The following is a 144,179-nucleotide window of genomic DNA, read 5'->3' as shown; positions in this document are numbered from 1 at the left end:
GCCTCTCACAGTCATCGCCGTGAAAAGGCTTCAGATAGGTTTGACTTTTCTGAGGGGGAGGAGCCTAATGCCTTTCCAAATGCATCATTTTCATGACATTTCACTCAAGTAGGATTTTTCCAGGGACAAGAAGATGCAAGCGTTTTTTGTCATTTGTCATGTTTATAGGGTTTCCCTCAACTAAAAATTCCACATACTACCTTAAGAGAGCAGAATCTTTGAGAGCAGGGATTGCTTAATTTTTGTCTTTCTATGCCCAGCGATTGGCACAATGGCTTACATAAACAGAACACTTAATGTCTGTGGAATTTTAATTCCATTTCATCTATTCCACACATGGAGCACTGGACCTGGAGTCACGAAGACCTGGGTTCAAATTCAGCCTCAGACACTTCCTAGCTGTGTGCCCTGGGGAAATCACTAATTTCTCTTAGTCTCATCTTCCTCATCTGAAAAATGGGAATGATAATAGCACCAGCCTCCCAGGTTTGTGGTGAGGATCGAATAATATGCTATTTGTAGAGCACTTTGCCATCCTTAAAGTGCTATATAAGTGTTGGCAGATATTTCTAACGCTTCTTCTCCAGAGGAAATTTTCTCATTTCCAACAAATACTGAGCCCTTGGTACAGGCCTTCCCATATTAATCCTATTCATAAGGTTTCTCTCTAGTATGACTTCTCTGATGTCCAGTATGGGAGAAGGCCTTCCCACATTCATTACATTTACAAGGCTTCATTCCATTCTGAACAGATAGATATCTGATAAGGTCTCTGCTCCCTCTAAGGCCTGCCCATGCTAATTACACTTACAAAGTTCTTATCTGCTTTGAATTATCAGAAGAACTATAAGAAAGGAGCCCCTGGTGAAGGCCTTCCCATATTCATTACATGTATAAAAATGTCTCTCCAGGATGGATTTTCTGATGGTTAATAATTTCTTTGTCCTGACTGAAGACCTTTCCAAATTCATTGCATTCATAAGCTTTCTCACCAGTGTGAATTCTCTGATGGTAAATTAGAGGGGAGTGTTGGATGAAGACTTTTTCACATCCATTCCACTCATGGGACTTTTCTCTACTGTGAATTCTCTTATGTACAGTAAGGTGTCCACTCTGACTGAAAGCCTTCCAACATTCATTACATTTATAAGGCTTCTCTCCTGTGTGGATTCTCCGATGGCAAATAAGGGCTGTGTGTTGGATGAAGGCTTTACCACATTCATTACATTCATGAGGTTTTTCTCTGCTATGAATTCGTTTATGTAAAACAAGGGATGAGTTCTGGGTGAAGGCTTTTCCACATTCGTCACATTTATAAGGCTTCTCTCCAGTATGAATTATTTGGTGTCTAAGCAGTTCTGAGTTCCAGCTAAAAGTCTTCCCACACTGATTACACTCATAAGGTTTCTCTCTAGTGTGAGTACTGTGATGTACAGTAAGAGATGAACTACGGGTGAAAGCCTTCCCACATTCGTCACATTTATAAGGCTTCTCTCCAGTATGAATCCTCTGATGTAAAGTAAGAGATGAACTCTGGGTGAAAGCCTTCCCACATTCATTACATACATAAGGCTTCTCTCCAGTGTGAATTATTTGATGTCTAATAAGTTCTGAGTTCCAGACGAAGGCTTTCCCACACTCAGTACATTCATAAGGTTTCTCTCCAGTATGAATTTTTTGATGTCTAATAAGTTCTGAGCTCTGGCTAAAGGCTTTCCCACATTCATTACATTCATAAGGTTTCTCTCTGACATGAATTTTCTGAGGGGTGGTAAGTGATAAATGATCTATGGAGGCTTTTCCATATTCATTACCCGCATATTGTTTATCTTCCTTGTGCATTTTCTGATGATAAATAAACTCTGCATTCTGGCTGAAGGTCTTCCCACATTGGCTATCTTCATAAGAGTTGTGGCCAGTATGAAGTTGGGGGTGTCCAGTAAGGGTTGTGCCCCAACTGAAGGCTATCTCACATTGAGTATTTTCATATGCTTTCATTTCTGTATGCTTGCCATAATATTTAGTATGATCTGGCTGATAATCAAAGTGTTCCCCATGTTCACCATACCTGGCATGTTCTTTCTTCAAGGTCCCTTTAGTATACTGAGTTAGGTCTGAATATGGTGGGAAGATCCGGCCATGTGTATCACTTCCATCATGACTGTCACCTATAGGACTGCTTTCTTGGAGAGAAAGGCCTGACCCTCGATTGAAGCTTCTTCCAAATTTATTACATTGCTGGCCTCTTCCTCTGCTTATGGCCTTCCTGGGGGTGACTGCTAATTTCCTGGAAGGACTCTCCTGGCTGTCTTGCTTCTTGTCTGACTTGACACCACAAGCCCAGGCCTCTCCGAACTGAAAATTCCAAGGCCTGTTGTTGATGACATTCTTCCAGGATAACTCTTCTGGAGAAATGTACCACTCTGGGTTGATTTTAGGCCTCAGCTCCCAATCTGAAGGAAATAAAAACATAAATTTATCTTCTTCCTGCTACTAGGGAAATGAAGTGACTTTCCTTAAAGAGGAGAATAACCTTCATCCTTGAAAGGGCAGAATCAATGCTCACAAAATCTCACAACCACACTTTCAAAGAGGGATCTACTTTACAAAGGACATTCAAATACATGATAACCCAGAGTCCTTCCAGCTCCCCTGAAACATAAGCAGGGCAGAGACCATTATTATGTTTTATAGGTGAGCAAACTGAGGCACAGAATAGTTAAAGAGATGACCAATGTCACATTGTGCCCAAGGGCCTTGCTGGGAGATAAGAACTGAGAGCTCATGTGACTACTCAACCTTCAGCAGCGGGAGAAGCCAAAGGTGTTCAAGGGGCGGAAAATGTAGGTGTAGCCAGCCCTTCATAAACCTAAGAAGGCCATATAATTGTCATCCTCAGGTAGTCCCATCATAAGTACCACCTTTCACTACTCTAAGAATTTGCAAATACAACACAGAGAGCTCTGTTATTAATATCGGAGATATCATGAGGAACAAAGAAAGACACCCAAAGGATGGCGGGAGGGAGGGAACTGTGAGTATTTTGGAAAGGAGGGATTCAGGAATTCCCAAATGGCCAAGTTTGACACAGACACCTGACCGAATTCCAGAGAAGATTACAAAGCACATGGCCTGTCACAATGGAAGAGTGAGGGAGAAAATCAGCCATGTCACACCAATATCATTTTTGCTGAAGGGGCTTTCACCCCATTCCATTAGACTAAGCAGCTGTAATACACTTAGACTTTTGCTACCTATCTGACAAAATTTTTCATGACAGAAGGAATGGCAGAGGAGAGGGTGCAAAGTGGACATGTCCCAGTGCTGGGTCTCAGGCCTTTTTCTGAAGAGCTGTGGAATGAACTGTTGTCTGGACACAACTCCATACAGTTAATTTTTTTTTAACCCAACACAGAAGTTAACATGTATCCTAACTATTTTTCATTCTATTCTATTTAGTCCAATTTTCTAGCTTATTGGCCACTTTTGCCCCCTCCTGAAGAATTTACCTTAAGATGACCAAGTCACACAAAGAGGCCTGTTTCGCTACAGAACTTTACCTCATCCTTTTATCTCTACCATAATGGCCCAGAGGCAGAGAAAATTCTCCTCTCTGTCTTGTATCCCTTTCAGGGATTGGGGATGGTGCCATAGACCTATTAAGCAATGGAAAAGAAGGAAGAAATACAGCTTCTGGCCAAAGAAACTCCCAAAGAATGGTGAAGGAGAAAGCTAGGTGTTACTGAAGAACACTCTTTCTCCAAAGATAAAGTCAAATATTATGAAAATATATTTCCAGGTATTGGGTGTAACCTTAGCTTAGCTATTCCCCTCTCAGAGCCCCCCACGCTCTTATGTGACTTTGGCAAAAGAGAGAATCTTGGGACTGACAGTTAAGTGTCATGTGGGGAGGAGTCTGTGTGAAGCACTGAGAGGACCAACAGCATCATTCCTGAGGAGACCTAGATAAAGTGACAGATAATTAACTACCATGAGAGAGCAAGTCCAGGAGGAATTTGAAGAGTTAACTGTCATCTTTTAAAGATGTTAACCGCCATAGGGTGGAGAAGATACTATATGGAGAAGACAGAGGAGAATTTGTGAGAAGAAAGAGTTTAACATTCTTTTACTCTTGATGAGAAAGCAGAGTTAAATCTTATTCTGTGTAGAAAGCAGTTAGTTGACACTTCTGAGAGGAATTGAGCCAAATATTCTGATGAGAACTGACTGGTCACCCAGGGGTTCCAATGTTTGAGGAGTTGGCAGTTGACAAGTGAGAGGAAAACGACTTTTTCCTTTATCCACTTTGCTGGAACATAGGGGTAACTTTGGCCATGATTGTCATCAACATTTAAAATGAACATTTTAAACATACTCTTTTACAATTCTTTCTTATTGGCAATTGTTAATATAATTAATATATTGTTAATATATTTAACAATATATTAATATATTGTTAATATATTTAACAATATATTAATATATTGTTAATATATTTAACAATATATTAATATATTGTTAGTATATAACTGTTAATGAATTATAAAGCCAGTAACAGTGATGTGTGTTAAACCTATCAGATTGGGGTTTGAGAGTGAAAGAGGAGAAATAACTTAAGAGAGGAAGTTTTCCCAGTTTTTCTGAGGTAGGGCTCTGTAATTCATTGACTAATTAAGGAGATTTTACATTTTAGTAATTTTAATGGCATTATCAGAATGTGCACTTCAATTGCCTTTGAACCTGGTGACAGGAGGGGTTCAGAGTGCTTGTCCTGTAGAGTACGGGACAGGTGCTGGATGATACTCCCACACCTCCCAGGGGGAGCTGTTACACTGAGGATCTTGTTTAGGGGATCTCTACATGTTGAGCAGAGATGCCTGCTATAGAGACAAAGGTCTAGGAAAGACCTCTGGCTGAACAACATCAGTTCTTCCCAACTAGACTGGTTGGGAAGGTAGTTTAAGGAGAGTTTCCTGTCCAACATTTCCAGAAAATGGTTACTTGAGCTAACGGCCACAGTGGGTTGATTTTACTCACCTGCAAAGGAAGCTCTTGGGTCTCCTCTCTCCAGCATCCATGGGGCTTCCCCCCGCTCCAACTGGGAGATCACATCCGGTTTGAAAACTGGAAGCCCTGCTCATGGTAAATAGGGGACTGCTGAGAAGAGAGGGAACCTCAGAATTCAGACCTTTTTGGGGAAAGCAGCCTATGCTAGGGAGTACCAGAGTACTGTTCACAGATAATCGGTATGGTGTTCCTGGGAAGTTCTGAAGTGGAAGGGGGTGGAGAAATCGGGGGTAGGGATCATTCAGCCAACTCAGAATCAGAAAGAAAATCAGGCCATTTGTCCATCTCCCTCATGAGGAGCATGTGAACACGTCCTGTCTTCCAGTGTTTGCATGGGGTTCTGGGGAAAACTGCGTCAGATGATAAGATCCTAAGATTGAGAGCTGGATGGACCTCAGGGGCCACTGTTGTCATTTTACAGATTAGGGAGCCAAGGACAGGGAGAGGAAATGACCTGCCCAGAGCCACACAGGTGGTCAACGTCAGAGGCAAGATCAGACGTGAGGACCAGTCTGTCCAAAGGTGAAATGGACCAGCTGCCACGGCGGGGAGTGTTATCTTGGAATCAAGAAGACAGGAATTCAAATCCTGATTCAGATTCTAAGTAGCTGTATGACCCTGGGCAAGTCATTTAACCTGTTTGCCTCAGGTTCCTCGTCTGTAAAATGGGACAATATGAGTACCTGCCTCACAGGGTTATTGTGACGATAAAATAGGACAACCGTAAAGTGCTATAAAAATGTTTTCGTCATCATCGTCACGAATGACAGGCTCCCTTTCCCTGGGAGACCTCAAGCCAAGCCACTTGTCAGCCAAAGCAGGGATTACCTAGATGGCCTCTGAGGCCAGTGCTGACTCCGAGGTTGCATGATCTTAACTCTATCCTTCGTCCAAAATGACAAAGAACATGTATGCGACAGACTGCGCAATAACTCAAGGAAGATGCTAGTTTCCAATTATGCACTACAAAGAAATATCAGAGGACAACAGGGAGCACAAGTGCGGTACCCTGTCTTTCAGCCCCCAGAGGACCAGGAATCTCTGGTCCCTAACGATCGATAAACATTTACAATCCTGTACAACATGTAGGAAGGGAAGGGACAAAGAAATTCAGTCCAGGAGCTGATGCAGGATCTCCAGGGCTGGGCTGTGCAAGGGCAAGTTGGCAGGGCGGGGGGTGGGGTCCTTACCCAGGGAAACCAGGTTCCTATAGTTCTCCAGCATCACTTCTTTGTACAGTTTCTTCTGAGAGGTGTCCAGGAAGCACCACTCCTCCTGGCTGAAATCCACAGCCACATCTTTGAATGACACAGATTCCTGAAACTCCCAAGATGACAGGAGTGAGAGGTGGAAAGAACTTTAGACGTCAACTGATCCAACTCCTTTTTCTGAGACACTGAAAGTTCAGTGAGTTGCCCAAAGGCTACAGGACAACTAAGAGGCAGGGTCAGGATGGGAACCCAGATGATCTAATTCCCAGTCCTGGCTCTTTCTGCTACTCCATGCTGCCTCCTGTCTTCAGCTCTGAATTCTGTCTCCTTATGGGAGACCCAACCAAGCCCTGCAGCTCACTCTAACTGCCAAATCACACAACTGGTGACATCCCGGTGTCCTGTATTTTATCATTATATGCACAACAGTCACACCTGAGAAGCAGCCACACCAAAGACGAATTTCTAGGTAGAGATAATACAGGAAAGACTCTCCGTTCCTAAAAGGTGCTATTTCTTGTTGTAGATATAATTTTTTCCCACTTAGAATTTTTTTCCCAACTACATGTAAAGATGATTTTCAACACTGACTTTTATAAGATTTTGAGTTCCAAATTTTTTTCTTCCTCCATCCTTCTCCCCCCTTCCCTCTCCCCCAGAGAGTAATCAATCTGATATGGACTATACATGTGCAAGCATATTAAACATATTTCCACATTAGTCATGGTGTGAAAGAAGAACCAGGACAAAAGGGAAAAACCACAACAAAGAAAAAAACAAAAAAAGTAAAAACAGTCTGCTTTGATCTGCATTCAGAGGCCACAGTTCTTGCTCTGGATGTGGATAGCACTTTCCATCATGAGTCCCCTGGAATTGTCATAGGTCATTGCATTATTGAGAAGAGCTAAGTCTATCACAGTTGGTCATCGTACAATGTTGTTGTTAGCAGCATCTGTTCATGTTAGTCCTTCCAAGTTTTTCTGAAGTCCACCTGCTCATCATTTCTTCTAGCACAATAGTATTCCATTACATTCATGTACCACAACTTGTTCAGCCATTCCCCAGTTGATGGGCATCCCCTCGACTTCCAGTTCTTGGCCACCACAAAAAGAGCTGATACAAATATTTTTGTACATGTGGAACTTTTTCCCATTTGTATGATCTCTTTGGGATATAGCCCTAGAAGTGGTATTGCTGGATCAAAGGGTATGCACATCTATATAGCCCTTTGGGCATAGTTCCAAACTGCTCTCTAGAATGGTTGGGTATAACTGGTGCTATTTCTACTGGATCAGGAGTCTCCACTGAAACGTTTTACTAATCAGGTCAAGACCTGAATTAAAATCCTTCCCCAGACCTGTGTGAGCTGTGTGACCTTGGGCAAGTCACTTCACCTCTACCTGACTTACTTTTCTCATCTATAACAATGGGGTAATGACAGCCCCTAACACCCAGGTTTGTTTGGGTGCAAACCTTCGAGTGCTTTCTAAATGCTAGCTGTAGCTATTATGGATCCCACAACTTCACACAAATTAATTTAAACTGTTTGACTGAGGGAGGGATGTAGCCTCATGGGGTTCTTGCAGTTGTATTGTTAAGACTTTACATTTATCCCTGCTCCCTTTCTTCTCATTCGGTTTAGTCTAAGGTCGAGGCCAGCCATCCTGAAGATGCCATTCAATCCATTAGCACTCCTTTGTGTCATCTTCACATTTGAGAAGTATGCCATTAATGCCTTGGTCCAAGCCATTGATTGCAAGAAGGTCCCAGGGCAAAGCACAGAGCCTGGGGCAGTCCAGTAAAGACCTCCTTTCCAATCCAACACTGAACCACCAAGGGCTACTAGTCTTCCCTTCTGGCTATTCAGCCAATTACAAATCCTCCTTACTAGGCCATCATTTAACCCACATCCTCCCATCTTTTCTCCGTGAACAAGAAGACCAAATAGCTCATTAAAAAAGCCAGCCTGGTCCATCCTAGTAATCAGGCCCAAAAGAAAATAAGGGTGGCCTGGCATGACCCATTCCCAATGACTCCATGTTGGCTCTTTGGGATCATTGCTGCCCTGTGGATATTTTAAGGGAATACTGCAATAATACAATGAGACGGATTCGAAACTGACCGGCCAAATTCAAACAGTAGCTGTTAATGGTTCACTGTTAACACGGCAGGTTTTCAGTAAAGGACTGTCTCCCCTCCCATCCCCAGGGATCTGTGTGCTTGACCTTATTTTAAGTGGCTTGAATAGAGGCATAAATGGCATGCCCATAACATTTGCGAATACCATCAAACTGGGAGGTAGAGCTAACACAATGGATGGCAGACTCAGGATCCAAAAGGATCTAGACAGATGAGGGTATTGGGCTGAATCCATTCAGATGAGATTCAAGGGGAGTAACTGTAAACTCATATACTTGAGTACAAAAAATCCACTTCTTAAGTGCAATTTGGGGGAGGCAGCGACAGAGGGCAGCTATTCTGAAAAAAGATCTTGAGGTGTTAGGAGAGTTTGAGCTCTTTGAGTAAGCAGTGTGAGAGGGTGGCCCAAATCCCTAACTTTACTGTATACCACATTAAGAGGGGCAGAGCTTCCAGGACCAGGGAGGTGACAACTCCCCCGCACTCAGCCCCCATCAGACCTCGTCTGTGTTCTGTTCTGGGTGCCATGGCTTGAGAAGGACAATCACAAGTTGGACAATTTCCAGAAAAGAACAACCATGGCAGTCAAAGGCCTGGGATCCATGACAAAGGAGGATCAGCTGGCATTACTGGTCTTACTTAGCACGGAAAATAAGAAGACTAGAGGTGGGAGGGGGATATGATATCTGTATTCAAACATCTATTTGAAAGACTGTCACATGCACAAAGAATCAGACTTATTCTCTTTGGCTGTGGAAGGTAGAAACAGGGGCAACGAGGACATATTAGAAAGAGACCAATTTAAACTGAATGTAAGAAAACCTTCCTAACAATGAGAGAGTTGTCCAAAAGGAAAATGATCTGCCCAGAGATGTGATGGGTCCCCATGTTAGACCGGGGATTCCTTCTGGGTAAGGATTGGACCAGATGGCCAATGAAGTCCCATCCAGCTCTCAAATTCTGTGAGGCTATGAGACTTTGCAAAACATCTGGCAGCTGTTGCCAGGCTGTTTTGGGGGACAAGAGGTTCAGATGGGGGTTAGAGGATGCCACATTTAGGTGGGCTTGGAGGTGGTTAAAAGGATCTCCTCAAAGAGGAGTCATCAGTGGTGCCGTGTGGCTTTGGAAGGCCTCTAGTGGTCCAGGGTGAGTGTTTGGTCCTGTGCTGTTCAACTTGTACCTCAAAAATCTGTGATCCTATGCACTTTTTTTTTTCGTAAAAACAAGTAATATAATCTCTGTCCTAATGGAGCTTACATTCTAATAGGGGAAGACAACATGTGTAGTAGAGTGGTATTTGGATCAAGGAAGTCACAGGGATGGTACTAGAGGCACTGGACTGCTCCAAGCTCTTTATGACTCTGTATGAGACAACTGCATGATGATGGAGACATCTTTTCCAGGAATGGTAGTATTGACGGATTACTCTTTCAGAGCTAGAGTGGGAAGGGGATGGAGGGAAGGGTACTTGGGCATTGGTGTGGCATGAAGATGGTCAGGGAGTAGTATGGCAGGTCTGGGTCAGGAATGCTCACCAATTAGAAGCCTGGAGTCTCAATGAAGAAGCCAATGTGCCAAGTTGGACAGGGAAGCTGGAGGGCAAGAGCTTGGGGCAATGAAAATGGCCACTTTGAAACAACTCAATATTCTTTCAAGGCTCAGCTCTTGTCACCATCTAAAAAAAGGGTTTTTTTCCTTATGCCCTCCCAAAATTATTTTGTATTTACTTGGCGTACATCTTGTATCGATTTACCTATGTTTATGTTATTTCCTCCACTTAGAATATAACGTCCTTAATTCCAGGGACTATTAGATTTTTGCTTTTAGATCTCCAGCACCCAATACAGTGCTTTCCACATAACAGGCATTTAATAAAGCATTAAGGAATCTTATCAAGGGGTTGCATTATTTGAATTCATATTGTATATTTCCCTTTGGTTGGAAGCAACTGCTCTAACTCTGAAGAATGAGAATTTGAATGTATGTGACCACGGGATTCATTATTCGCACTAATTGGGATCTGGCTGTATTTGGGACCTTCCCATTTTGGGGTATAAGGATAAAGGAGAGAGGATTATATAACCAGGTCTCACAAAAGGAGTTTGATAGGACACCTTCTTTCTCCACCATGACCCAGGAAACTCACTATTGAGATGACCTCATCTTTCTGGAAGATCTTATCAGCCTTGGGAACCCACTTCATCAGGCTCTGACTTCTCTCACCCTCTGCCTCTGTGATTGGAGGGTGGGGTCATGAACTCCAAACCTCCATTTAAGGAGAGAGCTCGGCTCGGATACCTCCATATTTCTCACCTCACTGTGCTACATTGCGTTTTCTCTGACTTCTCTACCATGCCCCCAGGAAGATCATTATTGGGATAACCTCCACTCCCCCCCAAAACACACACATACTTTCCAGCTTCCTTTTGGGTTTTGTCTCCTCCACCAGAGTGTAAGCTCCTTGAGAGCAGGGACTATCTCTTTTTTCTGCATCTAGATCCCCAGCATAGCACAGTGCTTGAACATAGCAAATGCTTAAGTAGATATTTATTGATTATTGACTATTTTTTGTAGCATTGGTAGTAATTGTTCTTCAAAAGATTCATACAGTCGGCTTGTCAATCCAACATCGGCCAGGGATTTATTTCTTTAGCACCTCAAATTTCTTTCTGAGATAGCGTTGTTTAGGAGTGCTTTATATTTTGAAAACTTGGTTATTTTCCATTTTATAGATTTTCATCCACCTCCTCACATGCTATTTTGTGGCTATGGGCTTCTGTAGTATGTAAATCTTTTTTTCGTCTCTCTGTTATGAATTCACCCTATTCTTGATACTTAGCACAGAGCATGGCACTTACGACATGCTGACTGATTCTTCTGAAGACTTTATTAATTTAATTTTGTTTTTTTATGATAAATTTTAACATTATTATCAATTTCATCTCAGCAATTCCGGATGTTTTTATAAGACCAACTCTTAGCCTTTCTATAGTTTTTTTTCTGTTTATTCTATTTTCTCTCATTTTCAAGATTTTTTCACTTGTACTTGTTTGGGGGTTCCGTGATTTTTCTAGTTTATTTTGGGCTCATTTCATGAACTTTTTCTATTTTGTTAATGTCTTTAGAAATACATTTTCCCTCTCAATTATGCTTCCACTTCATCCCCCAAATGTTGTCTCTTTATTATTCTCTTTAACATTTTGATTGATTGTTTGACTCACTCATGACCATCTGAGAGGTGGTAGGCATTCCCTCCTTAGAGGTCTTTAAGCTTATATTAAGTCAAGTAAGTTGTAATGGGAATTCCTTTTGTGTAGGGGTTTGTACTGGATGGGCACTGAGATCCTTCCCAATCCTCAAATTCTGAACTTCATCAATCAGAACGTCATTGTCTAAATTTAAATTTATATTTTGTTTTTTGCCTCAACCACCATACTCCCATGTTGTGTTTGTAAAGGTCTTTAATACCGTGGCCTTTTTAGATTTATTCATGAGTTCTTTTCGCCCTAGCACATAAGTTTTTCTAAAGTTACCACATGATGCTAAGAATAGGTATATTCTTGAATATTCCCATTTAGATGTCTTTTAAATCTAATTTTCCCAACAGTCTGGTCTATGCTTTCTTTCTTGTTAGATTTATCTGGTTCTTTAAAAAAAAAAGAATATTAAAGTCTAGTTATTGTGTTAACTTTGACTTTGCCATTTGGTACAGACATATTTATCAGTGACATAGTTTGATTGTTTATTGTGACTTTTAAGAGTGGAATCTTCCAGTTAATTTCTCGATGTTGTATATTTTTAATGTTGCCTTAATCTGAAGTCCTGACTGTAACTCATGCATCTTTGCAAAGAACTCAAGAAAAGAATATTTCATTTCAGGCCTTCACTTTTCTGTGTCTCTAATTTTCACATCTTTGCTCTTTATAAACTCTCTTGATATCCTCTTGCTTTGTATTAGGGAATTTAGCCCCTTCCATTTCCAATTTAGTCCCCCTATGCCCTGGTTGCCATTCAAAGCCCTTTACAGCTTGGCTCCAACCTGTCTTTGGGGACTTATACATTACTCCTGACTATGCCTGCACTCTCTCAGTGTGGTCCATCTCATCCGCTGACTCTGTATCTTGGAATATGCTGTCCTTGTCTTCCACACCCCCTGGGACACCCCCTCTCCTCACCCCTAGGGTTCTTTGGAGCTCAGCTTAAACAGCGCTGCCTACAGGTGGCCATTTAGAGTTTCCTGACTTCTCCTCCCAGCTGAACAAATGGAAGGAAGGAAGGAAAGAAGGAAGGAAGGAAAGAGGAAGGGGAGAGAAAGAGAGAGAGGGAGGGAAGGAGAAAGATCGATTTTTGCCTTTTGTGATATATAGTATTCCAAGATGTCCTGTTTTTTTAAGTAGAAGCTACCAAGTCTTATGAGATCCTGACTGCCTTTCACTCTCCCATATCTAACTAGTTGCCAAGCCCTTTACAAACTTAAAGTGCTCCCTCAATGCTAGTTATAATAATAAGAGGCCTAGGAGGATGCAACGCAGCCTTCTTCCTGACAGCACCTCTCATTCCCCGTCTATATCTTGTTGGTACATTTGGTTGTTTGTATATTCTCTGCCCTATTTGTCTGGAAGCTCCTTGAGGGCAGGGGCTGTGTTTTTGCTTTTCTTTGTAACCTCAGTGTTTAGTATAGTGCCTGGCACACAGTAGACACTTTACGAATCTTTATTAAAAGCTGGGATAACTCAGGGGGGCAGCTAAGGTGGAACAGGGAAGACTGGGTGTGAGGGAGGGAGCCAGAGAAAACTGGAGGCTGATGGGCATGCCATATTGAGTGATAGTGGCCTGCCAGGCAGCCAGGATTCTCTGCTTCCCCCTGCCCTATAGCAGGAGCCCAGGCCAAAGCTAAGAGAACACATTCACCTTTTGAGGAAGCTGGGGCCAGGGGAGCCTTTGGATTTGGAGAATGAGGCAGCACATGGAGTTGGGTTATCCCGCAGACATAGAACACGGGGCTTCTAGGCAGGTGTGATTTAAACCACATGTCATATGGGGCCCAGGGGTCAGACAGTCACAATGCACAAGGAGCAGGGGTGATCTGAGTTGCTCCTTAGGGATGTGGTTGGAGGAAGAGAACTCTGCCCCAGAGAGGGCCAGCCATGACCTCCAGGCCCCTGGTAGCTGCCCTCAGCCCTTATGCCAAGGGCAGCTTTCCATGGCTCAGTCTTCCTCGTGCTTCTATTTTACACTTAGGAGAAAATGGGTGTTCTTTCTCCTTGGTCCTGGGGGCTTCCTCGCCACCCCAGCTTCCACTGAAAGGGAAAATTCTGTAAGGCTGGGGTTTTTAACATTTGTTGTATTAAGGATTCCTTCTCAGAATCATGTTTTAATGCATTATGATGATAAAGGACACTGATTATGTTGAAATCGTTTATCCAACTGTTTAAAAACAACGTTTTGGGCAACCAGGTGGCACAGTGGATAGAGTGCTGGTCCCAGAGTCAGGAAAACCCGAGTTCAAATCTCGCCTCACACTTACTAGTTGTGTAACCCTGGGCAAGTCATTTAATCCTGTTTGCCTCAGTTTCCACATCTGTAAAATGATGTGGAGAAGGAAATGGTAAACCACTCTGGTGTCTGTGCCAAGAAAACCCCAATAACAACCAAGCCTCACTGCTTCGAGAAGAAAAAAAAACCCCAACAGTTTTCCTTCTCCTAATTTCTTGCTATACAGAAATAACCATATTAGGTTGTGTTTCCAGCCTGTGGGTTTTATCACGCAACTGAGACAGTGTAGGTGGTGATGTGAAGAGGAGCAACACGGCATCACTATGATGGGGCCAAGGTACAATGTGACCAACTGTGGCTGATCAGAGCCATCTATACAAGCTTGGAAGGCAAAGAGTCTGTCTTGATGTTTGGAGTGGGGACGTCTCTCAACCTGCACACCTCACATTTCTTTGGAGCGGCTGTAATTCTCCTCTGAAATAGTATGGGCACTGTCAGGGAGACAAAAGTCAGATGCTGGACACTTGGCCAGCCGTGGAGAACAGCCATTTTGTTTTTCTTTCACCCCATCCCCCATGGGTGGAAGGGAATCAGAAAGTCAGTCATCCACCCCGCAGCCAAATGGGGAAAACAGCAGCCTTGAGAGTCCTGCTGCTCCATGCTGTTAGCCTGAGTGCCCTGTCTCTCTCCTGGCTTCCCCCACTACTGCCAAGCTCAACACCAGAGGTCTTCGGGAACTCTGGGAAAAAACAACTGTTAGGCTCCCATAGTCAGGTCCTGCATCTTAAGTCTCCATGGCAATGCCATTTGGAAGGGACCGGGATTCTTAAACTCAACCTAACTTAATGAGAATGGATGAATGTTTGTCAAATGAACTCACCTGGGCCACAACTCTCCTGATCCCAGTGGCCACTTCCTCCTGCTCCATGCTTGCCTCTTAGGTAAGGCCTGAATTTTTGTAGGCTGTGCTGGAGAAAGAGAAAGAGTCATTAGGGAACACGGCTTTCCTTGAACCTCTTAGATGGGCTGCCAGCAATCCTGCCTAGAACCCTGGGAGGCAAGAGATGCCTTATACTATTATCTTCATTTTACTGTGTTTGCCAGCAGAGGCTTGGTGGGTAGGACTGACCCAGAGTCTCCTGACTGGGCCGTGTGGGAGCCTCCCTTGAAATCCTAATCTCTCTTTCCTTACAACCTGTTAGCCAGCCGTCCATGTCCCTGCACCTTCTCTTCCCCAGAAGCTGAGCCCATAGACCTGTATGATGCTGAGGGCAGGGCCCTCCTTGGGACTTCACTTTCTGCTGGTCGTTGAGTGGGAGGTTCAAAGGAAATGCTAGTCTCCTCAATAATTCCTCAGAAATCAAGATAGGGGGTGGGGTGGGGATAAAATACCCAAACCACTTGAGGGACGCAGCAGTGATCAGGCTTGGAAACTGAGAAATCCTGAAAATAAACACCTGCAACCATCCTCTACCAGTCCCTGCTTTTCCCTAAAATTGGAGATCCTGAGGCTCAGAGAGGGTCTGGCCCTCTTCAAGCTGCCTCTGAACCTCACCTCCCCACTACTGCCCACCCCCCCCAGGCCACAGCCTACCAGAGAAGAGGACCTCAGAAGAGGGTCCAGGAGGAGAGGGGGCTCTGGTTCTGTCTTTTGACAGCTGGGAAGGGGGCAGGAAATAGCTCAGAAGCTGGGATCTAGCCAAGGGAGTGGGTAGGGGTAGAAAACTGGGGTCATTGTAGGGGGGCCTTGGCTAGGGTAGCAGGGAGTGTGGGGTTCTTGATTCTAGATGAGGGACTTGGTTAACCTAGATCCCAATGGGGCACAGAGGAGGGGGCAGCCTGGGTCTCTAAAGGAGAATAAGCCGCATGCAACACCTGGGCCCCTGGGGGGTTCTGGGGAAACCTGGGGGGGCAGGAAACATTTGGGTCCCTTAGGTAGGGGGATGAGGGGAAGGAGATGCCTGGGTCCAAATGAGGTAGGGGATGACTGGGTCCTTGGCAGGGGAAGGGAAGCAGGGCATGCCTGAGACCCTAGGGTGGATGGGAGTTGCAGGAGGGGGGTGTGTCTATATCTAAGAGGGACAAGAGGTGCCTGGGATGGGGGTGGGGGGCAGGGGATGACTGGGTCCCTGGGGTGGCAGGGATGCTAGAGGAGGGTTAAGGGGGACAGGGGACGCCAGGAATGGGGGTCACAGGGACGCCTGAGTCCCTGGGACGGCAGAGATGCTGGGGTGGGGGATAAGGGGCAGAGGGGATGCCTGGGTCCCCGAGGGGGATGGGAGACAGAGGATGCCTGGGATGGGGGTGGGGGTCAGAGATGCCTGGGTGAGGGGATGAGGGGAACAGGGGACGCCTGGGATGGGGGTGGGAGACAGGGGACGCCTGGGTCCCTGGGAGGGGCAGAGGAGTCGCGGGCTGTCCGGGTCCGAAGGAGGCGGACCAGTGCGGGACTCACCTGGCGCTACCAAGAGATGGATGAGAAAGAGGAAATGGAAGAAAAGTCCATGGCGGGGGATTCTGGGAAATGTAGTCCGATGAGCAGAAGCGGCTTCTGCGCATGCTCGGGAGCAACCCCGCCTCCGCTCCCGGAGCGAGATATTGACAATCCTCGGGCCCAACGTCAGGGAGACACGGGTTCAAATAAAGAGCCCCACCAGGGTGAGGGAGGCAGCTACTCCATAAGAAGATCTGGGGGTCGCAGTGGCCCCTTTGCACTCTCCCCATCTGACCTCATCTGGAGAACCGTCCTCGGCTCTGGACACAAAGACAACCTCTGGGTGCAAGGGCAGCTCGGCGAGGATCTGGGTTCAAATCCACCCTTCCTCCCAACGTTTCCTGCCTGTGTGACCTTGGGTCACTCTCTGGCCCTCAGTTTCCTCATCTTGGGAAGGGGCTGGGGGTGGCAGGATTGTCTGGGTGAGAGGGATATGGGGGCCAAGGGCGGCCTGGGTTCCTGGGGGGGGATACCTGAAGCTGGGAGTGGCCTGTGGACTGCCATTATGCTCCAGCCCTGTGAACATCCGAGGACAGCCATGTGGGAGGTGGCACCTTGTGCCAGTCCCTGGCACAAGGGAGTGGGTGAAGCCTGAAGAAGCCGCTGGCACGTTTCCCTGCTCCAGCCAGTCCTCTGCTCAGCAATCAGAGGTTTCTTCTTAGGACACTGGTCTCACCATGTCACCCTGTACTCTGCAGCTCCCTGTCACCTCCAAGATCAAATAGAAAATCCCAGACCACGTGAGCTAAGGTGAAATATTCATCACAGTGCCTAGCACATAGTAGGTACTACATGAATGCAGATTCTTTTCTCTTTCTGCTTTTTGGCATCAGAAGCCCTTAGAAGTCTGGCTGGGTCCTACCTCCTCATTCTTATACAGCCCTGTGCTGTCCAGGGACCCAGATCTTCTCTTTGGTTCCTGGCAGAAGACCCTCCTGCCAGCCCATCCTTGCTGGCTATCCCTCAGGCCTGGAATGCTCTCCCTTCTGACCTCCCCCTCCTGACTTCCTCCTCCAACACCTAAAACCACATGTCTTCAAGGCTCCATGCTTCTGCCTTCCCTGGTCCCTAAACATTCTCCTGTTTGTGGGATTCCCCCATCAGACTGTGAGCTCCCCTCCTTTAAGGCAGGGGCTGTCCTTTGTTCTTCTCTGTATCCTCAATCCTCAGTTTGGTGCCTGACACACAGTAGGCGCCTCATAAATGCTCAGTGACTAAGTTCACCATAGCTGTCTTCAAGGAGTTGAGCTGCCATGGGAAAGAGGGATTAGATTGATTCTCTGTGGCCCCAAGAGGCAAAACCAGGAATAACTGGGGGGGGGGGGGGGGTTGTAGAGAGGCAAATTTAAGTATAGTGTCAGGATAGGAACAAGCATTTATTAAGCACCTACTATGTACCAGGCACTGTGCTAAGCACTTTACAGATATCTTATTTAATCATCCCAACCCTGGTATGTAGGTACTATTATTACCCCCACTTTGCAGTTGAAGAAACTGAGGCCAACAGGGTAAGTGACTTGCCCTGGGTCCTAAAGGTAGCTGAAGTCCCATTTGAACTCAGGTCTTCCTAACTCTAAGCCAAGTGCTCTATCCACCGCAGTGTTGTTCAGTCATGTCCGACTCTCTGTGACCCCATTTGGGGTTTTCTTGACAAAGATACTGGAGCGGTTTGCCATTTCCTTCTCCAGCTCATCTTGTAGATGAGGAACCGAGGCAAACAGGATGAAGTGACTTGCCCAGGGTCGCACAGCTACTAAGTGTCGGAGGTTAGATTTGAACTCATAAAGATGAGTCTTCCTGACCCCAGGCCCAGCATTCTATGCACTGGGCCACATAGCTGCCCCTGGAGACCGAGTGAGAGACAAAGAGGGCTCTCTGTCTGGGCCTTCTTCCTGATTTCCTCTCTGCTCCCTCTCCATGATCACATCAGCTCCCTAGGGTTCAACAATCAGCCCTATTATGCAAGTAACTCCCAGCTCTCTGGCTCCAGCCTCACATGACCCCCGGCTGGTGGCTACAGCTGCCAGGACATCCCATCAAGTCCAAGGCGGCACTGGTTGCTTCTTCATCATCTTCTCCTTTTCCTAAGACTGCTTTCTCAAGGGGGCACCACCAGGCATTCACACTTCAATGCTGGGTGTCTTGGACCCTTCCCCTTCCTCCCCTCCCCACCCAGCAAACTGCTGGGTCTCTCTGATCCTGTCCCTGCCACATCTCTTGCATCTGTCTCCTCCTCTGCACTCCCATCACAGCCACCCTCATTCAGGCCCTCCTGATCTCATCTCAGCGAGGCAGTAGCCTCTGAGCGGCCCCTTGCATCTCCGTTCCCCACCCAGCTGCCAAGCCAATGTGCCTACAGTCAAGGTTTTTCATTATTCTACTGTAGAAGCATCAGGAGCTCCCTGGGAGAGGTGGGGATGGGGAAGGAAATAAGCATGTAAGTGCCTGCTCTATGCCAGGGACTGTGCTGAGCGATCTCCTTCAATCCCCAGGAGGCCCCTGGGAGGGGGGTGTTGCTATTATTTCCATTTCTAGAGCCTCCTGTAGGTTGTGACTGTTGAACTGAGGCTCAGAGGGATCTGGGGGTTACAGGTGAGGAGGGAGAGCCCTCCAGGCGTGGGGCATCCTGCCTACAGGGAATGGCACAGAGGCAGGGAGCCTAGAAAGGCAGCTGAAGTTGGGTTGTGATGGACTGAAGTGCCAAGCAGAGTCTGGAATTTATCTCATGTAATCAGAAGCCCCTGAAGCTTCTTGGCAAGAGAGTGACATGGTCAGATGTGTGCTTTAGGACCATCAGCTTGTCACTGTGCGAAGGTGGGATCAGAGGGAGGAGAGGCTGGATCCCATAAGGCCAATTAGGACTCTGTTGCAACAGTCTAGAGCCGATGAGGGACTGAATGAGGGTCGACTTGGTGCAAATAGGAAGCACTCCTGTTGTCAGACTGGCTTGTCTCCAAGGGTGGTCCCTGGGCTGAGAAAGGTCCTTGATGTCAAAACTTTTCACACTAATACAGAGACATTTTCATTTATCATGTAGGAAATAGATAGGGACAACCCACATGAACCAGAGCTCTTTGCAGGGAGCAGGGGTCCTCAATAACAGAAGAGACCCCAAAGTTTGAGACTTGCTGGCATGGACAGACATGTAGTTGGCTGGACAACCTGGAGTGCAGATCCATCAGGAAATGTCTAAATAGGCTGGATTTCCTCTGTGGAGCTGCATGTTGTTTTAATGACCCCAAGTTTCTCCAGGAAACACTCACCTTTTTTTATGCCAATATTCTTGAGGCAAGTAGGTGGTGCAGCGAATGGTGCTGGGCCTGAAGCTGGACAGGCCTGAGTTCCAATCTAGCTTTAAACACTTTTGTGATCCTGAGAAAGTCACTTAACCTCTCTGCCTCAGTTTGCCCACCTGTAAAATAAGGATAATAATAGCCCCTCCCTCCCAGGGCTGCTGTGAGACTCAAATGCAATTATATATGTCTGGAGCTCTGCAAACCTTGAGAGTGATCTATAAAGGCCACCCACCATTCTCATCAGTTACCAGTCTGCCGATGTCTGGCTGCAAGTGATAGAATTATGACCAGCCTCAAGGAACTGCTGCTCATGCAAAGAACGGACTTCATAAAACAGAGACTTAAGGAGTGGACAGCCAGTTAAGATGACGGGGTCTGGGAATGGGTTTTGATTTTCTAGGTCATGGCTTAAAAGAGGAACATAAAAGAAACCTGGCCATGGCTACGGTGAACTTTAAAAAGGGCCGGTAAAGATTTGTGGGTCTAGAGCTTTGCAAATTGAGACCAAAGTGAAGAGGGAGGGGGACTACCTAAGTAGAGTGACTAGGCCAGAGACCATGGGAGGGTCATTCCAGGGCAGGAAGAGGGAAAAGATCATAGGAGTGAAAATGCTGGAGAAGAGCCAGTAGTCACAGCTACAGCCTCAGATGTGTGTGTAGATATGTATATATGTATGGTATATATGTGTATATGCATACCTATGTATATAAGTGTATGTTTTATATGTGTGTATGTGTACACACACACACACACACACACACAAATGCAAAAGTACGGGTAATAATGGAGGCTGATTACAGACTGATTATGACTGAAATATGGCTCTGAATGTTCCAAAGAAACATGAAAGGGGGTGTGTGTGCGCGCGTGTGCGTGCGCATGTGTGCATGAGGAAACAGCACTGAATGTTCCAAAGGCCCCCTCCTACAGGGAAATATGGTGAGCAGGGGTCAGGAGAGTATTTGGGTGAAAATTAATAGAGGCAGAAAGAGAGGGAAACTGTCATTGAAATATAGACTTGATACCATTTGGACAGAAACAGGCAATCGACGAGTAAGGGAAAGGAAACCTGAGCATGGGTCTGGATGTCTGCTTCAGCAGCTGTCCTCAAAGGCAGAACAGCTAAAATTTCCTGGACCTGCCTGGATGATAATTTACATTCAAAGGCAAGGGAATCAACAAAAGGAACTTTTTTTTTTAATTTAGTTTATTTAATATATTTAGTTTTCAGCATTGATTTTCACAAGAGTTTGAATTACAAATTTCCTCCCCATTTCTACCCTCCCCCCCACTCCAAGATGGCGTATATTCTGGTTGCCCTGTTCCCCAGTCAGCCCTCCCTTCTGTCACCCCACTCCCCTCCCATCCCCTTTTCCCTTCCTTTCTTGTAGGGCAAGCTAAATTTCTACGCCCCATGGCCTGTGTATCTTATTTTCTAGTTGCATGCAAAAACTTTTTTTTTGTTTTTGAACATCTGTTTTTAAAACTTTGAGTTCCAAATTCTCTCTCCTCTTCCCTTCCCACCCCACTTCCCTAAGAAGTCCAGCAATTCAACATAGGCCACAGGCATATCATTATGTAAAACCCTTCCACAATACTCATGTTGTGAAAGACGAACTATATTTTGCTCCTTCCTAGCCTATCCCCCTTTATCCAATTTTCTCCCTTGACCCTGTCCCTTTTCAAAAGTGCTTGTTTTTGATTACGTCCTCCCCCTGTCTGCCCTCCCTTCTATCGTCCCCCATTTTTTATCTTCTTCCTCCTTCTTTCCTGTGGGGTAAGATACCCAATTGAGTGTCTGTGGTATTCCCTCCTCTGGTCAAATCTGATGAGAGCAAGATTCACTCATTCCCCCTCACCTGCCTTCTCTTCCTACAGAACTGCTTTTTCTTGCCACTTTTATGTGAGATAATTTACCCCATTCTATCTCTCCCTTTCTCCCTCTCTCAATATATTCCTCTCTCATCCCTTAATTTGATTTTATTTTTTAGATATCATCCCTTCATCTTCAACTCACCCTGTGCCCTCTCTCTATATATATATACACATACATATATACATACATATACACACACACACACATATGCATATTCCCTTCAGCTACCCTAATACTGAGGTCTCATGAATCATACACATCATCTTTCCATGTGGGAATGTAAACAAAACAGTTCAACTTTAGTAAGTTCCTTGTGATTTCTTTTTCTTGTTCTTTTTCTTGATTACTTTTTCATGCTTCTCTTGATTCTTGTGTTTGAAAGTCAGATTTTCTATTCAGTTCTGGTCTTTTCACCGAGAAAGCTTGAAAGTCCTCTATTTTATTGAAAATCCATATTTTGCCTTGGAGCATGATACTCAGTTTTGCTGGGTAGGTGATTCTTGGTTTTAATCCTAGCTCCATTGACCTCCAGAATATCGTATTCCAAACCCTTCAGTCTCTTAATGTAGAAGCTGCTAGATCTTGGATTATTCTGATTGTGTTTCCACAATACTCAAATTGTTTCCTTCTGGCTGCTTTCAGTAATTTCTCTTTGATCTGGGAGCTCTGGAATTTGACGACAACATTCCTAGGAGATTTCTTTTGGGGGTCTATTTGAGGAGGCAATCAGTGGATTCTTTCAATTTCTATTTTGCCCTGTGACTCTAGAATATCAGGGCAGTTCTCCTTGATAATTTCTTGAAAGATGATATCTAGGCTCTTTTTTTGATCATGGCTTTCAGGTAGTCCAATAATTTTTAAATTTTCTCTCCTGGATCTATTTTCCAGGACAGTGGTTTTTCTAATGAGATATTTGACATTGTCTTCCACTTTTTCATTCCTTTGGTTCTGTTTTATAATATCTTGATTTCTCATGAAGTCACTAGCTTCCACTTGCTCCAATCTAATTTTTAAGGTAGTATTTTCTTCAGTGGTCTTTTGGACCTCCTTTTCCATTTGGCTAATTCTGCCTTTCAAGGCATTCTTCTCCTCATTGGCTTTTTGGAGCTCTTTTGCCATTTGAGTTAGTCTATTTTGAAAGTGTTGTTTTCTTCAGTGTATTTTTCAGTATTTTTTGGGTCTCCTTTAGCAAGTCATTGACTTGTTTTTCATGGTTTTCTCGCATCACTCTCGTTTCTCTTCCCAATTTTTCCTCTACTTCTCTAACTTGCTTTTCCAAATCCTTTTTGAGCTCTTCCATGGCCTGAGACCAGTTCACGTTTTTCTTGGAGGCTTTTGTTGTAGGCTCTTTGGCTTTGTTGACTTCTTCTGGCTGTATGTTTTGGTCTTCTTTGTCACCAAAGAAAGATTCCAGAGTCTGAGACTGAATCTGGGTGTATTTTCTCTGCCTGGCCATGTTCCCAGCCAACTTACTTGACCCTTGAGTTTTTCAGCGGGGTATGACTGCTTGTAGAGTAAAGAGTACTATGTTCCGAGCTTGGGGGGATGTGCTGTTGATTTCAGAGCTACTACAGCCAGCTCTGCCACACCAGCACTCCTCCTTCCCCAAGAACCCCCAAACCGGACTGGACTTAGATCTTCAGCAGGCTCTGCACTCCTGCTCTGATCCACCACTTAATTCCTCCCACCAGGTGGGCCTGGGGCCAGAAGCAACTGCAGCTGTAGTTCTGTAGCTGCCCCACCTCCGCTGCCCCGGGGGCAGTGGCTGAACCCCGAACTCTATCACCCTGTCCCCAGCAGCTTTTCCCACTAACCTTCTCTGTTGTCTTTGGTGTTTGTGGGTTGAGAAGTCTGGCAACTGCCACAGCTCACTGATTCACGGCGCTAGGGCCCACTCCACCCGGCTCCTGGTCTGGTTGGTCCGAGCAGCCCACGCTGGGCTCTGCTCCACTCCCAGCTCTGTGCGCGAAAGACCTCACCCAGCAACCATCCAGGCTGTCCTGGGCTGGAGCCCTGCTTCCCTCTGCTATTTTGTGGGTTCTGCAGTTCTAGAATTGGTTCAGAGCCATTTTTATAGGTTTTTGGAGAGACTTGGCGGGGAGCTCACACTGGTCCCTGCTTTCCAGTCACCATCTTGGCTCTGCCCCTCTAACAAAGGGAACTTCTTCCCTCCTTTCTTCCACTTGATTCTCCCCCAAAAGAACAAACATTGCTGGGGTAGAAAATAATGAGGACCGTGGGAAATATGCCTATGTCCAGATTGTACAGTCTGTGACAGAGGACAAGTGAATTAGTGTGAATGGACCCCAGCATCTGGACCGATAATCCCCAGCAGATTTCACTGAGTTTAGAGAAAGGAGAGGCAGGAGACAAGGACCTTAAATTCTACTGGGGAAGTCAGCCCATAATGGATGGGAAATTCTTAGGAATGAAAGATTCTGAAGACACAAAGAAAACAGTGTTGTTCTGATGTTCAAAAAAAGGGAAGTAAATCTGCAAATGATAGGACAGTGAGCTCGATTTTAATTACAGGCAAAATTCTAGAGCTTGTTATTCAAATCAGACGGGTTTGTGATGTCTTCTCTCTCTGCCTGGGTGGTCTGTAGCACAGTCCAATATATACCCTTCCCTTTCAGCCTCTATTGACCTTTACACAAATGCTCTACCTACTATGTTTCTGCCCCCCCCGTTCCTGAATTTTCTCCTATGTTTTCACAATAGATAATGATACCTCAAGACCTCCTCCCTTTATCTATTTTATTTTTGGATATTTCCAGCCAAAGTCATATTAGAATCATAATGTCCATTGTACCAAGTTTCAGTGATATTAATTCTTCCCTTCCTTCTGCTATTACTAGATACAGTCTTTCTTCTACTTATATTACTGCCATTCTTCTACTTATATTACAGCTGTTCCATGTTATCTATTATCTAGAAAGCTGTATAGACATAGGAAATTTTCTCCCACCCTGTTTCAGCTTAAGGTCCTTTTATTACATATAAAAGACTCCAGGCAAATTAATCTTTAGGTATATTCTATCCTTAGAAAAGCCTATTTTTAGATTTAATTTATTTGTAATTCTTATATTTATGATATTCTTATTTAAACTCTGATACATCTAAAACCCATCCTCTGACACCATCAATTTAATTAGCTGTTCACATCTCAAATTTGCCTTTATCTACTGAAACACTTGTCTTCTGATCAGTAGTAATGATGAAAATGGATATGTCTCTAATATTTTCAGTTTTTTGCCTGAAATTTCATAATTCTTGCCGCACTTCCTGGGGAAGCAATTTCTGGGGAGAAGGGTCAGCCATCCTCACCACCTGCCAACCATCATTCACAGGAGAGGCAAGTCAGCCTAGCTGAAGCACTGAGGCACCCCAAGGGAAAAACAGGAGGCAGTATGTGCCACACAAGTCAAACCACCTCAGCCACTATGCTGAACTCACCACCTCTCCTCAAACCCTGATGGAGACAGCCCAGGGCCATGAATCCTGGAGCCTTAGGAATAAGCAACCCTTGGGAACGTACAGCCTAGCAATGTCTCTTGCAGGTACTAAAGAAACAGGAAGAGAAAGTTTTTGCCACCAAAGTCCTTGGTACTGTCAAATGTTTCAACATCAGAAACTGATAAAATTTTATCAGTGGAAATGGCATGAAAGAGGCATAGGCATTTGTTTTGTATCTGCACCAACCTTCTATCAGTGGTCTCCCCCATTAGAATGTGAGCTCCTTGAGAGCAGCGGCTATCTTGACTTCTACTTACATCCCCAGGACTTAGCACAGAGTGAGTACTTAATAAATGCTTGATTCATTCGTTAAAGGATAAACATTTGTCTCTGCTGTAAGGGCAAGCAAAGTGGGATTTTTTGCTGTTTTTTCTTTTGGAGTGCTTCTCAGAACTAAGGCAATCAAGTGCCTTTGATTGAGTCTTGCCTTTGTTTGAATCAAGAGTCATTGATTGGAAACAGTATATATACTTTGAGGTGAGGTTTTGCTTTGGGGGCTTGTTCATTGGAAGAGTATTTCTATGATGTAGCCAAATGAGACTCTGGGTAGCAGTTAAGGAGCCCCCCAGCTTTGAAAACTCAGATGTTGGTGCTTCTCTCTCTGGTACCTATGTATGTATTGCTATGGACAGACAGAAGCCTGTCTATTGACTTGTTATTTTCTTTGTTAATAATTTCTGATTGTAATTTCTGTTTGTATTCTTTCTGAAGTTCAGGGTGCTGACTTTTCCCCCTGAACTAAGTTAATGATATATGTATGTTTTAGTAAAGTAAGACAGTTAACCCCTTAAAGTTGCTTTCCTTTAGAAAAGCAAATCAAGAACCTGTGCTAGCAGCCCTCCTATGTGCTGGTGTTGTTGGTCTTACACACTCACAGCAGCTGCTAGTAACATTGTTATTACAAAATGGCATAGTTGGGCAGGATCTGAAAGCTAACAGGAAAGTAAGGAGGCTGGGATAATTGTTTGCTTCCCAGTTGTGATAGCTATGATTCTGTGAAGCCATGGAGCAGGAGTGGGAAGAGCCCTCCAAGAGTGCAGAGGAGACCTTCCAGGAATGCAGAAGGGCAGAGAACTGTCTGCCTGCCAACTTTGTTGAGGTGAGAGTGGGAATGGAGAGCTGCCTGCATGTGAACCCAGGCAAAAGCTGGGAGCAGTTGGCCCTTGGAGAGGGAACCATGGGGTTTGGAAGTCAACCTCGACTCAAGATAAAAGAAGACTTTACTCGGACAGTCTCTATTGACTGAGGAGATTGTAACTTGCTGTGACCTAGGGGTGGATGGTGTTTGCATTTTCTGTCACCCTTTAAGGCTGATATGTTGTGCTAGGGAAGACCCTGGCCTGGAACCCCCTGCCTGTGTAAACAAGTATTTTGAGGAATGCTACTGAATGATATGTTTTGCTTAACGATATTGCTATGAATGTTATGATTTAGTTTAGTGAACAATGATATATGCTGTGTGGGTATTCTGAGGAATGCTGTAAGATATACTAAATGATATGATTTATGTTGTTGTGAATGTTATGCTTTAGTTCCCTGAATATGATCGCAAAGTATAGTGCCTCTATTTGTTCCAAGATCCATGGCCATTTAGACTGTAAGGTCAAAGATCCTGGAGGGGTGGATTGTAAGGGCGAGCAAAGTAAGACTTTTTGCTGGTTTTTCTTTTGGAGTGCTTCTCAGCACTAAGGCAATCAAGTGCCTTTGATTGAGTCTTGCCTTTGTTTGAATCAAGAGTCATTGATTGAAAACAGTATATATACTTTGAGGTAAGGTTTTGCTTTGGGGCCTGTTCATTGGAACAGTGTTCATGTGACGTAGCCAGATGAGACTCTGGATAGCTGTTAAGGAGTCCCTCTGGCTTTGAAACCCCAGATGTTGGTACTTCTCTTGCTCTCTCTCTCTGGTAACTATGTATGTATTGCTATTGTCAGATAGAAGGCCTGTCTGTTGATTGTTTTTTTCTCTGTTTATAACTTCTGCTTGTAATTTGTTTGTATTCTCTCTGAAGTTCAGGGTGCTGACTTCCCCCCCCCTCCCCAAACTAAGTGAATTATATGTGTATGTTTAAGTAAAGTAAGATTGTTAACCCCTTAAAGTTGCTTTCCTTTAGAAAAGCAGATCAAAGAACCTGTGCTAGCAGCCCTCCTGTGTACTGGTGTTATTGGTCTTACACCCTCACAGCAGCTGAAAGTAACATTATTGTTACATATGGGAATCAGCAAAAGCAGATCATTACTAAATTTAAAGAAGCAGAATGAGGACAAAGAATTTTCCACTCTGCATGTTTTCTTCTCAAAGTGTCCAGTATCCTGATCTACAAGGAAGACTCCTGGATCTAATACTTTGCTCCAAATCATCAGGTCCTTCTCCCTTTTTCCAACCTCCTGACACAAATCAGCATTCCTTCTGTGACGCTGGATCCTGTTTTCCTCCCTTTGCCCTCTGAAGTTCTTTATTCATTTCTTAATAAGGACCCCTTCTTTATTTCTGATAACCTGGACTATGCAGAGGTGCTCCTGAAGCTTCCTCACCACCTCTTCTGGGAAGGTGAGGCTATATTTTAAGTTTTGGTCATGTATCACAGCATCCATGAAAGCCACTGCAAAATCCTCCCTGCTCTTGATACATTCTGGAAGCAAGAATTTCAGATCCTCTGGAATTTTGACTGGTGGCTCTTGTGGTCCAAGACTTGGGCTGGCTAAGAATGTTTTTTGGGGTTCTGAAATTCTGATGAAGTACATTCTCACAAGTATAATGAAAAACCTGGAGTGCTTGGATATCTATTTACGTAGACTCTGAGAACCCAAAGAGTCTAATCTTGGGATATTATTACATAGACCAACTATAAATCAAGGTGAAGCACTTAGCACACAGTTTTGCATATAGTAATCCAATAATAAATGCTTTTCATTCATTCATGGCAACACTGGAACCCAGGGATTAGCTGGTTTTCTCAACTAAAAATGGGAAATCTTAGAAATGTTGGGTGTCTTGATTTCTGAAGCCTTAAGTGAAGTAGCAGAAAAGCAGTAAGGGATTATGAATGGGATAGGGTGGAAAGCAGGTTCCCTGGTCCTAACATGACTCAACTCACAACCTCCTTCTTTTTAACTTGGCCTTGTGATAGCATCAAGGGAAGGAGGGAAAAGTGTGTCTAGATTTTTAATGCTTAAACTATTGAAGTCTAAGCTCTCAAAAATTTCATGAAGCTGGGAAGGCTTCAGTTACTAGCCCAACAATAATGGTATATCTATCATCTGAGGCTCAGGCTGGCTAACTCAACAAGTTGAGGCAGATAGGTAGCCCAGTGGCTAGGGCCCTGGACCTGGAATCAGGAAGAACTAGGTTCAAATTTAGCCTCAGACATTTACTAGCTGTGTGAGCCTGGTCAAGTCACTTAACTTATTTGCCTTACTTTTCTCAACTCTAGCAGCATATAATTTCTAGGGTGGTCAGGAGGATCAAATGAAATGATATTTATAAAGTATTCAGCACAGTGCCTGACACATAGTAGGCCTATATAAATGCTTACTGTTTATCAAGTACCTGCTATATGCAGGGTATGGTAAAGTAGGGAGAAGCTCAACGCAGAACACTGGACAGTAGGCAAATTGCCTTTTTTTTTTTTTTGGTCACAGAAATTCATGAATCCATCTCTGTCAGGGAAAGGACCATGATCTCTACAGTGATGGGAATACTCAGATTGGTACAGTATAGGTTCAGATAATTTTTTTTAAAAATAGTTTATTTTAAACACACTTAAGAAATACAAACAAGGCAAACAGAATACAGAAGTGATCTCAAAATGAAAACTGTAAAATCCAAACTACTTTCGTGTTGATTTTAAAAAGCAGACCACCACATAAACATTAATATTAACAATTTGTTCTTTATGCTCTTGCAATTTCTTTTCAGTCCCTACACATATACCTTTTTCTGTGGTTGTTCTTGACTTTTAAAAAAATGCAATCATTGGCCATAAAGAGAGTAAGGAATAACAAAGAGAGAGCTGAGGGCTGCAAATGATGTCTTCGTGTTAGAAGACCCTGGAGGAGCCCTTCAGCACACTACTCCCATTCCTACATTGTTTTTTTTCTACAATTTCAACTGTAATTTTCATATTATATTTTAAAACTTGAGAGAGTTCATCATGTTTCATAACTTCTTCTGATAATCATACTGATTTTTTTCCTCCCACATATATTCTCTTACAGCTTTAGAAAATATTGACATTCTTTAAAAAGTCTGAAAGAATTAATTTAGGAATGGCCTGTCCTGGAACCCTTATATGGAGGAGCTCATTAATACCTCACTTCTCCTTCTGAGACTAATCTGTCATTAGCCCCTTCTTGTTTGGCCAGCTTGGACATTTTCCATTTATGAATGCATTTAAGTTCTCATATAATAGTTTCAAATAATTTTCAAAATTTCTTTTACCTTTTTACATGCATAATTTTCTCTCTTTTCTAATTTGGTAATTTGATTTTCATCAATTTTTAAAATATTTTCTTAACATCTTTATGTTTTTGCGACAATCATTTGTCAATATATGCTTCACACACATGTAAGCATTTCCACACACCCTCCCTCATAATAAAGAAAACCCATCAAGCTAAACAGGCCAATATAGTAACCTTATTTGTCTGTGTATGCCACATTTGGGATCCATAGTCCACTGCCTTCTTTTCTTTTTTTTAGTTATTTGATTTTTCTTTTTAGTTTACAACACTCAGTTCTATAAGTTTTTGAGTTCCAAATTTTCTCCCTCCCCTCTCCTCCCTCTCCATCCCCTCAAGATGGCATGCGATCTGACACAACTTCTACATATACCTTCACCTTAAGCTTATTTCCCCAATAACCAAGTTGAAAAGAATTATAACCAATGAAATGAACTATGAGAAAGTTCTTCATCTGAACTCTGGAATCTGTATTGATCCTTTCATGAGTTCAACAGCCTTTTTGTGTTTCACTTGAGAGAACTTTAGTCACTCTATATATTTCTTCTTGTTCTCCTTTCTTCACTCTCTAATTTCAATCTTCCCAAACTTCTCAGAATTATGCCCATTTGCCATTACTCACAGTACTGCCATATTCCATTAAATCAGTATTTTGCAGTGTGTTCAGCCATGTCCATCCACTTTGTTTCCAATTTTTTTTTTTTACTACCACAAAATGTTGCTTCTGATATTTTGGTATATATGGGACCCTTCCTTCTTCACAGTAGTGGACTTACTGGGGTCAAAGGCAATGAGCAATTTAATAACATCTGAAATAAACCAAATTGTTTTCCAGAACAGTGGTGCCAATTCCTAACACCACCAAGAGTGCACTTAGTGTGCCTGATTTCCCACAAGGATGATTTTCACCTTTGTCAATCTATCTGCTGGGTGTGAGGTCAAATTTCAGAGATCAGTTAATTGGCATTTCTGTTAGTAGTAGTTTAGATCATCTTCCCTTTTGTTTTAGTGATAATTTTCTCCTTCATCCAATTCCTTTGCCCATTTATCAACTGGAGAATGGCCCTGCATTTTGTTTGAGTTCAACTCCCTATATATTTTAGAAATTAAATTATCAGATGTTTGAGAAAGATGGCTTTCCATAGCTTTTCTTATTCTATTTTGTTCATGTAAAGTTTTAAATTTATCCACTGAAATTGTGTATTTTATCCCACACTGGGGACAGAATTCTCTTTGAAGTTCTCAGTGAGATGACTGGCTTATTAAATGGCACAGTATCAAGGGTTTGAGATGACTGCTTTTTACTGGACACAGATAATGGGGAACTGTAGCCTTTTCCTACTCTTATTTGGAGATGGGAGGTCAGAAGCCTTTTGGGCCCAGAGAATATCAAGATGGTATGCAGACTTGGAAAAGATTAAATTGTGGTTAAGAATGTAAGTCTTAAGTTGTATACCAGGGTTCACATAGCGTTTGGACATGTATTCGGTGTTGGCAATCTTGATCCTCACATATCAAGAGAATTGCTTGAATTTTGGAGTTGTTCTAGGATTCTTTTTTGGTGGGTTAGTTCCTTTTCGGAGCTAAGTGAAATATTAATTTTGAACTCTGGTATTCTAAGTCTTTGCAACTATTAAATAACAGGATATATATGAAAAGAGGGCCAGGAATTCTCTCCCACTTTGAACTTGAAGGATGAAAACCCAAATAGGAAGGTAGCCCACAACTGTTAAAGGACAACAATGCCCAGAGATTCCTAAAGATGCAGATGACAAAGATGGGAGGACCTAATCAGATACTTAAAGGAGCATTTTAGAGTGGTGACTACTGTAACACATAACTTGGAACACAGTGTTTGGGAGACTATCAATACTGAGGGTTACAATACACTGAAAACATAAGAATGAATTAAACTTTTTAGCTTTTTTTTTTAATCCTACTACCTGACACATGTGAATTTTTTTTCCCTTTTGTGTATTTCCCTACGTGTGAAGAAACAGAATTGTGTGTGGCTGTCATGAGGAACATTGACTATTTTTCCTATGATGATATTAATAAAATGCCCAATGTTTATGTATACCTTACATTTTGCAAAAGATCTTTCTAGACTTGATCACTTGGAGCCTCACAACAACCCTGTAAGAGTTGAGTGCTACTGAGACTATTAAACCCAATTTATGGATGAGGAAACTGAGGCTCTGGAAGATTCAGTGATTTGCTAATGGTGCCTACATTTAGAAAGTATCAGGGGCAGGATGTAAATTCAGGTCTTCCTGAACCCAGTCCAACTCTCTACACTACAGAGCACTGCCTCTCTCAATATGGATTTGCCCATTTTTAGGATGTCTGTATAACTGGATAGTCACTGTAATACTATCCATGATTCTTTAATAGAGAATCCTCAATCTAGAACTGAGAGCTCTCCAGCTTGGCTCCCACCCACCTTTCAAATCTTATTTACGCTCCCATCACAAATTCTCCACCCCAGACAAATTATCTTGCAATGTGTTATCCATACAAAATGTTCTCTATTCTGAAAGCATGCCTTTGCACAAGTGGGGTCCGCCATCTAGAATGGATTCTACTCTCATTCCCTCTTATAAGAGAATTCTTAGTGTCCTTCAAAATATGGTTCATCTACCACTTCCTCTAAGAAGTCTTTTCAGATTTATTCCACTATTAGCTTCCTTTCCACCTTGGAATTAGTTTGTATATCTTTTGTGTCTCCTTCCTTATCTAAGTGTAGAGACCCTTCCCTAGCAGAAGGTATGCTCCCTGGGGGGCAGGAACAGTTAGTTTTCCTTATAACTCCAGCCTCTAGCATAAAGTTCAGTGCATAAACAGTATGTATTAAAACAAATGTTTGTTCAACTGAAAGTGTAGTTTCCAAAGGGGAAAGATTTCCCACAATCAGCAAAATCATGAAACCACTCTCTGGGATGAATTCTTTGATAGTAAACAAGGAAGGACTATTGATAATGGAGTTTCACAGGACTCTGAATTGTCTCATGTACAGTAAGATGTGTGCTGTGTAAAGACCTTTCCAAATACACAACCTTAAATTTCCTGTCTGTGCCTGGTAAGCTCTCCCTCCTCACTGATAACTCTTGAGAAGCCCAGCTCTCTGGAAAGCTTAGCTCAAGGACCACATCTTCTAAGAGGCCTTTCCTGATCTCTTCAGTGGTTAAGTTTGCTTCCAACCCAAGAAATTACAATGTATTTAGTTATCTGTGTACATATTGTTCCTTTCAATAGAATGTAAGCTCATTGAGGTCAGGGATTGCATCATTTCTCTTTTTGTATCCCCAGTGTCTAGCATAGGGCCTTGCATAAAGTAGGCTAATAAATGTTCATTAAACTGAATTGGATTAAATTCATTACATTTATAAGGCTTCTCTCCACTATGGATTTTTTGATGTCTTATAAGGTCTGTGCTCCAGCCAAAAGCCTTCCCACATTGATTACACTTATAAGGCTTCTCGCCACTATGAATTTTCTGGTGTCTAATAAGTTCTGTGCTCCTACTGAAGCCCTTCCCACATTGATTACATTCATAAGGTTTCTCTCCAGTATGATTTCTCTGATGTACAGTAAGGGAAGACCTACGAGTAAAGGCCTTCCCACATTCATTACATTTAAATGGCTTCTCTCCAGTATGAATATTCTGATGTCTGATAAGGTCTCTACTCCAGCTAAAAGCCTGCCCACAATGACTACATTCATAAGGTTTTTCTCCAGTATGAATTCTCTGATGTACAGAAAGAGAGGAACTCCGAATGAAGGCCTTTCCACATTCACTACATTTATAAGGCTTCTCTCCAGTATGAATTTTTTGATGTCTAATAAGGTCAGTGCTCCGTCTGAAGGCCTTTCCACATTCACTGCATTCATAAGATTTCTCTCCAGTATGAATTCTCTGATGATAAATGAGAGATGAATGTTGGATGAAGGTTTTACCACATTCATTACATTCATGAGGTTTCTCTCCAGTATGAATTCTCTGATGTACAGTAAGGTTTGCACTCTGCCTGAAGGCCTTCCCACATTGATTGCATTCATAAGATTTCTCCCCAGTATGAATTCTCTGATGACAAATAAGGGATGAGTGTTCACTGAAGGCCTTGCCACATTCGTTACATTTGTGGGGTTTTTCTCCAGTATGAATTCTCTGATGTACAGTAAGGGATGAGCTCTGAGTGAAGTCTTTCCCACATATATTACATTTATAAGGCTTTTCTCCAGTATGAATTTTCTGATGTCTAATCAGGTCTGTACTACGCCTAAAGGCCTTCCCACATTGATTACATTGATAAGGTTTCTCTCCAGTATGAACTCTCTGGTGGTAGGTAAGAGATGAGTGATGGATGAAGGCTGTACCACATTCATTACACTTATGGGGTTTCTCTCCAGTATGAATTTTCTGATGATAAATAAGCTTTGTATTCTGGATAAAGGCCTTCCCACATTCATTACATTTATAAGGCTTTTCTCCAGTGTGGATTCTCTGATGTCTAATAAGATCTGTGCTCCAGCTGAAGGCCTTCCCACACTGATTACATTCATAAGCTTTCTCTCCAGTATGAAATCTCTGATGGTAAGTAAGGGATGAGTGATGCATGAAGGAAACACCACATTCATTACATTTATGGGGTTTCTCACCAGTATGAATTTTCTGATGGTAAATAAGTTTTGTGCTCTGGCTAAAGGCCTTCCCACACTCATTACACTTATAAGGTTTTTCTCCAGTGTGAATCTTCTGTTGTCCAATGAAGTCTGTGCCCCAGCTAATGACTTTCTCACACTGACTATTTTTATAAGCTGTCTCTCCATTAGGGTTTCTATGAAAATGAATAAGGTCAGACTGATAATTGAAGCATGTCTCCCATTCATTACAATTAGAAAATGTATTCCCTGAGTTGATTTCTATATGTTTAACCAGGTTTGAATATTGCCTGAAGTTCTTTTCATCGGTATCACATTCATGTTGACTTGCTGTGACAGGATCCTTCTGCTGTAGAGAAATGAATGACTCCAGACTGAAGCTTTTCTCAACGTTAAGACATTCTTCACTTTGCTCTTTAGGAAGAGTTTCCTGGGAGGTAACTTTCAAGTGGCCTGAATGATTTTCCTGGTTTCTCTGCTTCTTTTCTAACTTGACATCATATTCCAAACCTTCTCCCAATTTGAAGTCCTGGGGGCTGTCACATGTGTGTCTCTCCTGCGATGATTCATCCATAGAAATGGCCATCTTGGGAAGAGACTCACTGGTTTCAGGCCTAGTCTCCCAATCTGAAGGAAATAAAAAATAGAAATATATCCTTTTCCCCTTACTGGCAGAAAGTGAACTGCTTTACACTTTGTCTCACTTTCTGTTTCCTTAATCAAGAATAACACCCAAACTTGACTTTAGCTCCCATTTGTCGTTATTTACTTTCCAAAGAACTTATATATAATACTGGACTGTAACAACAAGACTGGGATCAAAGTAGGGCAGGTATTACACCTTATAAATATGAGGAAACTGAGGCTCAGCATAGTTAAGTGACTGTTAAAAATAAAGTTTTCAGACATCATATCAAGGAAGACAAATTAAATTCAAGTATCCAAGCTAAAAGTTTTATGTCCCACTGAACTATTGAAAAGATCAGTGATTAATCAGACAGTTAAGCTTTAAGAAACCAACACCAAAGAATAGGGACATGAAGACTAAAGAGAATTTGGAAAGAGAAAATTCTGAAAACTACCAATACCAAGTTTGAATGGAGGTGACTGATAAATTTATAAAACCAGATGGTTTGTAAATAACTGAAAAGAATTGGTATAAACAAACCATACCACATCTAGCTATTTATCCTCTAACGATGGGCCTTTAGTCTGTCACAGCACTTATAATATATGCTGACTATGGCATCATATTTGACAAAATCTTTCATGCTATTTTCGCAGATTAAGAAAGTAGAAAGTGGTTTGGATATAGTATGCTAAAACAAAGTTTTAAACTGTTTAAACTATAACGACCAAAGAGTTTTCATTAACGGGTTGATGGCAACCTTGAAAGAAGTCTTTGCTATCACATGGACTTGGTTATGTCATATTTGACAATTATCAATGACTTCAAAGAAGACTTTCTTTTGATATCTGCAGATGATACAAGGCAAGGCTGGATATCTAACACACTGGTGAACAACAACAAAAAGATTTCAAAGAGCAGAGACAAGTATGGTTCACAGATGAAACAGGGTAGTCCCTGTAATATCAACAAAGGTAGTCCCAAGAAAGCATCTGCACAAGTACCAGATGAGGAAGAAGTGATTTAAGAACCAGACACGTGAGACAAAAGGTGTAGCAATTTTAGTTAAACCTCAAAATGAGGTAAAATATTTGGTGAATTTGGCTAAATTCTCTCCTATCCCAGAAGAACTAGAGAAGGCTAGAGATGTGGAAGCAAGGTCTGATGAGAAAGAACCCAAAGTAGGAAGAACAACAGATTAGTAGAGCAGAGAACACAAAAGGGGGACACATCATTGTCATCTTTAAATACAGGAACAATTGCCCTGTGTCCTTAGAAATAGCTTGTAAATAAATCGTGTTGCCCAATCCACAAAGCTTTTCTTCAACAAACATTTATTGATAAAGCATCTGCTGTGGACACTATTGTAGGCTCTGAGTTACAAAGACCAAACAAAAACTGTGCCTGCCTTCAATGAGCTTCCATTGCTACACCAAATTATAGTCAACTGGAGACCACTGGATTTGTAAAAGGGACCAGTACTGAGGAGGGTGAGGTGTCTTTGCTCTGCTTTTTTATGTCAACAGGACTATCTGATTTTTAGATGTAAGATGACAGTTCTCTTATAAATCCATCTAGACCAGGAGGTTGATTGGTTGTTGGTTTGGTTCTTCCCCCTCTCTGGGAGTTTAATTATGGCTTACTCAATTTCTTTTTCTGAGATGAAGTTATTCAGAATCTCTATTACTTGTTTTTATTAATCTGAGCAATTAGTATTTTTAAAGGTAATTCAATCATTTCACCTAATTTTATATATTTTTCTTCTGGAATATTGTTCTCTGGTCCTGCTATTTCTCCAGTCTAGGGAAAACAAGGTGAAGACAGTACTCTCAGTACAATATGTGTGGTCACCTGAAGTGCTAAGAAGTTAAGTGACTTGCCCCAGGTCACAAAAACAATAGTCAGAGGTCAGACTTGACCACAGGTATAGTCTCCAAGGCCAGCTTCCTTTTTGTTAGTCAGGGCTCTCTCTGTTTCTTTGAAATATAATTAGTTGAATGGCTCTGATAACTTACTTTGTTTCCACTCCATTGACTGAATTTTTCAATTTTGATTCTGTCCTTTTGGGTTTCTTCTCTCATTTTAGGATCAAATTAGATGTCTGTCAATTGTATTCATCTTTTAAAAAACAACTTTATAAACTAAACTTTTTTTTTCAATTTTTCTCTTCTGATTTTCAAAACTTTTACACTTATTTGGGATTTTCTAATTTTCCAGCTGAATAATCATTTTTTCATACGTTTTTGAATGCATTAATACTATATTCTCTTCTAAGGCCTATTTTAGTAGCAACACACAAATTTATCTACGCAGTACCACTGCTATAATTTCCATTACTCTTTTACCAAAGTGTTTTCTTTGACTCTATCATTTTTAGTATAACATTATTTAAACTCCACTGAAGCCTGGGCCTTTATTCATATCTCCGCATTTGATTATGACCTTCCAAGGATGCCTTTTATATTTCTTCCATTCAGTCATTTATTCATACATCTTTCATGCTTGAATATGATCAGTTTTTGTACGCTGCCCATCCAATGCTGAAAAACAGACAAACTTCTTAATCAGTAATAATGTACTTCTTTGTATCTCAGGTTTCTAATATTTTGTTCAAGTATGTACTTTTAAATCTATCAGGCTTATCTAAGGCTGCTAGATACATTTCAACCACTTAAGATTATTTCCTATTTAAAAGTCTCTTTGCGAGTCAGTTCATTTTTTTTTCTTTAGATACTTAGGTGCTATGATAATTTGGTACATATCATTAAAGAGTTTCACTATCTATCCTGCCTTTAAGTAAAATATAGTTTGCCTTTCTCTTATGACATCATTTTGTTTCTTGTTCACTTGTCCAATATCATGGTTACCATAACTGCTTTTCTTGGACTCAAGACAATTCCTTGTTTTAAGTCTTTGTGAATATTTTTAACAATGTTTCTTTTATGTTCCAAATTGTTAGATTTTACTTTCTAATCCATTCTGCCATCATTTTAATGTTAGGGGAGAATTCATTAATTTTGATTTAAATGTCTCCTTGTTTCCTCCATCAAACTTTGTTACATTATAATCCTCTACTCCTTCCTCATCCTTGTCACTGCAGTCTACTTTTACTCCCATGATGTCATTTACTTTGCCTTGCCCAACCTAGACAAGGATGTGGTTTAGATCATGCTCTCCTCCAAACCAGGAACACTATGTTTAATTCACCTGTGGCACCCCATTTTTTCATGCCTTTTTTATTTACATCACTTCCATGACATACCATCCCCAATGAGCCCTCCCTTGTAGCAAGTAACAGTTCAGCAAAACCAACCCACAGAGTCTTTCAATTTGAAAATCCATGCATGGCCTACCTCTTCTAACAGGCTCTGCTCCAGACACTTCCCACTTTCACTTACCAGTATGCCCTTTCTCTACTGGGCATGTTCTATGCATGGAAATGGAAGCTCTCCATCCTCTCTCCCAAATTGGAGCCTTTGTCTATGATAGAGGTAGGAAACCCAGCAGAAATATCTACTAGAAATTCTATCTATCCCTATCAAACACCTAGCTTTTATCTAAACCACAAGATAATGTGGTGTGGGAAAGAACCCTAGTGTAACCACCATGAACTGAGAGGAACAAGAGCCAAGCACAACCTGGCAATTGGTCTGGTGGGTGCCTCTTGCAGACTCACCAATCCCTTCTACTTCATATCATACTTGGGTTCCTCTTTTCTGCCTGGCTGTTCTCTATCTCTCTGGAGAGCATTGCACTTGCTTGTCTTTTTTTAGGTGACAACAATAGTGATATATCCTTATTCTACCTCCTCAAGTCCCAAAGTGTCTCAAATTAAGCTACAAATGACTTCCCTTGAATGAGGTTAAGATGCAGAAACTGAGAACCTGGGGCTTTCTGCATTCATTGATCCTAATGTTTCATGCAGAAATGTTTAAGTCTACCCAAACAGCTGCAGCAGACTGAGAGCACCTCACCTTCAATATACATTACAGAAAGATACTTTCCCTAGGGTAGTTAAAAAGGGCAAGGTCTCCCACTGCATCTAGGGTAATCTCCAGTTGTCTTGATCTAGATCTTGCCACTGGATTCAAATGACCCTGGAAGAGAGAGTAAACCTGGTGACTTTGAACAGCTCTGCCTCACTTAAATCCAACTGACTTGCAAGTCAAAACATCAACCTCTATGTCACTGGTCCTCTTTGAGAAGGAAAGATAAGCAACAAGGAAGGTGGGGCTCACAAAATCTAATGCTCTATCCTCACCGGACACCATCTAGCTCTTTCAAGCTCAGCAGACTTATTTACTTGCCTTATCTCTTTTTCTTTTTTTTTTTTGACTTTATTTTTTTAAATTTTTTAAATTTAATATATTTAGTTTTAAGCATTGATTTTCACAAAAGTTTGAATTACGATTTTTCCCCCCGTTTCTGCCCTCCCCCCACTCCAAGATGATGCATATTCTGGTTGCCCCGTTCCCCAGTCAGCCCTCCCATCCGTCACCCCACTCCCCTCCCATCCCCTTTTCCCTTCTCTTGTAGGGCAAGATAAATTTTTATGCCCCATTGCCTGTGTATCTTATTTCCTAGTTGCATGAAAAAACTTTCTGTTGTTGTTTTTGAACGTCTGTTTTTAAAACTTTGAGTTCCAAAGTCTCTCCCCTCTTCCCTTCCCACCCACCCTCCCTAAGAAGGCAAGCAACTCAACATAGGCCACATGCGTAACATTATGTAAAACCCTTCCACAATACTCATGTTGTGAAAGATTAACTATGTTTTGCTACTTCCTAACCTATCCCCCTTTATTGAATTTTCTCCCTTGATCCTGTCGCTTTTCGAAAATGTTTGTTTTTTATTACCTCCTCCCCCCGTCTGCCCTCCCTTCTATCATCCCCCCTTTTTTTATCTTCTTCCTCCTTCTTTCCTGTGGGGTAAGATACCCAATTGAGTGTGTATGGTACTCCCTCCTTGGGTCAAATCTGATGAGAGCAAGATTTACTCATTCCCCCTCTTCCCTTCCTACAGAACCACTTTTTTTTGCCACTTTTATGCGAGATAATTTACCCCATTCTATCGCTCCCTATCTCCCTCTCTCAATATATTCCTCTCTTATCCCTTAAATTGATTTTATTTTTTTGAGATATCATCCCTTCATATTCAACTCACCCTGTGCCCTTGGTATGTGTGTATATTTATATACATATATATATATACATATGTATACCTACATAGACACACACATATGTGTGTGTGTGTGTATATATATATATATATATATATATATATATATATATATATATATGCATATTCCTTTCAGCTACCATGATATTGAGGTCTCATGAATCATACACATCATCTTTCTATGTAGGAATGTAAACAAAAGAGTTCAACTTTACTAAGTCCCTTATGATTTCTCTTTCTTGTTTACCTTTTCATGCTTCTCTTGATTCTTGTGTTTGAAAGTCAAATTTTCTATTCAGCTCTGGTCATTTCACTGAGAAAGCTGGGACACTAATGCATTGCTGGTGGAGTTGTGGACTGATCCAATCATTCTGGAGGGCAATCTGGAACTATGCCCAAAGAGCTATAAAACTATGTATACCCTTTGATCCACAGCAACTGCTGCTAGGTCTATATCCCAAAGATATCATAAAAAAGGGGAAAGGACCCACAGGTACAACAATATTTACAGTAGCTTTTTATGGTGGCTAAGAATTGGAAAGCAAAGAGATGCTCATCAGTAGGGAATGGCTAAACAAGGTGTGGTATATGATAGAAATGGAATATTACTGTGCTATAAGAAATGAGCATGAGGATTTAAGAAAAACCTGGAAAGACATATATGAATGGATGCAGAGTGAATTGAACAAAACCAAGAGAACATTGTACATAGTAATAGTAATATTGTCTGATGAAGAACTGTGAATGACTTTACTATTGTGAGCAATACAATGATATGAGACAATCCCAAAGGACTAATGAGGAGGCATACTATCAGCCTTCAGAGAAAGAACGGATATTGATTGAATACAGATTGAAGCATGTTTTCTTTCATTTTTTTTTTCGTTTATTTGAATCTTCTTATACAAAATGACTAATATAAAAATGTTTTACATAATTGCACACGTATAACCAAATCAGATTGCTTACCATCTCAGGGAGGGGAAGAATAGAATTTGGAACTCAAAACTTTAAATAGAAATGTTTCAAAATTGAAGAAAAATAAAGTCCCTGTCAAACTCTGCCTGTGAACAAGAAAAAGAATACTTTGAACTCAATGGTTCTATTAGATATCCTTCTTACTACCAAGATGAGGGAGGAGGATTCCCTCATTTATTTCACTGGGACTCAGATTGGTTATTATAATAATCCCCAAGTTTGGCTCTCCCTCCTCACCCCCAGCCCCAACCCCATTGATTATGCTCATGTTTGGAGGACGCTATCCTGTGTTGCAAGGAATCATTTGGTTTTTGGTAGACCATGTCCCAAACTTCCTTTTCATTTATTGCTGTTCATAAATATACTGGAGCACTTGAGATGTGAGAGCTCTCCTAGCCACTAAGACATATTCTATACCAGATGTCATTCTATTTCTGAGTAAGTGCCTCTCTGAAAGTATCCTATGGAGTCCACTGATCTCTGCCTTATAGTTCAAACACTTTGGGGTGAATTTTATGATTCCCTGAAATATTATCTTCAGGCCTCCTTTACAATGCTTTTCTGGAAAAAAAATGTTTGGTAGATTGTCTTCAAGGTCAGCTGTCTTGACTTGTTCTCAGTTGTTCTTCCAATCTTGCTGTCTTTTGACTTTACTCTTATTTGTCATCTACCACTAGAATCCTTTCCATTTTCTTCCTCTGCGTCCTCTGTTAGTAAAATTTGCAACAGCTTTCGTTAAACTCACTATACCATCCTTCAACTACTTTAGTAGCTTTTTTCAACCACTCTAGGGGTTCTTAAGACCAACCATTCAGTTTTCTCTGGGGTTTTAGCTATTCCTTCCACAGAATTAGTGTCTTCTGAAGCTCTTCTCACACAATGTTACCTCATAGTAATTCTTAACTTTATTATTTACAAGTGTTTTGTCTGGTTTGCACCCTCATTTCTTCTGTTGTTGTTTTTTCCTCCCGTCTGTGGTGATTTTTTGATAAAGATGTCTTTTTTCTCCTGTCTTTTAGGTGTTCTTTAATTTTATACAGGGAGTTTCTGTTTTGAGGTAAGGAGGGAGATCAGGGCTTTAGATGTGATCTCCTGCTCAACTATATTCCTGAAAATCTCAAGGTTTGTTTGTTCTTCTCTCTCCATTATTTCGTCTCCTACTTCCTTGGCTATTTAAATTCTTTCTACTTGTCATGAACAACTGTCTTCTGTATCCAAAATGAAAGTCGAAACTAAACAAAGAATGCTGACATCTTATGCACCAACTCAAGTTCCCAAAGTGAAAATGAATGATACGAGGATTGATTTCGTCTTGATTTTTATCTACTTTTAGGAAAACAAAACTGAAATACCTTTCTGTTGTCTAAGAATGTAAGTTAATAATGATAATATTCAGACTGAATTCCCTTGGCAAATGAGATGTTTCTTCCTGGCTACTTACAAGACTTTTCTCTTTAATTTGAAAGTTAGTGCTGGTAACGATAACAAACTAAGTATCAACAATAAGACTTAATAGTAATACTATACTTCTTGATGTTTTATATGCCTAGGCAAATCTAGTTTCAAGATGCACAAGTCTGGACCATTGTTTAAATACTATAATGGGCTCCTAGCCAGGGATGGTAATAAGAGAAGGTAAGAATGTATTTGCTTAATGTCTTACAAATCTAATAAAAGTAATTTAGATAGAAAAATGGAGGAAAAGAAAACTACTCATGTACACCCACCAATTTAGATAGTGTAAAGAATAGCTACAATATACAAAGGGTAGCAGTTGTGACATACAGATAGAAACAAGAAATAAAATCCAATAAAGGAAGTTTAATGAAATATATATCCTGAGAAACCTGTGCATAAATCCAAGATACAGGTGATAGGCAGAATGAACCAGAGAACAAACCCAAGGAGACAAACCTGACTTCTTCAGAATCACTGAGACCTTAACAAGATGAGAACCATGACCAGAGACTATGGCTCTGAAATGGTATAACTTATTTGGAAAAAAGAGAACAAAAAAAAAAAAAACAAAACAAAAACATAAAAAACTTGAGGAATAAAAGATGGGGTAGCAATGTTTATTTACTCCAAGTAGAAAATTCAAGAATTATAAGAGAGGATGGTAGAGAGTATTCAGGTGAAAATCAATGAAGTCAGAGATAAGCAATACTGTCATGAGAGTATACTACAGAATGAATATATTCTGGACAGGAAGAAGAAATGAATTCTCAGAAAAGAGATGCCAAGACTTGTGTAAGTCTTAATCTGGAGTTCATTGCCCTGGCTGTCTAGGAGAGTTCTCCATCACATGCGGGGGGGGGGGGGGGGTCCTCTTCTGTATTTGATTCACATCATTGTGGAAAAAGACTGTTGGGGTGGAAATGATGAGATTCTTGGATGTTTGTGAAATGATCATTCCATATTAGAGGTTGCGATTGTGAAAGACAGAAAACCCAGCATTCCAATTACAAGCATGAAAGGATACACACAGTAGCTAAGAGTTCAAGAAGATGGATGTGCACAGAGGATGAAAACAAGGTCAAGGAATGGAAGGCAACCATCACAATGTGTTATCATCTCAACATTTCAGGAGGGCTACAGTTTGATTAGCCAAGAAAAATGAAGTGGGTAAGTTGTATCAGGACACACGGCACCACAGCTCAGAAACGATGGGAAAATCATAACTGATCATAGAATGCAGAGCTGGTAAATTCCTCATTGGTCCACTTTCCCTGCCAAGAACCACAATCTTTGGATTGGAAAGAAAAGAATAAATATGGTCGATAGGGACCTGATAGCCAGGATAAGTGAAGAAATAATGAAACAAGTGCCCTTGATGACTTGGTCTAGATGAACTACTGTAACAACAATGCTGCTAGCAGTTGCTGTGGGGGTATAAAGCCAGTAACACCAGCACACAGGACTGCTAGCATGGGTTGTTTGATCTGCTTTTCTAAGGAAAGCAACTTTAAGGGGTTTATAATCTCACTTTAATTAAACACACATATATCATTCACTTAGTTCAGGGAAAAAAGTTAGCACCTGGAACTTCAGAGAAAACAGAAACAGAAATTACAAGTAGAAATTATATAAACAGAGCAAATAACACAAATCAGCAGACAGGGCTTGTGGCTGGCTGTCCATAGCAACATATACATAGGTACCAGAGAGAGAGGGAGAAAAGCATCAACACCTGAGTTTTCAAAGCTGGGGGGCTCCTTAAGGGCTACCCAAAGTATATATACACTTCTTCAGTGTCAGATGGTGTCACAACCATGTGACCCAAACCCATGTAACCTAGGTTTTCTTGTGACCCAAGCAGGTCATCAAAGACTCCTGATTCAATTAAAGACTCTTGATTGAAACAAAGGCAAGGCTCAATCAAAGGCACTTGATTACCTTAGTGCTGGGAAGCACTCTAAAAGAAAAAACAGCAAAAAGTCCCCCTTTCCTTGCCATTATATTTCTACCCCTCCAGGATCCTTGGCCTTACAATCTAAATGGCCATGGATCCTGGAACAAATGGAGACACTATATTTTGTGTCCCATCACATAATAACATATTAGTAAAGTGGCCATATAGTCTTAAAGAAAACATATCATTCAGTATCTCATATAGCATTTCTTAGAAACCCACACAGCATATATCATTCTTCAATAAACCAAAACATAACACTCATAGCAACATCCTTAAGCAAAACATATCATTCAGTAGCATTCTCCAAAATACTTGTTTACAGAAGCAGGTGGTTCCAGCCCAGGGACTTCCCTAGCACAATATATCACCCTTGAGGGGAGGCAGAAAACAGAAACACCATCCACTCCCAAGTCACAGCAAGTTACACTCTCCTCAGTCAATACAGCGTTAAAGTAAATTCCTTCTTGGTGTTGTGTCCTTCTCCCAACACTCACATTGCAGGCTTCCTCCTGGCACTTTCAGGTGCAAGCCTGCTTTAATGAGCAAAATCCCAACACAAACATAAAAGTCCAAATAAAGTTCTCTTGGCAGTGATTTCTTCTACCCACAATGCTCCAGGCCCTGCTTCCAAGTCCTGAGGGGCAGCTGGGAAACAAAGCCAACAGGGTGGGGTCATTGGGGGTCCATGGCACTTTCCCCCACCCACTATAGACAACTCCACCCTCCCCCTGGGTGCCAACCATCAAAGCACACTCAGTGTGTCGGTACAAAGTTTTAATCTTGTCCCAGAGCTGAATTCTGAGAACTGGAGTTCCTGTCCTCCTGCAGGAGCTGGCCGCTCCTTGCTTCTGCCTGAATCCTGATTCAGGCAGTTTTGTGTTTTTTCTCTCACCTCACCAAACTCTTCACTCAAGGCAGTCCTCTACTCCTCTGAACTACTGGAGGTCTCCTCTGCACTCTTGGAGGCTGCTCTGCATTTTCGGGAGGTCTCCGCGCTGTGGGATGGTCTCTGTGCTCTCAGAAGGTCTCCTCGGAGCTCGTGGAGCACTCTTCCACACTCCTGTTCCATGGCTCCACAGAACCATAGGTACCACAACTGGGAAACAAACAATTATCCCAGCCCCCATGCTTTCCTTTTATTTTGCAGATCCTGCCAACTATGCCATTTTGGAACAACAATATTACTTACAGATGTTGTGGGGACAGGAGGGCTTTGCTAGCACAAAGAAAAGCATTCTTTGATCTGCTTTTCTAAGGAAAGCAACTTTAAAGGATTTACAATCTCACTTTACTTAAACACACAAATATCATTCATTTAGTTCAGGGGAAAAAGTTAGGACCCTGAATTTCAGAAAAAACACAGAAATTACAAGTAGAAATTATATAAACAGAGCAAATAAAACAAATCAGCAGACAGGGCTTCTAGCTGTCTGTCCATCGCAATATATACAAAAGTACTAAAGAGAAAGAGAAGCATCTACATACAGGAAGTTGGGGTATTTCTTAATGGCTACTCAGAGTCTCCACAAAAACGCTCTTCCAATGAGTGAGCCCCCAAAGCAAAATGCTAGCCTCCGAGTACATATAAACTCCTTCAGTGTCAGAGGGTGTAACAACTCCCTGGGGGGGGGGGGGGGGACTCAAACCCATGTGACCTAGGCTTTCCTGTGACCCAAGCAGGTCATCAAAGACTCCTGATTCAATCAAAGACTCTTGATTGAAACAAAGGCAAGGCTCAAACAAAGGCACTTGGTTACCTTAGTGCTGGGAAGCACTCCAAAAGAAAAAACAGCAAAAAGTCCCCCTTTGCTTGCCATTACAGGTACCTATTTGTGTATTAGAAGCTGTAGATACAGTTGGTGTCAATAATTCTTCAAAATTTATTTTTTTAAATGTTCACATCAACTATTTTTGAATATAGGTGGCCCACTCCATGAACCTTCACTTTTTAACTAATAGGAGAAAGTAGTTATATAATGTTTGACAGTCTTAGAAAAATCACGAATTAATGGAGAAATACTGTCAGACTGGAGAAGAAATATCCCTTTTTTTTTTTTTTAAGAAGAGACTGGAATCTAAAAATTTTAGACTGCCCTTAATTTTGGCAAAATTCTAGAAAAGATCATTAAAAAGACAGATAGTAATTAACACCTAGAAAGACATATTTCAATAAAGTATTGGCGACAATGTGTTTTTTGCCAACAAATTCTATAAAACTATCCATATCTCCTTTACAGCTTTACAGTTTATCTAGATGTTAGCAAAGAAGGTAAGAAAGAGTTTTATGCTATTTTTGGAGAAATTGTCAACTTGTGAGGTGTCCAAGGATCAGGGCTTGTCTGGGTGTCATTTAACATTTTTATCAAGGTCTCAGATAAAAATCACAGATAGGTTGCTTACCAAATTTGTCAATGACACAAATGGAGAAAAGGTTTTCATGGGATGATAGAGTCCAAAACCAGAGAATAAAATTTAGTAGGGATAAATGTAAGGAATTTGCAAAAGTCTTCTCAAATTGATTACATTTTGATACTTTCTCTGAAGTATGATGATTCTGGTGGTAAACTAGGCCTAAATGCTGGTTGGAAGTTTATCCACGTTCATTAATCTAAAAAATTTCAGTTAACTATTCAATTCTCTGATGTACATCATAAGTTCATGTTCTGGCTGATTACATTCCCATATTCATTGTAAGACTTCATAACCCATGTGAAGTTTCTGATGTCTCATACAGTTTTGATTCAAACTGAAGGCTTGACCACAGTAATTACATTCATATGGTTTTTCACCAGTATGAATCCTCATATGCACAGTAAGGCATGAACTCTGGATGAAGGCCTTCCCACATACATTACATTTATAAGGTTTTTCTCCAGTGTGAAGTTTCTGATGTCTAATGAGGTCTGTACTCCGGCCAAAGGCCTTCCCACATTGGTTGCATTCATAAAATTTCTCTCCATTATGAATTCTCTGATGGTAAGTAAGGGATGAGTAATGTATGAATGCTTTGCCACATTCACTGCACTTATGGGGTTTTTCACCAGTGTGAGTTTTCTGATGATAAATAAGCTTTGCATTTTGGCTAAAGGCCTTCCCACATTCATTACATTCATAAGGCTTCTCTCCAGTATGACTCCTCTTATGGTAATTGAGCTTGGTCTTCTGGATGAAGGACATGCCACATTCGTTACACTTAAAAGGCTTCTCTCCAGTATGAAGTTTCTGATGGTAAGTGAGTGATGAGGGATGCATGAAAGCCTTACCACATTCACTGCATTGATAAGGCTTCTCTCCAGTATGAATTCTCTGATGACAAATAAGGGATGAACGTTCACCAAAAGCCTTGCCACATTCATTACATTTGTGGGGTTTTTCTCCAGTATGAATTCTCTGATGTACAGTGAGGGATGAGCTCTGAGTGAAGCCCTTTCCACATATATTACATTTATAAGGCTTTTCTCCAGTATGAAATTTCTGATGTCTAAGCAGGTCTGTGCTGCGCCTAAAGGCCTTCCCACACTGATTACATTGATAAGGTTTCTCTCCAGTATGAACTCTCCGGTGGTAGTCAAGAGATGAGTGATGGATGAAGGCTATACCACATTCATTACACTTATGGGGTTTCTCTCCAGTATGAATTTTCTGATGATAAATGAGATTTGTATTCTGGATAAAGGCCTTCCCACATTCATTACATTTGTAAGGCTTTTCTCCAGTGTGAGTTCTCTGATGCCTAATAAGATCTGTGCTCCAGCTGAAGGCCTTCCCACACTGATTACATTCATAAGCTTTCTCTCCAGTATGAAATCTCTGATGATAAGTAAGGGAAGAGTGATGCATGTAGGAAATACCACATTCATTACATTTATAGAGTTTCTCACCAGCATGAATTTCCTGATGGTAAATAAGTTTTGTGCTCTTGCTAAAGGCCTTCCCACACTCATTACACTTATAAGGTTTTTCTCCAGTGTGAATCTTCTGTTGTCCAATGAAGTCTGTGCCCCAGCTAATGACTTTCTCACACTGACTATTTTCATAAGCTGTTTCTCCATTAGGGTTTCTATGAAAATGAATAAGGTCAGAATGATAATTGAAGCATGTCTCCCATTCATTACAATTAGAAAGTGTATTCCCTGAGTTGATTTCTGTATGTTTAACCAGGTTTGAATATTGCCTGAAGTTCTTTTCATTGGTATCACATTCATGTTGACTTGCTGTGACAGGATCCTTCTGCTGTAGAGAAATGAATGACTCCAGACTGAAGCTTTTCTCAACGTTAAGACATTCTTCACTTTGCTCTTTAGGAAGAGTTTCCTGGGAGGTAACTTTCAAGTGGCCTGAATGATTTTCCTGGTTTCTCGGCTTCTTTTCTAACTTGACATCATATTCCAAACCTTCTCCCAATTTGAAGTCCTGGGGGCTGTCACATGTGTGTCGCTCCTGCGGTGATTCATCCATAGAAATGGCCATCTTGGGAAGAGACTCACTGGTTTCAGGCCTAGTCTCCCAATCTGAAGGAAATAAAAAATAGAAATATATCCTTTTCCCCTTACTGGCAGAAAGTGAACTGCTTTACACTTTGTCTCACTTTCTGTTTCCTTAATCAAGAATAACACCCAAACTTGACTTTAGCTCCCATTTGTCGTTATTTACTTTCCAAAGAACTTATATATAATACTGGACTGTAACAACAAGACTGGGATCAAAGTAGGGCAGGTATTACACCTTATAAATATGAGGAATCTGAGGCTCAGCATAGTTAAGTGACTGTTAAAAATAAAGTTTTCAGACATCATATCAAGGGAGACAAATTAAATTCAAGTATCCAAGCTAAAAATTTCATGTCCCACTGAACTATTAAAAAGATCAGTGTTTAATGAGATAGTTAAGCTTTAAGAAACCAACACCAAAGAATAGGGACATGAAGACTAAAGAGGAGTATGTCATAATTTGGAAAGAGAAAATTCTGAAAACTACTGATACCAAGTTTGAATGGAGGTGACTGATAAATTTATAAAACCAGGTGGTTTGTAAATAACTGAAAAGAATTGGTACAACAAACCATACCACATCTAGCTATTTGTCCTCTAATGATGGGCTTTTAGCCTGTTACATGAGAAGAATAAAGTAGTTATATAATATATGCTGACTATGGCATCATATTTGACAAAATCTTTCATGCTATTCTGGCAGATTAAGAAAATAGAAAGTGTTTCAGATATAGTATGCTAAAACAAACTTATAAATTGTTTAAGCTATAATGCCCAAAGAGTTTTCATTAATGGGTTGATAGCAACCTTGAAATAAGTCTTTGCTATCACACGGACTTGGCTGTGTCCTACTTGACAGTTATCAATGACTTCAAAGAAGACTTTCTTTTGATATTTGCAAATGATACAAGGCAATGCTGGATTATCTAACACACTGGTGAACAACAACAAAAAGATTTCAAAGAGTATTTCAGACAGCTATGGCTCATAAATAAAAAAGATAATATTAACAGGGATAAACCAAAGGTAGTCTCAAGAAAGCATCTGCACAAGTACTAGATGAGGAAGAAGTGGTTTAAGAATCAGACAGGTGAGAAAGAAGTTCTAGCAATTTTAGTTAAATCTCAAAATGAGGTAAAATATTTGGTGAATTTGGCTAAATTCTCTCCTATCCCAGAAGAACTAGAGAAGGCTAGAGATGTGGAAGCAAGGTCTGATGAGAAAGAACCCAAAGTAGGAAGGACAACAGATTAGTAGAGCAGAGAACACAAAAGGGGGACACATCATTGTCATCTTTAAATACAGGAACAATTGCCCTGTGTCCTTAGAAATAGCTTGTAAATAAATTGTGTTGTCCAATCCACAAAGTTTTTCTTCAACATTTATTGATAAAGCATCTGCTGTGGACACTATTGTAGGCTCTGAGTTACAAAGACCAAACAAAAACTGTGCCTGCCTTCAATGAGCTTCCATTGCTAACCCAAATTATAGTCAACTGGAGACCACTGGATTTGTAAAAGGGACCAGTACTGAGGAGGGTGAGGTGTCTTTGCTCTGCTTTTTTATGTCAACAGGATTATCTGATTTTTAGATGTAAGATGACAGTTCTCTTATAAATCCATCTAGACCAGGAGGTTGATTGGTTGTTGGTTTGGTTCTTCCCCCTCTCTGGGAGTTTAATTATGGCTTACTCAATTTCTTTTTCTGAGATGAAGTTATTCAGAATCTCTATTACTTGTTTTTATTAATCTGAGCAATTAGTATTTTTAAAGGTAATTCAATCATTTCACCTAATTTTATATATTTTTCTTCTGGAATATTGTTCTCTGGTCCTGCTATTTCTCCAGTCTAGGGAAAACAAGGTGAAGACAGTACTCTCAGTACAATATGTGTGGTCACCTGAAGTGCTAAGAAGTTAAGTGACTTGCCCCAGGTCACAAAAACAATAGTCAGAGGTCAGACTTGACCACAGGTATAGTCTCCAAGGCCAGCTTCCTATTTGTTAGTCAGGGCTCTCTCTGTTTTTCTGAAATATAATTAGTTGAATGGCTCTGATAACTTACTTTGTTTCCACTCCATTGATTGAATTTTTCAGTTTTGATTCTGTCCTTTTGGGTTTCTTCTCTCATTTTAGGATCAAATTAGATGTCTGTCAATTGTATTCATCTTTTAAGAAACAACTTCATAAACTAAACTTTTTTTTCAATTTTTCTCTTCTGATTTTCAAAACTTTTACACTTATTTGGGATTTTCTAACTTTCCAGTTGAATAATCATTTTTTCATATGTTTTTGAAAGCATTAATATAATATTTTCTTCCAAGGCCTATTTTAGTAGCACACACAAACTTATCTACGCAGTACAACTGCTATAATTTCCATTACTCTGTTACCAAAGTGTTTTCTTTGACTCTATCATTTATAGTATATTATTATTTAAACTCCACTGAAGTCTGGGCCTTTATTTGTATCTCCCCATTTGATTATGGCCTTCAAAGGATGTATTTTTTATTTCTTCCATTCAGTCACTTATTCATACATCTTTCATGCTTGAATATGATCAGTTTTGGTACACTGCCCATCCAATGCTGAAAAACAGACAAACTTCTTAAAATTCTCATTCACTAATAATGCACTTCTTTATATCTCAGGTTTCTAATATTTTGTTCAAGTATATACTTTTAAATCTATCAGGCTTATCTAAGGCTGCTAGATACATTTCAATCACTTAAATTACTGCCTATTCAAAAGTCTCTTTGCAATTCAGCTCACTTTTTTTTCTTTAGATACTTAGGTGCTATGATAATTTGGTATATATCATTAATGAGTTTCATTATCTATCCTGCCTTTAAGTAAAATATAGTTTCCCTTTCTCTTATGACATCATCATTTTGTTTTTTGTTCACTTGTCCAATATCCTGGTTACCATAACTACTTTTCTTGGACAACTCCTTGTTTTAAGTCTTTGTGAATATTTTTAACAATGTTTCTTTTATGTTCCAAATTGTTAGATTTTACTTTCTAATCCATTCTGCCATCATTATGATGTTATGGGAGAACTCACTAATTTTGATTTAAGTGTCTCCTTGTTTCCTCCATTAAACTTTGTTACATAACAGTCCCCCACTCCTTCCTCATCCTTGTCACTGAGGTCTACTTTTACTGCTATGATGTCCTTTACTTTGCCTTGCCCAACCTAGACAAGGATGTGGTTTAGATCATGCTCTCCTCCAAACCAGGAACACAATGTTTAATTCACCTGTGGCACCCCATTTTTTCATAAATACACTTTTTTCATGCCTTTTATATTTACATCAATTTCATGATATCCCTCCTCAATGAGCCCTCCATTGTAGCAAATAATAGTTCAGCAAAACCAACCCCCAGAGTCTTTCAATTTGAAAATATATACAATTCTCCATGCTATGTAAATATGAAGTCCCCTATTTCTCTAGCAAGAGGAGGGAGGAAGGTATCATCATTTATTTCCCCAGGATATTTCAGCCCCATGTTATTACAATAATCCATGCTTGGCCTTGTAGAGGGCCACCTCTGAGAAAGTCCATTCTGGGATAAGATACAGGCCAAGTTTTCCCTGAAGTCTGCTCTTGCCTGTGGGCTGATAACTCAGCACGTGCTCTCTCCAAAGCTCCCTTGGCACACACATGCTACTCAGGATGTAGGCTCTTCAAGACTCGGCACACACATGCTCTCTCCAAAACCCCCATGGCACACATGTGCTAAACACCACCTGTGAGCTGTCAACACGATATTGTTACGCAAAAAGGGAACAAAGCATGAGGAAATCATGCAATGTAACTAATGTCTTGCACATGAACTTGTTGATCTGCTTGCCTAAAAAGGTAGATAAGCCCTTTTGTTCAGCTTAATAAATGGAACTGAGCTGTGCTGTACTCTTCTGCCTGGTCCCTGCACTCTTTTCACTCTCTGAGGCACTTGGCCATCTCCAGAGGCAAGTGAAGCCGGAACAAGGGACACCCAAATCAGCAAACCCAAAGCAAACGGACCCGAGGCGGATGGACTCAGAGCAAACAAACCTGAAGCTGGTGGCGCTGGAACAAGATGGATCTGAAGATGAAACCAGAGGACAGAGGCTCTGAAAGAGTGAGTCTCCCGCAGAGAGGCCCTGGAAAAACAGGAGCTCTGCTTGGCAAACAGAGTCCATGAAGATAAGGGTGATAATCTTTCCGGGATAATCTTTCTTCAACTTTCACTTTCCTTTTCTAAGTATCACCAGGTTTATACAGGGATTAAAGAGATGGAAGGGTGAGAATCTTTCTTCTCTTTTACTTTCACTTTCCTATTCTAAGGTAATCACCAGGCTTATACAGGGATTAGAGAGATGGGGTAGATGCATTTGGGGGAGAGGGACTATATGAAAGCCTTAAAGAAGCTAGTAAGGGAAAGAGGTCTCTTAATAACAACTACCCAAATTACAAGAATTTTTAGAGACAGGCACATTTGCCCTGCAGACTGGAATGTGCCCCAGGTCATCTTAAAAAGAAGTGTCTCCAAGACCCCAATAAAGTATGGCACCTGGCCTCCGTTACGTTCCTGAGGGCCAAGCAATTTGTGTAAAGGTTTCAAAAAAATCCTCTCTGTATTTCCTGTCTCTGTGTCTGTGTTCTGTATCTACGTTTCTGTGAAGTGTGTAATCTGACAGCCTGTAATGTCCACTATCTGTCTTTCTCTCCGCCCCCTGACTCCAGTCTCTTCAGAGGAACAGGAAGGCGGGGGAGAAAGAGAGAGAAAAATGTTGTCTTGTTTAGGTTTTGTTATGAAAAAGGCAAGCTGGAGAAGTATCGGGTCAAAATTAGAAAGAAATAAGGTTTGGAAACTTTTGGGAAGTAGTTGGAAAAAAACGCTCTTTCTCACTCCATTCCAAATCTGGCCAATTTGGAATGTGAAGAGAGATAAGACAGAAAGCAGGAAACTTCCCTCAGATTTAAGTGAAATGTGCTACTCCTAATACGATGTAAGATAAATCAGAATTTATTATACCAGTTGGCACTAAGGCAAATTGGGAAAATGCATAGATCTGAAAAAGAGACACTTTGAGTCTCCCAGTATTAGGAGAAGGGACAAGATACCACTGGATTTTTTTTTTCAGAGTCCCAATCACCTTTGACTGGTGGATTCAAAGTTCTCACTTTCATAAAGTTTTTAAGGAGTGAACACAAAAATGAAATCTACTTGAGTAAAAGTTAGAATCATTAAAATTCTCTTAGAAAAACAAAAGGGGGCAACAGAAACATTCCCAGATTTTCTTAATGGACTCACACAAGCCATCCAAAGGAGTGTAGGGGACGCTGAAGCTGCCAATATATTGTTACAAAAGTTAGCAGTTGAAAATTGTAATGCCGATTGTAAAAGAGCCCTGCTAGGTGAGGGACCTCATATGACCATCTCTGAGATGATTCAAAGATGCCAAAAAGTGGGCACACTGGCATACCGTGCTGAGGTAGTGGCCACTGCTTTTAATCGATAGCAGCCAAAAACCACTTTAAAATGCTATAACTGTGGAAAGACACAATCCAACAGGACAGGCCATTGTAGAAAGACCTAACAAGGACATTAAAATTCTCTTAGAAAAATAAAAGGGGGACGCAGGCAGGAAAAAAAGATAAGAACAAGGTTGGATAAGTGCTATATGCTATGAATTATCTAGCATCAGATAACCAAAACTTAACCCCAGTGCAAAAATATTTTAATAAACAAAAACAAAGGTTCCAGGATTATGAGGACATACCAACCATGTGGAAAGACCCAAAAACAAGATGCTGGGAAGGGCCAGCAAGGGGGCAAGGGTATGCTTATGTCTCCCCAGATGACGCAGAAAAACCAATCTGGATCCCAGAAAAAAACATCCGACCCTGTGACTATATTGGCCAACAGGATAAGGATGCTCAAAATACAGAAAAGGCCCAGAACAGAGAAGAGGAGAAGAAACCAAAGACCCAGGAGAAGGGGCGGCTGCAAGAGCCTCACTACCCTTCTTGCCATGATGATGATTTCGGGGGTGGAAGAAAATAAGACTCACTAGCATGTATGCCTTTTCCACCATGGCTTAGGCTCACCACCTGGCAGACTACAACCAAGCTGCCAGCCGGCCTTGAAATTGATGTCTGGTCCAGACAAATGGGGTGTCATGGTCACCATGGGTCCCATCATTGTGAATCACGATATATGGTACACACATCATTTGGAAGAGGGGGATTACTATACAAGCTTGTTTCTCATAACCCTATTTCTTTGTAACTACAAATTTATGGCATAATCATAATGTGACATGAGATATAAGTGACTTAGAATTTATCACTCACCTAATTGAACACAGCAAAGCCCCAGGAATTGATCCTGAAGGCATCACCAATCAGTTATTGCAACTCCTACAAGTCAACCCATTAAGGGACATTGTTGCACTTTTTATTCCACTTTCTTCCCTTGTTTGCCTTCTCATAGGGCCCTGTCTTCTACAAGTCATTGTTTCACTCATCATTAGCTTGAGCTCCATTTTAAAATAATAGGGGGGAGATGCAGAGGGCCAGCTCTGAGAAAGTCCATGCTGGGACAAGATATAGGTCAGCTTTTTCCTGAAGTCTGTTCCTGTCTTTGGGCTTATAACTCAGTACGTGGGCTCGCCAAAGCTCCCTCGGCACACACATGCTCTCTCCGAAACCCCCACGGCACACGTGTGCTAAACACCACCTGTGAGCTGTTAACACGATATTGTTATGGCAAAAAGGAAACAAAGCACGAGGAAGTCATGCAATGTAACTAATATCTTGCACATGAACTCGTGGATCTGCTTGCCTAAAAAGGTAGATAAGCCCTTTTCTTCAGCTTAAGAAATGGAGCTGTGCTGTACTCTACCACCTGGCCCGTGGACTCTTTTCACGCTCTGAGGCATTCGGCCATTCAGTGCCACAGCCGCTGGCGGCGTGGCCTATCTCTTCTAACAGGCTATCTCTGGTCCAGACACTTCCCACTTTCACTTAGCAGTATGCCCTTTCTCTACTGGGCATGTCCTATGCATGGAACTGGAAGCTCTCTATCCTCTCTCCCAAATTGGAGCCTTTGTCTATGACAGAGGTAGGAAACCCAACAGAAACATCTACTAGAAACTCTAACTATCCCTATCGAACACCTAGTTCTTATCCAAACAAGAAGATAATGCGGTATGGGACAGAACCCTAGTGTAACCACTATGAACTGAGAGGAGGAACAAGAGCCAAGCACAACCTGGCACTTGGTCTGGTGGGTGCCTCTTGCAGATTCACCAATATTCTTCTCCTTCATGTCATACCTGGGCTCCTCTTCTCTGGCTGGCTGTTTTCTATCTCTGGGGAGAGCATTCCACTTGCTTCTTTGTCTTTTTTTAGGTGACAACAATACTGATATGTCCTTATTCCACCTCCTCAAGTCCGAAAGGGCCTCCAATTAAGCTACAAATGTCTTCTCTTGAGTGAGATTAAGATGCACCAACTGAAAACCTGGGACTTTCTGCATTCATAGGTCCTACCTAATGTTTCATGCAGAAATGTTTAACTTTCCCCAAAGCAGCTGCAGCACACTGAGAGTGTCTCACCTTCAAGATACACTACAGAAAGATACTTTCTCTAGGGTAGTTAAAAAGGACAAGGTCTCCTGCTGCATCTGGGGTCATCTCCAGTTGTCTTGATCTATGTCTTACCACTGGATTCGGATGACCCTGGAGGACAGAGTGAGCCTGGTGACTTTGTACAGCTCTGCCTCATTTAAATCCAATTCACTTGCAAGTCAAGTTAAGACATCACCCTTCTAATGTCATTGTTCCTCTTTGGGAAAGAAAGACAAACAACAACAACAATCTTTTTGAATACCCAATGCCTGGGCTTGGCTCTCTTGCTTCCCTAGGAAAACACTTAAGGAAGGTGGAGCTCACAAAATGTAATACTCTATCCTCACTGGACACCATCTAGCTCTTTTGAGCCCAGCAGACTTATTTACTTTCCTTATCTTTTTTCTTTTCCACAGTGAATTTGCATGCAAAAGTACTTGTTCAAAATTTATTTACAGTCATATGAAAAATGCTCTAAATCACTACTGATCAGAGAAATGGAAATTAAAATAACTCTGAGGTACCATCTAACATCTATCAGAGTGGCTAATATAACAAAAAAAGAAAATGATGTTGGAGGGGATGTGGGAAAGCTGAGACACTAATGCACTGCTGGTGGAAGTGTGGACTGATCCAATCATTCTGGAGAGCAATTTGGAGCTATGCCCAAAGAGCAATAAAACTATGTATATGGGGCAGAGCCAAGATGGCGGCTGGAAAGCAGGGACTAGTGTGAGCTCCCTGCCAAGTCTCTCCAAAAACCTATAAAAAACGGCTCTGAACCAATTCTAGAACAGCAGAACCCACAAAACAGCAGAGGGAAGCAGGGCTCCAGCCCAGGACAGCCTAGATGGTCTCTGGGTGAGGTCTATCCCACACGGAGCTGGGAGTTGGGAGCTGGGAGCGGAGCAGAGCCCAGTGTGAGCAGTGTTGACCAACCAGACCAGGGTCCGGGCGGAATGTGCCCTACCACCCTGAATCAGTGAGCTGTGGCAGTTAAAAGACAGCGGAGAAGGTTAGTGGGAAAAGCTGCTTAGTGGGAAAAGCTGCGGGAGTGGAATGAGTTCACTGTTCGGCTACCAGCCCCAGGGGCAGGGGAGGTGGGGCAGCTACAGCTGCTGTTGCTTCTGGCCCCAGGCCCACCTGGTGGGAGGAATTAAGTGGTGGATCAGAGCAGGAGTGCACAGCCTGCTGAAGATCTAAGCCCAGTCCGGGTTGGGGGTTCTTGGGGAAGGAGCAGTGCTGGTATGGTAGAGCTGGCACATCCCTCCCAAACGTGGAACACAGAACTCTCTAGTCTACAAGCAGTCATACCCCGCTGAAAAACTCAAGGGTCAAGTTAGTTGGTTGGGAATATGGCCAGGCAGTGAAAACACACCCAGATTCAGTGTCAGACTTTGGATTCCTTTTTGGTGACAAAGAAGACCAAAACAGACAGCCTAAAGAAGTCAACAAAGTGCAAGAGCCTACACCAAAAGCCTCCAAGAAAAACATGAACTGGTACCAGGCCAGACCATGGAAGAGCTCAAAAAGGATTTAGAAAAGCAAGTTAGAGAAGTTGAGAAAAAGTTGGGAAGAAAAATGAGAAGGATGCGAGAAAACCGTGAAAAACAAGTCAATGACTTGCTAAAGGAGACCCAAAAAAAAAAATACTGTAAAATACACTGAAGAAAACAACACCTTAAAAAATAGACTAACTCAAATGGCAAAAGAGCTCCAAAAAGCCAATGAGGAGAAGAATGCCTTGAAAGGCAGAATGGAAAGCCAAATGGAAAAGGAGGTACAAAAAACCAATGAAGAAAATACTACCTTAAAAATTAGATTGGAGCAAGTGGAAGCTAGTGACTTGATGAGAAATCAAGATATTATAAAACAGAACCAAAGGAATGAAAAAATGGAAGACAATGTCAAATATCTCATTGGAAAAACCACTGACCTAGAAAATAGATCCAGGAGAGATAACTTAAAAATTATTGGACTACCTGAAAACCATGATCAAAAAAGAGCCTAGATATCATCTTTCAAGAAATTATCAAGGAGAACTGCCCTGATATTCTAGAGCCACAGGGCAAAATAGAAATTGAAAGAATCCATCAATCGCCTCCTCAAATAGATCCCAAAAAGAAATCTCCTAGGAATGTTGTTGCCAAATTCCAGAGCTCCCAGATCAAGGAGAAAATACTGTAAGCAGCCAGAAAGAAACAATTTGAGTATTGTGGAAACACAATCAGAATAACCGAAGATCTGGCAGCTTCTATATTAAAAGATAGAAGGGCTTGGAATACGATATTCCGGAGGTCAATGGAGCTAGGATTAAAACCTAGAATCACCTACCCAGCAAAACTGAGTATCATGCTCCAAGGCAAAATATGGATTTTCAATAAAATAGAGGACTTTCAAGCTTTCTCAGTGAAAAGACCAGAACTGAATAGAAAATTTGACTTTCAAACACAAGAATCAAGAGAAGCATGAAAAGGTAATCAAGAAAAAGAACAAGAAAAAGAAATTGCAAGGGACTTACTAAAGTTGAACTGTTTTGTTGACATTCCTACATGGAAAGATGATATGTATGATTCATGAGACCTCAGTATTAGGGTAGCTGAAGGAAATACGCATATATATATACACACATATATGTTTATGTATATATATAAGTGAATTTGTATGTATGTATATATCTATGTGTGTGTGTGTGTATATATACACACACACACACATACAGAGAGAGAGCGCGAGCGGACACAGGGTGAGTTGAAGATGAAGGGAAGATATCTAAAAGAAATAAAATCAAATTAAGGGATGAGAGAGGAACATACTGAGAGAGGGAGATAAGGAGAGATAGAACGGGGTGGATTATCTCGCATAAAGGTGGCAAGAGGAAGCAGTTCTGTGGGAGGAGGGGAGAGGGCGGATGAGGGGGGAATGAGTGAATATTGTTCTCATCAGATTTGGCCTAAGGAGGGAATACCATACATACCCAATTGGGAATCTTACCCCACAGGAAAGAAGAGGGAAGAAGATTGAAAAAAAATGGGGGGGATGATGGAGGGGAGGGCCGATGGGGGTGGAGGTAGTCAAAAACAAATACTTTTGAAAGGGGACAGGGTCAAGGGAGAAAATTCAATAAAGGGGGATGGGTTGGGAAGGAGCAAAATATAGTCTTTCACAACATGAGTATTGTGGAAGCGTTATACATAATGATACACATGTGGCCTATGTTGAAATGCTTGACTTCTTAGGGAAGGTGGGTGGGAAGGGAAGAGGGGAGAGAATTCGGAACTCAAAGTTTTAAAAACAGATGTTCAAAAACAAAAAAAAAAGTTTTTGCATGCAACTAGAAAATAAGATACACAGGCAATGGGGCGTAGAAGTTTATCTTGCCCTACAAGGAAGGGAAAAGGGGATGGGAGGGGAGGGCTGACTGGGGAACAGGGCAATCAGAATATATGCCTTCTTGGAGTGGGGGGGAGGGTAGAAATGGGGAGAAAATTTGTAATTCAAACTCTTGTGAAAATCAATGCTGAAATCTAAATATGTTGAATAAATAAATTTAAATTAAAAAAAAAAAAACTATGTATACGCTTTGATCCACAGCAACCCCTACTAGGTCTATATCCCAAAGAGATCATAAAAAAGGGGAAAGAACTGACATGAATAAAAATATTTACAGCAGCTCTTTTTGTGGTGGCTAAGAATTGGAAAGCAAAGAGATGCCCATCCACTGAGGAATGGCTAAAGAATGTATGGTATATGATACTAATGAAAAATTACTGTGCTATAAGAAATAATGAGCAGGAGGATTTAAGAAAAACCTAGAAAGGCTTACATGAACTAATGCACACTGAAGTGAACCAAGAGAACATTGTACATAGTAACAATAATATTGTCTGATGAAGAACTGTGAATGACTTGGCTATTGTCAGCAATATAATGATCCAAGATAATCCCAAAGGACTAATGATGAAGCATACTGTCAGCCTTCAGAGAAAGAACTGATATTGAATTCAGACTGAAGCATGTTTTCTTTCATTTTTTCCCTTTTCTTCAAATCTTCTTACACAAAATGACTAATATATGTTTTACATAACTGCACATGTATAACCTATATCAGACCTATACCATCTCAAGGAGGGGAAGAACAGAATTTGGAACTCAAAACTTTAAATACAAATGTTTCAAAATTGGAGAAAAATAAAGTCCCGGTCCAACTCTGCCTTTAAATAAGAAAAAGAATGCTTTGAACTCACTGGTTCTATTAGATATCCTTCTTACTACCAAGATGAGGGAGGATTTTCTCATTTATTTCACTGGGACTCAGATGATTATAATAATCCCCAAGTTTGGATCTCCCTCCTCACCCCCAGCCCCAACCCCACTGATTATGCTCATGTTTGGAGGACGCTATCCTGTGTTTCAAGGAATCATTTGGTTTTTGGCAGACGTTCCAAAGTTCCTTTTCATTTATTGCTGTTGTTTATAAATAATCCTGAGTGAATTATATTGGAATACCTGAGATGTGAGAGCTCTCCTAGCCACTAAGACGTATTCTATACCATAAGTCATTCTATTTCTGAGTAGGTGCCTCTCTGAAAGTATCCTATGGAGTCCACTGATCTCTGCCTTATAGTTCAAACACTTTGTGGTGAATTTTATGATTCCCTGAAATATTATCTTCAGGCCTACTTTATATTGCTTTTCTGGAAGAAAAATGTTTTGTAGACTGTCTTGTTAAGCTGTCTTGACTTGTTCTGTTTTTCTTCCAATCTTGCTGTCTTTTGACTTTACTCTAATTTGTCATCTACCACTAGAACCCTTTCCATTTTATTCCTCTGTTAGTAAAATTTGCAACAGCTTTCGTTAAACTCACTATACCATTCTTCAATTACTTTAGTAGCTTTTTTCAACCACTCTAGGGGTTCTTATGACCAACCATTCAGTTTTCTCTGGGGTTTTAGCTATTCCTTCCACAGAATTAGTGTCTTCTGAAGCTCTTCTCACACAATGTTACCTCATAGTAATTCTTAACTATTATTTACAAGTGTTTTGTCTGCTTTGCACCCTCATTTCTTCTCAGCTGTTTTTACTTCCTCCCATCTGTGGTGATTTTTTATAAAGATGTGTTTTTTTCTCCCATCTTTTAGGTGTTCTTTAATTGTATACAGTGAGTTTCTGTTTTGAGGTAAGGAGGGAGATCAGGGCTTTAGATTTGATCTCCTGCTTAGCCATATTCCTGAAAGTCTCAACATTTGTTCTTCTCTCTGCATTTTGTCTCCTGCTTCCCTGGTTATTTAAATTCTTCCTGCTGATTCTGAAGAACTGTCTTGTGTATCCAAAACTCTACAAACTGACACAGTCAAAACTAAATAAAAAATACTGACCTCTTATGCACCAACTCAAGTTCCCAAAGTGAAAATGAATGATACAAGGGCTGATTTCATCATCATTTTTATCTACCTTTTAGGAAAACAAAACTGAAATAACTTTCTGTTGTCTAAGAATGTAAGTTAATAATGATAATATTCAGACTGGACTCCCTTGGCCAATGAGCTGTTTCTTCCTAGCTACTTATAAAATTTTTCTCCTTATTAATTTATTCTCTTATTAATATTAGACTTCTGATGTTTTATATGCCCAGGCAAATCTAGTTTCAAGATACACATGTTTGGACCATGGTTTAAATACAATAATGGTCATCTAGCCATAGACGGTAATAAGAGAGGGTAAGAATATATTTGCTTAATGTCTTACAAATTTAATAAAAGGAATTTAGATGGAAAAACAAAGAAAACTACTCACGGACATCCACCAATTTACAGAGGGTAAAGAATAGCTACAATATATAAAGACATATAGACAGTCACGACAAATAAAATCCAAGAAATGAAGTTTAATAAAATACATGGCCTGAGATGCCTATACATAAATCCAAAATACAGGTGTATATAGGTGACAGGCAGAATGAACTACAGAGCATACCCAAGGAGGCAAACCTCACTTATTCAGAATCACTGAGACTTTAACAAGATGAGAACCATGACCGGAAACTATGGCTCTGAAATGGCATAACTTATTTGGAGAAAAGAGAACAAAAAAAACAAAAACCGAAAAAACTTGCGGAATAAAAGATGGGGTAGCAATGTTTATTACGATATACTCCAAGCAGAAAATCCAAGAATTATAAGAGAGGATGGTAGAGAGTATTCAGGTGAAAATCAATGAAGTCAGAGATAAGCAATATTGCCATGAGAATATACTACAGAATGAATATCCTCTGGACAGGAAGAAGAAATGAATTATCAGAAGAGATGCCAGAGACTTGTATAAAGTCTTAATCTGGATTTGATTGGGGAGTTCATTTGCCTGGCTGTCTAGGAGAGTTCTCCATCACATGCAGGACAGCAAATGCTTGAGTGAGTTGCTTGAATGATAACTACACCCTATCAAAGGTGGGAAAGAAGGAGCGGGGGTGGGAGGGGGTGTCCTCTTCTGTGTCTGATTCACATCTTTGTGGAAAAAGAGACTGTTGGGGTGGAAATGATGAGAATCTTGGGGGTTTGTGAAATGATCATTCCACATTAGAGGCTGCGATTGTGAAAGACTTACCCAGCAGTAGTCTGATATGCCTTCTAACTTTTGAGAGAGTAGAATTCCAAGCATGAAAGCATACACACAGTAGCTGAGAGTTCAAGAAGATGGATGTGCACAGAGGATGGAATCCAGGTCAAGGAATGGAAGACAACCATCACAATGTGTCATCATCTCAACATTTCAGGAGAGCTAAAGTTTGATTAGCTAAGAAAAATGAAGAAGTGGGTAAGCTGTATCAGGGAGAAGAGGATGATTTAAAAGAAAAAACGATACAGGGCACCATAGCTCAGAAACGATGGGACAATCATAAATGATCCTAGAATGCAGAGCTGGTAAGCTCCTCATTGGTCCACTTTCCCTGCCAAGAACCACAATCTTTGGATTGGAAAGCAAAGAATAAATATGGTCCATAGAGAACTGGTAGCCAGAATAAGTGAAGAAATAATGAGAGAAACAAGTGCCCTTGATGACTTGGTCTAGATGAACTACTGTAACAACAATGCTGCTAGCAGTTGCTGTGGGGGTATAAAGCCAGTAACACCAGCACACAGAAGGGCAGATAGCATGGGTTGTTTGATCTGCTTTTCTAAGGAAAGCAACTTTATGGGGTTTACAATCTCACTTTAATTAAACATACATATATCATTCACTTAGTTCAGGGGAAAAAGTTAGCACCTGGAACTTCAGAGCAAACAGAAACAGAAATTACACAAAGGGAGCAAATAACACAAATCAGCAGACAGAGATTCTAGCGGTCTGTCCATAGCAATATATACATAGTTACCAGAGAGAGAGAGAGGGAGAGAAGCATCAACACCTGAGTTGTCAAAGCTGGGTGGCTCCTTAATGGCTACTTAGAGTCTCCACACACTCTTCCAATGAGTGAGCCCCCAAAGCAAAATGCTAACCCCGAGTATATATACACTTCTTCAGTGTCAGACGGTGTCACAACCATTGGACTCAAACCCATGTGACCTAGGTTTCCCTGTGTCTCAAGCAGGTCATCAAGGACTCCTGATTCAATCAAAGACTCTTGATTGAAACAAAGGCAAGGCTCAATCAAAGGCACTTGATTACCTTAGTGCTGGGAAGCACTCTAAAAGAAAAAACAGCAAAAAGTCCCTCTTTGCTTGCCATTACATTTCCACCCCTCCAGGATCCTTGCCCCTACAATTTAAATGGGTATGGATCCTGGAACAAATGGAGGCACGATATTTTGTGATCCCATCACATAACATATTAGTAAGGTGGACACATAGTCTTAAAAACATATCATTCAGTATCTCATATAGCATTTCTCAGAAACCCACACAGCATATATCATTTTTCAATAAACCAAATTATAACACTCATAGCAACATCCTTAAGCAAAACATATCATTCAGTAGCATTCTCCAAAATACTTGTTTACAGAAGCAGGTGATTCCAGTCCAGGCACTTCCCTAGCACAACATATCATCCTTGAGGGGTGGAAGAAAATAGAAACACCATCCACCCCCCAAGTCACAGCAAGTTACAATCTCCTCAGTCAATACAGTGTTCAAATAAAGTCCTTCTTGGGGTTGTGTCCTTCTCCCAACACTCACATTGCAGGCTTCCTCCTGGCACTTTCAGGTGCAAGCATGCTTTAATGAGCAAAGTCCCAACACAAACATAAAAGTCCAAATAAAGTTCTCTTGGGGGTGCGTTCTTCTACCCACAATGCTCCAGCCTCTGCTTCCAAGTCCTGAGGGGCAGCTGGGAAACAAAGCCAACAGGGTGGGATCTTTGGGGGTCCATGGCATTTTCCCCCACCCATTATGGACAACTTCACCCTCCCCCTGGGTACCAACCATCAAAGCAAGCTCAGTGTGTTTGTACAAAGTTTTAAACTTGTCCCAGAGCTGAATTCTGAGAACTGGAGTTCCTTGTCCTCCTGCACGGAACTGGCCACTCCTTGCTTCTGCCTGAGTCCTAATTCAGGCAGTTTTGTGTTTTTTCTCTCACCTCACCAAAGTCTGCACTCAGGCAGTTTTCTTCTCCTCTGAACTATTGGAGGTCTCCTCTGTGCTTGTGTTCCATGGCTCCACAGAATCATAGCTACCACAACTGGAAACAAACAATTATCCCAACCTCTATGCTTTCCTTTTAGATTGCAGATCCTGCTGACTATGCCATTTTGCAACAATCTTACAGATCCTGTGGGGTTGTAAAGTCAATAACACCAGCACACAGGAGGGCTTTGCTAGCACAAAGAAAAGCATTCCTTGATATGCTTTTCTAAGGAAAGCAACTTTAAAGGGTTTACAATCTCGCTTTAATTAAACATACAAATATCATTCACTTAGTTCAGGGGAAAAAGTCAGCACCCTGAATTTCAGAAAAAACAAACAGAAATTACAAGTAGAAATTATGTAAACAGAGCAAATAACACAAATCAGCAGGCAGGGCTTCTAGCTGCCTGTCCATGGCAATACAGACAAAAGTAGTAAAGAGAGAGAGAAGCATCATCATCTGGGTTTTCAAAGCTGGGGTGCTCCTTAATGCCTATTCAGAGTCTCCACAAAAACACACTTCCTATGAGTGAGACCCCAAAGCAAAATGCTAACCTCTGAGTACATGTAAACTCCTTCAGTGTCAGACGGTGTCACAACCATGGGACTCAAACCCATGTGACCTAGGCTTTCCTGTGATGCAAACAGGTCATCAAAGTCTCCTGATTCAATCAAAGACTCTTGATTGAGACAAAGGCAAGGCTCAAAGGCACTTGATTACCTTAGTGCTGGGAAGCACTCTAAAAGAAAAAACAGCAAAAAGTCCTCCTTTGCTTGCCATTACAGCTACCTATTTTTGTATTAGAAGCTTTAGATATAGTTGGTGTCATAATTCTTCAAAATTTATATTTTTAAATGCTCACATCAATTATTTTTGAATATAGGTGGCCCTCTCTATGAGCCTTCCCTTTATAACTAAGAGAAGAAAGTAGTAAAACAATGTTTGACAATCTTAGGAAAATCATGAATTAATGGAGAAATACTGTAGGACAGGAGAATAAATATCCCCCCCTTTTTTTTTAAAGAAGAGACTGGAGCCTAAAAAATTATATACTGCCCTTAATTTTGGCAAAATTCTAGGGAAGATCATTAAAAGTACAGATAATCATTAATACTCAGGAGGGAAAAATTCAATAAAGTATTGGCAACAATGTGTTTTTTGCCAACAAATTCTATAAAACTATCCATATCTCCTTTTTTGAAAAGTTATTAGGAACATCAGGAGAAAGCTTTACAATTTATCTAGATGTTAGCAAAGAAAATGAGAAAGAGTTTTATGCTATTTTGGAGAAATAATGAAAATACAGGGTATTGTCGGATTTGGAACTAGGTGAATGAAGAGACCCACAGGATACTTGTAAAATGGAGCAGTGTCAACTTGTGGCGTGTTCAAGGAACAGGGCTTATCTGGGTGTCATTTATCATTTTTAACAAGGTCTCAGAAGATATCACAGATAGGTTGCTTACCAAATTTATCAATGACACAAATGGAGAGGAGGTTCACACGGGATTTTAGATTCCAAAACCAGAGGATAAAATTCAATAGGTACAAATGTAAGGAATTTGCAAAAGTCTTCTCAAATTAATTATATTTTGATACTTTCTATGAAGTATGATGATTCTGGTGGTAAACAAGGCCTAAATGCTGGTTGGAAGTTTATCCACATTCATTAATCTAAAAAATTTCAGTTAACTATTCAATTCTCTGATGTACATCATATGTTCATGTTCTGGCTGACTACATTCCCATGTTCACTGTAAGACTTCATAACCCATGTGAAGTTTTTGATGTCTCATACAATTTTGATTCATACTGAAGGCTTGACCACAGTAATTACATTCATATGGTTTTTCACCAGTATGAACCCTCATATGCACAGTAAGGCATGAACTTTGGATGAAGGCCTTCCCACATACCTTACATTTATAAGGTTTTTCTCCAGTGTGAAGTTTCTGATGTCTAATGAGGTGTGTACTCCGGGCAAAGGCCTTCCCACATTGGTTGCATTCATAAAATTTCTCTCCATTATGAATTCTCTGATGGAAATTAAGGGATGAGGAATGCATGAATGCTTTGCCACATTCACTGCACTTATGGGGTTTTTCACCAGTATGAGTTTTCTGATGATAAATAAGCTTTGCATTTTGGCTAAAGGTCTTCCCACATTCATTACATTCATAAGGCTTCTCTCCAGTATGACTCCTCTTATGGTAATTGAGCTTGGTCTTCTGGATGAAGGACATGCCACATTCATTACACTTAAAAGGCTTCTGTCCAGTATGAAGTTTCTGATGGTAAGTAAGTGATGAGGGATAGATAAAGGCTTTACCACATTCACTGCATTGATAAGGCTTCTCTCCAGTATGAATTCTCTGATGACAAATAAGGGATGAACGTTCACCGAAAGCCTTGCCACATTCATTACATTTGTGGGGTTTTTCTCCAGTATGAATTCTCTGATGTACAGTGAGGGATGAGCTCTGAGTGAAGCCCTTTCCACATATATTACACTTATATGGCTTTTCTCCAGTATGAAATTTCTGATGTCTAAGCAGGTCTGTGCTGCGCCTAAAGGCCTTTTCACATTGATCACATTGATAAGGTTTCTCTCCAGTATGAACTCTCTGGTGGTATTCAAGAGATGAGTGATGGATAAAGGCTATACCACATTCGTTACACTTGTGGGGTTTCTCTCCAGTATGAATTTTCTGATGATAAATGAGATTTGTATTCTGGATAAAGGCCTTCCCACATTCATTACATTTATAAGGCTTTTCTCCAGTGTGGATTCTCTGATGCCTAATAAGATCTGTGCTCCAGCTGAAGGCCTTCCCACACTGATTACATTCATAAGCTTTCTCTCCAGTATGAAATCTCTGATGATAAGTAAGGGATGAGTGATGCATGTAGGAAATACCACATTCATTACATTTATAGAGTTTCTCACCAGCATGAATTTCCTGATGGTGAATAAGTTTTGTGCTCTTGCTAAAGGCCTTCCCACACTCATTACACTTATAAGGTTTTTCTTCAGCGTGAATCTTCTGTTGTCCAATGAAGTCTGTCCCCCAACTAATGACTTTCTCACACTGACTATTTTCATAAGTTGTCTCTCCATTAGGGTTTGTATGAAAATGAATAAGGTCAGACTGATAATTGAAGCATGTCTCCCATTCATTACAATTAGAAAGTGTATTCCCTGAGTTGATTTCTGTATGTTTAACCAGGTTTGAATATTGCCCGAAGTTCTTTTCATTGGTATCACATTCATGTTGTCTTGCTGTGACAGGATCCTTCTGCTGTAGAGAAATGAATGACTCCAGATTGAAGCTTCTCTCAACGTTAAGACATTCTTCACTTTGCTCTTTAGGAAGAGTTTCCTGGGAGGTAACTTTCAAGTGGCCTGAATGATTTTCCTGGTTTCTCGGCTTCTTTTCTAACTTGACATCATATTCCAAACCTTCTCCCAATTTGAAGTCCTGGGGGCTGTCACATGTGTGTCTCTCCTGCGATGATTCATCCATAGAAATGGCCATCTTGGGAAGAGACTCACTGGTTTCAGGCCTAGTCTCCCAATCTGAAGGAAATAAAAAATAGAAATATATCCTTTTCCCCTTACTGGCAGAAAGTGAACTGTTTTACACTTTGTCTCACTTTCTGTTTCCTTTATCAAGAATAACTTCCAAACTTGGTATTAGCTGACATTTGTAGTTATTTACTTTCCAAAGAACTTTCATATATATATATATATCTTATAATACTGGACTGTAACAACAAGACTGGGATTAAAGTAGGGCAGGTAGTACACCTTAAAGATATGAGGAAACTGAGGCTCTGCATAGTTAAGTGACTGCTAAAAATAAAATTGTCAGACATTATATCAACGGAGACAAATTAAATTCAAGTATCCAGGCTAAAAGTTTTATGTCCCACTGAACTATTAAAAAGATCAGTGATTAATGAGACAGTTAAGCTTTAAGAAACTAACACCAAAGAATAGGGACACTAAAGTGAAGTATGTCATAATTTGGAAAGAGAAAATTCTGAAAACTACCAATACCAAGTTTGAATGGAAGTGACTGATAAATGCATAAAACCAGTAAATAACTGAAAAGAATTGGTATTAACAAACTATACGACATCTACCTATTTGTCCTCTAATGATGCGCCTTTAGCCCGTTGCATGAGAAGAATAAAGTAGTTCTAATATATGCTGACTATGGCATCATATTTGACAAAATCTTTCATGCTATTTTGGTAGATTAAGAAAGTAGGAAGTGGTTTGGATATAGTATGCTAAAAGAAACTTATAAACTGTTTAAGCTATAATGCCCAAAGAATTTTCATTAAGGGTTTATGGCAACCTTGAATGAGGTCTTTGCTGTCACATCGACTTGGTTGTGTCCTATTTGACAGTTATCAATGACTTCAAAGAAGACTTTCTTTTGGTATCTGCAGATGATACAAGGCAAGGCTGGATATCTAACACAGTGGTGAACAACAACAAAAAGATTTCAAAGAGTACTTCAGACAGCTATGGCTCATAGACAAAAAAGATATGATATTAACAGGGATAAAACAAAGGTAGTTCCAAGAAAGCATCTGTAAAAGTACTAGATGTGGAAGAAGTGGTTTAAGAACCAGACATGTGAGACAGAAGGTCTAGCAATTTTAGTTAAATCTTAATATGAGGTAAATTATTTGGTGAATTTGGCTAAACTCTCTCCTGCCCCAGACGAACTAGAGAAGGCCAGAGATGTGGAAGCAAGGTCTGATGAGAAAGAACCCAAAGTAGGAAGGACAACAGATTAGTGGAGCACAGAACACAAAAGGGGAACACATTATTGTCATCTTTAAATACAGGAACAATTGCCCTGTGTCTTTAGAAATAGCTTGTAAATAAATTGTGTTGTCCAATCCACAAAGTTTTTCTTCAACATTTATCGATAAAGCATCTGCTGTGGGCACTATTGTGGGCTGAGTTACAAAGACAAAACAAAAACTGTGCCTGCCTTGAAGGAGCTTCCATTGCTACACCAAATTATAGCCAACTGGAGACCACTGGATTTGTAAAAGGGACCAGTAATAAGAAGGGTGAAGTGCCTTTGCTTTGCTTTTTCATGTCAACCGGATTATCTGATTTTTAGATGTAAGATGACAGTCCTCTTATAAATCCATCTAGATCAGGAGGTTGATTGGTTTCTTGGTTTTGTTCTTCATCCCCTCTGGGAATTTCTTTATAGATTACTCAATTTCTTTTTCTGAGATGAAGTTATTCAGAATCTCAATCTCTTGATGTCATTGCTCCTCTTTGAGAAGGAAAGACAAGCAACAACAATCCTTCTGAATGCCCAGTGCCTGGGCTTGGTTATCTTGCTTCCCTAGGACAACACTTTAGGAAGGTGGAGCTCACAAAATGTAATACTCTACCCTCACTGGACACCACCTAGCTCCTTTAAGCTCAGCAGACTTACTTACTTATCTTTTTGTCTACAGTGAATTTGCATGCAAATGTCACTCTTCAAAATTTAGTTTTATGAAAAATGCTCTAAATCACTATTGATTAGAGAAATGCATATTAAAATAATTTTGGGGTACCATCTAACATTTATGAGTGGCTAGTGTAACAAAAAAGGAAAATGTTTGATGTTGGAGGGGATGTGTGAAAACTGAGACACTAATGCACTGCTGGTGGAATTGAGGACTGGTCCAATCATTCTGGAGGGCAATGCAGAACTATGCCCAAAGATCTTTAAAACTATGTACACCCTTTGATTCAGCAACAACTGCTAGGTCTACATCCCAAAGAGATCATAAAAAAGGGGAAAGGACCCACAGGTACAACAATATTTACAGTAGCTTTTTGTAGTGGTTAAGAACTGGAAAGCGAAGAGATTCCCATCAGTGGGGATTGGCTAAAGAAGGTATGGTATATTATAGTAATGGAATATTACTGTGCTATAAGAAGTAATGAGCAGGAGAATTTAAGAAAAACCTGGAAAGGCTTATATGAACTAATGCACACTGAAGTGAACAAAGAGAACACTGTACATAGTAACAGTAATATTGTCTGATGAACTATGAAATGACTTTGCTATTGTCAGCAACATAATGATCCAAGACAATCCCAAAGCACTAATGATGAAGCATACTATCAGCCTTCAGAGAAAGAACTGATATTGAATTCAGACTGAAGCATGTTTTCTTTCATTTTTTCCCTTTTCTTCAAATCTTATACAAAATAACTAATATAAAAATGTTTTACATAACTGCACATGTATAACCTATATCAGATTGCTTACCATCTCAGGGAGAGGAAGAATAGAGTTTGGAACTCAAAACAAAAGTTTTACAAACATTTCAAAATTGGAGAAAAATAAAGTCCCTGTCCAACTCTGCCTGTAAACAAGAAAAAGAATGCTTTGAACTCACTGATTCTATTACATATCCTTACTACCAAAATGAGGGAGGAGGATTTCCCCATTTATTTCACTGGGACTCAGATTGGTTATTACAATAATCCCCAAGTACGTTCATGTGTGAAGGAGGCTATCCTGTGTTTCAAGGCATCATTGGTTTTTGGTAGATCATGTCCCAAACTTACTTTTCATTTATTGCTGTTGTTGGTAAATATCCTGAGTCATTTATACTGGAGTACCTGAGATGTGAGAGCTCTCCTAGCAACTAAGAGATATTCTATGCCAGACCTCATTCTATTTCTGAGTATGTGCCTCTCTGAAAGTATCCTATGGAGTCCACTGATCTCTGACTTATAGTTCAAAAACACTTTGGGGTGAATTTTATGATTCCCTGAAATATTATCTTCAGGCCTTTTTCATATTGCTTTTCTGGAACAAAAATGTTTTCTGGATTGTCTTGTTAAGCTATGCCTTCAAGGTCAGCTGTCTTGACTCCTTCTCAGTTGTTCTTCCAATCTTGCTGTTTTTTGACTTTAATTTGTCATTTACCACTAGAACCCTTTCCATTTTTTCCCTGTTAGTAAAATTTCCAACAGCTTTCATTAAACTCACTATACCATCCTTCAATTGCTTTAGCAGGTTTTGTCAACCACTCTAGGGGTTCTTATGACCAACCATTCGGTTTTTTCTGGGGTTTTAGCTATTCTGTCTACAGAATCAGTGTCTTCTGAAGCTCTTCTCATACAACGTTACCTCACAGTAATTCTTAACTTTATTATGTACAAGTGTTTTGTCTGCTTTGCACCCTCATTTCTTCTCAGTTATTTATTTTTCTGTGGTGAATTTTTGATAAAAATATCCTTTTTCCTCCTATCTTTTAGGTGTTCTTTAATTGTATATAGTGAGTTTCTGTTTTGAGGTAAGGAGGGAGATGAGGACTTTAGATGTGATCTCCTGCTCAGCCATATTCCTGAAAATCTCAAGATCTGTTTATTCTTCTCTCTGCATTGTCACCTGCTTCCCTGGTTATTTAAATTCTTCCTACTGATTCTGAACAACAGTGTCATATATCCAAAACTCTACAAAATGAAACAGTCAAAACTAAACAAAAAATACGGACATCTTATGCCATCTTATGCACCCACTCAAGTTCCCAAAGTGAAAACGAATAATAGGATTGATTTCAACTTGATTTTTATCTACCTTTTAGGAAAATAAAACTGAAATATCTTTCTCTTGTCTAAGAATGCAAATTAATAATGATAATATTCAGACTGGATTCCCTTGGCCAATGAGCTGTTTCTTCCTGGCTACTTATAACATTTTACTCCTTATTAATTTATTCTCTTATTAATATTAGACTTCTTGATGTTTTATATGCCCAGGAAAACCTAGTTTCAAGATGCACATGTCTGGACCATGGTTTAAATACAATAATGGTCATCTAGCCATGGATGATAATAAAACGTAAGAATATATTTGCTTAGTGTCTTACAAATCTGATAAGAGTAGTTTAGATAGAAAAGCAGCAGAAAAGAAAACTACTCATGGACACCCACCAATTTACATAGTATAAAGAATAGCTACAATATATAAAGGGCAGCAGTTGTGACATACAGATAGTCACAAGAAATAAAATCCAAGAAAGGAAGTTTAATAAAAAATATATCCTGAGAAGCCTGTACATAAATCCAAAATACAGGTGATACACAGAATGAACTAGAGAGCAAACTCAAGGAGGCAAACCTGACTTCTTCAGAATCACTGAGACTTTAACAAGATGAGAACCATGACCGGAAACTATGGCTCTGAAATGGCATAACTTATTTGGAAAAAAGAGAACAAAAAAACAAAAACACAAAAAACTTGAGGAATAAAAATGGGGTAGCAAAGTTTATTAAGATATACTCCAAGCAGAAAATCTAAGAATTATAAGAGGAGAGGATGGTAGAGAGTATTCAGGTGAAAATCAATGAAGTCAGAGATAAGCAATATTGTCATGAGAGTATACTACAGAATGCATATACTCTGGACAGGAAGAAGAAAAGAATTCTCAGAAAAGAGATGCCAAAGACTTGTGTAAAGTCTTAATCTGGATTTGACTGGGGAATTCATTTGCCTGGCTATCTAGGAGAGTTCTCCATCACATGCAGGACAGCAAATGCTTGAGTGAGTTGCTTGAATGATAACTACACTCTATCAAAGGTGGGAAAGAATGACTAAAATGGGCTGAGGGGTGGTCCTCTTCTGTATTTGACTCACATCATTGTGGAAAAGGAGACTGTTGGGGTGGAAGTGATGGGAATCTTGGGGGTTTGTGAAATGATCATTCCATATTAGAGGGTGTGATTCTGAAAGACAGAAAATCCAGCGGCAGTCTGATATGCCTTCTAGCTTTTGAGAGAGTAGAATTCCAAGCATGAAAGGATACACACATAGGATACACACAAAGGATACACACATACACACATAGCTGAGAGTTCAAGAAGATGGATGTCCACAGAGCATGGAAACCAGGTCAAGGAATGGAAGACAACCATCACAATGTGTCATCATCTCAACATTTCAGGAGGGCTGAAGTTTGATTAGCTAAGAAAAGTGAAGAAGTGGGTAAGCTGTATCAGGGAGAAGAGGATGATTTAAAAGAAAAAACGATACAGGGCACCATAGCTCAGAAACGATGGGACAATCATAAATGATCCTAGAGTGCAGAGCTGGTAAGCTCCTCATTGCTCCATTTTCCCTGCCAAGAACCACAATCTTTGGATTGGAAAGTAGGGAATAAATATTTTCCATAGGGAACTGATAGCCAGGATAAGTGAAGAAATAATGAGAGAAACAAGTGCCCTGGATGATTTGGTCTAGGATGAACTACTGTAACAACAATGCTGCTAGCAGTTGCTGTGGGGGTATAAAGCCAGTAACACCAGCACACAGAAGGACTGCTAGTGTGGGTTGTTTGATCTGCTTTTCTGAGGAAAGCAACTTTATGGGGTTTACAATCTCACTTTAATTAAACATACATATATCATTCACTTAGTTCAGGGGAAAAAGTTAGCACCTGGAACTTCAGAGCAAACAGAAACAAGCAGAAATTACACAAAAGGAGCAAATAACACAAATCAGCAGACAGGGCTTTCCCACACTGGTTACTTTCACATGGCTTTTCTCTAGTATGAATTCCTCACTTCACAGTAAGGGATGAGCTACAAGTGAAGGCCTTCCCACATTCATCCCATTTTTAAGGCTTCTCTCCAGTATGAATTTTCTTGATGTCTAATAAGGTCTCGATTCCAACTGTAGGCTTGACCACAGTGATTACATTCATAGCATTTTTCACCAGTCCAAATCCTTATGTACAGTACAGAATGAACTCTGGATGAAAGCCTTCCCACATTCATTACATTTATAACATTTTTCTCCAGTGTGAATTTTCTGATGTTTGTTAAGATCTGTGTTCCAGTTAAAGGCCTTTCCACATTCACTTCATTCATAAAATTTCTCTCTGGTATGGTTTTTATGATACTGCTCTGAGCACAGTCCAACTACCGATTTAAATATTCGTCATGTTCTTGACACTTAGAACACCCATACCTTTAATTAGGTCTGAATCTTTTCTAAAGTACATGCCACTTGTATCACAATCGTGCTAACTCTGTCCTAAAGCAACTCTCTGATGAGGAGACAGCACTGACCCCTGACTCAAGTCTCTCCCAAATATTTCATGTTCCTGGCCTCTCCTTTTCTTGGGAATTTTCTTGGATATAACTGCTAAATGTCTAGAAGGAATCCTTTGGCTCCTTTGCTTCTTCTCTAATTTGAAGTCCCAGGGACTGTCACTCGTGAGTCTCTCCCAGGATGATTCTTTCATAGAAATGCCCAGCTTTGCCTTCAGGCCTAGCCTCCCAATTTGAAGGAAAAAAAAATATGTCTTCTTCCCTCCTGTGGGACCAAGACCGCTGATTTGTATCTAGCCTCAACTTGTCTCAAGGAGAATCTTTCAACTTGAAAGGGCAGAATTAGTAATAATAAAATACCATTCCCTCATATTCAGAAGGTGATTTCCTTTACAAAGAGCTGTCACCCAAACTATGGCTTTAGATTCTCACCACATGCCTGTGGTTCAGGAAGCACGGAAGCATGATTCCATTTTGCAGATGAGGAAACTGAGTTAGAGAGTAGTTAAGCAACGCCACTGAAGTTACACTGTTGGGGAAGGCTGAGATCTTGTGACTGCTACTGCAGCACTCTTTCTTTGAGACAACAGAAATTACAGAGAGGGCAGTGAAACCCAAGGAGCACCTCATCCATCTGAATGAATTCAAGCATCCAGGTTCCAAATAAAAAAATCACCAGGACCCTCAAAGGACATCAAGGCTCAAGAGGAAACACTTATTAATCCCTTAAGAATCAGGGCACATGAGTGAGGTACCAGAAGACATTCTCTGTTTTGCAGATGACCCAAACCCAGGTTGGGGAGCTAACAACTAGACAAGAGATCAGCTACCAAGATTACCCCAAAACATGTCCTGTTTATGCCTGAGGAAGGAAACATACACAATACATGTCCTAAAGACAGGAGTGAAGAATCCTGCGCTTCTATGTCTCAGTGGTTCTCCATTGCTACTGAGAACACAGAACACAGAAACCACTGACGTTTCAAGCCTTTCCCCACCTATTCCAAGCCAATCTTTCCAGCCTTATTACACTTTCCTCCCTCTTCCACCCCTGTGCAATCCATGGTCCAGCCAAATAACTGTCTCCTTGCTGTTTCCTGGGCATGGTGTCCCACCCCTCATCTCTGGGCATAGAATGGTATCCCTCCTTCATTTCGACTTCTTGAAATCCTGTCCCCTATAGGCTTTCCTTTCCTCAGGGGCCACAAGCTATAAAAGGCCCTTTTTGACGGTCCCATCCAGTGGTTAGCACTGTCCCCCTCCACCCCATTAGACTGTGTTTACTTGTCAGGGTCCATATAGTTGCTATCCACCACTCACTTCCAGGAAGTCCTTGAAGGTGAGGAAGTCACCCAGCAGAGGGCCTGGCAGAAGGTGAGTGCTTGCCAAATGCTTAGAGCATGGATGAATATATCATGGGAATAAGTGTGGCAATTTTCATTAAAATCTTATTATGTCAATATGTGACTCTGGTTGAAGGAGCTCTCAAAGATACAGAGTGCACACTAAGAGAGGCCCTGGTCCACATTCGCTTTGGCCAAGGCCAGACCAGACTGGCTGCTTTTTGAACACAGTGCCCAGCACCACATCTGAAGGCCCTGACACCCTCCTTGACAGGATTAGACTCAGATAATGGCCACAGCCAAGCATCTGAAGAGGAGGTTCCACAAGGAACGAATGGCTGAAAACTCAGGGGAGAGTGAGCCCAGAAACGAGAAGCTGAGAAAGGAGAAAAACACCTTTCAACACCTGAAAGACTTCAGATGGAATAATAAAAACAGCAGGCCTTTACTTGTGGGGTGCCTCCTGGCCGACAAAGGACTTCCACAAACTTGGCCTTCTCTGACCCTAATAATAAAAATACCAAGAGTACTGCTAACACATACTGACCTCCAGAGAGCTAGAAGGTCTGGTGAGTGCTTGACCTGACTTTCCAGGTCTGGGATGGCTGCTCCCACTCTAGAGATGAAACCAGCTGTTTTCACAGCCAGCAATGGCCAGAGACAGGAGCCAGCTCATAAACCTCAGCGAGGGAGCAGGGCAGGCACACCCATCCCAAAGTTAGAGATGAAACAAATAAAACATTAACTCCCACTTGCAGGCCTCACCTTCCTTGTGCTATATGTGGAGCCTGTCTGGTAGCTGCACATCTTCTCCCCCTGTTTTACTATGAGCTCCCTGAAGGTAGTCTGAGGATGTGAGCTTAAACAGTCAGTTTAAGGTCACATGGGGGGGTCAGAAGTGAGAACGACAGTGATGATGATAAGAACAAGCATTTTGCTAAGCATTCTACAAATATTATCTTCTCTGAGCCTCACAGCTCTGGGAGGAAGGTGCTATTATTATCTTTGTTTTACAAATGAGGAAACTGAGGCACACAGAGGTTAAGTGACTTGCCCAGGGACACATAGCTAATAGGTGTGTGAGACTGTATTTGAACCTAGGCCTTCCTGACTCCAGGCCCAGTGCTCTATCCATGGTACCATCCATGCAGCACAACAGTAGTCCATGTCCAGGTCAAGTCTGGGGCTTTTGTAAGCACACTGAGCTCCCTCTTTACACCCCTGGGGTAGCTGGGTGTGGGGCAGGCTTGGAAACCAACAAGTTTCAGCTCCATGAGCAACCTCCAACCAAAGCTGTCCAGACTCTTGAGCTGCCCTTCAAAGCCACTAAACTTGACCCCTTTGAAAGTACCAGCTGCTCAATACTGTCCACTAGAGAACTTCTTCGGACAAAGCCCTGCACCAAGATGGGGGGCTATCTGGCCTGCCCAAGCTCCTTCCAGCTCAAAGTCCCAGAGGCATTGCTAAAGAAGATGAGATTGCCAAAAGAAGTGGGGGTGGTGCCTGTCCCTCCTCCACCATCTGTGCCCGGCCTGCCCTTGGGCCATGCCCCCATGGTGCCTTTCTGCCCCAGGCCTGCCCTGCTCATAGAATCCTTAGCTCCCTGCCAGGTTTCCCTCAGTGCTGCCTCCTACACGAGATTTTCTTTGATTGATCCCCACCCACCCCCATCATATTGCTAGGTGTTTCTCTTGTACTTCTCTGTGCATGTCTAGGGAAGTACACCCTGATAATGAGGTTGACGCATGCATTGCCAGAGCTAGCTCATTGTCTGGGAGGCTCTGAAGGAAAGTATAGGAGAAAAAAGGTATTCGACTGACCACCAAACTGAAGGTCTACAGAGTTGTGGTGCTGACCTCATTACTGGATGCCTGTGAAACCTGGATAGTCTACCAGCACCATGCCAGGAAACTGAGTGGCTTCCATTTAAATTGTCTTAGGAAGATTGTGAAGATCATCTGGCAGGATGAGGTACCAGACACTGAGGTCCTTTCTCGAACTAAACTGCCAAGCGTACAGACTCTGCTTCAGAGAGCATGACTCCCTTGGATTGGGCATGTTCAAATGCAAAACGCACACGTGTCAAAGACTATTTTATAGAGAACTCACACAGGGCAAGTGTTCACAGGGCGGTCAGAAGAAGTGATACAAGGACACTCTCAAGGTCTCTCTTAAGAACTTTGGAACTGATTGTGTGACATGGGAGACTGGCACAGGACTGCTCAGCATGGCGTGCCCACATCAGAGAAGGTGCTGTGCTCAAAGGAAACATAGGATGTGCAAATTTAGAAAATCCACCCCAAATGTTCACGTGGACTGTGTGGGCTGGACCTGTGTTAGAGCATTCCGAGCTTGTATCGGCCTGATCGGCCACAGTAGAACACACCGAATCTTGACTCAAGCATAGTGATGCTATTTTGGTCCTCTTAGAGAACAAAGGACGACAACCAACAGACCAATCTTCCCACCAGAACACAAGCTCTGGTCTCGTACCTTCCACACTGGAACATGAGGCCTGGCACCCAGCAGGCCCTTACTAAATTATTGGGTAAAAGATCTCTGAGTCATCATTAGTGAGACATCAACAAGCCCAAGCCCCTCCTTTCGGAGAGCTCAGTGCTCACAACCCCCCTGGGAGGGGGGAATGGGGAGGGTGTGTGTATGATTATATCTATTTTACAGACAAGGAAACAGAGACTAAGTAGGGCCATAGGAGGAGCCTCATTTAAACCCTCATCCAAATTACTAAAAACGTACCTCTTCCACATGCCCCCAAAGAGGTCTTCCTTCAGACCCCTCCTCCATAGGGACCTCAGAGACGTCCGACTCCCAGGCTCACTTGGACCCACATTCCTCTGCTACCAGAGTTTCCATCCCCATTCACAATAACAACAATAACGAAAGGTCACATCTCCATCACATTACAAGGTCTGCAAAGCGCTTTCCACATGTTATCTCATTGGATGCTCACAACTACCCTGGAAGGAGGTGCTGCTACCGTCTCCATGTTACAGATGAGGAAACTGAGGCAGGTATCAGTGAAGTCACTGAGGCTGGACTCGAACCTGGGTCTTCCTAACTCCCACTGTGCCACCTTCCTGCCTCATTGACATCCTACAAGGCAGGGATTGAACTCATTATTCCATTTTACAGATGAAGGAACTGAGGCTGAGAGGGATTAGGTGATGTGCCCACAGTCACACCGTACACAACCCCAAATCCAACCATCTTTCCTTCACATTCCTTGACTCTTATCCACCACAAGAGCGGGGTAGACGGCTTCAGATGCCCACCAGAAATGCCTGGCTGGGGCAGTGCCCGCTGGAGAGAGCAGAGAATGGATGGCCCATCCAGGAAGGAGGGGGATGGGAGAGCCAGCAGGAGGAAGTGGGAGCAGGGCCAGACTTCAGGCTCCTAACTGGGGTCCCTTCCAACTATCCAACACAGGATGAACCTTCCTGAGACATTGCTGGGCTGGGATTCTGCTCTGACAAGCAGCCTGGAGTCCTGAGGCTGACCCCATCAGGTCCTGTAGCCAGGCTGCTTTCTCACTGGGAAGGCTTTGCCTTCCCTTCTCTACAGGAGGAAGAAGGGGAAGGGGAGGAAGAAAGGGAAGAGGAAGGGGAGGAAGGAGAGGAGAAAGAGGAAGGGGAAAGGGAGGAGGAATAGAAGTTTTTCCCCATGCAGCCTCTTCTGATAAGGAGCCCAAAGATGAAGAGAGGTAGATCTGTTGAGAACTTGGTGCCAGCCTACCTCAGAGCTCATTCTGGATGGGCTGGGCCGGTGTGGACAAGAGCTCCAGGCCCAACACATCCCAGGGCCTTTCTCTGCAATAGTCCCTCCCCAAGGGTCTGCTTTCAGCTCACTCACCTAGACAGGAACCTTGTGGGACTTCTCTCCTCGGCATCCCTGGGGCTACCCCTTGCTCCAGCTGGGAGATCACATCTGGTTTGGGAACTGGAAGCCCTGCTCATGGAAAATGGGAAAGTACTGAGGACAAACAGGTTATCTCCAAAGTCCCTTCTGGCATCTGCCTCTTCAGGACAGGTGGCCACATTTTGTGGAAGACCCCAGAGCAAAATCCCATGGATGGCTGCAGGATGCTCTTGTGAGGCTTTCCCAGGGAATGGGGGGAGGAGAGATGGTCAGTGAATGGATTTGGAATCAGAAACAAAATTAGGTCATTGCTCCACCTCCTTAGTGGGAAGATGAGAACATTTCATTGTCAAGTGTCTGCACTGGAACTTGGGGCAGGAGGAGACAGAGGAGAGGAAAAGAGGGGCTCAGGAGTGGGGCACCCCAATGCAGCTGCCAGAGAACAGGGAGCAGAAGGGTCCTGACCCTTGGCCATAAAGGCCTTGGGCATCTCTGGGTTCTGCACACTAAGTAGGAATGCTTAGTAAGAGCATTCAGGAGGTGAGGAAGCAACCACTCCCACCCTGGGAGGTGGGGGCTGCAGCCAAGCATCCTCACCCACAGACAGCAGGTTCTTGTAATTCTCCAGCATGACCTCCTTGTACAGGTCCCTCTGAGAAGGGTCCAGCTGCCCCCACTCCTCCTGGGTGAAGTCCACGGCCACATCCCTGAAGGTCACTGACTCCTGCAACAGCAGAGAGGCATGTGCTTACCCAAGGGCCAGCCCATGTGTGGCACAGATGGCCAAGAAGGGACAGTCGCAGTTTGTGTGGTTCTCCCACCTCGCAGGACGGGGTCTGAGTGCTCCGGGTCCTCAAACTTCCCTTGGGCTTGGGTGCTGAGTTGTGACAGAGACAGTGACTCCTAGCATTTATGGGCTCTCAAGAACAACTTTCTTTAGACTAATTTTACAGAAAAGGAAACAGAGTCCCAGAGAGTTAAATGACTAAGCGCCTGAGCAGAGCTGAACTCAGGTGTCTGGACAGTTCAGTGCTCCTTCTCTGTATCCCCTGCCTGATGCTGAACACCCCCTAAGGGAGTGCCAGCTAATTCCTGCCCCTCGGTGCTCGAGGGTGAACTGAGTGGAACACCCCACAGCCACCTGAGAGATCTCCAAGGTGAATGTATACTCCCCATGAGGCTGGACTTCCACAGTCTTTCTCAGAGGTTTCTGGGCAGTGTACACCCAGACTGTCTGCTTTCTGAGGGCCAGCCTTACTGAGCACCAGCAGAGAGGCTCCATGCCAGGAGGTGGGCCCCTGAGGGAGGTGACCTCAGGCCAAGGTAAACGCCAGCACAAGCTTGGCCTGGTCAGTCTCACTGACCACCAGTGGAGAGGCTTTGTGCCAGGAGGCAGGCCCCTGCAGGAGGTAATCTTAGGCCAGCATAAGCTTGGCTTGGCCCCTTCTGCAAAGTGGTAGAAAAGGGGGTCAGGAGAGGTAAGCTTAGGGCAGTTAGGGGGTGCCACAGTGGACAGGGCGCTGGGTCTGGATTCAGGAAGACCTGACTTCAAATGCTATCTCAGACACTTACTGGCTAGGTGACCCTGGGGAAGTCACTTCACCTCTGTCTGAAAGGGTGTAGACTGCATTGGTGGACAGACTTTCCTCACTTGGGAGTTCCCTATACCAATGAAATCACAGGCAGGCCTGACTCCTATCCCCATCCTTTTGTGACTCAATGTAGTCTCTCCTTCCCTTCTCCCCCCACCCCTTATCACAAAGCATAAAACCCAAAAGATACCACTAAAGAAGACTTTTTTAAATATGGAAGACAGCTCAACTATATGGTACCTCAAGATTTCTGAGGCATTTTTGCAGACCTGATCTCACCTGAACCTCCCAACAGCCCTGTGAAGTAGGTGCTAGAGCTCCTGCTTCACAGATGAGGAAACTGAGGCAGAGGAAGTGACTTGCCAAGGGTCACACAGGGAGTGTATGTATGTGTGGCTGATGCAGCATTTGAACCTGGGTCTTCCTGATTTCAAGTCTATGTCTATGTATTCTACGAAGTTGACATGAGAAGTGTGGGCACAAGAAACAGCCCGGGAAATGGTGCAGAGACTGGAAACGAAGACTGAGTCTGGCTAAGAGGCCTGTCAGAGGTGAAGAAGAGGGATGTGGGGAAAATGTCTGGGAAAGGCAGTGAGATTCTGGGGGTGGAGAATGAGGAATGTCAGGCTGGGGAGTCTGTGTTTTGGCCCAGAGGTGATAGGTGAAGGTTACTGAGCAGGGGGCAGCATGACTTGCCCTGGGCTGTAGGAGGGCCACAGTAATAGGCTGGCACCAGCAGCGGTGGACTGACCAACTGGGCAGAGGCCTGGAGGGGAACGAGAGGGCCGGGAGGGGGTGATTGCGGGTCTGCAGCCTAGAGACAGGTGAGGCCTGCACTGAGCTCACTCCACAGCACAGTGCCCCAGAATCTCCTGCCTCCATGAAGGTGCTCAGATTCTCAGGGAACCAAAAACCCTCGAGACCCCAAACACCAACATGCCAGATCCTGCCTTAATAAACAAAGTTTATTAACGATCTGCCACAACGGGGTGTCTTAAGAAATCCCACCCTTTGTGATGGCCAGATTCTATCTGAGCTGGATTGAATCTGAGCACCTTCATGGAAGCAAGATGAAACTTATATACACAAAGATTGTAGGAGGGATCTAGGGTGGTCCTGGGGTGATGGGAGGAGGGGTTTAGGGAGGGTCTTGAGGAGGAGTCTAAGGAGGAGCTTGATAGGACTGGGATGAAGTCAGACTCCAGGAACCAAGAGACTGGGATTAAGGGTGGCAAGTAGCTGAAGGCATGGATATTGATAGTATCAAGGGTGGGAAGTAGCTGGACAATAAAGGGCAAGGCCAGGTAGAGATCTGGGCCTAAAGATAACGAAAGGCTTATGGTCTCAGACAAAAGCCTTATCTAGCAGGAAGACTCCAGGGGGCTCCCAGAGACGGTACCCCATCAGACCCACCCCCTGGCCTGGCCCCCTGGATTTGCAGGATCCTGCATTCACAGCTGGAAGGGGCCTTGGAGGCCATGTGACAGATGGGGGCACTGAGAAGCTAACTGATCGCCTGGGTGGTTCGCCTAGTCAGCGTCTAAAGCATGATCTGAACTGAGATCTTGCTGACTCCCCTTCCACGCCGAGAGCCTGGGTGCCCCCCGTGACGATGGGAGTGGGCTCCAACTCACCAGGGCCTCGGTTCTCAGGACCCCGGGGGCCATTCCCTCTCCGGCCAGGGCGGAAGGCTCCGAAGGACGAGCTGGGGAAGAGAAGAGAAGAGAGCAGGAAGCTGAGCGCGGCCGCCTCGGAGAGGAGGAGCCTGGAGCCGGGCACCGCGCACCACTCCGTGGTAGGAGGAAGCGCGGAACTCCTGGTCCAGATGGGAGGGGAAGGTGGGCGCGGGGATGATTGGGTCTGAGGGTTCCAGGGAGGGATGGGGGCGGGGCACGGGACCCCCGAATCCCCGAGGGAGGGATGCGCTGCAGTCTGGGGATGCTCGGGTCCCCTGGAGGCTGGGGTTGGGATGAGGGGCCCTGGCTCGGATGGGGAGGAGGCAGGGGCACGCCCACCAGACGCCAGGGTCCGAGGATTCTGGAGGGGGCCCACGCGACACCGGGGTCCTACCCACTCAGGCCGGACCTTAGGGGAGACTCACCCGGAGAAGCTGACGCCACGAGGTCACAGGGAAGAAAATGAAGGAAGCGGAAGTGGACCACGGCGCAGGAATCCTGGGAAATATAGTCCAGCGTCCCGGGGAGCTTTGTGAGCATGCTCTGGAAGAGAGACCGCCCCTCCCTCCCCCTCCTCATCTCATTCCCCATGGAAGCCTGAGGAGCGGGGCGGGGCGGGGCGGGGCATAGGCTTTGCTGGAAGTTGGGGGAGGAGCCAGGATGGGCAGGGCTGAAAGGAGGTGGGCGGGGTCGACCTGAGATGGGCGACGCGGGGGGTGGGGGTGGGGGTGTGTCAGAGCCAGAATGGATGGGGTGGAGCGAGCGGGGCGGAGCCAAACCAAAGGTAGGCGGGACCAAGAAGTGCTTTTTTTCCTCCCTCCCCTTGTTGAATTTTCCTCCTATTCCCTGAAGCGATGCCTGGAGGAGGAGCTTAAGGCTGCCCCTACCCCCACCCCATTCCCCCTCGTCCTGTGTTTTGCTTTGGGATCTTAACGGCCAACCCCCAGAGCTCCTACATTGCTCCTCTCCTCCTTAGTACCGTATCTCAGCAAATAACTTGTTCACCCATTCAATCATTCATTCACATCCATCCATCCATCAATCCCTCTCTTCTTCCCCATCTCTCATTCCTTCTTTCCCTCTATTCCTCCCTCCTTCCCTCTCTCCATCTATCCCACCCCTCCCTTCTTCTCCTCCATCTCTCCTTACTTCCCTCCCGCCCTTCCTCCATCCTTCCCTTCTCCCTCCTTTCTTCTGTTACTCCATTCGTCCCTCCTTTCCTCTCTCCATCCACCCATCCATCCATCTATCCATCCCTTCTCCCTTTCTCCTTCCCTCTCCCATCCATCCCACCCCTTTCTTCTCCCTCCCTCCTTCCCTCCCTTCTTTCTTCTTTCCCTCCTTCCATTCCTCCCTCTCTCCATCCATCCATCCCTCCCTTCTCCCTCCTTCCTTCTCTTCCTCCCTCCTTTTTTCTCTCCATCCATCCCTCCATCTCTCCTTCCCTCCCTCCTTTGCTCCTCTAGCCTTGCTTCCTCTGTTCTGATCTTTAGGGAAGAAGGGCTTCTTCTCCAGGCTCTCTGCTCTCATGCCCTTCTGTGGAGAGCCAGCTATATCCTGTTTAGGCCTCATTAGACCTCTGCTAAGCAGTCTCTTAGATCTTTGCACGGCAAGGTCAATTGAGAATGGGTCTATGCACAACAAAGGCCAGTTTCAGGATAAGAAGAATGGTTGTCTATATGGAAGATGACAGAAATGTTTCAGTCTGGTTATCTATATAGGAGAGAACATAAATGTTTCAATTTGGTTAATCTTGAGGAAAAATAGCGTCTCACTCCCAGGAACAAGGAGATAAAAAACTTAACCAATGCTTTATTGGTTACTCTTCTTAGAAGTCAGGATGCCTCAGCAATTAACCTGTATAAAATACTGTCAGTAACTCCATTAAAATCAGTTTATAGCCAACTATATGACTTGCCTAGCCCCATGTCTGTCTTTTTTGTGTTTCATTACTCCATCCACTCAATCGAGCGGCTGTTCTCAGGTGGCGCCTGGAACAGGGACCACAAGTCTGGGACTTGGAAGAGGTGGAGTAATGTCTTACCAATACAGGCTCCGGAGCATATTCAAGTAAGGGGTAAGAGGATTAATTATCACTAGGGTTACTGGGGCATTGTAGACATTTAGAAATTTAGGGATCTAAATATGAGGCAGATATAATTTAAGGATAGGGATCTCTATCTGCAAGTATTAAGAAAAATTGTAACAGAAAGAGGTTTTTGTATAATAGAAGAGCAAAAACAAGAAGGTACAATTGATTCAGAAAGATGGGAGATTATTGGAAAACAAATGAGTAAAAGATTAAGGGAAGATGGATCAGAACACTTCCCAATGTTAGCCTTTTCCATATGGAACATTTTAAAAATATGTCTTACTCCAGAAGGAAAAGTTCCTATGGTACAAAGATCAGTTAAGCATGATATTGGGGTTGGGAAGAGATCTTGTGAGCCTCAGCCCAGGGATGGATGACGATAACCCACTGGGGGCAGACTAGCTAATTGGGAATTACCAAAGTAGAAAGGGAAAAGAAAAATGCCGGATTTCTAGAAATCCTTTTTGTGTGTCCTATTGTTTTCTGTCTGTATGTGTTTTGTGTTATGCATCTCTGTGTGAAGAGAGTATGTTATCTGACTCTTTGTTGTTAAAGTTGTTGAAACAAAGAAAATGCTCTTTCTTTCTCCCTTCATTCCAATTCTGGCCAAATTTGGAATGTGAAGAGAGATAAGAAAGAAAACAGGGATCTTTTCCCCTTAGAGTTAAGCGAAATGTGTTACTCCTAAATTTGATGTTTAAGATAAAGTCAGAATTTATTATGCTATTTGGCATTAAGGCAAATTCGGAAAATGCATAGATCTGAAAAAGAGACACTTTGAGTTTCCCAGTATGGGGGAGTAGGGACAAGGCATCACTGGATCTTTTCCAGAGTCCCACTCGCTTTGACTGGAGGATTCAAGGTTCTCACTTTCAAAAAAGTTTTTAAGGAGTGAACACAGAAGTGAAATTTACTCGAGTTAAAATTAGAACCATTAAGATCTTTTCACCCTGTCGTCCTGTTTCTGACTGAGCCAGGGCTGCAATGAAAGTTAGAGCGGCTAAAAATTTTTTAATAGATTCTGTTAACTGTAGGTAATCTGGTGAAGCATATGAAACCTTGTTCAAAATAATAAGACACTCGTGAATGTGAAGAAAAATCAGTTTAAATGATGAAAGATTTATACTTTTTTCTATATCCCCCTTCAATCTATCTATAGACTCCTTGGGGGGTTAAGAATTCCAGCTCAATTTCAAAAGTATATACAAAGATGTTTTATTTCATATGTGGTTAATAAGAATCACCATAAGACTAGCATAAATAAAAAACTGGAGAAAGGACTTTAAAAAAATCTAGAATGTGCTCTACAATGCATTGTAATTATGCTTTCCCAGTTTTTAGAATTAAGAACTTTAAGTAATTATCCTATAAATAGAATTGGAAAACATTTAATAACATAAAGGTATTAAATAAATCTATAGAGTTAATTAGTACTTTTTAATATACAACTACAGAGATCCTTATGTGCATTTTAGTGACCCTCATTCCTTTTTTGAGTTTGAAACAAGTGGCTTAAAGCTTCCAAAATAGAGAAATATAAGCAGAGAATGAGAGCCAATCTGAACATATTTTACTCAAAAGACTGTTACTTACTATATTCCTGAGAAACAAAAATATTTCTTAGAATAGGAACTATCTCAATAGATATATATATATATATATATATATTTCTAGCTTGCTGTGATTTTCCTACGTTTGCTACTTGGAAAGTTTAAAAAGTGATTCAGTTGTGAATATACGATAGAGACTGGGGTCCTTTTCAAAATAATTGCCTCGTTTACTAGCTGTTTTTCTTATTTTTTAGGCCCTTTGTTTTGATGTTTTTTCATCTAAAAATCTCAATATAAATGAAATTATAATAGCATTGAAACTGCAAAAATTAAAATACATGTCGCAACAAAGGCTCTATTCCCTGTTCTCTACTTTGCTGCTTCGTTGCCCTCTCATACCCCACTGACAACAGCTGTGGACCCTTGGGCACCCTGAAGTCCACATGTCTAGGCAAGCAGAGGAACCTCTCCTCTCAAGCCCCCAAGTCCTTACTCCCACACCACCGGAACCTGGAATTTTTGCTCCAAGTTTCCCAAAGCCCAGCACATTTTAAACCTACGTGCCTATAATAAGTGATTCCAAACTGTTTGTAAAACTTTCCCAAGAAAAATGTGAATGGAACTTATAAATGTATATATATTTGAATAATTAAAAAAAGGGTGCATATTGTTATTTGGAATGGAGAAATTTATTAACTATATAGCCCAAGAAAATTCTATTGTGGTAATATTGGGTAACTATTAAGACTTACTGATTGTAACATAAGTATTGAGATTTACTGATTATGACATACCTATTGAGACTTACTGACTATGACATAACTATTGAGACTTACCGATTGTGACATACCTATTGAGACTTGCTGAGATTTACTGGTTGTGGCATAATTATTGCAACTTGCTAATTGAAATCATTACTGTTAATATAAATACTAGTAATATATATGTAAAATTTGAGACTGTGTTATCAGAAAAGCAATTTCTTTTATAATCTAAATGTTGTTAGGCTAAGAATTATACTGAGTTAGAAAACTTTTAAATCATTCTAATTGACCATGTTTTATAATATTTTGTAGTGTTGTAATTTAAGAAATCATAAATTACCAAATTTTGTCTTTAATTGTTTTGCTATCATTTAGGAAATTTGTAAGAATATTTATTAAGCTATTGATGTTATTGCTTAAGTCTAGTATTTACAAAACTATGTTTAGTTTTCTTTTTTTTCTCTTCAATTATGTGGAAAAGGTTTGGTGATCAAATTTAAGAATTGTTTTAATACTTAGGAATTGATAATAATATCAGGACAAATTGTAAACTGTTTTTGAGAAAGGGAAATATTTTTATGAAGAAAAGTTTTGTAAAATCATTTGCATGATTTTTAGAAAGCCTTGACCTTGAATAAGTGTGTTCAGAGAAACAGCAAAAGATAGCCCAAAGTTTTTCTATTAACCCCTTCCTGAGATCCATGTTAATTCTCCTTATTTTGTAAAATTGCCAAGGCCCCTGGAAACTGTCTGCACAGGCAGGTCATCAGCCCCAGAAAAAGAACTTGTTTGAGTTATGTAAATTCTAAACAATGAACTTGGCTTGCTGAGAAATTGCAAGTTTATGTACAATAGATTGAAAGGATCCTAATATTTGGCTTTTACACCAGGACAAGTTTAAAGTTAAGGATGAAAAATGTTTAATGAAAACCCTTATGTGTATGAATCCTGCTAAATCTTTATTGCTTATTGAAGCTTCATGGAAGTAGAAGCAACTGTATCTGGCTCTAAGCTGTGATTAGTGAGACTTGCTGTTTAAGATAAAAGGCACTTGGGACCATAACTAATTTTGTTTTGAGCTTGAATTTGGGTATGTCATATGTCCCTGCTTTTTCCTTCTATAGCAAATTTCTGTGATCAGAGCAAGTAGTTAGTATAAGATATAAGCTCTGTTGTGTTATCTTACTAGGCAATCTAATCTTATTTCTATCTAGCATTAGAAGATGTGTAGAAATTTATGTAAACTGCTTAAGATAAACCTTAAGATGTTCTCTTTGTTTAAAAGGATTCTAAGAGTAGTAGTATTCTTCCTGTGATCACTCTCTTACTGCTACCAATGTGAGCTCCCATTACAACACCTTTTTGACTAAGAAACTTTGTGATATCTAAGAATTCTGCAATAACTAGAAGCTTTGTTTGTTATAATACTCTGGAATTAGTGTTACTTAAGGACTTTTTCACTAACTTAGTAAAGCTTTATGAACAAGGGTATAAATGCATGAGAATCACTTAGGGCTCACTTTGTAAATGTTCCTTAAGCAATGTGAGAATGTTATTTTGTTATTTGATTAATATCATGCTTGTCTAAAGTTTTGTTACAATTAATAATGCTAAAAAGAAGAATGGTTTGTGGTTTATGTTGTAAATGCCACCAAAGAAACATGGCATGACTAAGATTCCATATGCATTATGTTCAAAATTGAATAATGTATTTATGTATGTACTGAAGCCTGTTATTAATTCCTTAAGTGACACCTCATCCTCCTGATGAGGAAATTAATAATGGATGAATGTAAAGTGTAAGACACTGGCTTCTGATGTGAATTTCTTAAATATGACAATTGGCCGTGGTTCAAATTTTGAGTTTGTAAAAATGATCAGGGTTATAAAGATTTAATTTAAAATTGTGCTAAGATCACTCTTGTAGGAGAATGGACAGAAAGCTGGTTCCTACAAGAAGAGAAGAAGAAAAAGATTCTGAGATGCTGTGCTGGAGATGGCTGTAACAGATACCAAGGACCAGAGGATTTCGTTGACGATGTTCCTTGGCAGATAGCCGTATAAGAAAGGACTTTTTGAATCTTAAAAAGACAATTGCATTTTTATTTCTTTTTGAGTCTATGTATCTATATTCATAAAGGGGACTGCCCCCTTTGATTTGTCAATGTGTCGATCAGTCCTTCCTATATTTACTTAAAAGGGGATGGTTAAAGGAAAAATTCAGATGTATCTATAATGGTGAGGTGTCTACAAAAGAAAAAAGGAGAATTGATTGGAATACTGAAATAGTGAAATGCCCCTCTTCCTGGTATTTGATTCAGAGGGGGTAGCAAAAACAATTATTGATATTTTAAAAAAATTTAACCCATTTAATAATGTATTTTTGTCTATTTTCCATATACTACTTTATATTCTTTGTTTGGTCATAATAATTTTTTGTCTACCTTGTGTCCTTAGGATAATGAACACTATGTTTAAGCCACTTAAAGTTACAGAATAAAAAGGGGCAGAGATGTGGAGAGCCAGCTATATCCTGTTTAGGCCTCATTAGACCTCTGCTGAGCAATCTCTTAGATCTTTGCATGGCAAGGTCAATTGAGAATGGGTCTATGCACTGCAAAGGCCAGTTTCAGGATAAGAAGATGTGGCAAAGAAAACCCACCTTCATAGCTGGTTGTCTATATGGGAGATGACAGAAAGGTTTCAGTCTGGTTATCTATATAGGAGAGAACATAAATGTTTCAATTTGGTTAGCCTTGAGGAAAAATAGTGTCTCACTCCCAGGAACAAGGAGATAAAAAAATTAACCAATGCTTTATTGTACTCTTCTTAGAAGTCAGGATGCCTCAGCAATTAACCTGTATAAAATACTGTCAGTAACTCCATTAAAATCAGTTTATAGCCAACTATATGACTTGCCTAGCTCCATGTCTTTGTCTTTTTTGTGTTTCATTACTCCATCCACACAATCGTGCAACTGTTTGCACCCTTCCTCTCCTCCTAAAGCTTGGCTCTTTGAACATACCCCTTCTGTTATCTGCAATCTCTTCCTTTTGGGCCCATGAGTGGCTAGTGTATTACCATCCTGGGCAGGAAGGAAAGGATGGCAGATGGGAGGGAAAGAAGGAAGGGTTAGCTCTAGGAAATATTGCTCCTACCTCTGGAATCCTGATTCTACTGTAACATGTTATTAAAGGAAAATTCTCTGTAGGAAGAGAGGTCTTCAGCATCTCTCTGCATGAGTGTCTGGAAACAGCAAGATTCTTAATGCCCTAGGGGGAAAAAGTTCATTCCTCTCTCACCTTGAAGGAAGAGTGCTCCTAAGTCACTAGAAGGAATCAGAAGTGCTCACAGTTAGATTAGAAGTAGGGAGACCAAAGGTAAGAAGACAGAATGAAGGCTGGAGAGTGGGACTGAAGATCGGTGTGGTGGATTTGATTGAGTAGGGGGATGAAGTGGACAATCCTGCACTTCAGGAAAACCACTTTGGCAGCTGAGTGAAGGATGTGTTGGAGTGGAAAGACTTGATATTAGAAGACAATAGGCCAGGTGATGAGGGCCTGTACTAGAGGTAGAATGAAGAGGATGGTGATGAAATGTTGTGACAGGACAATGATTCCCTTACCAATTAAAAAAAAAATCTCTTCTTCACCCAAGAAATTGCAAGGCATAGTGGACATCAAGCCCATCTTGGAGCCAAGAAGTGCTGTTAAAGTTCTATCTCTGACAAATTGTGACCCTGGGCAAGTCACTTAACTTCTCAACAGCCTGGGGTTGCCCTCCTCAGGACACCCTCCAGCTTACAATGTCTTTCATTTCCCACTTGGTAATTTGAGTCATCCCTTTCATAAAAGGTGGATCTATTCATCGTTCATCAATGTGACTTAGTTTTTGAAAATAAAAATCACCTCTTGGTTTCAGTCAATATGCCATTCCAGAGCATGGCAGTTTAGTATATCAATTCTTATCTAAAATCTTATGGAGAGGGGAGGAGAGTTGGGGCAGTATGGCAAGTGCAAGAGCTTTGCTCTGCAGTCAGAGGTCCTGAATTCAAATGCCACTTCTGACACTTACAACTTGGATGACCTTGGGCAAGTCTCTTAACTCCTTTGACCTGTTTACTCATCTGTAAAACAAGGAGCTTGGACCAGGTGCCTTTGAGATTTCTTGTAACTCTAGATCTATGATCCCAAGGAAGATCATAAGCAATGTTGTAGTTATTCAGTCGTATCAAACTCTTCATGACCCCATTTGGGATTTTCTTGGCAAAGACCCTGGAGTGGTTTGCTATTTCCTTTTCCAGCTCATTTTAAAGATGAGGAACTGAGGTACATAGGGTTAGGTGACTTGCCCAGGGTAACACAGCTAGCAAGTATCTGAGGCCAGATTTGAACTTAGGAAGAAGAGTCTTGACTTCAGGCCCAGCATTCTGTGCACTTCACCACCTACCTGCCCTAGCACTGGAGAAGGGTGGGGGAAATTGAGCTTCAAGAAAGTTTGGCAGGAAACCAAGCTAAGCAAAATTATCCTGTGGGCATAGAAGAATGAACTGGGAAGGAGGTCAAATAGGCAAAAGATGGAATGATACGCAAAGATTTTTATAACAAATTTTTTACTATTAAGGACAATAGAACCATCACACTTAAGACTCTCAGAGTACTCAATGGGTTTAATGAGGAGGTAGAAAAGTTAGTAAGAAAGCAAAAAATGGAAAAAAAAAATACCCCAGCTGGACTAGGTCAAATGGAAGTCTATGTAGGGAGTAACCAAGCTTCGAGGAGAAGGGTGGCAGTGATAATGAATTAGTTCTCCACTTTGTGGAAGAGGGCAAGGTAGGTGTGGATAAAATCCCAAGAGTATCAATAACTACATAACCCATGCATACTTTCTTACTTAGAATGCTTAGGAGAGTAAACAGATAAGGCAGTGCAGTAGAGTGTTAGACCTGGAGTCAGTAAGATCTGAATTCAAATCCAACTTTAGACACATACTAGTAAATTGTTTAACTTATGCCTCTTCCCACATCTGTAAAATGGGGATAACAACAGTATCTATCTCCTTGGATTGTTGTGAGGATCAAGCACTTTGCAAACCTTAAAGTGCCACATAAAGGCCAGCTTTGCTACTCATTCCCTGTGCAAACTTGGCCATCACTTAACTTCTCTGGGCTTTCCTCAGTACGAGATTATTTAACTAGAGGACCTTGAAGGTCCCTTATAGCTTTGAATCTAAATCTATGACTAGAGGATATGAGGTCCCACTGTGTTTAACTGTTGACTATAAAGCCCTTGAGTTGAGCAAAATGAAACTGTATACACATTCTGCCTGGTTATTTCTGTTGGAGAAAAACAATATTGAAAATACACAAAGTAATTTTGAGTGTTACAACTAGGGGTTAAGAATAGGCTTCATTTTAAGAAGTAGCTCTCAAGCCAAGATTTGATAGAAACCCAAGTCCAAATAGATATAGATGAATGGTAAATTCCAGACACAATGAACAGCCCATGTAATGGGAGTTGGGAGATGGACTATCATGTACAAGAAGAAAGTAATGAAAAAGAGGAAGAGGGGAATGTGCCATTAATCTAGAAAGGCAAATGGGACCCAGTCTGTCAAGGGCTTTGCATGCTGAAAGGAAATTTGTATTTTATTCTAGAAGCAAGAGGGAGCCACTGGAACTTTCAGAAAAGGAGAGTGATATAGTCAGACCCAGACTTTAGGAATATTCATTTGGTAGTAATGTAGAAGGTGGATTTGAGGCAGGACAGCCTGGAGGCAGCTGTATAATTAGGAGGGTTTTAGAAGTCTAGGCAACAGACGATGATCCGAACTAGGGCAAGAATCACATAAGCGGAGAGGAGAGATGCAAGAAATATGTGGGTAGAATTACCAAGATTCTAATTGGATATGAGAATGAGAGGGTAGAGTGGAGAACGATTCTGAGGTTACAAACCTGAGGGAATAGTAGGATGGGGGTTACTTTAGCAGAAATAAGTAAATTAGAGCTAGGTTTAGAGGAAGATGAATTCCATTTTGAACATATTGAGTCTGAGATGCTTATGGGACATGCTATTTATGATTTAGCAACTCTCTGATAATATCAGGCAAGGCATAAAATAGCAAGACAGTAATACTAAGGACTTAGATAACTGGGAAATAGATGTAATAACTACTGGGAAAAGCCTGTGGCTTGTTTCTTCCCACAGAAAGACAAGCAGCCAACGTGATTTTTTTTTTATTTGTGCTAGACTTACATTTCTATATAACTTCTTTCTTGCCATTTTGTCTCCCACTTTAAGGTGGTGCATGATCAGGCAGTCTCTGTAACCCCAATTTGTTCTTTCCACTTCAACCTGTGGAGAGCCAGCTATATCCTGTTTAGGCCTCATTAGTCCTCTGCAAAGCAGTCTCTTAGATCTCTGCACGGCAGGATCAATTGAGAATGGGTCCACGCATGGCAAAGGCCATGTTCAGGATAAGAAGACGTGGCAAAGAAAACCTGCCTTCGTAGCTGATTATCCACATGGGAAAGAACTGAAATGTTTCAGTATGATTACCTGTATGGGAAAGAACAGAAACGTTTCAGTATGGTTATCTATATATGTTAGATTAAGCTAGGTTAGGTTTGGATTCAGATTCGTGCTGGCAATAAGGCACACTCCCAACAAAACAAAGTTTTTATTGAAAGACGGGGAAATACTCTATTAACCCTGCAACCACATTATTTAACAATTCCTACTACACAGTTAACACAGTGACAAAGACAGAGACACAGACACACAGAGGCAACACCTGTTCAGAGGTACACCACTGCCCCAGGTTTCTCCAAGCTGAGGAATCCCTCTTTTCTACAAACACAGCGACAACGACAAAGGACACACACGCAACATACAACATACACTTCACATTCAGTACCTGCTCCCAAGGCTTTTCCTAAGCCGGAGAACCCCTTTTTACAGCTACCTTGGTTTGTCTTTCTGAACGTAGTCCCCGGCAAAGCATCCTTCCCATGAGTGGGGTTCCAATGTACCTGTCCCATGTGGTGACTTTTATAGGACACTGAACAAAGAAAGTCTTTCCCGCCAGAGAGGGGAGCCACCCTCCCCTGCCTCATTTGTAAGAACTGGCCAGGTTAATGTTTCTCCAGTGGGAGAGGAGTTATTTCCTATCCTTTGTCTTAAGTTTCCTGTTCTTTGTTCAGGCCTGTCAGTCACCAAGTGGGAGAGTCCAAAGGTCTGTAAATGGGGCAGGGAGCTTGACACATACGTGCTGAGGTTGCACTGTAATATGGAGGATCTTCTCTAATGATTTATCATTCAACATGGTAAAGAACAGAAATGTTTCAATTCGGTTAGCCCATAGGAGACTGGTGTCTCGTTCCCAGGAATAAGGAGATAAAAATATTAACCAATGCTCCATTGTACTCTTATGAGAAGTCAGAATGACTCAGCAATTAACCTATATAAAGTACTGTCAGTAACTCCATTAAAATTAGTCTATAGCCAGACAATATGATTCGCCTAGCCCCATGTTTGTGTCTTATTGTGTCAATTACTTCATCATATACTCACGCCACTGCTGGCACATCAACCCACATTTGAAACCCATTTATGAAGCACCTACTATGTGCACATAGAAGTAAAGACTGCTGGGCACTGAGGATAGAAAAAAAAAAAGGAAAGGGAATCCTTGCTCTCAAGGAGCTTGTATTTTATAGATACACAATATTTTATTTACATGGGTAAGTGAAAGGTAATTTGAAGAGGAGAAGAGTACAACTAGAAGGATTATGAAAAGTATCCTGAAAAGGGTGACATCAGAATTGAGTTTAATAAGGAATTGGAGGGTTCTAAAAGGTGGGATGAGTAGGAGTATATACTTCAAGCAAGCAGCATAGCTAGTACAAAGGTAGAGGGAAGAGTGGAAAACATGGTTCAGGAAATGGCAAATAGGCTACACAGTTTAGCTTCTGTGTAGGCAGCATAAAGGAAATCAGTGTGGAACAGTAAACAGGACACAATGTGTGAAGGGCTTGAAATGCTAGGAAAGGGAGCTTGTAATTTATCATAGAGGTAAAGAGAATCATTGAATATGATGTTCCAATATTCATCACATTTATTAGGAACTTTCTGATGCTTAGAAATCTAATTTCATCAAAAGACTTCCCACATTACATCGTAGGGTTTCTCTACATTGTACTTCTCAGATGGTAAATAAAGGATGAATGTTGTTTGAAAGCTTTCCCACTTTTATTACATTTGAAGGGGTTGCTTTCAACTAGGAGTTCTGATGTACTGGCTAACAACCTTTCCACATTTATTTACAAGGGTTCTTCAAATATGAATTTTCTGATGTCTAATAAGGTGTGTGTTTCTGCTGAAGGCCTTACCACACTTGTCACATTCATAAGGTTTTTCTCCAGTATGAATTCTTTGATGGTAGATAAGTAGTGTATTCCTACTGAAGGCTTTGCCACATTCATTACATTTATAAGGTTTCTCTCCAGTATGAATTTTCTGGTGTCTAACAAGGTCTGGCGTACGGTTGAAGGCCTTCCCACATTGACTGCATTCATACGGTTTTTCTCCACTGTGAATTCTCCGATGTACCGTAAGGGATGAGCTATCATTGAAGGCCTTGCCACATTCATTACATTTATGTGGCTTCTCTCCAGTATGAATTCTCTGATGGCAAATAAGCTTTGCATTCTGGCTATAAGCCTTCCCACATTCATCACATTTATAAGGCTTTTCTCCAGTATGAGTTTTTTGGTGTTTAATAAGATCTGTGCTTCGATAGAAGGCCTTCCCACACTGACCACATACATAGGGTTTTTCTCCAGTATGAATTCTCTGATGATAAGTAAGGGAAGAGCTATCAATGAAGGCTTTTCCACATTCATCACACTTATGGGGTTTCTCACCAGTGTGAATTCTCTGATGGTAAGTAAGGGATGAATGTTGGTTGAAGGCTTTCCCACATTCATTACATTTATGAGGCTTATCTCTATTGTGAATTCTCTGATGTACTTTAAGGTTTGTGCTCTGGCTAAAGGCCTTTCCACATTCATTACATTCATAAGGCTTCTCTCCAGTATGAATCTTCTGATGTCTAATAAGGTCTGTGCTTCGGCTGAAGGCTTTCTCACACTGATTACATTCAAATGGCTTTACTCCACTATGAATTCGTTGATGCATATTAAGGGATGAGCTATCGATAAAGGCTTTACCACATTCATTACATATATGGGGTTTCTCTCCAGTATGAATTCGCTGGTGGTAAAGAAGTCTTGTGTTCTGACTATAGGCCTTTCCACATTCATTACACTTAAAAGGCTTCTCTCCACTATGAGTTTTCTGGTGCTTAATAAGATCTGTGCTACGGCTGAAGGCCTTTCCACAATGATTACACGCATAAGGCTTCTCTCCAGTATGAATTCTCTGATGGTAATTGAGAGATGATTGTTGGTTGAAGGCTTTTCCACATTCATTACATTTATGGGGTTTATCTCCATTATGAATTCTCTGATGTACCGTCAGATATGTGCTTTGGCTAAAAGCCTTCCCACATTCAATACATTTAAAAGGCTTTTCTCCAGTATGGATTTTCCGATGTCTAATAAGGTCTGGTGTCCGACTGAAATGTTTTCCACATTCAGTACACTCATATGGTTTTTCTCCAGTGTGTATTCTCTGATGGTAACTAAGGGATGAGTGTTGTTTGAAGGCTTTACCACATTCATTACATTTATAGGGTTTTTCTGCTGTATGAATTTTCTGATGGGAAACAAACTTCATGCTCTGGGTGAAGGTCTTCCCACATTCATCACATTTATAATGATTCTTCCTAGTATGAGTTTTCTGATGTCTAATAAGGTTTGTGCTCAGGTTGAAGGCCTTTCCACATTCATTACACTCATAATGTTTCTCTCTAGCAGTCTTACTATGACACTGAATGAGGTCTGTCTGATAACTGAAGAGTTGTCCACATTCATTATACTTAGATTGTACCTTTCTTGAGGCAAATGTCTTAATTAGGCTTGAATGCTGTTGGAAGCTTTCTCTAAATGTATCCCATCTATTTTTACTCTTTGCTCTAGGAACTCTCTCCTGTTTTTCAGAAAAGACCAGCCTCAGACTGATGCTTTCCCCAAATTTATTACATTCAAGGTCTCTGACTTCCCTGGGAATTTTCCTGGAATGAAATAATGATTCCTTGGAATGATTCTCCTGCTTGCTCTTCTTTCCTAATTGGACATCATTTTTCCAGGTTTCTCCCACCTTTAAGTCCCAGGAACTGTTGCTTGTGAATATCTCCTGGGATAATTCTTGCATAGTAATGCCCAGCTTTACAGTAAATTCTTTGGTTTCAGGCTTAGGCTCCCAATCTGAAAGAAATGAAAACAAAAAAGTAAATCCTCTCCTGTTTAATCTTCTATCTCCTCAAAGAAAGTAATCTACACATGAAAGGGCAGAATGAACAATAACAAAATGTCATGATTTCAAATTCACAGAGTGATTTACTCTGCAAAGTTTTTATATGAATCATACCATTGGATATATATGAAATAGGCAGGGCAGGTGTTATTCCACTTCACAGAGAAACTGTGGCTCAGAATGGTTAAATGATGTGACCACACTGACACTGCTCTTCAGGGCAACTCTGGGAGGAACACTCCACTGAGTGGACTGCTGATTCAGTGATCCCTCTGAAGCCCTCACTGTGCCCCTTGAACATCCTTAAGAGGTACAACCTGAATGAATTCGAGTCTTCAGGAAGAGAACAACTACATCCCAGAAGAACAAAAGTAGGCATGAATGTGTGCAGGAAGCCCTGGGTGGTGGGAGCAGCATGTTTTATGTGGCCTAAGTGGTTTCTCTTGAGTATTGAGCATGCTGTCCTCAGTATTTGGACACTAGGGTACAAACCACTGGAGTAGCTTCCTGTGCTCTTGAGGCATAAAAAGCCAAGTCTAAAAGGAGCTGGGGCCTCTAGGATTGACAGAATTCCCAAGACATCTCCTTGACCAGGCGCTGCAATTTTGGTGAATGGGGAGGGAAGCAGCCTTTACTAGAATCAAGTGTATCTCTTTAAAATCTTGTATTCCCAAGTAAATCTCTTTTTACTGAATTCTACATGGTCCACAAGTGTTTTATTGTGTTCCAGTCCCAAGCCTGAACCACAGGCCTGGTCTCAGTTAAGCTCAGTCTACAGCACCTGGTATTAATCTGAGAAATTCTGGAGAACAAGAGTGTCATCCAAAGAAGTGTTTGAAACTTCACGATTTGGCAAAGGGCAAGTCAAGGAGATACACACAGATAAGTGGAACAGAAATGCCTGACAAAATGCTAAAACAAATAGTATGTGCAAAACTGAAAAGAGTAAACAAAAGCCAAGTTAAACTCACTTCATTTTCTTTACCAACAGGGCCTTTCACCTGACAGATCAGAACACAAAATCCTGCAATATTTATCTAGACTTCTGTGATCTATTTGTAACAAGCTTTCAAGGAGCACTCACTAACAGACATATGGCAAGACACAGACTAGACTAGGATGCACTCAAAGTGGGCTATCAACAGATGGGTGAAGGGCTCTATTTCTCCAAGGCAGGCACTTAGTTTTCTCCAAATCAACATTTCTAAATGACTTCAAGCTGCCACCAATGTGGTACCAGCCCTCATCACTTCACACCTGGACTGCAGCAATAGCTGCTGTGGGGTCTGCCTGCCTCCAGTCTCTCCCGCTTCCAGTCCATGCTCTCTTCAGCCAATGATGCAGCTCTGACCACATCACCCCCTTACTCAATAAACTCCAGTGGCTCCCTATAGCCTCCAGGATCCAAGACAAAATCTTGTGTTTGGTGTTCAAAGTCCTCCCAAGGCTTCATACACATGATTCCTCTCCATGGAGTCCACGAGTAGCTACACTGCCCTTCTTGCTGCTCTGCCTTTGGGCCTTTGCACTGGCTGTAGTCCCTGCCTGGGATGCTCTTCCTCCTCATCTCCACCTCTTGCCTTCAAGAAGTACCTAAAATTTTACCTTCTGCCAGAGGCCCTTCCTAGTCCTCCCTCTCCCAGTCCTTTCCTCCCCATCTCCTATTAAGGTCTTTCTTGGAGATGACCTCCAGGTTACCCTCTGGATGTCCTGTATGTACATAATTGTTTATAGGTTGTCTGCTCCTCCATAATGAGAACTCCTGGAGGGCAGGGTCAAGTTTTTGCCCCTTCTCATATCCCTCGCACTCAGCACAATACCTGGCACACAGGAGCACTTAATAAATGCTTGTTGACTGACTAGCCTGCTCACACTGGCAGATGAGACAAAGTTAGGCTGGAAAATAACACACTGGATGACAAAAACAAGTTTCAAATAGACCCTGGGGCAGTCTGGATTACTAAGAAAAAAGAGGTACTGTTTTCAGGGATAAATGTCAAGTCCTGCACACAGATTCAACAAACCCCCTGCAGAAACAAAGCATGGGACTGAACTGGCCTGATAAAGTAAACAAAAACATGGCATCCATTATGGAAGCAATGTGGCACACTGGGAGGAGCAGTACCTCTGGAGTCTAAGGCTGTGGATTTTAATGCAAACCATTTGACCTCTCTAGGGCTATTTCCTCACCTGTAAAATGGGAAGGCCCTTCTAGCTCTAAAGCTTCACTTGTCCAGCTGGAGAAGCAATGGTCACATACTAGGACTCTGTCCTGATCTGGGAGCCTCTGGAATAGTGTCTTCCAACTGCAAAACTCAAGGTTCTCTTGCTCATCATGGAGTTGATACTGCTAAGCTTGAGCAGAAGCATGCTAGAAAGCCTAATGGGAATAACTGCATCTGGCTCTCTGCCAGGGACTCTCTCTGGGGCCTTCTGGCCATGCTCAGGACTGTATAAGCACTAACAGCTGCTGCCACACTTTGTGGGCGGCAGACCAGCCCATAAATGGAGAAAGGGAACATTTTTGAAAGGGACACTTTTCATAGGCTTGGTTATTCTCAAATGAAACAAAGCATGCTTTAAAGAGGCTACAGAATCCTACCAGAGAAGTGAGAAGATGCCATCCAGGATATGGAAGACTAGGGAAGGGAGTGAGCCCCCAGAAAGATAACAGTGATGGACTGACAGGCTGTGTAGTGCCCTGGCAACTACCAAGTATTAGAAGACTCTGGTGGTTTGGTACAAGGTCAGAGCAGCACCTTCCCTCCTGCCCCACCCCCCCATCCTCCATGTCTGAAAAGTTGAAAGGGAACTCAATGGCCATCTTGTCTGACCTGGACCTGGGTTTTAATGCCCTCTGTAACATTAGAGCAAAGGGCTGCTGTAGCCTCTGCTTAAAGGCCCAGCCCCAGAATGACAGGGGACTGATGACTATTTAAAGATTCTTCCTCAAGTTTTGAACTTTCCTATTGTAGCGACTTCTAATCAGGGAGGCTATGTCTGCCATTGGGACCAAGCAGTCAAGTCAACAGGCATTTATGAAACATTTACTATGGGACAGAGCCTATACTAAACATTGGACTATGACAGTCCTTCAAACATCTGAAGGCAGCCCTCACAGATCCCCAGTCTTTTCTTCTCTAGCCCCCATTCCTTCAGTTGTTCCTCACATGCCATGATCTCCAATCTCCTCAGTATTCTGGTCATCCTCCAAAGGACATACTCCTGTCTGTCCATACTTCACTCTTGACCTTAGTGGCTGCATCAATGTGGGGATCCCCCCCCCCAAAGAGGCAGATCAAAGCCCACTGAGACCTCCTTGTCTCATGGCTTCTGCCCACATCTGTCAATACTTTTCCTAAATTGGCAGGGCAGGGCCAAGATGGTGACTGGAAAGCAGGGACTTGCCTAAAGCCCTCCCCCAGGACCCTCCAAAAACCTATAAAAATGGCTCTGAACAAATTCTAGAACTGTAGAACCAACGAAATAGCAGAGGGAAGCAGGGCTCCAGCCCAGGACAGCCTGGATGGTCTCTGGGTAAGGTCTATCGCACCATGCTGGGAGCGGAGCAGAGCAGAGTGCAGCATGGGTCATGTCCGGACCAACCAGACTGGGAGCCAGGAGGAACAGGCAGTAGCACCCTGAATCAGTAAGGTGTGGCAGTTACCAGACTTCTCAACCCACAAACACCAAAGACAACAGAGAAGGTTAGCGGGAAAAATTAAGGAGACTGAGTTCACAGTTGGCAACTGCACTGGGGGAGGTGGAGGTGGTGCAGCTCTGAGGCTGCTTACAGAGCTACAGCTGCAGTTGTTTCTGGTCCCAGGCCCACCTGGTGGGAGGAATTAAGTGGTGGATCAGAGCAGGAGTGCAGAGCCTGCTTAGATCTGAGTTGAGGTCTGGGTTGGTGGTTCTTGGGGAAGGAGGAGTGCTGGTGTGGCAGAGCTTGGTGTGTAGAAATAGCTCTGAAAACAACAGCACAGCCCCTCAAGCCTGGGACAAAGTACTCTCTACTCTACAAGCAATCATACCCTGACAAAAAGGGTCAAGTTGTTGGCTGGGAACATGAACAGGCAGCGAAAACGGACTTAGATTCAGTCTCAGACTTTGGAATCTTTCTTTGGTGACAAAGAAGACCAAAACATACAGCCAGAAGAAATCAACAAAGCCAAAGAGCCTACATCAAAAGCCTCCAAGAAAAACATGAACTGGTCTCAAGCCATGGAAGAGCTCAAAAAGGAGTTGGAAAAGCAAGTTAGAGAAGTAGAGGAAAAATTGGGAAGAGAAATGACAGTGATGTGAGAGAACCATGAAAAACAAGTCAATGACTTGCTAAAGGAGACCCAAAAAAATACTGAAGAAAATAACACCTTAAAAAATAGAGTAACTCAAATGGCAAAAGAGCTCCAAAAAGCCAATGAGGAGAAGAATGCCTTGAAAGGCAGAATTAGCCAAATGGAAAAGGAGGTCCAAAAGACCACTGAAGAAAATACTACCTCAAAAATTAGACTGGAACAAGTGGAAGCTAGTGACTTGATGAGAAACCAAGATATTATAAAACAGAACCAAAGGAATGAAAAATGGAAGACAGTGCCAAATATTTCATTGGAAAAACCACCAACCTGGAAAATATATCCAGGAGAGATAATTTTAAAATTACTGGACTACCTGAAAGCCATGATCAAAAAAAGAGCCTAGACATCATCTTTCAAGAAATTATCATGGAGAACTGCCCTGATATTCTAGAGCCAGAGGGTAAAATAGAAATTGAAAGAATCCACCAATCACCTCATGGAAAAAGATCCCAAAAAGAAAACTCCTAGGAATATTGTTGCCACATTCCAGAGCTCCCAGATCAAGGAGAAAATACTGCAAGCAGCCAGAAAGAAACAATTTGAGTATTGTGGAAACACAATCAGGATAACACAAGATCCAGCAGCTTGTACATTAAGGGATAAAAGGGCTTGGAATATGATATTCTGGAGGTCAAAGGAGCTAGGATTAAAACCAAGAATCACCTACCCAGCAAAACTGAGTATAATGCTCCAAGGCAAAATATGGACTTTCAATAAAAAAGCTTTCTCAGTGAAAAGACCAGAGCTGAATAGAAAATTTGACTTTCAAACACAAGAATCAAGAGAAACATGAAAAGGTAAACAAGAAAGAGAAATCATAAGGGACTTACTAAAGTTGAACCATTTTGTTTACATTCCTACATGGAAAGATGATGTGTATAATTCATGAGACCTCAGTATTAGGGTAGCTGAAGGGAATATACACACACACATATATACGTACATGTGTGTGTGTGTATGTGTGTGCACGTGTGTATATACATATACATATACATATATATATATGGACAGAGGGCACAGGGTAAGTTGAATATGAAGGGATGATATCTAAAAAATAAATCAAATTAAAGGATGACAGAGGAATATATTGAGAGAGGGAGAAAGGGAGAGACAGAATGGCGTAAATCATCTCGCATAAAAGTGGCAAGAAAAAGCAGTTCGTTGGAAGGGAAGGGGGCCAGGTGAGGGGGAATCTTGCTGTCATCGGATTTGACCTGAGGAGGGAATAACATACACACTCAATTAGGTATCTTACCTCACAGGAAAGAAAGAGGAAGGAGATAAAAAAGTGGGTACAACAGAAGGGAGGGCAGATAGGGGGAGGAGGTAATCAAAAGCTAACACTTTCGAAAATTGGATAAAGGGGGATAGGATAGGAAGGAGCAAAATATAGTCTGTCACAACATGAGTATTGTGAAAGCGTTTTGCATAATGATATACACGTGGCCTATGTTGAATTGCTTGGGTGGGGAGGTAAGAGGAGAGAGAATTTGGAACTCAAAGTTTTAAAAGCAGATGTTCAAAAAAAATAGTTTTTACATGCAACAAGGAAATAAGATATACATGCAATGGGGCATAGAAATCTATCTTGCCCTACAGGAAAGTAAGAGAAAAGGGGATGGGGAACGGGGCAATCAGAATATATGCCATCTTGGAGTGGGGGGAGGGTAGAAATGGGGAGAAAATTTGCAATTCAAACCCTTGTGGAAATTAAGGCTGAAAATGAAAATATTAAATAAATAATAATGAAAAAAAAAAAGCAGTTTTCCTAAATCTGAGCACAGTGTTCCTCAAGCGGCCACACCAGGGAAGAGAGGCTGCACTTTGATCCACACAGCTCTAGCTCACTCAACTGTCTGCCATGCCATGCAGCAGTGATAGAACCATTGTAAAGGCTGCCACCACCACACCCGGCTTCTTTTTAGAATAAGCTGCTGCGAAGCCTTCCTCCCTGACCCGAAGCTGGGCAGCTCGATTCTAGGCTGAGGACAGACTTTGCATGGATCAGATTTGGCCCAGAGGTCTCACCTGTTGTCTCCTTCCACCTGTTCTTGTAGCGCTTACCATCGTTACCCATCATGGCCACACCATCATTCTTACTTATCATTACATCATCATTCCAACTCTACTCTAAAACCAGAGGGCACAGGGAGCATTTCCTTTTTCTCTTATGTTGCTCTCAGGGCTAGGATGGTTTTATAAATGAGAAAAGTGCCCATAGAGGAGGGAGTTAATGGAAGAATGACTTCTTGGGGGGACTCCAAAGAATATTGCTAGAGGACGAGCTCTCTCATTCTGGGAACAACTTTTTCTGAGAATAAAGGCAAACAGGAATTGATGGAGAACAGGAAAGTAATTTGTTCAGATAAAGGGTATCTATGACAGTGCCTGTACCAGACAGCCTCATCCTTCCCCATAGCTCTTGGGGCTCTCTGGGGCATTCCTTGGGCAACACTTCAAAATATGCACATTTACTTAAAATGATTTATTGTTTTTACAGAAAATGTTTCCATAGTAACAGCCCCAGTTTCTGGTTCCCCTCACTCACCTAGAGAGGAGCCTCTTAAACCTTCTTTCTCCAGTATCCATGGGGCTTCCCCTTGCTCCAACTGGGAGATCACGTCTCTTTGGGGAACTGGAAGCCCTGGTCATCATAAATAGAGAAATGCTGAAGAGAGAGAAAATCTCAGAATTCAGTCCTCTTTAAGAAATGAGTGCTTGCTAGGCAGGTTCAGGAGACTGTCCAAAGGACTGCTAGAAAAAACTCCATGTGGTATTTCCAGGAAGGAGAGATGCTGTAGTAAGCAGGCACCAAGTTGATTTGGAACTAGGCAGAAAATTAGTTAATTTGCCCAGTTCATTTCCTGCCCAGCCTCTCCTCCCAACCCCTAGAATCTACCCTGGCATTGGGGGAAGTTATCTCAAGAAGAAAGTACTTTCTCTGCCTACCCCAGAGGGCAAACTATGAGTGAGTACCAGAGAGAAGCTGCCAAGAGACAGATTTAGGCTGAAGGCAACAACATGTTCCTAACAATCAGCTCCATTCATAAATAGAATGGGCCGACTTGGGAAGTGGCATCAAGTAGAGGCTGGAAGATCAATGTGGGGCAGCCTTAGAGGACAGTCTTCCTCAGGGACAAAGTGGGTCCCACAGCCTTCAATTCTCAGTTTCTGTGATTCTGGTTCTATTGAAGGTGGCAGGGACAGCTCAGGGCAGCCTAATGGAACTCTCAGTTCCCACTTACACTGGGCAGAGACCTTTGATATGAGAACAGGAAACAAATATGAACTGTCTCTTGAGCTTGAGAAACTCTGGTCTCTAAGAACTGCAAACCCCTTAAAATGCCATCAGCCATCTAGCAAGGGAAGAAGCCACGAGAGCTCAGGGGCAAGTCCACTCCACAAGGGCAGGGCTAGGGCACAGGGAAGCCGTCCTCACCTAGGAATACAAGGTTCCTGTAGTTCTCCAGCATCACCTCCTTGTAGAGTTCCTTTTGAGAGGGATCCAGGTGTCTCCACTCCTCCCCAGAGAAGTCCACAGTCACATCCCTGAAGGTCAGTGACTCCTGAAACACCAAAGGACAAAAGATTTAGAGATGGAAGGAACTTTCAATATATTTCAGTCAAACCTTTCTGTTTTATGGAGAATGAAACAGATATCCAGGGAGGGCAAGCCACTTGGGGACAGGTGAGCAGGATGGTCAGTGTCTGAGCCGGGGTTGAGCAAAAGCTTTTTAGTTGTGAGAACAGTGCACTTTCCACATGGCACTTCCACCCCTTCACACTCTCCTCCAGGGAATGCCAAGTTCCTCATGACAGCTGATATGCCCAATCCACACAGTTGACAGCGATCTAGGGCCATGTGTTCCACAATCCCACTGCTTTGAATGATCATAACTACATTAAGGTAGCTGGCACAACTCCATACCCAAGAGGCAGCGACCTGGAAAGACCTAAAAACACCTATGTCTTTGCCCATCACAATCCAGAAGAAGAAATAGGCCAATGAGGAAAAGTCACTGGGGCAAAGTTTCATGGTCAATCCAGGTCTCTTGACTGCAGCCTAAGACCCTTCCTGGTGGACGGGTCTGAGGTAACTCCCTATGGGTTATGGGAAGAGAGGACAGAGAATGAGGGAGAAGATGTAGAGACAAAGAAGTCCCCAAGGAGGAAATCGGCCTCACTCCTTGAGGCAGCAGTACATAGTGACAGGGAATAATGAAATCTGAGAGTGGGAAGAAAATCTGGAGGGTATGCAGACCACAATGGGACCTGGACGGGCTTTCTCAAAGTCCCCACCAAGCTGCTACCCCTCCTCTGCCTGAAGACCTGCAACGAAAGGGAACCCCCTCCCTCCCAAGGCATCCCATCCAGTCCATTTCACTTTCACATGGCTTTGTTCTTGGTAGGAAGCCTGTCATTCCCTGATATCTGGCTCAAATCTAACTCTTAGGAACTTCTACTGGGCACTCCTGGCTAGTTCTGCCTCCTGGATCAAGCAGAAAAAGGTAAACTCTCTTTTATGTGACAAATCCTCAAATACCTGAATACAGCTATTGAGAAAGGATTCGGGGCCTGGAGTCAAGACTGGAGTTCACATCTGGCCTCAGACACTCACTAGCCTTGTGACCCTGGGCAAGTCACTTAAATCTCTATGTGCTTCAGTTTCCTCAAATGTTTAAAATTGAGAAAATACAAAGACATACCTTCAGAATTGTTCTATCAGATCAGATAAAGTGCTTAGCACTGAGTCTGGCACAGGCAGGTGCTTGATAAATGTTTGTTTCTTTCCTTTCTTCTCCCCTCAGGTTAAAATCTCTAGTTCCTATTCCTCATAGAGGTAGCATGATATAGTCAGCAGAGGTCTGACCCTGGGCTCAGGAGAACCAAGGCCATGCCCCCTTTCTGATACCATGGACAACGTCTCTGAGCCTTTGTTTTCTGTAAAATGTGGATGATAACTCTGGTAGTATCTACTGCATGACTGTCAGGAAGATCACAGGAGACCTGGATGACTTGATGAAGAAAGGAGTGGATGCTGGGAGCACAGGAGAGAGACACCAGAGAAGGGAGAAGCTTCCAGGGGAAGTCCCTTGCCCATTAGTAGGTCCCCAACTCACCTGGTTTCCAGGATGCAGCAAAAAGACGTTAACCCAGTGGGAGACCTTGAGGGTCATTTCAAAAGGAAGAAATATGTATGAGATTCTACTTAGTAAAGGACTAACCCCTCAGGGAGGGAAGCAAGTCCTTGACAACAAAGGAGCAATTATTTGCCATTATCTGTATACACAGGGGGTCCTTGTTTGACTCCATTTTTTTCTATATTGACTATTTTGCTGTGTAGGACCCCTGCATGAACTGCAGGTTCTCTCTAATGCCTTCTTTCCTCCTCTGATTGATACAAAAAGACTTACCAGCTAAAAAAAAGAAGGACTTAGTCTCTGGAATGTCTCTCTTCCTCATCTAAGCAGACAGGGAGTTCCCTTTGACTTACTCTAACTAGCTACACTGAGAAGGCACATCCATTCTCTCTCCTCTGTAGTTAATTGCATATATTCTCTGTAACAAATATGCTTTTTTCTCTGAATAACCAGCTGCCATCTTTTTTTTCTTTGTTTCATGTAATGTATAATCACCATCGACAGCTGGTGGGGTGTGTTGCTGAGAGGAATAAAGCCAGTCTCTATGATTTGTGCAGGTTTACTGGCAGTAGCCAGTTGGACCAATAAGAAAGTTCATGTAACTGTCTGGACATGTGATTTCACTGGCATAAAGAACTCTCAGGTAAGAAAGCTCCCTCCTCCCAATGCAGGTCAATAAGGTGGGTTAAAGCCCTCCTTCAACAACATGGGTCTGGAAGCCTGGCCCTTGTCCAAGAAAAAGCCTTAAATTTCCCTGGGGATAGCTTCGTAAAGGCAGACAAATGATCCTGGCACAGCCTCTTCCTCTCTGTCTGTCTCTCTCTCTGCCAAAAGCGGAGGAGCCATGAATCCCTGATCTGCCTAATGATGATATCAAATGTTGAAAGGTGGAGGAGTCAACATGGGGAAATTCCACTCTGACTCTGACTAAGAGGATGAAAATAGATGCAGGGGTAGAAATGATAGGAAGCCTGTAGAGGAAGGACCCCTCCCTCTCAGAGCTTGTGATGGAGTGGAGAAAATCAGCCACCTTCTGCCGTGTCCCCTAAAAACCAACAGCACACATTTACCAAGCACTTTATTCCTCGCAACAACTCTAGAATGTTGGTGCTATTGTCTCCATTTTACAGATGAGAAAGCTGAGGCCATCCAGCGTGGTGCCAGGGGCAGGGCTGGAGCCAGGCCTTCCCAACACCAAGTCCCTCTTTGCACCTAATTCACTCCCTCACATCTTTAGAGTTTGGTAAAGCAGATTTCAGTGGGTTCTGAGGCAATCTGGACAGGCTCCCATGAGTCCAACATGATGGGGGAGGTCAGCCCAGGAGAGGGGGGAGGCCCTCGGGAATGCCACTAGGAAGAGAGAATGCGAGCTGCTTGATTTGGAATTTCCTTCTGTCTTTTGGGTCAAGTCCACTAATCAACAGGCCTTGAACAAACACTTCCTATGGGCCGGGCATGGTCTAAACACTAGGGACATGAGACAGGTCTGGCTCCCATAAGCTCCCATAAGCACTAGGGACACAAAACAGATCCGGCCCTGGAGGAGCTCCCATTTGACCTTTGAGGGCCAAGGAAAATGACCTCTTCACTCACAAGGGCAGGATAACAATGACCCAGGAGGAGCTGAGATAAGCACTAGGGTGTGGACGGGCTTGGGGTCAGGAAAATACTTTACAAATATTCTCCCATCTGGTCCTCATGATAACCTTGAGGGTTGGGGCTCCTACTGTCCTCATGTTACAATTGAGGGAACTGTGGCAAGCAGGTCCCACTGGGCCACCCAGCTGCCTGATACCCCAAGGAACGAAGGAGACAGAAGCATTACATGGGAGGGCCCAGCTGCTCTTGGTGAACCAAGTGCCGCTACCACCCCTACCCTGTACCCCCCACCCCCCCGGCTGCACTCCAATCTCAGGCAGGCAAGCAGCAGCATTCATAGACCTGGCACACAGCAGGCATTATTTTTCCTTCACTCGTTCATTGATTCAAGCTGTAAAGGGTAACATTTAGAATTGGCTGAAGGAGAACCCGAACAATGAGAGCACCACCAGAGGGACCGGCTGCCTCGGAAGGGAGTGGGCTCCCCCTCAACAGGGATCTTCAAAAACGTGCTGGATGTGCCAGAGGGGCAATTCTCCTCCAGCTATGGGGTGAACCATAGGGCACTTGAGGCCCCTTTGTCTGATGCTGTGATTCTAAAACCCCATCCCACCCCACCTGAGCTGGGGTTCTCAGGACTCTGTGGCCCATGATCTCCCGCTCAATGCTGCACTTGCTGGGAAGGACCAAATCCTCTGCAGGCTGAGCTGGGGAAGGAAAAGGAACCATGAGGAAGAGCAGCTTTCTTTGCGCCTCCTGGACAGGGAGTTGCTGATACCTCCACCTCCCTAGGCTACCAGACCCCAGCCAGGCATCAACACCTGGGAATGGAGGAGGGCAGGGGTCATGGTACCTGTGGCAGCTACCTGGGCCCTGGTCTTTTCTGACTGGGTCCCCAGACACTGCCCCCAGAGAAGGCTCAGGTCACCAGATGCCACTACCCCCAAGCAATACAAGGTTAGCTAACATGCTGCAAGGGAACCAGATCTGGATTTTAATGGTGGCTCACACATGCTAACTCTGTGACTGTTCCCCAAAAGATACTCCATTTCCTGTCTCCATGCCCTGAACACACTCCTTCATCATTCCTTCCTTTCAGAATCCCTAGTTCGCTTCAAGAATCATCTGTAGAGCCCTTCCTGATCCCCACAGCTGCTAATCCTCCCCTGACAGCTCACTTTGTATCCATATGTAGATACCTACATGTCCCTTGATAGAATGGAAGCTTCTTGAAGGCAAGGACTGTTTCAGGCTTGTCTCTATATCTGCAGTGCCTACTGCAAGGCCTGGCCCACAGAAAGCACCTAACCAAGGTGTGTTGGCTGATGACTGAAATCCCAAACTCTCGACTGGGAAATGGTGAAATACTTTCAAGGTTCACCTCACAGGGCAGTGGTAAGAGTGCATCCTGTAGACAGTATTGCTGTAGAGGAAAGCCAGCTAGAGCTTTTATTTCTGATGCGGAACTGGTGCCTATGATATTCCCTGAAGATAGAACTGGGGAGAGAGACTCAATCCACAGAAGGAGGAGGGAAGATTGGGGATCAGGCTCAGAAACTAAGATGTCCTGAGGCCTAGTCCCTCTTTACCCCAAAACATCTTCCTATGGAAATCAAAAAGGCAGGTCAAAAGAACATGGAGTGGGTTCAACCTCCCTAGGCTATCAGATCCCAGCTAGCCAGGCATCAATGATTGAGAATGGTGGAGGGCAGGGGTCATGGCAAGTTTAGGGTCCTTAGGTCCTGGTTAAGTGAGCATGGAGAATGCTGGGAATCCCTGATACAGAGCAGGGAAAGTGGGTAATGAAAGCTCAGAATTAAGTGGTAAAACCACTGGTGTTTAAAATGAGGGGAGAGAGATGCTAAAGGAGAATCCCTGGGTCCCAACAGCCAGGATTACCTTGTGTAAAACTCATCTGTACACAATCGTCTGTAAGTTGTTTCTGCCATGAGACTAAGGAGCTCCTTGAGAGGAGGTTTGGTGTTTTTTTTTTTTCTCTCTCTCCCTATTCTTTGTATCCCCAGCACTTAGCACAGTGCCTGGCAAATGCTATGCACTTAATAATTGCTTGTTGACTTGATAGATGCACGGATGTGAAATGGTATCTGGAGGTAAAACTGGTAATCAGAACATTTAGGTCTAGAAAAGGCAGCAGGTCACCTAAGTCTAGGGAAGGACATCAGGAGATATGATGTTTGGATTCCAAGAGGGGAGGTGAGCACGAAGGCAAGACTCTGGGTCTTGATGGGGCAGCTAGGCATGGGGGATAAGACAAAGCATTTATTAAGCTTGGCACTATGTGCCAGTCACTGTGCTAATTAAGCACTCTATAAACATCTGATCTTTACAACAATCTAGCTATTATAATACAGCTAGCTAAAATGTTATACACTTTAGAGTTGAGGATATAGAAGCAGGCAGAGGTTAAGTGACTTGCTTCAGGTCTCATAGCTAGTAAGTGTCTGAGGCTGGATTTGAACTCAGGTTTTTCAGATTCCAGGCCTGGTGCTCTATTGGCTGTACCACTTAGCTGCCTCTACAAAAACCATAAAAGTCTGTATAGGGGTAAGATTTTTCAATTCAATCCAATAAAGACTTAATACATGTCTACTATGGGGCAGCTAGGTGACTCAGTGAGTAGAGCACAGGCCCTGGACTCAGGAGGACCTGGGTTCAAATCCAGCCTTATACACTTGACAGGCTTATCAGCTGTCACTTAACCCCAATCGCCCTGCCTTACCCCCTCCAAAAAAGAAAGAAAAATTTTAATAAATGTCTACTATGTGCCAGGCACTATGTTAAGCGCTGGGGATGCAAATAGAAGAAAGAAGGTCCTCACTCTCAAGGAGCTTACAATCTGATAGAAGACAATACAGAGATGGGGGTGGGGGTGGGGGCAGGGAACAGCCTGGGTCCTAAGAGTGCAGACAAGAGCCAGGTTAGAGACGCTGCCGGCCAGGATGCCTCGGTTGCAGGTGTGGTGGGAGAGACAGGATGCCTGGGTTCTCCGAGGGCTAGAATTAGAAGATGGAGTCCCAGTCCCTGTTCTGGGGGTACTGGCAGTTACCTCCCATGGGCAGCGACCCCCGAAGGTCACTTAGAGCCAAATCTAGCTTCCCTGGTGACCCCCTTCCCCTTCCCCCCGTGCCTTCTCTCTGCCCAGCCAGGCAGGACCCGAGAGGGGCCTTGAAGGCTGGGAGAGTCTAAAGCCAGCGACTGCTCATACAGGGGAGCCAGGGGCTCTTCCGAAGGGGGCAGCCCTGCTGACGTCCAGCTTGGGCTCTGCCACCGCCTCCTCCTCCCGGGGGACCCGGGAATGTCGCGCCGCTCTTTTCCTCCCCTGTGAATCCCCTGGGGTGGGGGTGGGGCTGGGGCTGCAGGAAGGATCTGGACAGCTCGGCCCTTAGCCCCAGAGGCCAGGAGGAGGGAGGGGCAGCCGGTCTGGGTTTCTCAGAATGCCTGTTCCCTAGGGGAGGGGGCGGGGGGCTGGAGTTTCGGGACGTTTGTGGCTTTTTGTGGGGCCTGAGCCCCTTCGGGGAGAAGGTCCTTTTGGGGCTCAGGGCATTTGGCTCCCTTTGGGAGGAGTCAGGGATTCTGGGTCCATTTGGAAGATTGGGGGACTCTGAATGCCTGGGTTCCCTTGGAGAGGGTTGGTGGCCTCTAGTCACTGGGATCCCTTTGAGACGACGGGAACCCAGGATATTTGCTTCCCTTCAAGGCTCTGGGGGCTCAGGAGGTCTGGGCACTGCCCACCCGGTTGCCCCTCCGGGAGACTCACCATTGGACCGCTGTGCACACAGGTCATGTGGAAAAACGGAGGCGGAAGCGGCGTGTGGTGAGGCGCGAGGTCTCCTGGGAGATGTAGTCCAAAATCGTCTTTGGTGCGGGGCCTCCAGGGATATGTGACCAGGACTCATCCTCTGCGCAGGGCCTCCTGGGAGATGTAGTCCGGAATCTTCAGCGCGGGGCCTCTTGGGAGATGTAGTCCAGCATCCTTCTGGGGAGAGGACAGGGCTCGAGCGCGCTGGGCTCTCAGAGGACCCCTGGTGGATATGGCTCACGCCGAGGATTTCCCCAAAGTCTGAGGGGAGAAGACAGGAGCTACGGTGTGGGGGCAGGCGGTTTATCTGTTTCCACCCACAACCGCCTCGCCATGAAAGGCTGCATTTGAACCCACCACTGAACCGCTACTACGCAGGAGAGCCTTACTGAAGAAGAGTCCTGGGCGTCGGCACGTGGCATCGGGGAACCCCAAGCGCCTGCGCGCCAGACCCAGACGTCAACATTCCATGTCCCATCTCCACGCCTTTGCCCCAGCAGCAGCGCTACTGTCACTATGTTACTATTGGGGGGCAGGAGGGGTGGTCTCCACAGCGGGGGTTTCCACAGCTGCCAGCAAAGGGAGCAAAGCACCTCCCTCCCTGCTGCGTCTGTCTATACACGGGCCTCTATGGCCCGCCTAAGGAGAGTAAAGGATTTACTGAGCCAATACGGACATATTTCTCAGGTGGTCTGAGCCCTCTTAACTCAAGGACCACGCGAGACACAGAGGGCCCGTGGTGTACTGTCAAGAGGAGGAGAAGGGCGGGCCTGAATGACTGGCTTATTAAATGCTTCCTGTGTGTCAATGCAAGCCAAAAGATAGAGTCTCTGCCCTCAAGGAACTTGCCTTCTAATTGGGGGAGGGAAAGTTGCTGAAAAGCTGGGGAGGGGGGAGGAACCTGGGCTGGGGAAGAGCATGCACAGTGAGGAGTGGAGCTGGGAGAGCAGGTGGGCCAGCACTTCCTCAGAATGGCGCCTCTGGGGCAGAGGGATGTTCCAGTACAAGAAGGCAGCTAATGTACTGTGCCTGAGAAGAACCGCCGTCATCACTAAAGGCTTGGATGCTTCTTGAACCGGTATAGGTTCAGAAAACGTGCTCCGTGCTACACCGTGTAGCCTCCTTTCTCAGCCAGCCACAAGCTAAAGTCACTGCACCAACTCACAGGTGAGAGGATTGCCAGCTCCCAGGTCGTTTTTGTTCAATATTTCTTCCCGGTTGCGGAAGATGAATGTGGTTCTAAAAAGAGCTGATCACCACCATTCTTGGGATTCACCCTCCCATAGGACTCCAGGCAGAAAATCTGGGGATGACTTACAGATACCTGGACCCTTCTCATCCTCATTCTGGAAGCAGTGACCAATGAGACCATTCGTTTGAATCAGGTGAGAGGTGATAAGGGATGAATTAAGGTATAGACTGTGTGAGTGGAGAGGTGTTACAGCCCAACCACTGGGGAGATAGTGGAGATACGGACAGGGCAGAGGGCGAGACACCTTATCACCTTATCTACCTGACTATGGTTCTGGCCTGGAAGAGTCAGGATCAGAATGCCAAATTTAACTTGAACCCTGGTTTTGGAGTCAAGGAGGAAGCCTCTAGCCTTCCTTGTCCGTCCCACCCCCCGAAAATAGAATGAAGGGGATGTGGCATATGAGGAGGGTGATCTCTAGTAAAACTTAGCCTCATGCCTCATTATGGAAACAGGCACTTCTGATCCCCATCCTGTCCCCACCAGGAATGAGAGCGTGCTTAAGGAGAAACCCCAGACCCAGAACTTGTGGGGTATGTGAGATGGAGCTGTGAGAGTCTCTGGGTCCTGATATGAGGCCCATCAGTGTGATGGTGACCCCAGATACCAGTCATTCTTACTTCCCATTGGAGTCCTGGGAATGTGTATTCATAGGATCAACATGAAGAAATGTTAGAGAGAGGTGATATGGGATAATGAAAAGTGAAGGATTAATGACCTAGATTCAGATCCTGGCTCTGCTGTAGTAGCTGTATGACTTTAGCTAAGATACTTCACACCTTTGGATCTCTGTTTTCTCATTACTAAAATGGGGGTGCTGGACTAAATGACCCCTATGGTCTCTACTGGTTTTAAAATCATATGAGATAAATCAGTCTAATTCTTATCAATCAGAAACGTTATTATGTGCCTGCTGTGGGCAAAGCCCTCTGGTAGGTGCTGGAGATGTAAAGACAAAGGAAAAAAACGAGCCTTGTCCTCAAAGGTCTTATACCATAGGAGACATAAGACAAATGTATAAATAGGCAGGGTACAAAGCAGGATGTGGTAAGCCTCTTGTTTGAGGGCAGGGCCAATCCCTAACGCAAGCTCTGTAAGGAGTGACACTTGCCATCTGTCTTAGGTGGAGATGGGTGGGCTACCAGTGGGATGAGGACAATAGGGAATTGTAGTGGCATCTAGAGCAGGATTTAAGGGGGCAGGTCTTCTCTGCCCTAAGTATTCCAATTGTATGGCACTATACCCTCCAAGAGAATACTGAGATACCAAAGAAAAAGGGGCTTATCCGAGCTTGGGTATTAATAGATTTTATTGGAGTTAATTAGGTTGATTGGGTTAAGGGAGTTTACTCACAAGATCAGTCATCATGGGTGGCAACAGGACAAAGTAACATTGTGGATCCCTGCACTAACCCCAGGCCAGGTATTATAGATACAGAACAAAGAAGGCATAGTGCCAGGGATGGTCTAGGGTCATGTGCAAGTGTTCCCATGGAATAGTTGGAGCTAGTTTTGCAGTTTACATTTACTCAAGGTAGTTTATGTTCTCTGTGAGACTTGAGGTCATGTTCTTAGGCTCTGGCTACCACCATACACTCCACCCCTCATGACCTGCTTATATAATCTTTCTGATAGTATCTTCCACAAAGTTCTCTTAAGTGATACATGAGTGGTTTTATTAACATGAAGGAAGCAGAGAAGCCTACCAGTGAGTTACAGTGGAGGCACAATCCACAACAGCAATCCAAGCACAAGTAAGGAAACAACATGACCGATAAGGAAATTACTGCAATTGTTCCAAGTTTCTTCCATCCCATCCCTAGGGAGGTGAAGGAAGAATCAATGGCATTTGGTGATTAGTGGCAGAACTGAATTTCTGAACTGAACTCAATACAGGCCAGCTGAATTTTTGAATTAAGTTCAGAGACAAAAAACATGGCTTAGGCAATTTTACAGCATATTGGGGGTGACACAGAATGGTATAACAATCAATCACAAAGTGGAATCAGAATCATGTGATTTTCTCAATTTTCCCTTTTTTGTCAATGGGAGACATAATTTTTCCTGACAAATTAATGTAAGAACAATGAGAATGATCAATTGTAGTACAAGCCATAGTAAGACTATATAAAAACAGGGACTCATTTTAGAAGGGAGGTTTACATAGATGACTGAGAGAACCCAGTACACAGATACAGTAAAACAGGAAGCCAAAGTAGCACAATAACAACCATCAACCCACTCTCCATGTCCATTTAATCAACACATCTCATCTTGGATCTCGGATGTACCTTGTAGTTGTCTGGTCTGTGGAAACATCTTTTCTTCATCATTTTGGGACAGATCTCTTCTTGAGTAGTTTTGCTTCTCTGGTTCCAAGTTACTTGTAGAGATTTTTTTTTAGATGTTCCTGCTAAAATATTTTACAACACTGATCTCAATACAAGTTAGTATAGCAGAGGCAAATTTTGTTTCTCCAATAACTAGTTCATGTGGTGAAAACCAGCTGGAACCTTATTGTTCTGATCTTATCAACCAGGGGAACATCAAATTAGGAACCCATAGTTCACCTGAAATTTCAGAGAATTTAGGTTTTTACATGCACCATTAGAATCATTTACATTTGAAATGTGGTTGTCTGATCTTGTTGATTTCTCAAAAACTTTCCAATCCATTTAATTCCAGTTGCTTTAGGAGGATCAGATGCTATTGAGGATCTAATCCTATGTGTAAAAATATAGGTAACAACACTTTTGATAGGTAGAGACTTTCCATCTCTAGGTTCAATGGTTATACAAATGAATTTTCTTACAAGAGGCTGACTTTACTACAATAGTAACAAAAGGCCTTAGAGAAGATATATAGATACATGTAAGTCATTAATTCTCCTTTGTATACAGAGAACAGTGTATTTCAGATAAGTGGCCTGTAGTAGAACATGTTCAGTTGCTAACCACATTCAAACCACATTCTCCACTAAGATGGCTGATTGCAATGAAATTCTATTCCTTAAAATAAAACAGAAGAGGTTTCTGACTTTAACCTTATAAATTAACAGATTCATATTTTTGTCTTACAAGCTTTTTTACCTTTGTCCAATTACTCCTATAGCATTCTGAAAAAATGAGATGTTTCGGGGATTTAATCTTATGTATGACCATTTATGTATTAGCAGGTAGATGGCAAAGCCCAAATACTAACTTATTTAGTTATTTTGAATATGGAATGACTACATTCAAATTGAAAATAGTAAGATCTTACATAATTGCATTGTGCTCACATCTTCTATTGACCACCTGCCCTGATTATAGAAATTTGCTATGAAAGGAAAAAGCAGGGAAATGATCATAATAACCTCAAAACTGGTCTTTCAGGCCTAAGCCTAAAGGCACAGAATGACTCAACATATGTATGCCAGGATAAGGCATCTTTAGCTCTGTATGATTCCAGGTAAGAGTCATAGTTGATAACCAATCATCCAGTAACAATTTCACCTCATAGCCAGACTCAGGTATAATCAGGTGGGAAACATTCCTGTTCAAAAGGAAGTAACACAATGGGGAAACTGAGTCATGAGAGTCTTAACTTTGGCTCTGCCAAGGTCTTCCTTTTGGCCTTTTCCCAGATACAGACCTCCTCCTGTAACAGTTCAGCTTCATACTCCCTCTGAGTATGAATGGTGGATTACTGATTTAATGACCCATCAGATAACTATATCTGAATTTGAAACTTAAAACATCAGTTACAGTCCCAAGAGCTTTTACCTCAAATGACAAGTTTCATTATTCACAACTTAAGGTAAGATTCAGTTATTTACACTCATGATGTTTCAATAAGCAATAAAAGTTTACCAGGACTCACACACACATAAGTAATTTCACTTTACATCCTTCACTTGTTTATCTTTTTTCCTTCTCAGGTTTAAACTCATCCTGGTGTAAAGATCAATAAGTAGAAATCACTTCTACAAACAAACTTGTAAATTCTCAGTAATCCAATTTCATTGTTTATAAATTCCCTAACTCCTAAGTGGCTCTTTTTCCCAGGGCTGATGACCTTGCCCAAACAAATGGTTTCAAGAAGCTTGCAAGGGGATTCTGAAAGGTCTTTTCTTTGTGCTTTTCCTCACACATTAATGAACATTTTTTTTCTTTTTTTCTTATAATTTTTCTAGTCCTTACTGAGTCTTATTATTGATTAATGGACTTAACTGGTAGTATTCTTCTCAATGTATTGCAGCTCATCTAGCTGGGAGTTCTTAGGAGGGCTCGAGCTTACAAGCCCTTTCTGTCCCCTTAAATAAATTTCTCTTTTTGTAGGGAGAAAGCAAGACAGTTCTTAAAATTCGAATTGCATGTAATCTATCACAAAAATGGTTAGGAGGCATAATTTGCAGCAAAGTTGCTAATTTCAACACAAATCAATTTTAAAAGTAATTTTTAAATTGAACAGTATTTAACTTCTGTTTGTAAGACTGCCTAAATGTTTAACTAGATGTTCCAGTCAAACTCAATTACTTTTTGGTTGTTTCCCAATTAATGCAAACTTTTTTCCCTTTTTTTGTGAGCTAGGAAAGAGTTGATAATATAAGCAGGCAGTTTTAAAGTACCTGGTCTAGTTTTTTTTCCCCTCTGAAACTTCACTGGCACTTCCCCCCAACCTATTTCTCTATAATCAGTAAGATGACCTTCCTCTCTTAATGAATCTGTCATTCTGGGGATTAGGAGTAGGTGGGAAATGCTCTTAATTCCCTTAAAACAAATTCTAAAGAATATTAACCAAATTGCTTGCTAGCATTTATTTACAACATTTATACCAAAAAAATTCAAACCATTATATAGGTCTGAGACAAAAAATTTCCCCTCTCCTTTTTCTCCCTCTCATCTGTCCTACACTCCAGAATCTGGGTACCGGTTCAGGAACATAAAGGAAGAGAAAGAATCTTTCTGAAAACTTATAAGGGGTTCACATTAGTTAACAAGACATGGAGAAATTTGCCAACAAAGTTTTTTTTTCCCTTTTAAACTCTGTGCCACAGTTACATACTCTGAGAGACACACAAGCAGACTGAAAACTGTGAGACAGTGGCCTCCGTATTAAAACTTGTTTCTTCTTGCTTGTCTTACTAGATGTCTCCAGAGGCCATGCTATTGTACACATATATATAAATACATACAGCTTAAGAAATTATTACCCTCTTGAATAACATACACACTCAGTTGGGTATCTTGCCCTACAGGAAAGTAGGGGGGAAAGGGAAAAGAGGAGGGATGATAGAAGGGAGGGCAAATTGGGGGAGGGGGTAGTCAGTAGCAAACACTTCTGAAAAGGGACAGGGTCAAAAGAGAGAATAGAATAAATGGGGGAGCAGGATAGGATGGAGGTAAATATAGTTAGTCTTTTACATCATGACTATTATGGAAGTGTTTTGCATAACTACATATGTATAACCTATGTTGAATTGCTTGCTTTCTCAATAAGGGTGGGTGGGGAGGGAGGAAGGGAGAGAATTTGGAACTCATAGTTTTAAAAACAAATGTTTCAAATTATTTTTACAAGCAATTGGAAAATAACATATACAGGCAATAGGGTATAGAAATCTATCTTGCCCTACAAGAAAGTAGAGGGGGAAGGGAATGAGGGGGGGTGACAAAAGGGAGGGCAAATTGGGGAAAAAGTAATCAGAATATTGGGGTGGGGGGGGAAGGGAGAGATGGGGAGAAAATTTGGAACTCAAAATCTTGTGGAAATGAATATTGAAAGCTAAAAATAAATAAATAAATTTAAAAAATAATAAAAATAATTTGCAAGAAAACCCAAACAAATTGTTTTTGTGTTTCTCTGTAAGCCCAGTATTTAATATAGTATCTGGCACATAGTAAGCACTTAATAAATGATAATTGCTGGACTGACTGATTCAATTATTTCCAAAAAATACGTAGATTCTATTACAGTTCAAACTGGTTCACTTACTATTTGTGCTATTTGGTCGAGTTTGTGTGTTCAATTAAAGAAAAATAAAGATTTGCATTAAAAAAAAGAAATTATTACCCTCTTAAAACTGCACCTGTCTTGTTCCTTGCATTGGCTGATCTGACACTTCCTTTATCAACCATATCCCAAATAATCTTCATTCACTGAGTTTTTACTCCTCTGCCTCTCTCCTGTCCCTCTGATGCACACAGCAGAAAGAGAGAGAGAGAGAGACAGAGAGACAGAGAGACAGAGAGAGACAGAGAAACAGAGACTGACTTTGTTTTTTATTCTATCATAATTAGGGGAATTGCCATTTCAAGGTCTTTCTTAACTGTGCTGAAAGTTCTCATCTTTATGTAGGCTGTAAATCTTCGATTAAGCAAGACAAACAGCCTGCATCATATAGGATTCTTCTCCCCTGACCCCTGCCCTCCCCTGGAAGCCTATCATGGCATAAGCTAATGTGCATTTTCTGGGCCTCCCTGTATTCATGTGGCTCAGGCCACCGCTCCAACATCCAGTTGGAAGGAGGTGGATAAACTGGGCTTCCCCTCTGGCAGGCATGCCAGGTCTCCCTCAGGAATGAGGATGGCCAGGATTCCCCCAGCAGAAGAAACTCCAAGCCCATTTATTTGGTATTCTACCAACTATGCCAAATGTAAGGGGGTAGATCTATTCTATCCTAATTATGCCAATTTTAAGGTGGCATATCCTCCAAGAGAATACTGAGATACCAAAGAAAGAGGGGATCACATCAACTTGGTTATTAATATATTTTATTAGGATTAATTAGGAGGGTATACTCACAAGAGGCCAGTTGTCCTGAGTGGCAGCAGGACAAAGTAACATTAAGGATCCCTGCACCAGCTCCAGGTCAGGCCAGTGTTTCAACAATCCGTCTATCAGCTGCTGTGGGGGTGAAAAACCAACAACAACCAGCTCACAGAATGCTGCAAGCCCAGGTTCTTTTGATCTGCTTTACTAAGGAAAGCAATGTTAAGGTGTTAACAATCTTACTTTAATCCAGCATACAAATATCATTCACTTAGCTCAGGGGAAAAAGCCAGCACCCTGAACTTTAGAGCAAATACAAACAAATTACAAACATCAACAGACACACCAAATACAATTCATAGTTACCAACATCTGAGTTCAGGCAGGAGCTCGACAAGGGCTGGCCCAGAGTCATGCAGCACTCCTGCTGTGGGTCAGAGCTCCGAAAAAGAGAAAGCCAACCTCTGGTTTTATATCTTTTTCAGCGTCAAACGTGAGTCACACATGCGACTCACCCATGTGACCTAAAATCATCAGAAAAATTCAACTTAAACTCATGTGGTCTAAAAGCCTCTGATGTCACAAACATGTCACTCAAACCCATGTAAACTAGGCTTTCCCTTGAGGCAAGGAGGTCATCAAGGACTCTTAATTTAATCAAGGAAATAAAAGCCAAACTCTTCAAGGGCACTTGGTTGAATTAAGTGCTAAGAGCCCATTTTGATTACCAATACAGCCAGATATTGTATAGAAACAGAACAAAGAAGGCATATTGCCAGGGATGGCCCAGGGTCACATGCAAACTTTCCCATGGGAAGTTGGATCTTCTTTTGCTATTGACATTTATTCAAGGTAGTTTACGTTGTCTGTAAGACTCAAGGTCATATTTCTAGACTCTGGCTACCACTGTACACAGGGGAAAAGAATAGAAAAACTACTTGTGGATGGGATTGAGTCCTTAAAATGGGGGAAGAGGCAAGAAGGAAGAAGTCTCTATTGGTCAGGAACTCAGACAAGAAGTGATGAATAAATGATGCAAAGTGGGTTTAGATAGCAAGCAGTGAGCCTTGGAAGATCCCAAGGATGGCCAGAACCTAGAGAGTGAAGAGAACAAAAAACTTGCTTATTGTACTTTGAAATATAAGGGCTGACTCCGAAGGTCACTATTCCATTAAGAGCGGTGGGAAAAGTGAGGATTTAACTATTGCAGTCAGGAAAGAGGCATGTATCACCAAGATATTAAATTATAGATATCTGTGGCTTATGAGGATGTTTTATCCAGTATTTCTCATGCCCCTGGAAGAGCCTCTGGAGCAAAGATCCTGGCTCTAGAATCTGCTTTATGCCTTAACCTTTCTATTGTGTTCCTTTCTGGTCTTAGCAGGATCACATAGCACTTGGGAATAAAGATGCAACCCAGTAATCCAGCACTGGAGGCCAAGATGGCGAAGACCTTCATGGCCACCATGGCCTTCCCCTTGGAACTCTGGTATGTGGAGAGGAAAGAGACGCACACACTGCAGAAAACCAGCATGCTAAAGGTGATGAACTTGGCTTCATTAAAGGTGTCAGGAAGGTTCCTGACCAAGAAAGCCACCATGAAGCTGTCCATGCCTAGGATGCCAACGTAACCCAGGACACAGTAGAAGGCAATTGCAGAGCCCTCGTTGCACTCGATGATGTGGCCAGGCTCAGAGTCAGTGTCTATACCTAAGAAGGGAGGTGAGGTCCCCAGCCAGATTCCACAGAGAATCACTTGGATCACAGAGCAGAGGAAAACTAGAGAATTGAACATCTTAGGCTGCACCCACATCCTCATCCGGCTGCCTGGTCTTGTGGCCTTAAAAGCCAGAAACACCATGATGGTTTTGGCTAAAATAGAGGAAATTACCACTGTGAATATGACTCCAAATGTTGTTTGCTGAAGAAGGCAGGTTGCTGTGTTAGGGCGGCCAATGAAAAGCAAAGAAGAGAGGAAGCAAAAGATGAGAGAGATGAGAAGAAGGTAGCTGAGAACCCGGTTGTTGGCCTTGACGATGGGAGTATCTTGATGCTTCACAAAGATAATGAGGATCAGAACTGTGAGGAGAGAGAGGGAGAGAGCCATGCAGGTCAGAGTCCATCCCAAAGGCTCTTCAACTTCGAGGAAAGTCACTACTTTAGGAAGGCAGTGATCTTTCTTTCTGTTTGAATATTGATCTTCTGGGCACTTCATACAATTGTCCATATCTGCAATTTAGTAACCAATTGAGCAATTATTAAGAAACCATTCTGTTCAAGACCCTGTACCAGTCAGTGGGGAAATAAAAACAAAACCAAAACAGTCCCTGTATTCAGAGATCTTGTGCTCTTTTTACTGATGAGATGCAACATATATACAAATGAGTAAACTAAAGGTAATTTGATGAATCAACTGGAGTAGGTTTAACAAAAGGATGATTACATGAACCTTAAAGGAAGCTACAGATGTCAGCAGACCGAAATGGGATGCACTGTGTTCCAGAAATGAGGCGCAACCTGTGCAAAGTTACAGAGGGAAGGGATAGAATGTGAAATTTGAAGAATTTGGCAATAGTCAAATTTGGATGAAAAAAAGATCCCAAGAAGGAGACTAATGTAGGATAAGGGTTGAGGAGCAGGTTGGGTCTGAGTTGTAAGAGAACTTTGTACACTAAGCTAAAGAATTTAAATTTTATCCTAAACATAATGAATCAAATGCTTATCAACAAAGGACATGACATGGTCAAAAGTGTGACTTAGGAAGATTATCTTAATAGCTTTGAAGAGGGTGAACTTTAAAGAAGGAGAACAAGAAGACCAGCTAGGAAATATTACTAAGGCAGGGTAAGAGATAAGAAAAGCCTGAGCTAGAATCATGGCCATTTTCATGGAGAGAAGAGGATGGGTAAGAGAACAACAACACAGAGGCCATTAAGAAGTTCCTTTCTAAAAGTGCACAAAGAGACAAGGGTAAATGAAGAAATCAAATAAAAATTGGTTCTTTTGACCTCATCAAATTGCTTTGGGTTTGATCTTTTTTGTACAAGTTATGTTTCAGAGTAGAATGAATACAATATTTTCATCTATGCTAAAACCCCCTACAAAGTGTAGGCAGAAATATTTTTATTAATACCAAAAATGTATATCCAAAACCAGAAACAAACATCGTATGCAATGTGGATGCTCTAAAACCTTTGTCAAAAATATGTGAGCAAAGTAAGGATGCCTACTCTCCCCACAATTACTTGATATAGTTCTGACAATACTAGGAATAACAATATGATGAGAAAGGAATTAAAGGTGTAAAGAGAGATAAAGAGAAAATAAATCCCTATTTGCTAAGAACATGATGGTTTACTTCGAAAACCCTAGGGAATCATCAAACACTAGAGATAAATGAAGAATAACAAGTAACTAGAGTAATATTCAGCGCTTATACCTGGGCTGTGCAATGACAATGAAAATGACAACCAAAGTTAATTTACATTTGTAATGCTGTACCAATCAAATTATCAAAGGGATATTTTATAGGACCCAATAAAATTTAAAAAATTGGAAAAAATCAAAGATCTAAAGTATCAGAAGAAATAATGAAATGAGGTGGGGTTGAAGGGAGTTTGTAGGAATAAGCAAATTAACTTAGCATGAACAGCTCTAGCTCATTTTAAGCCTCTATTTTGTGACCAATTAGTTGTCATGTAAGCTGCTTTTCAGTGGTAAGATAAGCACCTGAAAGGTGTAGTTTGGCAATGATTTGTGTATATACCTTCCCAATCTGGTAAACAATTACTAATGACTTTCTTTTTATTAATTGTATCCCCAGTACTTAGCACAGTGCTTGGTACATAAGAACTGCTTAATAAATGTTCATTGGAGTGGATGTGTGGCTCCAATAACTCTTAATAAGAGGTATTCCCAGTACCACTTAATAATGTGTCGCAAATGTTATTAACAACTGATAAACATTTGCTAATGATGTTAACTTTTATGGTTTCCTTTCATCATAAGATAAAGTAATCAATCAACAATCAGAACTTAGATGTAACTTCTAAATGCCCTTGGTTAGAACCATAAAACTGACAGGAGGCCAAAAATATTAGCCTAAGCATGATTTGTGTCTAGGACAGACTCCTGTGCTCCTTGTACTTAGAAATTTGAGCATCCTATGTCTACTAAGGATAGACTATCTATGTTTCTATTTATATATCTATATCTACACATATAAAAATAAATATGTACAGAGTTTATCAACATACATATATATGTATATATGTCTGTATATGTATGCATTAATACACACATATTTCCCAGTGGATGGGGGGTCAAAGGATAAGAACAATCAGTTCTTAAAAAGAATTGTAAAGTATTAATAACATATGAAAGAATGCTCCAAATCATTAATAATGAGAAAAATGCAAATCAAAATAACGCTGAGGTTCATTTCACCTCCTGTAAATTGGCAAGGGTGATAAAAGATGGGAGTAGTCAATGTTGGAGAGGTTATAGGAGGATAGGCACACTAATGTGTTGTTGGTAGAGCTGTGAATAAATAAATCATTGGGGAAAACAATTTATAATTATGCAAATAAAGTGACTAAAATCTCCATACCCTCCGACCTAGAGATCCTATTACTATGCTAATACTCCAAGGAGGTCATAGATAAGAAGTACTCATACACACCAAAAGATTTCTAGAAGCACTTTTTGTGATATCAAAGAATTAGAAACAAAGTAGATAGATGTCTATTGACTGGAAAATAGCTAACCAATTTTTGGCACATTAACATAATGGAATATTACAGTATTATAAGAAACAAATGTGGAAGATTGGGAAGTAGCAGGAAGCAATACATCTGATCTCTACTTATCTCCTCTCCCCAGATTGAACCCTGAAGGTGTAATCCAAGAAAAAGTCACAATGAGTAATATTTTTAGCTGGTATAGGGTAATGATATTGGCATAGGGTAATGAACATGGGGTCAGCAGACATTGGAGATGGGCTCTAGTCAGGAGTGTGCCATGTGGAGCATTGTGTAGGGAGTGTCTGGGTAGCAGGGCAAGAGGAGTTACCAGGCCCATACCAGGGCACCCCAAACCCCTAAGGGAGCCCTGTGCAGGAATAGGTGCCAACTAGCAGCTTTGTCGCCAACTACTGAGTTCTAAGTCACAGATCCAGGGTGGAGTACAGAAGGGAACTACACCCAAGGGGTGGCATTTCGAGGTAAGGCAATCCCTTGGTCACAATTTCAGGGAAATAAGTTTGGCACCAATGCAATTCTGACCACAGGAGCAAATCAGTGTCATAGTCTATTTCTAGTCTAGTCGGGAGCCTACAGAGGAATAACTATGGCAACAACCTCAGACCAAAGGGGAGCCTGTAGAATTCAGAATCAGCAGAGTTTCCCAGCTGACTGATTGTGGCTATGTTAAACTTTTGTCAAATCCAGATCAGGGACTTCCACAGCTCAGATCATGGGAGCAGCAATCAGGTTTGGATACAATCACTTTGGGAGCTTTGAAAGCTTATCAGTCCCCAGGCTTTCTCTCTGTGATACTGGAATAACACTACACTCAGTATCCCAAGAAAGCAGCAATAGAACCAGACAAGACTTCCTCTCCAGAATTGTGAAGAGCCTAGCCCTAATATAAAGTCCAAATTCAGGAGGTAGGCTAGAAGAATAAGCAAGAAAGTAAAAGAATCCCACCATAAAAACTATTATAGTAACTAGAAAACTCAACATATAACCCCAGAAAAAGAGGATGATTCCCAAATGTACAGAAGCAAAGCCTTAAAGAAAAACCTTATGGTTTACCTCAACCCCTGTCAATTGGCAATGGTGATATGAATGGTGATGGGAAAAATCAGTATTGGAGAGATCAGGAACCATTTCAAATAGAATTCCTGGAAGAGATCAATCAAGACTTTTTAAAAAGAGTCAATTTTTTTTAATGAACTAAGAGTGCTAGAGAAAAAATGGAAAAGAAATGAGAGTTGTAGAAAAAAGAATTAGAAAGGGAATAAAGAACTTGACAAAAGAGGTATAAAATCTTGCCCAAACAACAATCCCCTGAAAATTAGAACAGACCAAATAGAAGCCAATGAATCCATAAACCAAGAAGAAATCTTAACACCAAGTCAAAAGACTTAAAAAATAGAGAAAAATGTTAAGTATATATTAGCACAAACAGATGAAAGAAAACATTTAAAAATCACTGGAGTATCTGAATGCCATGACCATAAAAAGGAGTCTAAACCTCTTATTTCAAGAAATTTTAAATGAAAAATTGCTCAGATCTCTTAGAAGAAGAGGGCAAAGTAGAAACAGAAAGAATCCACTAGTCATCTCCTGAAAAAATGAGAACTTCCACAAGCACCATAGCAAAATTCTAGAGCTTCTAGGTCAAGAAAAAGTACTACAAGGAGCCAGAAAGAATTCAAGTGCTGAAGGGCCTCCGTAAGGATCAAACATGATTTAGTCACCACCACTATAAAGCAATGGATAACTTGGAATACAGTATTCCAGAAGGCAAAGAATAACTTACTCTGCAGAACTAAGGACCATGCCATAAGAGAGAAGATGGACCTTTCATGAAATAGAAGACTTGCAAGCATTCCTGATGAAGACTGTGTAGAAACAGTGAAGTTCTAACTTAAGAATTAAGAGAAACATAAAAAAGCAAAGAAACAAAATGACACAAGAACTAAACAAGGATAAACTGCTTATGTTCTAATATGAAGAAATGATACACATGTCCCCTCTGAACCCTATCATCAGCAGATGTCATAGAGGTATTCTTATTAGGCATGACCTGGGAGTGGTCATGTTATATCTTGATCACCTTAAGAGGAGAACAGAAGATACGAGAAGATATTTTCACTTTACCCCTCTTGCAGATAAGGGAAGTTCACCAGTGCTGCATATTGCACAAATTTTCAGACTTTTTAGATATAGTGATCAGTTATTCTGATTATTTCCTCTTTTTATTCTTTTCCTTTTTTGTCTCAAAATTACTATTAAATGGAATGGCTCTCTTGGAGGGGGAGATGGAGGGGTACTGGGAGAAACTATGGTATGTTTTAAAAAAAAAACAGTAAAACTCATTTTAAAAAAAGGAATGATGAAGATTACAAATACAGAGAAGTATGGAAAGATCTACATGGAGTGCTGTAAAGAAAACAATATATACAATAGCTACACCAAGATAAATGAAAAAACAACCAAAAAAATCAAAAGTTTATGTTACAAAATTATAGGGAACACATATGACATGAAAAAAGAGATGAGACAAAACCTTACCACTCTACTCCCTTGAAGAGAGGTGAGAAATCAACAGGTAGTGTTCATTGCACATATTTTCAGACTTTTTCAATGTATTGATCAGTTCTGCTGATTTTTAAAATTTTCTTTTTTAATCTTTAAAAACACTATTCGTTACATGGGGTGGCTTTTTGGGAGGGGTATTCTAGGCAACATTAGAGAATGCTTCAGGGCCTCCTAATTAAAAATCATTTATTAATGCCTTGTTAATAAATATAATAAAAATAAACTTATTTTTTTTTAAAATATGGGAGTGTGGCAAAAGGTAACTGTGAGGTTGTGAACTTAGGTGGTTGAGAGTATGATGGTGCCCTCAACAGGAAAAGAGTGGTTTGGGCAAGTGGCAGATTAGGGGAAAGATATTCAGATAGACTATGAACATGCTAATTTTGAGATGTTGAAGGTCCATTCTGGAAGAGATGTCCTACTGACAAATGGCAATGCAGGACTATAGTTCAGAGGAATAATTAGGGATGAATAAAGAGATCTGGAAATCATATGAATAGAAATTATATTTGATCTTATGGGAATTGATGAGAGCATATGGAGATAGGAGATGGGCCAGAAGATAACCTTTAGAGACCCCTATACTGATAGGATTGAAGATGTAATATAAACCATCAAGTATTTGAGGCCAATGCTTATTTTCCCAGTACCTAATAGTGCCTAGCATATCCTTGGCACTTAATAAATGCTGGATTGAATTGACTTGAACTCAGCAAAGGAATTTGAAAAAGGAGTAGCCACCAGGCAAGAGGTGAACCAGGAGAAAACAGCATCACAGAAGAAAAGGGAGATGATAGCAGGATTGGGGCAGGAGGGAGTTGATTGTCCAAAACTGAAGAAATGTCAAAAGAATTAGGATTGAGAAAAGGCCATTGGAAGTAGTAGGTGAAGCCATTGCTGATCCTTGAGAAATCAATTTCAATAGTGTAGTGACATCAGGAGCCTGATGGTAACTAGGAAAATTAGAGGTAGCAGCTTGTCAAAGAAAAGGAAGAGAAATATAGAATGATAGCTTGAGGGGATGTCAGAGTTATGTGGAGTTATATTTTTTTTAAGAATGGGTTCGATCAGGATATGTCTGTTAGTCATAGGGGAGGACTGGCAGAAAAGGGAGACCTCTCACCAGTGGATCAGTGGTTAAAAGATGTAAGCAAACCAGTTTGCAGAGGAAGAAATCAAAGCTATCAACAGATGAGGGTAAAAGCTCTATGTCATTAATAATAAGAGAAGTATAAATCAGAGTTACCCTGAGGTTCCACATCACACCAAAATCACTACTTTCATGATCTTCCCTATTTCTACTGAGGGCATCACTATTCTTCTGGTCTCCCGGGTTTGCAACTCAGTAATATGCTGAAACACTTACCCTTCTGGTTGGAAATCTCTCCCTCTGAGCACTGGGCACAGTCAAAGCAGCAGACAGGCTCTTCCTCCCGGGCAATTTTCCTAAATCCAGCGACACAGTGCTCAGTGCATACAGCCCGGAGAGTCTAGGCAGCAAGTGAAAAGAGTCATCAGAGACTGGCTCTGTCCTAAAGAATGGAAGTTTTGTTGTATGAGAATTAATGATACTGGTTTAGAGTGGGAAAAGATGTTCACAATAGGATTCTTATAGAAAGTTGTTTTGGATTTTTATTAATCTTTTAGTTAACTATCTTTGGCGATAAGGATGCTTTTAAAAAGTTATATCCTTGGTACCTAGCATGGGGACATATGCATAGTAATCAATCAACAGACATTTATTGAGGATCCAAGATAGTGGAGTATAGGCAACAACTCAGCTGAACTCTCCCAACAACTGTCTCAAATTCAATTCTGGAGTGGCAAATCCAACAAAAATTTGGGGTGAGACATTTTTCGATTTGAAAACAACTCAGGATATTGACAGGAGAGGTTTATGACACTGGGTGTTGGTCACCCAGGAGCACAGTGCATGCCATGGCAACAGCAGCAGTGGACCTTGGTGGCAGTTGAAGCAGCAACAGCAGCAGCTTCAGGAGCTCCCATCCCACAGATGGTAAGGGGTTCAGACAAACGCTCTGAAAAAGATTACAGGGAACTCTTTGCTGGTGCTGGATGCAGGACCCTGTTGCATTGCCAGTATGTGGTACTGTGTCATAGTTCCAGGGCAAACAGAAGCACCAGTGCTCATGGCTGTAGGGGAGTAGGGGCCTGGGTCACGGTTCCAGGGTGGACAAGAGTTTGTCCATGTAGTGGAATACTATTGTGCTATAATAAATGAGGAGCATATGGACTTCATAATAACGTGGAAGGATATATATGATGTGGTGCTGAGTGAGGGGAGTAGAACCAGAACATTATACACAATTACAGACACACGGTGTCTCTGATGACTAACTTTGATAGACTTGGCTCTTCCCAACAATGCAAGGCTCTAAACTCCAGAAGACACATGATGGAAAAAGCTATCCACATCCAGAGAAAGAATTGTGGAGTCTGAATGCAGATTGAAGCAAACTATTCGGTCCCTTTTTTTGGTTTGTTTTTGTTTTTGTTTCTGTTTTGTTGCTCTTTCTCATGGTTCATTCCATTGGGTGTAGTTCTTTGCAACTTAAATATTGTGAAAATAGGTTTAGTGTGAAGGTATATGTAGAGCCTACATCAGATTGCATTGCCATCTTTTGTGGGGAGGGGGAAGGAGAAGGAGGGGGAGAAAATTTGAAACTCAAAAACTTGAGGAACTGAATGTTATAAACCAAAACTCAATTAATTAATTAATGAAAAAATGCTGAAAAACTGAGCAAACAGAAAAAAAAGAGCATGACCATAAGAATCTACTATGATGACTGGTCAAAACACAAACTCAGAAGAAGAAAACAATGTCAAAATAGCTACAACCAAAACCTCAAAGAAAAAATGTGAATTGGACACAAGCTCAACAAGAATTCCTGGAAGAACTCAAAATAGTCTCTAAAAATCAAATAAGAGAGGTAGAGGAAAAAAAATTGGAAAAGAAATGAGAGTAACACAAGAAAATTATGAGAAGAGAATCAACAATTTGGTAAAATGGACTAAAAATACTGAAGAAAATAACACTTTGAAAAATAATAGGCCAAATTGGGTTTGGCGGGGGGGGGGGGGGGAGGAGAGGAATAGAAATCTACTGAAGAGAAAGACTACTTAAAAATCAGAACTAGCCAATTTGAAAAAAGAGGTATAAAAATTCACTGAGGAAAATAATTCCTGAAAAATTAGATTTGGGCAAGTGGAAGCTAATGACTCTGAGATATCAAGAAACAATAAAACAAGGTAAAAACAATAAAAAATAAGAAAATTTGTAATATCTTACCAGAAAAACAACTGACTTTGAAAGTAAATCAAGGAGAGGTAGTTCGAGAACTATTGGACTACCTGAAAGCCATGATAAGAAAAAAAAGCCCAGATGTCGTATTTCAAAAAAAATTAAGGAATACTGCCCTGGTATTCTAGAACCAGAGGGTAAAATAGAAATTGAAAAAATCCACTGATCATCTCAAAAGAGATTCCAACTCTATCCATCTGACAGGTAAACTATTCCTTGTTCTCCCAAATTGCTTATAGTATCAGTCTTTGTATCTTAGTCATGAACTCATTTTGACTTTAGTTTGGTATATGCCATAACATATTGGTCTATGCCCTGTTTCTGCCATACTATTTTTCAGCTTTCTCAGCAGTTTTTGTGAAATATGTATCTATCCCAGAAGCTGGACTCTTTTGGTTTATCAAAGGGTGGCTTACTATAATCATTGACTACTGCGTCTTGTTTACCTAACTTCAAAGATGAGATAGAGAGCATTATAAAATACAAAATGGATAATTTTGATCATGTTAGATTGAAAAGTTTTTGTACAAAGCCAATGCAACCAGGACTAAGAGGGAAGCAGAAAATTGGGGAAGAATTTTTACAACCAGTGTCTGATAAAGGCCTCAACTCTGAAATATACAGAGAACTGAGTCAAATTTATGAGAATACAAGTCATTCCCTAATTGATAAATAGAAAAAGGATATGAACAGGCAGTTTTCAGAGGAAGGAATTAAAGGTATCTATAGTCATATGAAAAAAAGCTCTAAGTCACTATTGATTAGAGAAATGCAAATCAAAACAACTCGTAGGTACCACATCTCTCCTGTCAGATTGGCTAACATGAAAAAATGGGAAAATTATGAATGCTGGAGAAGATGTGGGAAAATTGGAACACTATTGCATTGTTAGTGGAGTTGTGGACTGATCCAACCATTCTGGAGAACAATTTGAAACTGTGCTATAAAAATGTGTATACCCTTTGACCCAGCAATACCACTTCTAGGGCTTTATCCCATAGAGATCATACAAGTGGGAAAAGTACCCATATGTACAGAAATATTTATAGCAACTCTTTTTGTGGTGGCAAAGAATTGGAAATCAAGAAGATGCACTTCTATTGGGAAATAACAAGTTGTGGTATATGAATGTAATGGAATACTATTGTGCTATAAGAAATGAGGAGCAGATGAACTTCATAATAACCTGAAAAGAAGTATATGATCTGATGCTGCGTGGAGGCAGCAGAACCAGGAGAACATTATACATGATTACAGACACACAGTATCTCTGATGACTAACTTTGCTAGACTTGGCTCTTCTCAGCAATGCACGGTTCTAAGACAGCTCCAGAAGACTCATGATCAAGAAAGCTATCCACATCCAGAGAAAGAATTACTGAGTCTGAATGCAGCTTGAATCAAACTATTTGCTCTCTCTCTCTCTCTGTCTCTCTCTGTCTCTGTCTCTCTCTCTCTCTCTCTCTCTCTCTCTCTCTCTCTCTCTCTCTCTCTCTCTCTCTCTCTCTCTCTCTCTCTCTCTCTCTCTCTCTCCTCTCTCTCTCTCTCTCTCTCTCTCTCTCTCTCTCTCTCTCTCTCTTTGTTTCTTCTTTCTCATGGTTCATTCCATTGGTCATAATTCTTCTTTACAACTTGACTATTGTGAAAATAAGTTTAATGTGAAGGCATATGTTGAACCTATATTGGATTGCATACTGCGTCTTGGGGGGTAGGGGAGGAGTGGGAGGGGGAGAATATTTGGAACTGAAAAATTGGTAGAACTGAGTGTTGTAAACTAAAAATAAAAAAGAAATTAAAAAACACTTAAGAAAGAAAGAGATCCAAAAATGAAAACTCCCAGGAATATTATAGCCGCATCCCAGAGCTCCCAGGACAAGAAGAAAATATTGCAAGTAGCCAGAAATAAACAATTCAAATATCGTGGAGCCACAGTCAGGATCACACAAGATTTAGCACCTCCCAGATTAAAGGATTGGAGGGCTTGAACTGTGATATTCTGGAAGGCGAAGAAGCTAGGATTCCAACCAAGAATCACATACTCAGCAAAACTGAATATAATGTTTCAGAGGGGGAAACGGATATTTAATGAGATTGAGAACTTTCAAGCATTTCTGATTGAAAGACCGAAGCTGGAAAGAAAATTCGACTTTCAGATGCAAGACTCAAGAGAACCATAAAAAGGTAAACCGGAAAGAGAAATAATAAGGGAATCAATAAGGTTAAAATGTTTACATTCTCATATGGGAAGATGTTATTGTTCATCCTTCATTTTGGGTGATGTCTCGACTTGTCTGTAAATCGGATTTTAGCGAGGTAGAATTGCGCAGCGTCTTCAGCCTCACTCCGCCTTCCAGAATCACCAAAGTCCGGCGGCAGGACAAAAGTCAAGAAGGCTAGTGACGGCTCAGGGTGCGGTGGAAGACCTCGGTGTCTCGGATGTCTGACTAAACCGCGAGTATTCTTCAGCGGCCTTCGCGGTCATCGACAGAAACTGTTCTCACCTGCCCATTCTGTGGAGAAGAGTCTGCCTATGCCCGGGGTGGACCTTCCCCTAACTCGTTAATAGGTTTGAGGGAAGATGGTATGTGTAACTCTTAAGAACTTTATCATTATGAGGGCAGTTAGAAGGGGGTGTTCTGGAAAAAGAGGGAAGAGAGAGGGAGAATGGGGAAAATCATCACACATAAAACGGGCATACAGGGAAGAGCTTTTACAATGGAAGGGAAAACGGCGGGGGTGGCGGGCAACGCTTGAACTTACTCTCAATGGAATCAACTGAAAGAGTGAATAATAACATACGCACTCAGTTATAGAAGTCCATCTTACCAAACAAAAGTGGGAGAAGTGAATAAGAGGCGGGGATAATACAAGGGAGGGTAGATTAAAAGAGTCAGTGGTCAGAAGCAAAACAGACCTTTGATGAGGGACAGGGTGAGAAAGAGAGAAAGAGAGAGGGAGGGGAGGGTGGGAAATGGAGAGAGAGAGAGAGAGAGGGAGAGAGAGAGAGAGAGAGAGAGAGAGAGAGAGAGGGAGAGAGAGAGAGAGAGAGAGGGAGAGAGAGAGAGAGAGAGAGGGAGAGAGAGAGAGAGAGAGGGAGAGGATGAAGGTAAATACACTGTTGCTGATCATAATTATGAATGTAAATCTTTCCAGGTTTTTCTGAAATCATCCAGCTCGTCATTTCTTATAGCACAATAGGGTTCCGTCACAATCATATAACACAACTTGTTCAACTATTCCTCAATTGATGGGCATCCCCTCGATTTTCCATTCTTTACCACCACAAAAGAGTGGCTATAAATATTTTTGTAATATAGGTCCTTTCCCATTTACTTTGAACTCTCTAGAATACAGACCTAGTAGTGGTATTGCTGGGTTGAAAGGTCATGCACAGGTTTATAATCCTTTGTTCATAGTTCCAAATTGCTCTCCAGAATATTTGGTTCAGTTCACAACTCCACCAATAGTGCTTTTAGGGTCCCAATTTTCTTATATCCAACCCCTCCCCCAGCATCTGTCATTTTTTTCTGTCATATTTACCAATATGACAGGTATGAGGTGGTTGTTCTTCATTTCAGTCATGTCTGACTCTTTTTGACCCCATTTGTGGTTTTCTTGGCAAAGATACTGGAGTTGTTTGCAATTTCCTTCTCCAGCTCTTTTTATAGATGAGGAAATAGAAGGAAACAGGGTTAAATGACTTGCTCAGGGTCACACAAGTAGTTAGTGTCTGAGGCCAAATTTGAACTCAGGAAGATGAGTCTTCCTGACTCCAGATTTGGCACTTTATTCAGTCACGTAGCTTCTGAGGTGTTACCTCAGAGTTGTTTTAATGTACTTTTCTCTAATCCATAGTGATTTGGAGCATTTTTTTTCATATGATCATAGATAGCTTTGATTCTTTCATCTGAAAACTGCCTCTTTGTATTCTTTGACTATTTATCAATTGGAAATGACTTGTATTCTCATGAATGTGACTCAGTTTTCTATATATTTGAGAAATGAGGCCTTCATCAGACAAATTTGCCATGAAAATTTTCCCAGGTATGATTACTGTGTGGTTTTTGCCATACTATTTCCCTCCCCCTCCCCTGCCATTTATCTTTTTCTCTCTTTCACTCTGTTTATTTTTAAAAGTGTCTTGTAGACTGAGCCAATATGACAATTCTACCTAAGTTAATTTACTTTTTCAGTGCCATAACAATCAAACTACTAAAAATTATTTCATGGAACTAGAAAAATGATAACAAAAAGTCAAAGATTTCAAGGAAATCAACGTGAAAAATGTGAAGGAAGGTGGCTTAGCAGTACCAGATCTCAAACTCTACTACAAAGTGGTAATCATCAAAACCATCTGGTACAGTGGGCTCACCTAGTGAGAGTCATGCAAGCGAGTGGTCCTGGCTGAGTTGCCAAGTTGTGGAAAGAAATCTTGGTTCGGGCATTACTCTGGTCAATGAGGAAAAAGGAAAGGAAAAGAAAAGATATTTTATTAGCACACCAAGATAAAAAGCCGTTTGATGCAGCTGGCACAGATTTCAAACTGTGCTGCTTTTTATAGACCAGAGTAAACATCTTCCATATAATGGTAAAAGTATGTTGATTGACACTTGATCACACTTCTCTGGAGGGCATAGGATTAGTGCTTCCCTAGCTCCTCCCTCATAACATTATCATAGGGAAAGGGGATTAGTGAATAAGCACAAGGGTATTTCTGGACCTTCATTGACAAGCCAGCTGTGCATGACAAAGTCTAAACAAGGTTTAAAATGGGGTCACTCAGACTGTCTGCAGAAATGGCTGACTTTGCACACCCTCTCCCATTGGTGGGGTAGTAATCTGTGAAAGTGTATATCCCTTGTACTCTGTGAACATGGAGATTGGAAGGGAATCTTCATTATCATTTAATTTGCTATGATGTTTGATTAATTGCATTTCGTATAAGATGACCTTTATAATTGTTTTAAAGTAAACACATCAGTAGGGGTTGTTAGCTATGGTTTTGAGTGAATGTTGACCTACAAAGTACTCCATATATTTTAGAAATGATGCCTTTATAAGAAACACTGACTATAAAAATTGTTCCCCAGCTTTCTGCTTCCTCTAATCTTGGTGTGTTTGTGCAAAACCCTTTCAATTTAAGGTAATTAAAATTATCCACTTTGCATTGTTCTCTATCTCTTGTTTTGTCATCAATTGGGAAGGTTATTCTAAAAGGTTCAAACAAAGAATAAGAAACATCCCCTGCCTAAAATTCTATAGGGGGAAAATGATCCTAGAGATATATAGAGTTCCCTCAAGCCAGGAAGAAACAATTTTTATGAGAAGGAATGTAGGATATCTTCAAAGAAACTCCTGTGTCGCATGGGGAGTCTACCGACAAACTTGATTTTTTGTTTTTGTTTTGTTGTTGTTTTATGATGCAAGGGGCAAGTAAAGGAAGATGAATATAAAAGAGTAGTATTGTCCTTTAAGAAGAGTCAAGAGTGACAAAATTCAGAATGATTTGAACAATGAATGCTAAGAAAATTTGTGTTGCTTTTTTTTTAACTGTTGGGAGCAAGAGGAAGATTGCAGAAGGGATAAAATAGATGTTCTTGAGACTGCGTATCAATCATCTACCTCCTTTTTAGTGAGGAAGTACTAATCTTTCTATACCTGGCTTGGGATCATAGGCCTTGTATAGCATTGATATTGTATAAATTGAAGGGGGATGGTGGAAATGAGCAGACCAAATCTGTGATTTCATTATTATAGGAAATCCTAATGAAGAAATTCCCTCTGCCTATACAGATCAGCAGCAGCCCAACAAACTTAGAGTTGTCTGGAGCACTGAGAAGTGAAGTGACTTACTTATGGTCACAGAGCCAGTCTGTGTCAGAGGCAGAAACTGAACCCAAGCTTTCCTGATACCTATGCCAGCTTTCTATCTTCTCCCCCAGGGCTGCCTCAATTGTGGTTGCTATTGTGCTCTTTAGATTAATGCTGGTTGCCAAACCTTCCTCAAATTAACAAATCTACTTGGCTTATTTTTATTTAAAATAATAGTGATGGCAATAATAACTAGTATTACCGTCATTTTTACCTTAATTGTTCATTTGTTTTCCCAGCATTTTCTATGAAGGCAAAGAAATAAACAACTGGGGTTGGGTAGGGTGGGGTAAATATATGAATGATGACCTAAATGGGCTTAAAGTAGTTGGAAACATAAAGTGGTATTTAGTTTTTGTACTGACCTTCAGATCAACCCAGTTGTGATAGATCTCCTTCTCACAAATGATGAAATCTTGACCAAGTGGAGCCTGGGGGACAAACTGCCCCACTTTCACCAGAACCTCATCATAATTAGGCAGCAGCCCAAAGTTCATAATATCATATTTATCCACAGGATTCTTTTCCTCATCCAGAACCACCTGGTCCCCAGCAGTGTTGTTAAAGCAAACATTCCTCAGAGATGAGTGAAGCTAGATGGGGAAAGAATTGAGTCACTCTGTCATGTCCACAGGCAGCGAAAAACAGGACCAAGGTTAATGGGCCAGGCAGGAAACCTAGTAGCATATTCATTCGTGTATTCACTCAATCATTCATTCACTCCCACAACATTTTTTTTCTTTTTCTTTTTAGTGCAAACACTCTTTGGTTTATTCATCAAAATATCAAGCAAACTTTAGTAATGAAATAAAAATGTGACATTCTATATATTCACAACAAAACTTGTCAAATATTTGAAATCCATTCATTTTGATCTATTTGCTCCATGGGAAGCTCTTTTTTTTAATGGAATTATTTTATTCAGTGAGCTTTTAGATTTCCTTTTGCATTTGGCCAATTCTGCTTTTTAAGGCATTCTTCTGCTCATTGCCTTTTTGGACCTCTTTTACTATTTAGCCTAGTCTGTTTTTTAAGGTGTTATTTCTTCCAGTATTTTTTTGTGTCTCCTTTACCAAGCTATTGACTCTGTCATGATTTTCTTGAATCCTTCTCATTTCTCTTCCATTTTTCCTCTACCTCTCTTACTCGATTTTCAAAATCCTTTTTTAGTTTTTCCATGGCTGAGAGCAATTCGTAGTTTTCTTAGAGGCTTTGGATGCAGGACTTTTGACTTTATTGTCTTCTGAGTGTGTATTTTGGTTTTCTTTGTCACCATAGTAACTTTCAATAGTCAGAGTTTTTCCATTGCTTGCTAATTTTTCCAGCTTATTAGTTGACTTTTAAGTCTTTGTTAAAGTAGGGCTCTGCTTCCAGGGTGGAGGGCATACTGTCCTAAGTTTCAGGGGGTTTGTGCAGCTGTTTTCAGAAATACTTTAGGAACCTGTAAGTTTTCAGTCCTTCCAAGGGGGCATGATTTAAGAAGAGGTATTTATTATTCTCTTGGCCTGTGCTCTGATCTGTGAGAGACTGCAAGCACCCCTTTCTGCCCTGGAACTGTGAGAAAGGTCCCCCCTCTGCTGTGACTGCAAGCTCTGCTATTCTAGTGCTCTTCCTCACCCTGGCACTGCCACTCAGGACCCAGAGTTGAGTATGGGCAAAGCAACAGAGTCCTGCCTTAGTGGTAGCAAAAGACTCTTGTGATCTCCTTCTGCTAAGTTGTCTATCCCCTTACTGTCTGTGGGCTGAGAGCTCTGGAAGCAGCTGCTGCCCCTGCCACTGCTGATTCAGTCACTCCCAAAGTCTGCTCCTACTTTTCTGGGGCCAGGGCTGCACTGGTGAGGCCTGTGCTGGATTGTGCTCTACTGCCAGGTGCGTTCTTTGGCATTTGTGGACAGAGAGGTCAGGAAACTGCCTCTGCTGTGAGTGATTCAATCAACCAGAGGCCTACTCCTGGTTTGCTGGGGCTTGGGCTGTGCTGGCATGGCCTACCCTGAACTGTGCTTCTCTCTCAGCCTGGTACAACAGACCTTTCCTGTTGACCTTTCAGGTTGTCTTGGGTGGGAAATTTGTTTCACTCCATCTTTTTGTGGGTTCTGCTGCTCTAGAATTTGTTTAGAGAAATTTTAAAAAATATTTGGAGGGCTTTGGGGGAGAGCTCAGATGAGTCCCTGCCTTTACTCTATCATCTTGGCTCCACCTCCCTACCATCATTTCTCATAAAGATGAGTGATTTCATGGGAGTCTTTATTTCATTTCTATCATTGATTGGCACTGAGAAGGGTTTCTGTATAAGGCCCACATCATATAGCACCATTATACATCTCATAAAATGAGAAAAAAGAGAGAATTAACCTGAGATGATGAAACCAGTACTTTATAAGGAAGGCAGTTAGGTTTCATAATGTTCCTTCATTTAACAATCTCATCACGTTTTTTAACCACCGATTTGACATGCATCCTACTTTGGATTTTGCATATCCTGCTTTCACCCCTTCAGAAAGAAAATATCCAATACAATGTTTTGCACTTACGGGCAAGTCCTCAGCATGGTGATGTATCCATAATCCCATTAGTGAACAAACTTAAGGCTTCCAAGGGAAGCCAAATTAAGAAAACCAAGTGAAACAAGGAATATCCATCTGAGAGTCTGGGGGATGCCAAGGAAAAGTAAGGGAAATGCCAATGTCAGAAAAGTAGCAAACCCAGGAGTGCTCACTTATGAGCCTGGAGATGCCAATAGATATTACTTCAGGAGGAGGGAACAGTACCTGCCAGGTCTGAGGCACCAGGTCCCCCTCATGTCTCATAGATCCAATTTCCGAACTGGCATGGAGCATTTCATGAAGAGCCAAGGCCACAGCATACACAGCATTGTAGAGGAAGTAACTGAGGCTAGACATGGTCATGTCAAAATAGTGCAAAGGCAGCATCTCCAAGGAAGCATTCAATGAACAGTCCTCTTGCTCCAGTCTGGTTGGCTCATCTGGACACTCAAATGCTGAGACCCAGAAACTCTTAAGGAAAATGTCTCCTGGGTATTTGTTTGGGGTGACTGTCCTGAGAAAGGCTTTGAAACCAGGAATCTCACTCGTCTGATGTGAAAATATGAGCGCTCCATGAAAAGCGTCACCATCATGATTGTAAGGTCTTATGGTGACATCCCAGTGTGATGTGATAATCCAAACCTTCCAAAGGAAAAGTACATGTGGCTGTGAATATCTGAGGATCATCAGTGAATCTGTATCCCCATGGATGATGATCACCTTGGCTGATGATGCCAAAATTCTGGGCATGAAATCTACCTGAGGTTCAGCATGGCGTCTTTCACTGACAGGGATCTTCTCTGTGAAGGCCACGCAGGCTTTGTTCTTTTTCATCTCTTCTCCCATGTTCCAGAGGAACTTCTCACCTCTCATGTCATCTGGGACAACAAGCCCCACCCAAGTCCAGTCGAAATGTAACAGTAGTTGAGAAATGCCCAGATACATTGAGGAGTCCTGAGGGGCCATCTGGTAGAGGGAAGGAAACTGAGTCTTGTCACTCAGTGCAGCATCAAATGGACCATAGCTTAACTGGATGGGAAAGAAAGATGGGTCTCACTGGGCTATATGAAAGTGATCATGATGCATAACAAAAAAATCTCAATACATTACCCAATCTACCTACATTCATTAGGCAAAAAATAGAGTGGACTGCTCTAGGTGATAATAGGGGGGAAATTCTAATCACCCCATGATTAGCAGAATGGCTAGATGACAGGTTACTCTGATACTGCTGGCTTTAAATCCCTTACTTCCCTGAACATTCCATGACTTTTCCAAAGAGCTCAGGATTTCTCCTGACGTACAGTTCTTGTTTATTGCCTCAAATAAATTTCCTGGGTAGAAGTGGCACATTATTTCTGTGTGGTGGAGGCAGTAGTACTTAAGAGGTGATGCTTTCTTTAAGCAAAATGGTGTTCCTCAAGAATGGTGCTGATAAATCCTAAGAACCTGGTGAATAAATATATGCTCACGTATATGAGGCCACTAGGTGTCACAGTGGATAGAACACTGGGCTTGGAATTGGGAAGATCTAAATTCAAATCTAGCATCAGACACTTACTAACTGTGTGTCTCTGGGCAAGTCACTTAACTATTCTTCGACTCAACTGAACAATAGGCATAATAATAGCACCGAATTCCCGGGATTGTCGTATGGATCAAATAAGATATTTCTAAATTGCTTTCGAAAACATAAAGTGCTATATAACTGCTAGTTATTTTTAATAATAGTTGAAATAATTATTTCACTTACGTTTGCAACATTGACGACTCATTTGAGAGTAATGCAATTTATAGGGAGAAGGACAAGACTGGTTTAGTCGCTGAGGTAAAGAAACTCTACCAACATAGGTCAGCATGTTGTCTGCAACACCGAGGTTTAAATTACCCAGAGCACTGAGAGTTTAAGTGATTCATCCAAACCCCTGCCTCCCATAGACAGCCCAGGCCCAGGTTTACTCTCCCAACCCCCATTCACACTGGCACGCTAGGTTCCCAGAGGATAACCGGAAAATTCTCACCTTGGGCTTCTAGGGGTAACCTTGAGAGTTTGGTTATGTCTTTCTAATACTCTTGCTCATTAGTCCCTAACATGAGTCTCCCCTGCGTGGATTATCAATTGATATGAATTAACAAGCTATAGTTAACTAGCTTTTAGAAATAGTAAGGTGATGTGATAAGAATAGTTGGTGCAAGCATTCTTCCTGAGAGTTAATAAAGAGCAATGAATAATCCAAGCTCTGATGCTAAAAGTAAGAGCTCACAGAAGTCATTTAAATTCTATGAACTTCTGTTTTTGTTGCCTTTAAAATGAGAAAATCAAGTTATAATTTTTCTGACATCTCTTCAGAGTCTAAAAAGTAAATGAATACAATTTGTTCTAAAAAGGACTCCAGTTTCTCCCTACATCCATGATGGTTTGGTGTGGAGGAGACCCTGAGGTTGCCAAGGATGGGACAGCAGAGTTCAAATGGAAAGACAAGGCCTGCCAAGAAGTGCGATTCATTTGGAACAGATACCATCAGAAAGTTGTCCACAAAGTGAGAAATTTTCTTGGCCATAATAACTTCTGAGCTCCAGTGACACCATGATCTGGGATAGAAAGGGGAGGGGCACTTCCAGTCATAGTGATAGCAGGCTCTAGTGAAGTATGAATTCCATTCTGGCTGCACTGTCTTAGAAGGCTGGATTTGGAGTGGGAAGGTCCTCTCTTCAAATCCTGCCTGGAAATTTAATAGCTGTGTGGCATCTAGGAGGCACAGTGGATAGAGTGTTATGCTTGGAGTCAGGAAGACTTGAGTTCAAATCTAGCCTCAGTCAGTTACTAGCTATATGACCCTGAGCAAGTCAATTAACTTATATCTACTTGAAATTCCTCAACTATAAAATGGCAATTAATAATACCACCTATCTCCCAGTGTTGTTGTAAGGGTCAAATGACATATTGGTAAAGCACTCAGCACACTGAGTAGCACATAGCAGATACTTAACAAACACTTCTATCTTTTCTCCCTTCCATCTTGTATGTCACTGAACAAGTCACCTCACCTTAAAGAAAGGGGCAAGAGATGGCAGGTCTAGGGCTATCTACCTGTGGGAATCTGTAGAGCTCCAGAAGGGTCCCCTCTGGACAGAAAGAGCAGATGTGGCTCCTCCAATAATAGCCATGGACCTGTCTTGCCTCCCACAACTATAATCTGGGGTGGTCTGGCCATGTCCTGAAAGCCACCTCAGGGAGCTCTTCAAGGTCCTGGCATCACTGTGGTACGTATTGTAGATGTGAAAACCCAGGGTAGTATTAGGGAGCAGCCAGGGGTCTCTGTTGATCTCCTCCACAGCAAACATCAGGGCCAGAACCTGCTGGTAATTTTTGTGCAGCCACCTGTAGGGAATAGGGAGAAGAGCAGAAGCTAGTAACAAATCCTTGAGAGCTTATCGACTTTAAGGAGACCTACTCAGTCATCCCAAGGTCAGATCACAGGGCCCTGGGCTGAGGCAGTGTGGTCTACGGGTCACAACACCTCTTTTTATTTGACCTGCACCCATGCATTGTTGACCCTCCTGACATTTGGAGTATGGGTGATAGAGGAGGAATTTCTCCGAAATTCCTACCAAGTTGACTCCCTGGAATGC

The 144,179-nt window shown here is 41.8% G+C and overlaps 4 protein-coding genes and 1 pseudogene across 4 annotated transcripts; all 5 read right to left on the bottom strand.

Annotated features, from left to right (window-relative positions):
- Positions 1–396: 396 nt before the first annotated feature.
- On the bottom strand, positions 397–2,413 carry LOC118839734 (zinc finger protein 239-like). Its single transcript, XM_036747261.1, has 2 exons — positions 1,098–2,413; positions 397–1,013 (listed from the first exon to the last, which is right to left on the bottom strand). The coding sequence occupies exons 1-2, from the start codon at positions 1,996–1,998 to the stop codon at positions 886–888; spliced, it is 1,029 nt and encodes a 342-aa protein (XP_036603156.1). The 5' UTR covers positions 1,999–2,413; the 3' UTR covers positions 397–885.
- A 30,331-nt stretch (positions 2,414–32,744) lies between these two features.
- On the bottom strand, positions 32,745–34,837 carry LOC118839733 (zinc finger protein 260-like). The gene has a single exon (XM_036747260.1). The coding sequence runs from the start codon at positions 34,801–34,803 to the stop codon at positions 32,776–32,778; it is 2,028 nt and encodes a 675-aa protein (XP_036603155.1). The 5' UTR covers positions 34,804–34,837; the 3' UTR covers positions 32,745–32,775.
- An 11,696-nt stretch (positions 34,838–46,533) lies between these two features.
- On the bottom strand, positions 46,534–48,917 carry LOC118837612 (zinc finger protein 260-like). The gene has a single exon (XM_036744586.1). It carries the CDS (start codon positions 48,881–48,883, stop codon positions 47,099–47,101), a length of 1,785 nt encoding a protein of 594 aa, XP_036600481.1. The 5' UTR covers positions 48,884–48,917; the 3' UTR covers positions 46,534–47,098.
- A 17,509-nt stretch (positions 48,918–66,426) lies between these two features.
- Positions 66,427–113,472, bottom strand: LOC118837613 (annotated as a pseudogene).
- A 9,301-nt stretch (positions 113,473–122,773) lies between these two features.
- Positions 122,774–143,930, bottom strand: LOC118836270 (vomeronasal type-2 receptor 26-like). Its single transcript, XM_036743603.1, is given in 6 exon segments — positions 122,774–123,714; positions 130,177–130,300; positions 138,369–138,596; positions 140,772–141,575; positions 143,638–143,672; positions 143,675–143,930. Coding segments are annotated over 6 exon segments (2,349 nt in total). The 5' UTR covers positions 143,892–143,930.
- Positions 143,931–144,179: the final 249 nt, after the last annotated feature.

Source organism: Trichosurus vulpecula, chromosome 2, assembly GCF_011100635.1.
Source record: "Trichosurus vulpecula isolate mTriVul1 chromosome 2, mTriVul1.pri, whole genome shotgun sequence".
In the NCBI taxonomy this organism is placed as follows: domain Eukaryota; kingdom Metazoa; phylum Chordata; class Mammalia; order Diprotodontia; family Phalangeridae; genus Trichosurus; species Trichosurus vulpecula.
This window is presented reverse-complemented; position numbering and strand designations above follow the sequence as displayed.

Bases quoted from the DNA above. Each gene is read 5' to 3' on its own strand.
- LOC118839734 (XM_036747261.1), bottom strand. From the start codon at position 1,998: ATGAAAGCATATGAAAATACTCAATGTGAGATAGCCTTCAGTTGGGGC. The intron at 1,014-1,097 runs TACATAAGAGAA...CCCCTCTAATTT, and splicing joins TCAGAGTGGACACCTTACTG to ACCATCAGAGAATTCACACT.
- LOC118837612 (XM_036744586.1), bottom strand. From the start codon at position 48,883: ATGGCCATTTCTATGGATGAATCACCGCAGGAGCGACACACATGTGAC.
- LOC118839733 (XM_036747260.1), bottom strand. From the start codon at position 34,803: ATGGCCATTTCTATGGATGAATCATCGCAGGAGAGACACACATGTGAC.